Raw genomic sequence first — 144,179 nt, 5'->3', positions numbered from 1 at the left:
CATTATTTACCGAACTCTTCATGACTGGCTTTATTCCTGTGTTAATCTTTTGTTACAACTCAGCACTGAATAAGGACAGATGGCAGTTTAAACAGATAGATTGTGGGAAACTGGGTAGTAGACAGATTCCTTCACAATGATGGCTGTTTCCTAATATAAATGAAAGAGTCTGGTGGTAGCAAGTATATTATGACAAGAGCAGAAGGCCCCATACTACAGGTCCCTTTGGCAAAATTCAAAAAAGTCGCAATAGGATGCTTACCTGAGAGTGGAGGCAGATGGTTGGTATTACCGTGATTGGGCAGCTGGTTGGTATTAATTTGGCAGCTGGTTGTGGCTTTCTTCTCCCCTTTCTCCGTCTCTGTTGGCAGTTTCCACAGCTGGGTCAATTAACACACCTGAAAAAATAGTACACATTAGTCCTTTCCTTCCAAACCTTGATTAACAAAAGTATCTGGTTAGCAGCAAGAACAATATAACCTGGGAACAGTAAAGTTTAATTACATGGCAGTAAGAATTTGCGAAGTCTGTAGTAATAATAATAATAAATAATAATAATAGTAATAACAACAATTATAATAATAATAATCGTTTCATTTTTAAAGGCTTCAACATGCTTGCATGAGTCGGTCTTGGTCACCTAATGGCGGCTCTCCATGCTGCACGATCTATTGCAGCATCCCTGTTCAGTCCCTTAACCCTGAGGTCACACTTAATGACCTCGTCCCATGTCTTTCTCGGTCTACCCCTCATAACCCCACCCCCAATATTAACATTTCTCACCATCCTCACCCACTTATCATCCCCCATCCTCTCCACATACCCAAACCATTTCAATTTACCTCTGCTCATCACAACACCAATACATTCCAGTCCCACCCTACCTCTCAACTCTTCCATCGTAAACCCAGCCTCCTCAGACCTTGCACACAGGGACGCACTACACATCCAACTAATCATTGTCATTTCTGTACGTCTAAGCCTACAAATATCCTCCTCCATTACTGCTCAGGTCTCACTACCATACAGCATGACACTCCTAACACATGCTGCATACAAAGACCTCTTAGCACGTAGGGAGAGTCCTCTCAATGTCATGCGAGGCAAGAGCTCCCTGAACTTCTTCCAACCACTTCTCACCCTAGCCACAGAACTAGCTCCAGCCCTACCTCCAGCACACAACATGTTTCCCAAATAACAAAACTCTTCCACACACTCAAGAGATTCACCAACAAGATCAATCCTTTCACGCCTCACAATCTCCATCTGCTCTCCCCGACACGCCGTACACATAAAATCAGCAGTATCTCACTGTATACCTCTGACAGCACTACATCTCTTGCACCCCCATTTATCACAAACACCGCACAAGATGGAATTACTTCCCACGCCCTCGTGTCAAACTGCACATGGCCACTCTCCCTCGTCTTTGACAGTACCGCCACCAACCCTAGATATCATCACTTTTGTTTTATCTGCAGTTACCCTTAAGCCCTTGTGCCCCATACCATCCCTCCACTTCCTGAATCTTTCCTCCGCTTCCCTTTCATTCTCTGCAATCAACACCAAATCATCGGCATGCAACATCTTCCACAGGAATAAAGTTGAAAGTTGGAATACAAATGTGGGCGATTGTGTGTGTGTATGCGCCAATGCAAGATCATGCTAGAAAAGTGAGAGAAGAGTTCTGGACAAATGTAGAAGTGTGCATGGAAAAGTTTGGAAGAAATGAGAGAGTGTTTTTGATCGGTGATATGAATGGTAAATTTGGGAATGTGATGGTGGATGGAATAGTTGGTGAGTGGGGTGTGCCTGCTGAGATAGATGAGAATGGGAGTGCGTTAGTGGACATTTGTGCTGGGAGGGGGTTGGTGATAGCCAATACCCTCTTCAGGCATAAAATGATCCACAGGTATACATGGTGAGTGATGAGAAGGGTGGGTGGTGAACTGAATGAAAGGAAGGCAATGACTGATTATGTGTGTGTGGATGAAAGGATGCGAAGATGTGTAACGGATGCAAGAGCTTATAAAGGTTGGGGGAGTGGACTTTCTGATCACTACTTCGTGGTGGCCAGAATTAGGATTGAAGTAATATGGAGGAATAGAAGAAGGGAAAGCTGAGAGGAAGGAGTAGCTGCAAGGAGAGTGGAAAGGTTACAAGAGGATGAGAAAAAGGCAGAGTATAAGAGAAAAGTGGAGGAACAATTGGGCAAATATGAATTGGAGCAGATGGGAGACGTGGAAGGTGTGTGTAGGATATTTACAGAATAAATATGTGCAGCATGTGATGTGGTATGTGGAAGGAAGAGAAGATGAAGGGGGGTGAAAAGGAACAGCGTGGAGGACTGAAGAGGTGAGACAGGCTGTGGCACAAAAGAAGAATGCATACAATGAATGGATGAGAAATAGGGGCGTGGAAGAAGTTGAGAGGCGGAAGAGTTATATGTAGAAAGAATGAGAGAGGTGAAAAGATTAGTAAGAGTAAGAAGAGAGTGGATGAGGAATTTGGAAGGAATTTGAGTGTAAAGTGGAGGGACTGTAAGAAAATGTTCTGGAAAGAGGTGAAAAGAGTAAGACAGGGTGGAAGTGAAGTTAGCAAGGGAGTGAAAGATAAAAATGGTAGATTACTAGTGGAGAAGGGAGAAAAAGTGAGCAGATGGAGAGAACACTTTAAGGAATTGTTGAACATAGAGGATGGAAGTAATGCGAGTATAAGTGGCTGGGGAATGGCTGGGAGGAGGAGGGAGGTGAGAAGACAGGAAGAAATCAGTAGGATAGAAGTTGTGGAAGCAATGAAGAAAGTTCAATTGGGGAAAGCCCCAGGAATTGATGAAGTGTGTGGTGAAATGCTGAAGCATGGGGGAGAGATAGTAGTAGAATGGATGTGGAAGATGTGCAGATTGGCCTGGGAGGAAGGTAGAGTCCCGGAGGATTGGAAGTCGGGTATAATTATTCCCTTGTACAAAGGAAAAGGGGAAAAAAAAGTGTGTGGTAATCATAGGGGCATTTGTCTTCTTAGTATAATAGGAAAAGTGTATGGTAGGATACTTATTGACAGAGTTAGAGAAAGAACAGAGAAATTAGTTGGGGAAGAACAGGGAGGCTTTAGGAAGGGAAGAGGTTGTGTAGATCAGATATTCATCCTTAGATCTTTAGTGGAAAAGTTTCTAGAGAAGGGAAAGAAGTAGTATACGGCTTTCATGGATTTGGAGAAAGCATATGACAGGGAGGATAGACAAGGATTGTGGAAAGTGTTAAGAATATATGGAGTAGATGGGAAGTTGTTGAATGCTGTGAAGAGTATGTACAATGGTGCGAAGGCTGCAGTGCGTGTGGATGGTGAACTAAGTGAATTTTTCTCTTTGAAAGTTGGGTTGAAACAGGGATGTGTCATGTCTCCATGGTTGTTCAATCTGTACATGGATGGGGAAATAAAAGAGGTACAAGGTAGGGTAGTGGATGTTGGAGTGGCCCTGGTGAGAGAGGATAGTGTTTGGAAACTCCCTGTACTGTTGTTTGCAGATGATACTGTGTTGTTGAGTGAAGACGAAGGGGAGCTGCAAGGCTTGGTGGATGAGATTGGGAGAGTGTGTAAGAAACGGAATCTAAAGGTGAATGTAGGGAAGAGTAAAGTGATGGTCTTTGAGAGAGGTAAAGTCAGTGAATGTACAGCGAGGTTGGATGGTGAGGAATTGGAAAATGTGAGTACGTTTAAGTACTTGGGTAGTGTGAGGAGTAAGGATGGAGGTTTGGAGGGTGAAGTGCTTGAAAGGGTACAGCAGGAAAGAAAGGTTGCTGGTTCTTTGAAAGCAGTGATAAGAAACAGGGAAGTGAGCATGGAAGTGAAAAAGTTACTACATGACAGTATTGTGATACCAACTCTAATGTATGGAAGTGAAGCTTGGACGTTGCTGGAAGGACACAAGTCAAGAGTGACAGCAGTGGAAATGAGTTATTTAAGAGGAGCCTGTGGAGTCACATGGAGAGACAGGCTGACGAATGAGGATTTAAAGAAGCGTTGTGGTGTGGATGTGGATGTGATAGGAAGCGTTATGAGGAATACACTGAGGTGGTTTGGCCATGTGGAGAGGATGGAGGGTGAAAGACTGACGAAGAGAGTGTATGTGAGTGAGGTGGAGGGGGGAAGAGGGAGGGGGAGGCCGAGGATGAGATGGAGGGATGGGGTGGAGAGGTATATGAGAGAGGGGGGTGTGAGTTGGGAGCAGGGCAGTGAAATGGCAGGGGACAGGGCGACTTGGAGGCGATTTGTTTGTGGCCACCCCAAACGGGATTGAGGCGTATGGCAATAGATAGATAGATAGTAATGCCTTCTAAATGGAGCTGAGAATTTTTAAAAGACTGACAGAAAATAAATGGATGTAAAGCCCATTTTACTCGTTACTCTTCTGTTAAACCTTCCCATTTACCTGCCTCCTTTTATAGTTCTGGATATTTTACATCCTGTGCCAAAGGAAACTATATTTATCTAAGCAGACGCCTTAATCCTGTAAGGGGTGGGCACTGACAAATCACCTACATGTCGCCCTGCCCCTGCCATTTCACTACCCTCAGCCCCAAAGAAAACTACACATGGATAATGATACCAATGACTGATAATTGCTACAGAACTGCAAAGCAATACTAACCTTCGTTCCACTATGGCTTAACTTGATGTGTAGTACCAACTGCAGATATGTGGTTTAGTCCAGTCATGGATGGCGGCTAACTTGGTGAAGAGGTAGAAATGGCCAGAGTTGAGTCACCAGCAATGGCAATCCTTCTACTCCTGAAAACCATCCACACCACATTACTCACTAACTCAAGGATACTGTACTTGTCTATCTACCTATATATCTATTGCCAGACACCGTAATCCCGTAATAGGTGGTCGTTTGGCTGCAAGTTAGTTATTTTATATGGAGGGAAACTAACCCACCGCCAATAGCCACTTGCTGACACATAGGGAACATGTATGGGTTGGTTATATAGTTACCACCCAATGTTGTAAATGGTTTCCTGGCATCTAGGAAATTTTTTGGCTTGTCAATCAATGTAAAGCCACCTGAAAAAGAAAACATGATTAACAAAAAGTGACAGAAAAGATGGCAGAAATAGGAAGAGATGAGGACAGACACAGAAAAATGAGAGAAAATGACGCAGTCAAGCTCACCTGGCAACACACGTTTATATACAGTACAGTGATCCCTTGGGTAACATGCATAACTGGTACAAGGTTTGGTGTGTGATAAAGAACTTGCACAATAACAAAAGCACACTACCTATGGGATTTACCCTATAGTACTGGGCATCCCAAGTGCAATCCCAAACTTTCCCTTTGACAATAACACAGACCAACTAAATACATACATTATGATATGCTGTGTATCAGAAATACACACAGGCACGGTTAGATTAATAGAAAGTGAAGACACAATAAGGAACACACACCATAGAAAGACCTGAGATGGGCTTGAGATAAGGGGTTCTCATACTAAGGGGTGGAGAAGTATCATTACTGGCAGTAGAATGGATTTGGAAGATGTGCAGACTGGCCTGGGAGGAAGGCAGAGTCCCGGAGGATTGGAAGTCAGGTATAATCATTTCCCTGTACAAAGGAAAAGGGGAAAAAGTGTATGGTAGGAGACCTACTGACAGAGTTAGGGAAATAACAGAGGAATTAGTTGAAGAACAGGGAGGTTTTAGGAAGGGATGAGGTTGTGCAGATCAGATATTCATTCTTAGGTCTTTAGTGAAGAAGTTTCTAGAGAAAAGACAGAAGTTGTATGTGGCTTCACGGATTTGGAGAGAGCATGCGACAGGGTGGATAGACAAGGAATGTGGAAAGTATTAGGAATACAGGGAATAAATGGGAAGTTGCTGAAAGCCATGAAGAGTATGTATAAGGGTGCTAAGGCTGCAGTGTATGTGGATAGGGAACTGAGTGACTTGTTCCCTTTGAAGGTTGGATTGAAACAGGGACATGTCATGTCTCCATGGTTGTTCAATCTGTATATGGATGGGGTTATAAAAGAAATACAAGGTAGGACAGCAGATGTTGAAGCAGCCCTAATGACAGAGGGCAGTGTGTGGAAACTCCCTGTACTGTTGTTTGCAGATGATATTGTGTTGTTAAGTGAAGATGAAAGGGAGCTGCTAGGCTTGTTGGATGAGTTTGGGGGAGTGTGTAAGAAACGGAATCTAAAGGTGAATGTAGGAAAGAGTAAAGTTATGGTCTTTGAGAGAAGTGAAGTCAGTGAATGCAGAGTGAGATTGGATGAGGAGGAAATGGAAAATGTGCGTGCATTTAAGTACCTAGGTAGTGTGATGAGTAAAGATGGAAGTTTGGAGGATGAAGTGCTTGAAAGGGTACAACAAAGAAGAAAGGTTGCAGGTTCTTTGAGGGCAGTGATAAAAAACAGGGAAGTGAGCATGGAGGTGAAAAAGTTACTGCATGACAGTACTGTGATAACAACTAACATATGGAAGGGAAGCTTGGACCTTGTTGGAAGGACACAGGTCAAGAGAGAGGGCAATGGAAATGAGTTATTTGAGAGGAGCATGTGGAGTCACATGGAGAGACAGACTGACAAATGAGGATGTGAAGGAGCGTTGTGGTGTAGATGGGATAGGAAGCGTTACGAGAAGCAATCTGAGGTGTTTTGGTCATGTGGAGAAGATGGAGAGTGACACTGACAAGGAGTGTGTGTGTGAGTGAGGTGGAGGGAGGGCAAGGCCAAGGATGAGAGGGTGGGAAGGAGTGGAGAGGTACATGAGAACGGGGTGTGTAAGCTGGGAGCATGGCATTGGACAGGGCAACATAGAGGCAATTTGTTTGTGGCCATCCCTTATGGGATTAAGGTGTCTGGCAATAGATAGATAGACAGAGCAGCAGTAGCTGGTAAATTATTTTTTTCAGTTTTACAATCCTTTATTATAGCACATATTCTCACATTCATGCATCTTTGGAGTTTATATGATATCATACAAATACTGTGTGTTCTTCATTACTGTCTGATAGTTAATGCAATTATTATATGCATTCTGTAACCAGGATTTGCAACACAATTCCTGTCACTATTATTTGTCACTATTATATTTGATTTCTGTATTTTCAACGATGTTTTTATTAGGTTTCCAGGTGTCAAAAACACAATAATTGTGTTATGATTTTATGGAACTTTATAATTAACATCTGCACTTCTGGCAAACTCTGAATATCATTTAAACTCCTGTCTGTCAAAAAATAAAAATAAATAAAATAAAATACAAAAATAATAATAATCACAATAATACTTTCAGTATGAAATATTAAATTTTGCACTTCTTTACAGTTTCCAAGCATTTTCAGTGTTAGATATTGAAACTTCATTGACAGGTCAACTTGGGAAATATCAAGAAATAGGACCTCCTTTCCCACCCTAGGGCAAAGTGAGGAGTGGCAACGTCCAGACAGCCCAAATTTGCCCAATCCAATGGGTTATACTTCCATACGTTCATCATTCAAGCCCCCAGAATCCTGGCTCTATCGGATATGCTAAAAACATTCACCATGTTCTGTAGCTTCACACAAACGTATCCAATAGAGTTAATCCAGACGATACCACGCTAAAAAGGGGTGCCAAATCCCTGATCATGCACTTCTCCTCACAACATCCATCCAGCCAGCTCGATCTCTTGTCAGTTCCCTAGCCTCACAGACTTCCAAACCTCTCTTCCTCACACTCATCCACCATATCTCTCCACCTTCTCCTTGGCCTACCTCACCTCCTCCCTCCTTCAAATTCCCTCAGCTATACCTTTTTCACCACTCTATTGTTATCCATTCTCTCCACTCAGTATACTCTCTTTGATTCTGGTGTCCACCAACTTCCTCACTGCACATCTTTCACAAATCACATTATTTCGTATCTATCCACCTTCGGTGCTCCACATACATTTCTTAGCAGTCTCATCTTAGTTGCTCTCACTCTTGACTTTTCATTTTCATGCCACATTGGAGTCTCATGTTAAAGTTGGCACTAACACTCCTTCATGTAAGCCTCATGCAGTTGCAACTCTCAATCCTCTGTTTTTTATCAAGGCCTTCATTGCACCAGCTACTTTTCCTTGTCACTCTACTTTCAACTTCTTTTGCACATTTTCCTCTCTTTTCTATCACTGTACCCAAGTAACTGAACTCTTTCACCAATTCCAGTCTCTCTCGATTCACTGCAACATAGCACTGGGAGTAACTTTCTCTCTCAATAACCATCACTTTTCTCTTTTCTACATTTACTCGCAAGGTGGAATGATCACAGTCCATGATTCCTGTTGTTTCCTACCGTCAACAACATAACTTTTTGACCACATTACAAACAAGATGGCCACAAATGTGTTGTCTCCAGCATTATTATTAAGCTTGCTACCACTACACCATAATATCAGTAAGAGTTCTGTCTACTTTCCCATACACTGTCACTGAGAGTACCTTGTTCCTAGGGTTCTCAACAAGCACCCCAAGTTTGTAAATTTAAAGCTTTCCTTATATAATGCCCTTCATCTTTCCAGTGGTTAACACAGCTGCTTTATGTACCTAGTGCCTGTTGCCATTAAAGACGACAACGCAGTGACCTGGCTCATGTATTCCTCTACAAGAGTGGACACAACAGTCGCAGACTCTTGTGTCTCTGCAAACAACGGAAAAGTTCCCATCTGGAGGGAAGAACTACTGCTTAGATCGAAAATATCTGATTCTCCAATATCTGCCATGCTGCTTTGCGTCATCAGCTGACCGGGGTGTTTGTTTACATTCGTCAGTACAGCTCGAGTACTGTTTTTGCGGGGCCACACTGGCTTAAGCCAAAGAGCGAAGCCAGGCTTGAGTCTCAGGCCTCACAAAAACGTGCCTTAAGTTTCAACAGCAAGAAACCAATGCAGCAAAGGGTCAGATTCATTTATTAACCTCTTCAATCTGGTGATGTATTTGTTTTATTCCTGCTGCTAGTAGATTACTTTTTTTTTTCATCTTAGTAGTTATAAGGAGGAGTTAAGGAAGGCTATACAATGTATGACTGACCAGACAAAGTCTCTCCATGTCTCAATAAAATAGTCTACACACACACACACACACACACACACATACAGACACACACACACACAAAACACCGTGCCACACCCACAGCTGGCATGTTGTGAATATACTTAATGCTGTTCCTTATCTGAGCTATTAAAAAAAGGTAATCAATATCATCCAGGAATATCAATATCAAGGGGAAAAAGAAGTGTGTGGTAATCATAGGGGTATTTGTCTTCTTAGTATAATAGGAAAAATGTATGGTAGGATACTTATTGACAGAGTTAGAGAAAGAACAGAGAAAGTAGTTGGAGAAGAATAGGGAGGTTTTAGGAAGGGAAGAGGTTGTGTAGATCAGATATTCATTCTTAGATCTTTAGTGGAAAAGTTTCTAAAGAAGGGAAAGAAGTTGTATGCGGCTTTCACGGACTTGGAGAAAGCATATGACAGGGTGGATAGACAAGGATTGTGGAAAGTATTAAGAATATAAGGAATAAATGGGAAGTTGTTGAATGCTGTGAAGAGTATGTTAGATTGTGCTAAGGCTGCAGTGCGTGTGGATGGTGAACTAAGTGAATTTTTCTCTTTGAAGGTTGAGTTGAAACAGGGATGTGTCATGTCTCCATGGTTGTTCAATCTGTACATGGATGGGGTAATAAAAGAGGTACAAAGTAGGGTAGTGGATGTTGGAGTGGCCCTGGTGAGAGAGGTTAGTGTTTGGAAACTCCCTGTACTGTTGTTTGCAGATGATACTGTGCTGTAGAGTGAAGACGAAGGGGAGCTGCAAGGCTTGGTGGATGAGTTTGGGAGAGTGTGTAAGAAACAGAATCTAAAGGTGAATGTAGAGAAGAGTAAAGTGATGGTCTTCGAGAGAGGTGAAGTCAGTCAATGTACAGCGAGACTGGATGGTGAGGAATTGGAAAATATGAGTACATTTAAGTACTTGGGTAGTGTGAGGAGTAAGGATGGAGGTTTGGAGGGTGAAGTGCTTGAAAGGGTACAGCAGGGAAGAAAGGTTGCTGGTTCTTTGAAAGCAGTGATAAGAAAAAGGGAAGTGAGCATGGAAGTGAAAAAGTTACTACATGACAGTATTGTGATACCAACTCTAACGTATGGAAGTGAAGCTTGGACATTGTTGGAAGGACACAAGTCATGAGTGAGAGCAGTGGAAATGAGTTATTTAAGAGGAGCCTGTGGAGTCACATGGAGAGACAGGCTGACGAATGAGGATGTGAAGGAGTTGTGGTGTGGATGTGGATGTGATAGGAAGTGTTATGAGGAACACACTGAGGTGGTTTGGCCATGTGGAGAGGATGGAGGGTGAAAGACTGACAAAGAGAGTGTATATGAGTGAAGTGGAGGGGGGAAGAGGGAGGGGGAGGCCGAGGATGAGATGGAGAGGTATATGAGAGAGGGCGGTGTGAGTTGGGAGCAGGGCAGCGAAATGGCGGGGGACAGGGCGATGTGGAGGTGATTTGTTTGTGGCCACCCCAAACGGGATTGAGGCGTCTGGCAACAGACAGATAGATAGAATATCATCCAGAACTTTTCCCATCTAAGGATACAGTGAGGAATACAGTCTATAGGGTGGGGGGGGGGACTAAAAAGTGAGAACTAATCAAAATCTGCCAAATTAAATAGGCCACATACTTTCACCCTTCATTCAGGCCTCGAAATCCCTGCTCCATCTCACATAAAATAAATAATAAAAATAAATAAAAATCTAAAGGTTAAAAAAAAAAAAAAAAAAAAATGCAAAATACAATTCAGAATAAGAACTCTGAGTGGGTAGTGCTGTTCTCATTTGAGCTAAAAAATAAAAATAAAAAATAAACCTGAAAAATAGAAACCAAGAGCAATGACTCAGTACAGTAACTAGGTTAACAAGTATGCCCTGTACACTTAGAAATATTCCCTTACATCCTCCTTAAGATAGGATAAATATGCTACAATGATTCTGCAAAGACATGAACACTAACCAGTCATATGGTTGCCATGGTAATGAGTTGACACCCAAGCCAATCATTGTCCACCATTCTTCTTTTGCTGCCTCTCTACCAATTAGATCTATATCACCACACTCAGCCAGCCAATCACCTGTAAATAAGTATTAACAATGAGAATCATCATCATCACCACCACCATAACCACCTAGCCATCCTATCAGCTGTGGGTAAATGTGAAGTGAGACACAAATGGGTCAAATGGTTAAAGTGATTTGAATATCTTCAATTTAGCTGTACATTACTCATGCAGCTACCAGACAATTTTTTCAGCTCTGAGCAATGACAATGACTGATTAACCCTCTCAATATGGTGATTATTTTACTCCTGTTGCTATGGTTATTTATTAACTGTACTCTTATTTTTCAGCTTGAGTACCCTTATTAAGCAGGGATTAATGAACAATATATACTACCCCTCCAGTTAGAGTCTTTATAAAAAAAATATCTTGATAATTTAAATGTCGCCAAACTGAAGAGCAGAAATTAATTATGGGAGCGTATCAGACAAGGTCATTACTATCAAAGAGCAAAAACAAATACAAAGACCTAAACTTCATAAGCACACCATAACATTTACATCTTGTATTAATTTTTTTTTTCCCCCTGCCACCAGGGAATTTTTACTTAGCCTAAGGGTGGACCTAGTTGTAATGGGGTTACGGCTACATCTAACACATCCAGTTAGCACACACACACACACACACACACACACACACACACACACACACACACACACACACACACACACAAAAATGAATAAAGCTTTCTGGAAACAGCAAGAACTAAAAAATATGTCGTCAGAGTGAAGGGAATGGCAATTACTGATAGCTGTTTACATTTCTAATTACAGTACAGAACTATATATATTTATACATCTATCTATCTATCTATCTATTGCCAGACACCACAATCCCGTAAAGGGTGGCCATTTGACACTGAGTTAGCTGTTTTACAGGGAGGGGCACCAACCCTCCACCAACCGACTTGTTGACACGTAGGGAGCACGTCCGGTTTGGTTATATAGTTACCACCCAGCGTTGTAAATGGTTTCTTGGCTTACAAGAAACCATTTGGCTTGTCACTCAATGTAAAGCCACCTGTAAAGGAAAGAAAAGGAATAAGAAGTGACAGGAAAGATAGGAGAAATAGGAAGAGAGGAGGGCAGGCACAGAAAAAGAATGATAAAAGCCAAGGAAGTAGGCAGCACTACATTAAGTGAGTGGATGATGGTCGCCACCACCTACCACTATATATATACATACAGGTCTCCCTCGTTTTATGCTGTATCGTTTTACGATATTTCGCATTTACGATCCTTCTTCTTTAGTATCAAGTGTTCATATTACGACTGAGCTCCCTCGCATTTACGATTGGGCATGTGGAAATCCCGCGCTCATAGGCAGATCAGCTGAGAGTTGCGTGGCATACCCGCCCCACTCACATAGTTTCCCTCACTTTTGCCAGTCTCACCGACGTGCTTGTTCAGCATACAACCTCTGTGCGTCTGTGTGCATCAGTGCCCAGGATATTACTATTTCTCCTGTTCTTCATATTTTGCACCCCTAGTGCCACCACCGTGATGTCTTATAAACGCCCTGCAACATCTGGTGCTGGTGATATGAAGCCAAAGAAAGCAAGAACGTCCTTAACCCTGGAGTCTAAGCTTAATACTGTGAAGCGGCACGAAGCAGGTGAGGGGGAAAACTCCATCGCTCATTCCATGAGTCTTACACAGTCGACTGTATCGACTGTTATAAAGCATGCTGTCAACATTAAGAAAGCTGGGGAGACAAGCACGACTATACAATACATAAAACAAATCATTATTGTTGCATATTAGATCACTTGTATGGGTCTTGGGTTCCTTATACATGAGTCCAGGAACGCATCCCTGTTTTTCCCATTAAACCTTAATTTCGCTTTATGATATTTTGGTTTACGATTGCCTTTCTAGGAACGCATACCATTCGTAAAATGAAGGAGACCTGTACATACATATATATATACTGTATATATATATATATATATATATATATATATATATATATACATACTTTCATGTATATATAGTATATATATATATATATATATATATATATATATATATTCATACATACTTATATGTATGTATATATGTATATATATATATATATATATATATATATATATATATATATATATATACACAGTAAGACCTCACTATAAGGGACTAATTGGGGCCCAAACCATTCCGAAAAATGCGAAATTCCGATAAAAGCGACATCCGAACTTCCCCCTGCTAACCCAGACATTTTCTGATATATCAGACATTAGTCCGGATAGCATGAACGGTTTTTAAACTGTTTTGACTACCTTTGCAGTACTGTACTGTGTTATAACTTCACTACATTAATCAAATGGGATAACATATATAATAATACCGTACTGCACACTGATAAACATGTCTTTTATTTACCTTATTGTGGTGAACATTGCTGACGTGGTCAGGCAGTCCAGACTGCTTCTGGCTTTATCAGACTTTTTCCGATATATAGGAATTTAGTCCCACCTTTCCTGTCACTTCTTATTGCTTTTCTTTCCTTTACAGGTGGTTTTACATTGAGTAACAACCCAAATGGTTTCCTGTAAACCAAGAAACCATTTACAACGCTGGGTGGTAACCATATAACCAAAACATACTGTATGTGCTCCCTACGTGGGTTGGTGGAGGGTTAGTGCCACTCCCCGTAAAACAAATAACTCAAGGTCATCTGGCAATAGAGAGATAGATAGATAGCTCCTCCAGTCCGATAAAAGCGAATTCCAGTCTATTGAAGTCCGTTATATCGAGGTTTTACTGAATACATATACTGTATAGTAATCCCCGTAATATCCGGACGCCCACTTTCCAGACATCCCCCCTTACCGGATATTTTGGTCCCGGGATCCAATACACCCCCCCCCCCCCCAAAAAAAAAAAAAAACACCTGTAATTTGAACTCGGTGCACGCAGCGCAAACCAGCTGTGTTTTGGTGCGTAGTTTTGCCGCCGTCCACTAGAGCGCCCCTGCATCCTCCCCACTTACCGACCGTCTCTTGTTGTGAGTGCACACTCGTGATCATGGCCGCCCATGTGCTCGCTTTTGTGGTGGTGCCTTACCTGCTGCAGGCTCTGCTGCTGCTCTCGTGCCTCTTGCTAGTGTGTGTGATGCTGGCCCCACTACCTGAGAAGAGGAAGAGAGTGGTTTTGACTCTGGAGAAGAAATGGAAGATACTGGACAAGGTGGATGCGGGATGGTCAACCTCACGCATCCTTCATGAATTCAGCCTGGCCCGATCTACTCTGTTTGATATCAAGAGATCCCGCAACAAACTCATGCAGTACACGGCTGACTTCTCGTCGAAAAGCAAACGCAACATGGAGAGGAAGATGATGTTTACACCCTGGTATGCAGAAGTCGACCGCTCCACGTTGATTTGGTATAGCAATGTGCTGTTGGTGTGCTGGTGCGTGGCACAGAGCTGAAGGCTGCTGCTGAGAAGTTTGCAAGGCTTCACGACGCCCTAGACCTCAAGGCATCCGAGGGTTGGCTCTTCACATTCAAGTTATGACGTGACCTTACCAACCGTAAGGCCCATGGCGTAGCTTTGGACGCCAACGAGGATGGAGTAGAGGAGTTTCAGTACAAGGTGAAGCGCCTGATCGACAGGAAGGGCCTCACTCTCGGTCAAGTCTACAACGCTGATGAAACTGGTTTATTCTATCGCTCTTTGCCAACGAACACTCTAGCCGAGGAGATGGAGAAGTGTGTACCTGGCCGCATGCTCTCCAAGCAACGGATATCTGCTTTGTGTTGTGCCAATGCTAACAGCATGCACCGACTTAAGCCTGTTATTGTTGGCCGTGCAAAGCAGCCTTGGTGTCTTCGTGGGGTGATGGATGTCCTTCCTGTCGTTTGGTACCATTTTTGAAGGCATGATTCACTGCCCAGATCTTCAAAGACTGGTTCCACCGCCATTTCATCAAGGAAGTCATCCATTACCAGACGGAGAAACTAGGAATCCCACGCGACCAGGTAAAGGCCCTCCTTCTCCTCGACAATGCACCTGCTCACATGTGAGACAAGGACTTGGTGGCTGAGAATGGGCGCATTAGGTGTATGTTTCTGCCACCTAATACTACTGCTATCATCCAACCAATGGGCCAAGGAGTGATCGTGGCAACGAAAAGGCTGTACCGACGGAAGTTCCTGGACGAGGTGATGGTTGTTCTCAAGACGAGGACGAGTGCAGGGAGGGATGGGACACGCAAGGCCAGCGGACTTTGGAAAACCTTCGCCGCTACAACATCAAGTCTGCCATTTACAACTGGCCCAGTGCATGGAAGGAAGTCCCTGTCAAGACTCTAGAAAATGGTTGGTCTCGTCTGCTCCTCGGGACGGATGTGGAGCACGATTTCCTAGGTTTTGACGTGGATGACTTCCATGCATGTCTACATGCGCATGGGGACAATGTTGATGTGGACGAAGTTCTTGAGTGGTTGGATGACGACGAGGGCGATCCTGGGTATCAGACCATGTCTGATATCTACTGTAGATTGCACCTTCAGTTGCAGGTGTCAGTGCCTAGCATAGCACAATCCGTGTACATCACAATTAGGGATATTAGGTAAATACATAAAGATTTGGAACGACTTAGACGAAGAGGTGGTGCATGAGAAAAAAATTCATGTGTGTAAAGGTAGACTTGATAAATGTGGATCTGGAGACAGGACAACACAAGCATTGCTCAATTCCTGTATACTACAAATAGGTAAATACAAATACGTAAATACAAGCACATTTACATTTATACATCATTTCGTTTTTGAAGGCTCCAACATGCTTGCACACGTCGGCCTTGGTCACCTAATGGCAGCTCTCCATGCTGCTCGATCTCTAGCAGCTTCTCTATTTAGTCCCAAAACCCTGAGGTCAAACTCATTGACTTCATCCCAGGTCTTTTTCGGTCTACCTCTTACTACCCTACCCCCACCCATCAATAACACTTCTCACTTCCTGCACCCAATTATCACCCCCCATCCTTTCCACATGCCCAAACCATCTCAATCTAACTTTCCTCATCACAACACCATTACTCTCCAGTCCCATCCTATTTCTCAACACTTCCATCGTAAACCTAGTCCCCACAGGCCTTGCACTCAAAGGATGGACTGCACATCCACCTAATCACTACTATTTCTGTACATTTGAGCATGCAAATATCCTCTTCCTTTACTGCCCAGGTCTCACTACCATCCACCATTACACTCCTAACACATGCCACATACAAAGATCTCTTAGCAAGGAGGAAGAGCCCTCTCAACGTCAGGAGAGGCAACAGCTCCCTCAACTTCTTCCAACCACTCCTCACTCTAATGACACAGCTAGCTCCTGCCCTACCTCCAGTACATAACATGTCTCCCAAAAAACAAAACTCTTCCACACTCGAGACTCACCAGCAAGTCCAATCCTTTCATGCCTGGCAGTATCCACATGCTCTCCCTGACACACCACGAGCATGAAATCAGCATTATCTCGCAGCCTGCCTCCAATACCACTACATCTCTTATGCACCCACTTATCACAAATACTACACAAGATGTAATTACTTCCCACGTCCTTGTGGCAAATCGCAGATGGCCGATCTCGCTTTTCTTGGACAGTACTGTCCCCAGCCCTAAATACCATCACTTGTGTTTAATCTGCATTTACTTTTAAGCCCTTGTGCCCCATACCATCTCTCTACTTCCTAATTCTTTCCTCTGCCTCCTTTTCATTCTCTGCAATTATCACCAAATCATCAGCATACAACATCTCCCATGGGAGTCCATTTCTGAAGTCATATGAGAGGCCTTCAAGTACCATGATAAACAACAAGGGGCTCACGACTGACCCCTGATGCAAACCAACAATCATGGAAAACGCATCACTCAAATTTCCATTCAACATTACCATGTACATGGCCATAACAACCCTAACCAGCCGCTCCTCAATCCCAAGCTTTCTCACCACCCACTTCACCACCTCTCTACGGACTCCGTCAAAGGCGATCTCCAAATCAACAAAAACAAAGTAAAGTTCCCTTTTCTTTCCTATATATTTTTCCTGAAGCTGTCGAACAATGAATATGGCATCAATGGTCCCTTTGCCTGGCATAAACTCAAACTGCACCTCATCAATATTTACTCTTTCTCTAATCATACCTTCTAGAACTCTCTGTTACCTTCATCATCTGGTCTAAAAGCATTATGCCTCTAATAAATATATATATATATATATATATATCCATCATCCAGTCCTGTGTTGCCCCATGAGGAGCGTAAGAGCCTGAGGCTAGGCAAGTTGATCCTGACATTTAAGATGAGTGACCAGCCTCACTCATCCCTGAGTGGCATTATGTGAGCAATAAACCCCAACCATCCCTTGGATATAAACCTGCACCAGCTCAATCCGACTGGAGCACCTTAATTACCCACTAAACCACCAGGTGCCATAATTTGGTTATATGGTTACCACCCAGCATAGTAAATGGTTTCCTGGTGTACAGGAAACCATTTGGCTTGTCAATCAGTGCAGAGTCACCCACAGGCAGAAGGAAGAGGAAAGAATGAAGGAAAAATAGACTGAAGAGGAAGTATAAAGTCACCCATAGGCAGAAGGAAGAGGAAAGAATGAAGGAAAGACAGAAGAGGAAGAATGGAAAGAGACAGAGTTAAACTTTCCATCTGTGAAAACAGAATATTTTCTCACTAGTTACACAACATGTGTTCATTTGAATTCTAATCCCACCAACAAGCTTTGAGTGAAAATTGTAATCCATTTTGCCTCACAAATGAAATCTCACTCACCGTGGGTCAGTTTGGCTAACAGCTCACAAAACTGGCTCGCATGTTAGCCATTTTTGGTCCAGTGTGACTTTGCCTTGAGGCTGCCTGAACATTGCTACTCACCCTGCCCAATGGTGGGAAAGGAGGTCTGGATGATGATGATGATGATAATGATGATTTCCTTTTTGGAACATACTACGATAAAGCACAACTATTCAGCTTTAAAACAACACCAAAACCAACATTCTATCACAAAGTGTATTTACACAGAATGATCAAAGAAAAATATTGCGGTGTGAGAGCAGCTGACTGTAGCACATACATAATCTGCCTGGCCCAGATACCTGATAGGGTTAACACCCCACCTGCAGTCTAACAACATAAACTTCATATATTTCAAAGAATCTCAACTGAACCCTTTTAACTCAAATACAAATAATAATTACGTCAGTAAAATTTTTTTTATATAGGACACACATTCCAATTAAGTAAGGAAGTGATCTTTGGCAAATTACTTAGCATTAAAATATTGAAAATATGACTATAAAAACCTTTAACCCGCGGCGTCCCGTCGACGTTCTTTAATGTCCACACGTTTTGTCACTGCCAATCCCATCAACGTACATAAACGCGAATCAATTGCAAGGTCCCTAATTTGCACAATTTTCAATTTTCGCGAGTAATTTTTGGTAAGTATACACGTGACACCTTCCTCTACAAGATGCCAGGCAGGAACAATGCCTTACCCAGCATGACCTCCCCCCCCCTGCACGCCATTGTCTTAGCAATTCACCTGTTATCAGTGACCTGGCCAGTAAAGCCATGTTATGCCACGGTACGTAATTCAGGGCCAGAGTGATTCCCCAATCAATGACAATGTGGAGGACAAACTTCTCATAGCATTAGAGGAAGAAATAGTCAGAAATCATGATCAGGTAATGTCGCAAAAAAAGGTCAGGTATGGTGATGAGTTACAGAGTGAAACAATGCTTATAATGCCTATATTACTGCTTGAAAACCAATACACTCTCGTACTACATATAAATTCGTATCAAGTAAATAAATAAATACTGTTTATGAGTGGTGTGAAATAGTTATCCTCCCATAGAACTCGTTTTCTTTGGTGCCAGCCTGTTAGAAAACCCAGTAAGGTAAGGAGGTACTCCTACCTGTATTGAGTATTTTAAACCTCAGGTGAGCAATTTCTCTATGATTTTTCGATGTTTCTCACCAAAAGCGGAGGTTTGAGCCAAAAAAAATTTTTTCCAAAAATGGTCGGGATTGGGGGAAGCCAGTGGTGGAAAAGTGGTCGGAATGGGGCGGGTTAAGTTACAGTATACTAAAATCTGAAATAAGTCAAATATTCTGGTTGACTGACCAACTCGGCTGGGTTAATCTTCGGCGAGTGATCGCCTGTACAACAAACTATCAGCTGATCACGTTCCATCCTCCCGCTCGCTCACCAACAGCAACTAAGGGCGACATAAATGATTAATAATGTCTACCTGTATATAGAAAGCATATAAGCAACTGCATGACTCAATATTTACTACTCATTATATGTAATAACATTACAAACATTTTTGTCATCGTAACACCAGCCACACTACATTTACAAGCTGACGCTATCATCGAAATATTTAGCCTGTAATTCTTCGAACTTGTCTAGCTTCACCACATTTATTTTGAGTAACTTTGTGAAGCTATTTGCACGTTTAACTAAATAATAACCACCATATAATTCTTATTTACTTAGCCATGGTTAAATATGAGGAAAAGTGGGAAGAATGTGAAGAAGTAGAGAATCAGCTGAGCTGTGTTTACGTTTGCGATCCAACAGCGGGAGGTTGGAGGGGGACAACACTGCTACCAACCATTGGTGAGTCGAAGTCAGATTGAAGAGTCCCGGACTCCCGGTTGGAATTTGATGACGTCACAATGTTGGATTTTGTCCTCGCCTGGACAATAAAATAGCGCCGAAGTCAACATTATGACGTAAAAAGTCAACCGAAGTCAACTTCGGTTGACTTTTAATTCTCGCGAAATCACGGCTTTAGCTTCACTATCCAGCATCACCTTCATCCCAACCCACCTCCCTTCTTTCCCTATCTATTAGTTCTTCCTTGTACCTCTACACAACCCTCATATCATCATGATTCTTTACATATAAACAAAACATCTAGCACACACTTACCATCGCGAATATTTGTGATTTCTTTGCCCCTCCTTTGGACCACCCCGAATTCTGATGGAAACAACATAATGGCATCTTAGATGCGGGGCCTATAAGTTCTAATTTGCTTTATCTCTCCAAGTTGCAGCACAATAATTATTTGGTCAAACCGTACGAATATTATATCAAAACATAATTATATTTGCGTCACAGGGTTTAATTAATAACGAAACTGTCCAAACAGTCTTACTGACACGCTACAAAACGAACCGGATTTAAGTTACACACAAACGTTTCCCCAAATCCCTCACCCGATATATGGCTTAACCCACACCAACCACTGGACTGGACTGGACTAGACTGAAAATTCTCTGAAATCACAATCATATGACAACATTCTAGACACATCTGCACAGTTGAATTAAAACTACGTTTTACAAACTGTTAGCCGACATATTAGAGAAAACTACTCTGCAAGAGTAATGCGCAAGTAACGTCATCACCCTCGCCTTAAAATTAATACTGGGACTGAATACCAACCTTGTTCCAGCGATATTTTTGTTTCAGTTTAACTCGACATCAATACTTGCACGGTCGGATCAAGTGTCCCGAGAAAAGCCTATGCACATCGCACCTCTGTCATCCCCACTGAGTTCTAACACCCTCCCCCCAAGGCAAAATAAAACATGTAGTAAATGAGAAACTGTTGAATGCCGTAAGGAGTATGTATGAGGGCGCCAGTGCTGCAGTGCGGGTGGATGGTGAACTGGGTAAATTTTTCTGTGTGAATGCTGGACTGAAACAAGAATGTGTCATGTCTCCATGGTTATTCCATTTGTATATGGATGGAATTATAACAGAGATACAAGGTAAATCAGTGGATGTTGGAGCGACCCTAATGAGAGAGGGTAATGTTTGGAAATTTCCTGTTCTATTGTTTGCACATGATACTGTATTGTTAAGTAAAGACAAAAGAGGAAGTGTGTGTGTGTGTGTGTGTGTTCTTACCTAATTGTATCTATACAGGAATGAGTCAAGCTCGTACTGTCCCGTGTCTTAAACCATATTTATCGTACATATCCTTAAAATTGTGAATTGCTTTGGCACACACTATTTCATTCGGTAGTACATTCCACTGATCAATTGCTCTATTTGGGAAACTAAATTTCCTTACGTCTTTATCACCTCTCTTTTTATGCAGTTTTTTGCAGTGTCCTCTTGCTGATGCTTCCCCATACGTTAAGTAATCATTTATGTCTATTTTCTCCTTCCCTGATATGCATTTATATAGCATAATCATGTCACCTCTTTTCCTTCTCTCCTGTAGTGTTGGTAGATTCAGTTTATTTAGTCTTTCTTCGTAACTTAGGTCCCTTAAGCTTGGTATCCATCTTGTAGTGGCCCTTTGAACTTTTTCAATCTTATCTCTGTGCTTTTTGAGATGAGGACTCCAGACAACTGATGCATATTCCAGGGTTGGTCTGATGAATGATGTTATTATCCTTCTTAGCATGTCTTCATTTATGTATGTGAATGCTATTCTCATATTTGCAAGCAGTGTATACATGTTCCGTACCTTCTCGCTGATGTGGTCAGCCGGAGATAGTCTGTTATTGACAATCACACCTAGGTCCTTCTCTCTTTCTGATGTGTGTAGGGTTTTATTTCCTAACATATAATCCCAATCAGGTCTTTTTCCACTTTTACCAAACTTGATTACATGACACTTGTCCACATTGAATTCCATTTGCCATGTATTACTCCATTCATGAAGTTTATTTAATTCTTCTTGTAGCTCTTTACAAAAGTCTGTGTTAGTAATTCTCCTTTGTATTTTTGCATCATCTGCAAACATATTCAGATAGCTCTCATTTCCAGTGTTACTGTTTATATCATTTATATACACTAAAAACATGATTGGTGCCAGCACTGAACCCTGTGGTACTCCACTAGTCACTTCTTTCCATGATGAGTAGTTTCCTCTTAGTACTGTCCTCATTTCTCTTTTTATGAGAAAGTCTTGCATCCAACAAAACAGTTTGCCTCGAATTCCTCCTTGATGGTACAGTTTCCATAAAAGTCTTTGGTGTGGTACTGTGTCAAAAGCTTTCTTGAAATCTAAATAGATACTGTCCACCCATCCTTCCCTTTCCTGTATTGTGTTTGTTACTCTGTCATAGTAGCTCAACAGATTAGTAACACATGATTTTCCTTTTCTGAAACCAAACTGTCTTTCTGTTATCATACTGTGTTCTTCTAGATGATTTACCCAAGCTTTTCTTATAAGTTTTTCTAATACCTTGCTTACAACACTGGTCAGTGATACTGGTCGGTAGTTGAGTGGATTTTGTCTATTTCCTTTCTTGAATAAGGGGACAATATTTGCTTTTTCCCAAATATCAGGTAGTTTACCTTGACTCAAGGATTTCTTGAAAATTAAAAATAATGGTTTACTTAACTCCTTTGCACATTCTCGTAATACCCAACATGAAATTTCATCAGGACCACTTGCTTTTCCTCTGTCTAATCTACTTAACTCCTCCTGTATTACTTTTTCTGCTATTTGTATATCTGGTAGTATGTGTGGACATGCGTGTTCCACATAGTCCCTCTCAAAATTTTTTTCTTCTGTAAAAACTAATTGGAAATTCTTATTTAGTGCTTCACAAATATCTTTCTCTTGTGTATAAGTGATTCCCTCGTCCGTAATGGATTGTATTATATCTTTTACTTTAGTTTTGCTTCTGATATAGCTGTAAAACAGCTTTGGTTGATCACTAATTTTATTTATTATATCCTCCTCAAACTGTTTTTGGGCTTCCCCTCCTTATTCTTGTATAGTCGTTTCTTGCCTGTTTGTAATTATTATACGCCCTTTCACTATTGTGTCTTCTGTATCTATTCCACAACAAATCTCTTCTTTCTTTTGATTTTTTACATTCTGTGTGTGTGTGTGTGTGTGTGTGTGTGTGTGTGTGTGTGTGTGTGTGTGTGTGTGCCAAGTTTGGCACCATATTAGTGATGTCAACACCTGTAGCACTGATAAAGGTCCTCAGTACCGGATATACCTTTTTGAATTGCATTTATATTGGTTCTCAAGGTCATAAACAGGTTCACCTAGTGCAGAGGATTTACATCAACACTATAGGCGTTGACATCACTGATGGTGCCAAACTTGGTGAAATAGAGTACAGTTGTCACGAGAAGCTTTGGGAGTGTCACACTGCCCTTCTGTTACCAATGGGTCAATAATGATTAGGCTGGGTTGAACTGAGTGGTTTAAGTAACTGAGTTAATAATACTGAGCAGAGTATGCATCTTCGGATGAAACTAAATTTCCTAAGAAAGAAAAAAAAAAAAAGTTACTTGAGCTGAGCTTATTCCTGTTCACTTCAGTCGACTTTAATCAGCACACACACACACACACACGCACACGCACCAGTATCACTAACCAGTATTGTAAGATATTAAAAAAGCTGAAAAGTTTGGGTAAACCATCTAGAAGAACACAATATGATAACAGAAAGGCAGTTTGGTTTTAGAAAGGGAAAATCATGTGTAACTAATCTGTTACGCTACAATAACAGAGTTGCAGAAACATTACAAAAAACAGAACGATGGGTGGACAGTATCTAACTAGATTTCAAGAAAGTATTTGACAGAGTACCGCACCAAAGACTTTTATGGAAACTGTACCATCAAGGAGGAATCCATGGCAACCTATACTGTTGGATACAAGATTTTCTCAGAAAAAGGGAAATAAGAACAGTACTAAGGGGAAATTACTCATCATGGAGGGAAGTGACCAGCGGAGTTCCACAGGGCTCAATGCTGGCACCAATTATGTTTTTAGTGTATACAAATGACATAGTAACACTGGAAATGAAAGCTAAATTTGTTTGCTGATGATGCAAAAATACAAAGGAGAATTAATAACACAGCCTCTTGTAGAGAGCTACAAGAATAATTAAATAAAATAAACCATGAATGAAACGATAAATGGGAAATGGACTTCAATGTGGACAAGCGTCATGTAATTAAGTCTTTTAAAAGTGGAAAAAGACCAGATTGGGATTATAAGTTAGGAGGTAAAACCCTACACATATCAGAAACAGAGAAGGACCTAGGAGTGATTATCAATAACAGACTATCTCCGGCTGACCACATCGGTGGGAAGGTACGTACGTAGGCTAACATGTATACACTGCTTGCTGATGTCAGAATAGCATTCACATACATAAATGAAGACATGTTGAGAAAGATAATAACATCATTCATCTGACCAACCTTGGAGTATGCATCAGTAATCTCAGGCCCGTAATTTTCAACAGAGTTTTTTTGGGGGGCTAGGCCAAATGCATATACCTCCGTACTACATACTTAAAATCAAATCGAAGCGCTTAAGTCTGCAGACCATCCGATATTATTCAGTTTGATTCTACCTGAAAGCTGATTTTTAATGAGGCATGTATGTTTATGGAGGTAGGTGTTTAGATTAGAGGCTTCACTTTCTGCCAGTCTGAACTTTCAGCTCAAACTGTGACTAAGTTTAATAATTTGGCCATTTTACATTTTTGTTGCACTACGCTGCACTCTTATCACAATTGTTCCTACAAACCTGCGGTAGGATTCACGTTGAAATATACCACCCTGTCTATTTTTTTGGGAATGGTAAAATAATGAAAAAATAACAACTATTATGATTTAGTTTATGATCAGTTTGAATCAAATTTAGAAATATTCGATCAAACACGAGCAGAATTTTTTGAATTTTCAACAAAGCTACCCCAAGTATTTCTTCCTTTTCATTTTAAGTTCAGCTTCATAAGCCTTCAATCTTGGCTGAAATTTTGAGAAATTAATATAAAGAAAACATTGGGGGGCTATAGCCCCCCTAGCCCTCCATAAATTACGGCCCTGTACTGTCTGGAATCCTCATCTCATGAAACATATATAAGACTGAAAAAGTTCAAAGGGCCACTACAAGATGGGTACCAAGCTCAAGGGCTCTAAGCTACGAAGAAAGAATTCAAAAATTAAGTCTGCCAACATTACAGGACAGAAGGAAAAGAGGAGACATGATTATGCTATATAAATGTGTCCCAGGGAAAGACATAATTGAGTATATAACCTATGGGGAAGCATCAGAAAGAGGACACTGCAAAAAATTACATAAAAAAAAAGGCGATAAAGGATTAAGGAAATTCAGTTTCCCAAATAGGGCAACTGATCAGTGGAATGCACTACCGAATGAAACAGTGTGCCAAAACTATTCACAAATTTAAGGATATGTATGATAAAAGTGAATTAATACACGGGACAGTAAGAGCTTGATTCATTCATGTTAAGATACAGAACAGACACACACACACACACACACACACACACACACTGCTAATCTTTTGGCAACTTGTGTATTTTGTTCTGACTAATGCCACCAGAATATGTCCGCCACAGATAAAATTCCAGACGTTATTTTTAATTGTTTATTTTTTTTAACCTCCAAATTCTGCTTTCAGGTTAGAATCTCACACCACGACAATTGATGCGTTAAAGTCGCCGTTAACCACTGCAACAAAATAACAATTTCTTTTCAAATAATTTCGACCACCAGATGTTTGGTTGGTGCTATATGCTTAGCAAAGATCCTCTGCTGTGAAGAGGTAATTTTTTGTCCCAGCACCTTGAACTGGATGGCTCTTGGTTTGTATTTTATTTATTTACTCATTTATTTTTGGGGTGGAGTTATTCGGGCCGGTTCCTAGCCTTTGGTTCATTAAAAAAAAATAAGCTTACATACTGATGCATTTATAACCGCTAAATTTCTCGCTATGTTCTTTGTCCGTCTCATACACAAATACAGTAAATAAATGTGTGTGTGTGTGTGTGTGTGTGTGTGTGTGTGTGTGTGTGTGTGTTTTATGCAAGGAGTTGGAGGTCAAAATCTGCACTTAAAAGGAAAATGTGGACTGGCTAATTACGGTGGACTGGCAGAGCCGGTCTGGCTTACACAGAACGATATATTTGGTGGACTGATGAAGTGTAGTAAAATTAGAAGGGAAGTATTATGGTGTATGGTAAGTGGTGTAGATGTGCAATGTTGAATGAGAGGTGGAATGGGATACTTTAGAGTGGGGGGTGGAGTGCGGTACTGTTGAGTGGGAGGTGCAGTAGGGTACTGTTGAGTGGGAAGCAATATGATTTGAAAGACAGTGAGAGGTGGATTAGTGTGGTGCTATGGAATGGTAGGTAGATTGGTGGAGCGAAGGATGTACAGTAGGTCTACCTGTTGGCGCGGAATGCTTTGAATGTTAAAGTTACTGCTCAACGTTAGAACGCGTATCCAGGGACCTCTGATTGTAATTTCCACAAAGCCACATCCACTTATCCACATACAGCCTACACTCACCACCTCCAGTCACCATCTTCCATAAAGACTGAGGAAACTTAAACTCTCATCTCTAATATCGTTCCCCCCCTTCCTTCTTCCTTCCGCTGTCCTTGTAATTAATATATATATATATATATATATATATATATATATATATATATATATATATATATCATCCACCCACTTAGTGTGGTGAAGTTCTGTTTTTAGGGTATCTGCACTGAGTGGCATGCCAAATGATTTCCTGTAAACCAGGAAAGCATTTACAACGCTGGGTGGTAACCCACTTAGTGTAGTGATGCTCTGTTTTAGGGTATCTCTACATTGAATGGCAAGCCAAATGATTTCCTGTAAACCAGGAAAGCACTTACACCGCTAGGTGGTAACCTTATAACCAACCAACACGTTCCCTACGTAACACAAGGGGGTTGGCGGAGGGTTAGTGCCTCTCCCCGGAAAACAACTACTTAAAAATACGAACAAGAAGCCTCGGACCAGGACTGACCAAAAGGCGACGACTAAGGACAGAACAAAGGACACGATACGGATGGCGACTTAGAATGTAAGGGGTGCAAATGATGAGGTGAAAGAAAAAGAGATTGTCCAGCTGCTTGAGGGTGCAAAAGTGGATGTATGTGGGTTAAAGGAAACTAAATGGCGAGGTGAGAGAATGGGAGTATAGATGGGGTATATGCGCTGGAGTAGGTGAGAATGAGAGGGCAAAAGAAGTGTGTATTGTTGTAACAGATGGGAGGAGAATACAAGAGCGTATGGATCAGTTGCCCCGAAGATTGTGTGGGTAAGACTGGAAGTTGGACTACAAATGTGGGCGATTGTGTGTGTCTATGCGCCAACGCAAGATCATGCAAGCAGAGTGAGAGAAGAGTTCTGGACGAATGTGGAAGCGTGCATGGACAAGTTTGATAGGAATGAGAGAGTGTTTTTGATTGGAGATATGAATGGAAAAGTAGGGAATGGGAAGGTGGGTGTAGTAGTTGATGAGTGGGGTGTGCCTGCAGAGATGGATGAGAATGGCAGTGCTTTAGTGGACATTTGTGCCGGGAGGGGGTTGGTGATAGCTAATACCCTCTTCAGGCACAAAATGATCCACAGGTATACATGGCGAGTGATGAGAAAGGTGGGTGGTGAACTCAATGAAGCAAGGCAATGATTGATTATGTGTGTGTGAATGAAAGGATGAGGTGTGTAATGGATGCAAGCGTAATATAGAGGTTGGAGGTGTGGACTTTTGGACCACCACTTGGTGATGGGCAGAACTAAAGGCCAAATATAATGGAGAAATAGAAGAAGGGAAGGACAGGAGGAAGTAGTACATAAAAGGAGAGTGGAAAAGTTACAAGAGGATGGAAAAAAGGCAGAATATAAGAGGTAAGTGAAGGAGAGATTGGGTAAATGTACATTGGAGCGGATGGGGGACGTGGAAGGTGTGTGCAAGATATTCACAGAAAAAATCTGTGCAGGATGTGAGACGGTGTGTGGGGTGAAGAGAAGACGAAAGGGGGTGCAAGGAACAGCATGGTGGACTGAAGAGGTGAGAGAGGCTGTGGCACAAAAGAAAAAAGCATACAGTGAGTGGATGAGAAACAGAGGCGTGGAGGAAATTGAGAGACGGAAGAGAGAGTTATATGTAGAGAGGAAGAGGGAGGTGAAAAGATTAGTAAGAGACAGTAAAAAGAGTGGACGAGGATTTTGGAAGTAACTTGAGTGTAAAGTGGAGGGGATGTAAGAAAATGTTCTAGAAAGAGGTAAAGAAAGTTAGACAGGGTGACAAAGAAGTTAGTTGGGAAGTGAAAGATAAAAATGGTATATTACCAGCGGAGGAGGGGGGAAAAATGAGCAGATGGAGAGAACACTTTAAGGAATTGTTGAACATAGAGAATGAAAGTAATACAAGTATAAGTGGCTGGGGAATGGCTGGGAGAAGGATGGATGTGAGAAGAGGGGAAGAAATCAGTAGGATGGAAGTTGTGGAAGCAATGAAGAAACTCATGATGGGGAAAGCCCCAGGAATTGAAGGAGCGTGTGGTGAAATGCTGATGCATGGGGGAGAGGTAGCAGTAGAATGGATGTGGTAGATGTGCAGATTGGCCTGGGAGGAAGGTAGAGTCCCGGAGGATTGGAAGTCATGTATAATTATTCCTCTGTACAAAGGAAAAGGGGAAAGGGGATTTAATCCCCGAGTTAGGCAACTATGGCCATATAGCCCCCGCTAGGTTACAGGAGCGCGCTACCACTCCCGGCACGACAGTCCCGGGCGAAGCTCAAACTCACAATTCCCCGATCATGATTCTGATGCTCAACCACTGAGCCACCATGCCCCGGAAAAGGGGAAAAAGAAGTGTGTGGTAATCATAGGGGTATCTGTCTTCTTAGTTTAATGGGAAAAGTATATGGTAGGATACTGATTGACAGAGTTAGGAAAATAAACGAGGAATTAGTTGGCGAAGAACAGGAAAGTTTTAGAAAGGGAAGAGGTTGTGTAAATCAGATATTCATTCTTAGATCTTTAGTGGAAATGTTTCTAGAGAAGAGAAAGAAGTTGTATGCAACCTTCATGGACTTGGAGAAAGCATATGACAGGGTGGATAGACAAGGATTGTAGAAAGTATTAAGAATATATGGAGTAGATGGGAAGTTGCTGAAGGCCGTGAAGATTATGTATGAAGGTGCTAAGGCTGCAGTGCGTGTGGATAGTGAACTGAGTGAAGTTTTCTATTTGAAGGTTGGATTGAAACAAGGATGTGTCATGTCTCCATGGTTGTTCAGTCTGTATATGGACGGGGTTATAAAAGAGATACAAGGTAGGGTAGTGGATGTTGGAGTGGCCCTAATGAGGGCAGTGTGTGGAAACTACCTGTAGGCTACTGTTGTTTGCAGATGATACTGTGTTGTTAAGTGAAGACGTAGGGGAGCTGCAAGGATTGGTGGATGAGTTTGGGAGAGTGTAAGAAACGGAATCTAAAGGTGAATGTGGGGAAGAGTAAAGTTATGGTCTTCGAGAGAAGTGAAATCACTAAATGTACTATGAGGCTGGATGAGGAGGAAGTGAAAAATGTGGGTGCATTTAAGTACTTGGGTAGTGTGATGGGTAAGGATGGAAGTTTAGAGGGTGAAGTGCTTAAAAGGGTGCAACAGGGAAGCAAGGTTGCTGGTTCCTTGAAAGCACTGATAAGAAACAGGGAAGTGAGTATGGAAGTGAGAGGCTACTACATGACAGTACTGTGATACCAACTCTAACGTATGGAAGTGAAGCTTGGACCTTGTTGGAGGGACAGAAGTCAAGAGTTAGAACGGTGGAAATGAGTTATTTGAGAGGAGCATGTGGAGTCACATGGAGACTGACAAATGAGGAAGTGAAGGTGCGTTGCGGTGTGGATGTGATAGGACGCGTTAGGAGAAACACACTGAGGTGGTTTGGACATGTGGAGAGGATGGAGAGCGAGAGACTGTCGAGGAGAATGTATGTGAGTGAAGTGGAGGGGGGGGAGAGAGAGGAGGAGGCCAAGGATGAGATGGAAGGATGGAGAGGTATATGAGAGAGGGGGGTGTGAGCTGGGAGCAGGGGAATGAAATGGCGGGGGACAGGGCGACATGGACGTGATTTGTTTGTGGCCACCCTTTACGGGATTAAGGCGTTATGTTGACTTTCTGTAAGTCAGTAATATATAATTATTGGTAATGGTGTTTTTCTTGAGTCCACTTCATTGAGGCACACACGCGTAGTGGTTTATAAATTACTCGCTGTGCAACTTGTAAATTATTTCCAATGTTCATGATTTTGAATGGACTTTGATAGTTATCCATGAAAATTAATGATTATGGTATTTATTTAATATTACGTACATTTGTAGGCACCACCTTCTTTTGTTGTATAAGTACTCTGTACAAAATTACAAGAATTATCATATCAAATCAATGACGGAGTCGTCCAGGGTGTGAACTGCAGTGACGGGGAATAATGTCTAGGAGCCATTGCTGTGACAGGGAACCTTCCACGGGTCTTTCTATATTATACGGGTAACGATTATATACTGACTTCCCTTCTTAGCCACCGTTATATGCACTGTAATGTACTACCCGCAGTCAGTCTCACTCATCGCTGTTTAAATAAATTCTAATGTTATATTCCTATTTTGGTGGTATAACTTTATCATTACCATTCACATCAATCCACAGCTCGGAGACAACTTAGCTGCTCAGAGCTACGTAATAAGTCAATGAATTGAACTGAAAAGTTTATTGTTGTAAAAGTCAATGTAAGGTGAATTTTAGGTTGTCGGAGCCAATGCAAATAATAATTGAAACAGTAATCAGATCATGAACGTGAAATTAGCATTAACACTAATATTCCGAGTAAAATAATATGTATGGCAAGACCCACCACCTTTTGTTGCAAAAGCTGCCTACTGTGTATCCCTTTTACAATAAATTATATGAATAGCCGAAACCATTATCACCATTCTCTCAGAACTGTCAACGAAGTCTTGTCAATGTTTACAGTTGCCATTTTTTACAAACGTTTGTATTTTCAAGGAAGTAGATATCGATGAATGTTTCACACTGTGTATTAATGAAACATTATATTACAGAAGTCTGTCGATATATATAAATATATATATAAATACCTTCGTACGGGTCAGTAGGAGGAGGAAGCTCGAAGAGTGCAGACGTGTCTGTCTTCTTCAAGTAACTTGTTGCTCTTTTTGCTTAATTTAGTATTTAATCTGTACTTAATAGTGCCGTGTGCCATGGCTTAATCTGACAGTGGCTTCTTTATAACGCCACTGATTAATAACATGGAAGTTTTGTGGTGAAATCTGCTGAGCTCTGGAAAAGTTAGGTAGGCTACTAATAAGCTAATGTTTGATGAGAAGGTCTGGTAACTTATTTGGAAGGAAAGATTGTTAAGTAGGGTAACTGTGTGATACGTGTGTAAAGGTTGCACTGTTTCACATTACCTATGTGGTGCAGCCCGTGTATAATGTAGGTAGACTACCAGTAATATGAATGTTGCATTTATAAGGGCTTTACCGGTACCGTTACTTAGTTTTGACACTACTGTGGATGGGCTTTAGATATTAATCACTGACATAGTGTCATGGGCAACTGCGGTAAAATCAGCCAGTGTGGTACTGTATTAATGTCCCCTTTACTTCCCCTAGAGAGAATTCATTGTTTCCTCTTTGCTTTGGTAACGATGGATTTAACCTATCCAAGGAAGCTCAATTTTATCATTATTTTAAATATAAAGTATAATACCAGTAATACCTTTCCTTATGTTGGGTGAAAGGCTACAGAGGTTAGGTCCTAAGAATGTTAAGGTTTAGTTTGAAAGAGAGTGATGAGGTAATTACTGATAGGTAAGTTTGTTTTAGTTTGGGTGTCCTTTTCCTTTTTTAATTATTATTCTCCTTTCAATTCAGACTCTTGTTGGGTTGCACTTCAAGGGTTCAGCCCAGTAAAAACAGTCATTTTTTACAGATGATTACTTTTATCTGAGAAAAGACTTTTCCGTAAAAATAACAAGATACACAGGAAGATCTCTGTTTTCGTGTTTTTTGAGCAGGACTAAAATGAATAATTTCCAGTTTAGAGAACAGTACAGCAAGCGCTCACATTGTCCCCGGAAGGTCCCGCTTTATGAGATTTTCGCGTTATAGAGCCAAGTGTTTACATGGTGAAGGGTTTCATGGTTCCCAAGCCAGCCCCAAGTTCATCGTTTGAGGCAGTTTCAGGGATTTTTCCTTAGACATTTACCTACCTACTAATGACTTCATTACATACAAACACTGGAGGATTCCTCACCTTGAACTGAAGAGTTATGGGCTTCCTGGGGGGAGGGGAAGTGGGGTTCCGAGGCAAGGCAGGACTCCTACTGGTCCTCAGGTGGCTAAAAAAACAAAAAAAAAAAGAGCAAAGATAATGCACAGCACATGTGAAGCCAAAGTGTGGGAAAAGGGTAAGTTCAAGTGGGACAGGAATGCTTAGAGAACTGTGACAACATTCCCTGCAGACACGTGACAGCCATATGTCACAGGCAGATGCAACCTGCTCTATGACTGTCACTTCCCGCATTGTATCCATTCCCACTGCGTTATGACAATTTTTTTTGCGTAATGACTGTTTAAGCCATAATTTGTGGCCTCAGGCCATGTAATCCATCATCACAGCGTAGTACAGTTTTCGAAAAAATGAGCAGATTTTTTTTCACCCGCATTATATGTCATTGTTGCACTTTGACCATTTCCTGGCCTCAAAAATTGCCTTTCATGTTACGTGAGGTTTGCGCACTCCATCGCGCATTAAATGAGAGCTGGCTGTATATCATATACAGTATTTGACAAATAAGGAAAATCTGATATACAATGTCCTAAATAGCAATATCCTGGTATGACAGTTTTCAGTATTTAACACCGTCTCCCAGCCACATCCCTACGTGTCAAGTGGGGTTGGTGGAGGATTAGTGCCCCTCCCTGTAAAACAGTTAACTCTAAGCCCTTGGCCACCCCATTTGGGATACATGGCGTCTGGCAATGAATGAATGAATGAACACCGTCTCCCAAAATATAATTAGTGTCTCAGTAAAATGACTGCCCTGATTTGTGGAAAACTAAGCTTGGTATAGAGCTCCTTGGGTACTGTCTATTTTAGAGCCGTTCATCGCAAATGTCAGTTGTTAGTCACAGTTGGTTAGTTTACCTGTCACTCCCGGAGTCCAGGCACTGTCCTGTCTCCCATTTGTTCATGTCAGTCTTGTGTGTCATTGTCACGGTGACAGCCTCTGGTACTCTTGTTATTCTCTAAAGTGACGAGTACTGTACATACTGACTGTATCAGCTTGTAGGAATTCCTCAACTAGTCACTAATATATCGGCTTATTGGAAACCCACAGCTGATCACCAATTTATATATCAGCATAGACGTGACTGCACTGTTCCAAGCAAGATTATCAAGATATAATGTTCCGCCAGGTCAAAGTCACTTCCGGCTGACACTCCACCAAATGTCTTCTCACACACTGGAGATGGTGGGAATCGGTGTAGATCCTGTTGAAGGAATGGTAGAGGTAATGTGTGCAGGTGACAGAAAACTGAGCAGATTTATCTCTCTTTATTGGCCACAGAAAGATACAACTGCGACACAGAGAGAGCTCAGTATAAATACGTCCCTCTCATTTGAACGATAAGTGCGTTCTGCTCTAGCTGGCCGGCTTCCCCGCTGGGAGTGGCCCTGAGGTCAGCATAAATATAGAGGTACCAAACCCCACGGACAACTGGGATTTATACATGAATTGAAGCATCACAACTTTACCAAGCACATTATACACCTCAATAAAGTAGTACTTATTACATTAAAGTATACCAATGGGGTAAATATTTCCCCAAGACATTAAACATACATACAGTTCATATTTCTCTATCGCCTTCCCTTTACCCTCATTGTTTATGACAGAAAATGCTGGGCTTTGTAAGTCTGATCGCTCATCTGTTCCCATGCCACACTTATAGTAAGATGGTGTTTGATTATCGTCACACTTTATTACACACTCGTTAATTATGTTTAAACACTGTATGTAATATGTGAAAAAAAGTGTGAGACTACAACTCATCATGGAAACAATGTCCGGCACCAGAACATGACTGATTGTCTCTGATGGACATTTGGATAGGTTGTCATTATGATGAATGTAGCTACTGGTACCGTAAAATGACGATACTGTAGGTCACTGTCCATGTTGGCCCCAGCTTGGTATTTTTGCCATAACTATGCTATACATCATGGACGCATTGCAAATGTAATGAAACTCCATGGTTTGGGAGCTCTCGTGAAGATTAAAAAAAAAGGGGGGGGATAACATACAGGTGACGCTAAATACTATATCCAAGTTAGGGAAGCTGGCTTAAGGCTTTTTGTGTATCTTGGCTATTTGCCATAATTATGCTATTACCATCACTGTCTAAGTATAAATAGAAATAAAAGAAAGACCTGAAGTGTGCCAGATCCTTATAAAATTAGTATTTTATGAATAACACAGGTATTGTACAATATACAGTATAAGATAACCACATACTTAGGTCTGCTTTACTAGTTTAGGGTGATTAGTGTGGGGTATAATATCAGTAATTTATAATTACTGATATTATACCCCGCACTAATCACCTTAAACTAGCAAAGCAGACCTAAGTTTGTGGTCATCTCATACTGTATACTGTTACAGTACCTGTATTATTAAAAGGTATGAGTATATTAAGTTGTTTCTGAGTTCCAAGGTGAAAAAATTAATTATGGTTGGTGGGTGTAGAGGGAGTCAGGGAGTGACTGATGATGGACATTGTTCAGCAGCCTCAGAGAGGACAACCTATTATGCACCAGCATGTGCTCCAATGTTGCTTCATGATTTCCTGTTGTACAATTTCTCTGTCAGTACTGTTGTACTTTAGGTGGCTGTAGACTTTCGTTAGACTGGATTTGAACTTGAGTAAGGGTAGGTAAAATTACATAAGAGTAACCCTGACTGACCCCTGGACATATCATCAGTGAGCCCATGTCATAACCATCTCCATTTCAGATTTCAATTTATGGTTGCCCTTTCACAATCACACAGTGAGTCCTTCCAACACAGTAGCGTTATGGACAAATACTGTTGTCTTAAAGCCTCTTCTATTTGTGAGGATCCATCTCAGATCACAGATCCACGGTCAGATGATGTTCTGTTTGGGCTGTTGAATTCAGATTCTTGGATCTGTCAGCCATGACTCAGCAGTATCCGTGATCTGCTGTGAACCCACCTCTCAAGTAGGGTTGAGCTGGATCATAAACAATCATTCTCCCAGCTTCCCCCAAAATTATTTTTATTTTATTGACCACTATGGCCTCCTTTTATTTATACACTGGTGTCAGGTGAAGGAGATGTACAGCAAGTACTGTACTCAAATACATCTTAGTGGTAATTGGATAACAGTACTGTATGCAGACCATGAAACATGATCGGGTGATTGGCAATATGCCTGTGTGAGATTGCCACTAGTAAAGGGTAAATTTTTGGAACTGCATCCAATTAGTAGACTGTGAAATTAATATTCTCATTAGCTACTGTGTAGCAGCTGTAGCTCAGTGAGTTGGAGCGGTCTGACCGAAGAGTCGGAGGTTCAAGTCCACCCAAGGGTCATTGGTAGACATCAGGGAGGGCATCCAGTCCAAAAGTGCTATACGCTCCAAAACCAAAGTCCTCTACCCAGGGGCAACGCTTTAGCCCGTATAGAAAAAAGGGGACACGGTCTTAAAAAAATAAAAAAAATAAATAAATAAATAAAGTTCTAAACACTTTCCCTTCTATTCGCATGTTGCAATAATGTATACTGTATTGGTACAGTAAGTAAGGCAGGAGGGGTGGGGAGTTTCTCCAGCTCCTATCTCCACCTTTTATTTCATCTATGTTAAAATTAACTAACCCAACCTAATTAACTGTGAAGTATTCATCATTCAAAGTAATACTGATCAAAGTTATGTACAGCTATTTCTCCTCTGATGGAAAGTACTGATTGAGCGAATTTGTGAATGAACAGAAGTGCATTTTCAAGTATGAAGAGATTCTGACAATAAACATAGAAATTACAATTTTTAAAGGAGATAATGGAACCTTCCAACACTGCATCATGGTGGCATCACAATTTTAAAGTGCTGAAACCAGCAGCTTAAGATTAGGTTAGGTTAGGATTAATTTGGTTAGGTAAGGTTAAGATTAGCTAGATAAGGATATGTTTGGCTAAATTAGGTTAGGTTGTGAAAATTTATTTAACTTAAGGTAAAGTACTCTAGGTATGAATAGGTTAGAATAAATGAGCTTATGATCATTTGGGTTGAGTTTGGATAAATCTACATTTATAAGGGAAGATTTGTGCCCACATGGCATTCTAAGGCGGCATTTGTCTGTCTCCAGCCCAAGGGAAACTTGAAAAAGCACTCAGGAAAAAACATGAAAGACTTTGGGGGGAAAAAATGAAGAAAAGGGAAAAATACGATGGTACCATGTCTTCTTGAAGATTATCCCTTTGGTCTATCATGCAATGTATATGGTACCTCGTCTGCCATAAAACTGATCTTGGCTTCAGTTATAGTCATATAATTTAACTAATCATATCATTATCCATGGCAAGTAGGGCCATGCAAAGCTGTGAAAAAACATCACAGGTAAGATCAGTCTCACAACCACCTATTGTTACGATCCTAAACGGATCATCCTGTTCTTTTATCACGAGCTGGAGGAGCAAAATCTGGATTCAAATCCGAACCAGATCATGATCTGCTCTGTGACCTGTGAGTGGAAACAGAAGAGGCCTTTAAGCATGTACAGAGAAACCAAGAAATGTACCAGACAGTGCCAGTTTAAGAAACAGCTATAAAAAGAACTTTCATGACTCTGATAATCCCAAGTGATTCATTTCCAAATGTGTTATGTTAGCCATGGGTATGACTTCTTTATAACAGGTTGGATTGTCAGGAAGTGCCTCTGCAGTCGGTATTTTACACTGAGAACCATGGCTGGATATACGGATTCAACAACTTGGGAGGTGAGTAGAAATTATCTACACATCTATCTATCACCAGATGCTTTAATCCTGTAAGGGGTGGCCACCAACAAATCGCCTCCATGTCCTCCTGTCCCCTGCCATTTCACTTCCTCACTTCCAGCTCACACACCGCTCTCTCACACAGAAATTGTGCATACAATTATTTGTTAGTTTATGTACGAGCAGTATGGTAATATTAATAAGCTTAAATGCCAGACTGATATTATGCCACAGGTTACCACTATTTAAGAAACCTAAGGTTGTAAAATATAATAAACATCTTTGAATTATAGTTAGGATTGGACTGCATTAATTTTTATGTCTATCCCACTCCATGGTTCTGAATGCTCTAGATCTCCTGGTTTCCTCCAGTTAGCAGCAGTTGAAACTGAATGAATTATAGTAAGCTGTCAAATGGCACAGCCTGTTTCACAATGTGACAGGCTGCTCAACCATCAGCAGTTCTGTAACCTGAGATGTCAGTCTGCAACTGCTTGGCTAGAACTGGATTATTCAGAAACTTACCCCCACTGTAATGAACAGATAAAATTGTATAAAGCAGATGTGGTACATAGTTGTACAGTACTATATAAACAGTACTAATTTATGTATACAGTACCTAGATTAATGGACTCAGACTGATAAACCAATTTTTAGATTGGATCTTGTTGCACTGATTAACGGGGTGTGTGTTCACACTCACCAGTAACTATTTTTTAATGGTTATACAACTAGTATTGTATAACCGGTATGGTACTGATCATATCAGTTGAGAACTTACTAAAAGTATAACACACTTGTTAGGTGCCTATAATTTTTCCCAATCTTCTTAGCTGAAATCAGATGGCATCATAAAATTTGTGCCATTTCCTTTTCAGGCATGGTTGGAATCACTAGAGGTACTGTGGAACAACACTTCTTTGCCATTTGTTTTGTCTGTGCTGGGATCTGTGGCTGTCATTTTAGCCACATGGATTATGTTGAAGGATAATACACCTCACCATGACCAAAGCACACCATGTCAGCAACAGCATGAAAAAGAGGTACTAAAAGAGTGTGAGGATGAAGATGTGATGAAGGCCCAAGACACAGGAAATGGATCCAAAGAACTATTGGTAAAGGAATGACCATTATTTGTGTGTGTGTGTGTGTGTGTGTGTTGCATACATGCATGGTGTGTGCCAGAGATGGAATCACCACTGTGTTGTACACTGATCATAGTTATAAACACAGGTGAAATGCCCAAACTTAATAAAAACCTGAAATTAGTAATGGTCCATGCTTCAGTGTTCACCACATTTCCCTGAATCAGTACTCGGACCTCTTACATCTGTCATGTCAGGTTATGCTAATCATTAGGAAGTCAATGGAAGTCAATACATAATTTTTGGTAGTCTCTGAGGATAAGTGAACCTAATTTTTATCTATCTATCTATCTATCTATAGCCCGACGCCCTAATCCCGCAAAGGGTGGCCGCAGACAAAACTCCTCCAAGTCACTCTGTCACCCACCATTTGACTCCCCTCCCCCCAACTCACCCCCCCCTCCCTCATATACCTCTCAACTCCATCCCTCCACCTCATCCTCGGTCTACCCCTCCCTCTCCCTCCCTCCACCTCGCCTACATACACCCTCTTAGTCAGTCTTTCATTCTCCATTCTCTCCACATGTCCAAACCACCTCAGTGTATTTCTCCTAATCTTTTCAACCACATCCACATCTACCCCACAACGTTCCTTCACTTCTTCATTCGTCAACCTGTCCCTCCACGTCACTCCACATGCTCCTCTCAAGTAACTCATTTCCACTACTCTCACTCTTGACTTGTTCCCCTCTTGCAAGGTCCACGCCTCGCTTCCATACGTCAGGGTAGGGATCACAATACCATCATGCAGTGCCTTCTTAACTTCCATACTCACCTCCCTATTTCTCATCACTGCTTTCAGTGTACCAACAACCTTTCTTCCCTGCTGTACCCTTTCACGTACTTCATCCCCCAAAGTTCCATCCTTACTCATCACACTACCCAAGTACTTGAATGCACTCACATTCTCCATATCCTCACCATCCAACCTCACTGCACACTCTGTGACTTCATTCCTCTCAAACACCATAACTTTACTTTTGTTTACATTAACTTTCAGCTTCCTCCTCCTACACACTGTCCCAAATTCATTCACCAAACCTTGCAACTCCCATTCATCTTCACTCAACAATACTGTATCATCAGCAAACAGCAACACCGGAAGCTTCCAAATCTCACCCTCATTCATTAAGGCCACCCCCACATCCACTGCCCTACCTTGCACCTCCTTTACAACCCCATCCATATATATATTAAACAGCCATGGAGACATCACACACCCCTGTTTCAGTCCCACATTGAGATCAAAGAACTCACTCAGCTCACCATCCACTCGCACCGTAACCCTAGCTCCCTCGTACATACTCTTCACAGCACTCAACAATTTCCCCTCCACCCCATATATTCTTAATACCTTCCACATACCTTGCCTATCTATTCTGTCATAAGCTTTCTCCAAGTCCATGAAGGCAGCATACACTTTCCTTCCCTTCTCTAGATACTTCTCCACTAAACATCTTAGAACAAATATCTGATCTACACACCCTTTTCCCTTCCTAAATCCCCCTTGTTCTTCTCCAACTAGCTCCTCTGTCATATGCCTAACCCTATCAATGAGTATTCTACCATATATTTTACCAGTCACACTAAGAAGGCAAATACCCCTATGGTTACCACATACTTCTCTCTCCCCTTTTCCTTTGTACAGAGGAACAATTATACCTGATTTCCAGTCCTCTGGAACCCTTCCCTCTTCCCAAGCCAATCTACACAACTTCCATATCCACTCCACAACAATCTCACCCCCATACCTAAGCATTTCACCACACACTCCATCAATTCCTGGGGCCTTTCCCAGCTTAATCTTCTTCATCGCTTCCACTACTTCCGACCTACTGATCTCTTCCTCCCTCCTCTCATCTCTTCTTCTCCCAGCCATTCCCCAACCACTTATACTCACACTGCTCTCACTCTCTACATTCAACAAATCCTCAAAGTGCTCCTTCCATCTCCTCAATTTCTCTCTCTTCTCCACCAACAATCTATTATTCCTATCTTTCACTCCCCTACTATTTCCCCTTTCACACTGCCTTACTTTCTTTACCTCCTTCCAAAACAATTTCTTACTCTCCCTCCATTTCACACTCAGATTCCTCCCAAACTCTTCATCCACTTTCTTCTTACTCTCCTTCACCAGTCTCTTAACCTCCCTTCTCCTGCTCACATATACCTCTCTCTTCTCTCTCTCATCTTCTCCCCTACCTCTACTCGCCAACCATTCACCATATGCCTTCTTCTTTTGTTCCACAGCTCGTTTCACCTCATCATTCCACCATGCTGTCCCTTGCACACCCTTGCATCTCCTCCTCACTCCACAAACCGCCTCACACGCTGCGCTTATCTCTTCCGTGAATATCTTACATACGTCTTCCACCCCTTCCATCTGCTCTAGCTCATACCTTCCCAATCTTTCTTCCACTATGCTCTTATACTCTGTCCTTTTCTCACTATCTTGCAATTTCTCCACTCTTCTCACAGGAGCTGCTTCCTCCTGTCTTCTACTAAGATATTAAAAGAATAATGAATTACTTTTTATTCCTTGCTCCTTTGTCAGTTCCATTTCCTTACTAGATGAACAAAAACTTAGAATATTAATGTACTTTAAGGAAAATGTGATAAAGTCCTGCACTGGTATGCCATGTATAATTCTGAATTGCCTGGTATTTAGTCAATACCAGCAGAGGTTTATCAGTGCTGCTATGACTCAAGAATGTATATGTAAATGAAACTTTTCTTTTACCTTGTTCAGTATATGCTTGTAAAAAAGGATTCATGGAGACAGAGGACAGCAGTATGTGAATCTCTTAAGAAGCATATCTGTACTCTGAGATATACAAACATTTCTATGTGTATTTAAAGGGCAGCAATAGTGGTCTAGTGGTTCAAAAGTATGCCTTTCACTGTAATGGACCAGGAATAAAATCTTAGTTAGGACACATATTTAAATGGAAGTGGTAGCACTGTTCATTCATACTCCAAGTTTGCCAGCATGTTTTGTGATGCAGATTCACACTCACAAGTGCTGGCTCTCCAGTGGCTGGGAAGATATCACCATCCACAGTCACCTCTCCCCTTGTATATTTCACCACCCAGTCGCCTCACCCCTTGCATATTTCACTGCCCAGTCACCTCTCCCCTTGTATATTTCACTGCCTAGTCACCTCTCCCCTTGCATATTTCACTGCCCAGTCACCTCTCCCCTTGTATATTTCACTGCCTAGTCACCTCTCCCCTTGCATATTTCACTGCCCAGTTACCTCTCCCCTTGCACATTTCACTGCCCAGTCACCTCTCCCCTTGCGTATTTCACTGCCCAGTCACCTCTCCCCTTGCATATTTTACTACTCAAACAACTCTCCCCTGCACATTTCACCACCTACCCACCTCTCCTTGCACATTTGACTATGCAGTCACCTCTCCCCTTGCACATTTCATCATCCACAGTCACAGTTCCCCCTGTCCATTTCACCATCCAGTCATTACTACCCTGCACATTTCACCATCAGTCATCACTCTTGCTCATTTCACCATCCACAGTCACCTCTCCCTCCTGTACATTTCACCATCCAATCACCTCACCCTACATGTATTACCTTCCACAGTCATCACTCCCCCTGCACATTTCATCGTCCAGTCAACTCTCCCCTTGTACATTTTGTCATCCACATTTGCCTTTCCATCTATACATTTCACTATTCACATTCACCTCTCCCTCCATGCACTGTTCACTATCGACATTCACCTTTCCTTCTTTACATTTCATTATCCACATTCACCTCTCCCTTCATGCATTCAACTCTCCCTCCATGCATTTCATTATCCACATTCACCTCTCTCTCCATGCAGTTCACTATCCACATTCACATCTCCAGCAGTACATTTCATCATCCACAGTCAACTCTACCACTGCACTTTTCACTATCAATATTCCTCTCTCCCTCAATACTCTAAATTATTCATCAATATCAGTGTATCAGGCACGGAATGGCAGAAGGCAGGAACCACCTTCTTTACAGATCAATAGCCCCACAAAAATCCTTGAATCTGTAGCCCACATGTTGATTGCCCTCTGAAGCATTTTGAAGCTGCTGCAACAAATATACTTAGCTTTGAACTGGATCAGGGGGAACACTGGCATGAGTATGTATGACTTCTATAAGCTATTTTGAAATGTATGATATAAAGCCAGGTGTGTGTGTGTGTGTGTGTGTGTGTGTGTGTGTGTGTGTGTGTGTGTGTGTGTGTGTGTGTGTGTGTGTGTGTGTGTGTGTGTGTGTGTGTGTGTGTGTTGGTTGTGTGTGTGTGTGTGTGTGTGTGTGTGTTGGTTGTGTGTGTGTGTGTGTGTGTGTGTGTGTGTGTGTGTGTTGGTTGTGTGTGTGTGTGTGTGTGTGTGTGTTGGTTGTGTGTGTGTGTGTGTGTGTGTGTGTGTGTGTGTGTGTGTGTGAGAGAGAGAGAGAGAGACTTAGCTACAGGTATTGGAGGTATTGATTGTCTGTCTTTAGCTCCAGGAAATTAAATATAATGATTTTCTGATTAGTGTAGCTGTGGCCTTGTGTAACATGCTATCAACCATTCTGCCTTGTATGTTAAGGTACAGTTTTCTTAGTACTAGCCTATTCTACCATCAGAGATCCCAGAAAGAATAATGGAAGAACTGTGAGGTTAGCTAACATCATCACCTTCAACACCCTACTGCCCTACTCTGATATGCTGACAAGTAACCTGTTCCATCCAGTCCCAGCAGGTATATGGTACCAATTTCACCTCTTCATTTTGGTACCTGTTTGTCCCTTCCTCTCACTTCATCTCTGGTCCACTATAACCGATATATCAAATATGAATTATATAATTGTTTCTGCGTATGTACCTGTTATGTTGCCCTTTGAAGCTATGTTTTGTATAAGTAATTTTTGGTCATACAGGATGTGAAGCAGGTTGTGGGTCCAGGAAGGAGACGAGAACTTGAATCCTTTGAATCAAATATGACTGAGCAGCAGCGTGCAGCAGAGAGAGAGTAAGTACGACATACCTCACTATCTTTGCAACAGTCTGAAAGTGACCTAAGGCAACTTAAACTGAGATGAATGAATCTCAAAAAACTTGAAGGAATGTACATTGTACATAAAGTGGCAGATTATATACGGTACTTAGAGTTGTGGATTATAACCTAACTGTGTCAAATGAGTCGGATGGCTTTGAACTGACCTGTTTATTTAATTGCATTTTATGTAACAAAATAGACCAAAGTGGTCTTGGTCCAGTAACAAAATAGACCAGAGTGGTCTTGGGCCAGGCTGATGTATACTGTATGACAGGAATGGATCTAAGGTGATCTGAAAATTATGTGAACTGATATGAACTGACTTGAAAGTACCCTGATGACCTTAACCACCCTTATGGGCTAAAAATTACTGTACCTGACTGAGAAGTGATTTTGTGGACCTTTACTAAATGTAGTCGTAATTAAAATTTTTATAGACTTAGCCTAAGTGGACTTCAGGTATCCTTATGAGACATCAATGAGTGGCCTGAATTAACCTAAATATACCTGCAGTGAAGACAAACAGGAGCTGCAAGGCTTGGTGAATGAGTTTGGGAGAGTGCGTAAGAAACGGAATCTAAAGATGAATGTAAGGAAGAGTAACGTTATGTTCTTCGAGAAAAATGAAGCCACTGAATGTACAATGAGGCTGGATGAGGAGGAAATGAAAAATGTGAGTGCATTTAAGTACTTGGGTAGTGTGATAAGTAAGGATGGAAGTTTAGAGGAAGAAGTGCTTGAAAGGGTACAACAAGGAAGAAAGGTTGCTGGTTCTTTGAAAGCAGTGATAAGAAACAGGGAAGTGAGCATGGAAGCAAAAAAGTCATTGCATGACAGTATAATGATACCAACATTTTAACATATGGAAGTGGACCTTGCTGGAGGGACACAAGTCAAGAGTGAGAGCAGTGGTAATGAGTTATAAGAGAGGAGCATGTGGAGTCACATGGAGAGACAGACTGACAAATGAGGGAGAGAGGGAGTATTGTGGTGTGGATGTGGATGTGATAGGATGTGTTAGGAGACATACACTGAGGTGGTTTGGCCATATGGAGAGGATGGAGAACGAGAGACTGATGAGGAGAGTGTATGTGAATGAAGTGGAGGAGGGGAGTGGGAGGCCAAGGATGAGATGAAGGGATGGAGTGGAGAGGTATATGAAAGAGGGGTGTGTGAGCTGGAAGCAGGACAGTGAAACTGGGGGGGAGAGGGTGACATGGAGGCGATTTGTTTATGGCCACCTCTTACGGGATTAAGGCATCTGGCAATAGATAGAGATAAATGGAAGTAGATTTGATGACAGATATAATCACTGACATCCTTATCATCATCTTGACCTCTTCTACCAATTCAAACCTGAGATAAGGCAGGGTCCAGAAAAATCCATGCATCATCCAGTCCTATGTTGCCCCATGAGGAGTGTAGGAGCCTAGGGCTAGACAAGTTGGTCCTAACATTTAAGATGAGAGTCACCAGCCTGACTGATCCCCGAGTGGCATTACGTGGGCAATAAACCCCAACCACCTCTTGGATATAAACCTACACAGGCTCAATCCGATTGGAGCACCTTAATTATCTACTAAGCCACCAGGTGCCATAACTTGGTTAAAACCCAGTGTAGTGGTTAAAACCCAGTGTAGTAAATGGTTTCCTGGTGTACAGAAAACCATTTGGCTTGTCACTTCGTGTAGAGTCACCCATAGGCAGAAGGAAGAGGAAAAAATGAAGGAAAGAGAGATAAAAGAGAAAGTGTAAAGTCACCCATTAAAAAAAAAAAAAAAAAAAAAAAAAAAAATCGGCAATATGCCCAAAGAAAAGTGCCACACACTCAACACTCACTCACTCACCATTCAAGCCTGCAGAATCCTGACTCCTTATGGGAATAACCTTCCACACATAGGTACTTCAAGTCCCTTGTCATTCACTCCTCTATATAAAATTCATGCAACTAGCTTGATCCCTTGTCAGCTGCCTCATCAACCTCCATACCTTGTTTTCTCACACACTCATTTACCATGTCTGTCCACCTTCTTGGTCTTCCACACCACCTCCCACCTTCAGACTCACTCTCATATACCATTATCACCACCTCATTTACAATTGTTCTCTACATGTTACCAGCTGTTAAAAATAGGGGGTTCAAATGACTAAAAAGTACTGAATGGAACTCATCATCATCCAGACTTTCTTTCCCACCCTAGGGAAGGATGATGAGTAGCAACGTCCAGGCAGCCTGAATTTGCCCAATCCAATGGGCTTCGCTTCCATTCACTCACCATTCAAGCCCCCCAGAATCCTGGCTTTATCTTATATGCCAAAAACATTCACCACAGTCTGTAGCTTCACATAAACGTATCCGATAGAGTCAGTCCGAATGCTGTCTCGTTAAAAAGGGGTGCCAAAGCCCTGATCATGCACTTCTCCTCACAATATTTGTCCAGCCAGCTCGATCTCTTGTCAGTCCCCTAGCCTCACCGACTTCCAAACTTCTCTTCCTCACACACTCATCCATCATATCCCTCCACCTTCTCCTTGGCCTACCTCGCCTCCTCCCTCCTTCAGATTCGCTCAGATATACTAATGGAACTAAACTGAACTATACTTAATGGAACTATATGGGTCAAATAGTTTTAGTTTAAACTAACCTAAACATCCCTGAGTGGATCTGAATTTATTTAACTGAACTTGAAATAACCTGAATGAACCTGAATTTACCCAGTGAACAGAACTGTGTGTGTACGGTGTGATGAACTTGAAGCGTTTTGAAGAAACTTGAAATTTGCTTGATATAATTTGAATTGACCTAACCAGACCTGAAGTTTTTAAATCACCCTAATTGACTGAAGTGGATCTGAATAGATGGAAGAGGAATTAAACTGGTTTGTATGACTGAGAAATGGCTTGTCTTGGCGAGAATGCTTGTTAGTCTGAAATGGCCTGAATCAGCCACCTGTCTGATGTATTAGGTTATGCAGGAAAATTTTGGGGCATTTCAGTTGTTTGGACCGTTACAGCAGTTGATGGTTGTGCTGGCACAACTCAGATATGTGATCAGTGAACGTACGTATTATTATTATTAGGGTATTATTAGTTTATATATTTATTTATTACTGTATTTTTTTCATTCTCATTTTAAATGTCAGGACCTTGCCTAGCCCCGGGCTCCTATGCCCCTCATAGGGCAACACAGGATTGGATTATGGATGGATGGATATATATATTTATTTTTCTTCAGAGCTCAGTCACAGCAGTTGGCAGCCATTTTCAAGATGATGCAAGAGCAGGAAGAAAAGTTTGGTGAGACAACGATAGATGACATAAAGGACCAGATGAAGCTCTACTGTGGTTAACTGAAGCAGACGGTCTTTTCCCACCTTCCCTTTTGCAGTCTTTATTTGTATCCTCCTGTCACATCCTTCTCCCCCCCCTTCCCCCAACACTTAATTTCTTTATTTTGAGAATTTACTGTATCATAAGGCATATACTTCACATTTCCTTTTTACATTAATCCTGTTACCACTGATGCAATGATAAAGAGTGTGAGCACAAATAATGCACTGCAAGACAATACTATTAGTACTATAGGGTATCGTTACTTTTCTTTATATACTGAATACAGTACAATAAAATACTATTAGTACTACATCTTTACTTTGTCTTATATACTGAGTGCAGTACAGTCTCGGAATAAGGAAGTAACCGGTGCCAATAAACAGCATTGCTAGAATCTAGAAACCTGTACTCACAAGTATAATTGTTGAATGATTTTTAATCCCTTCACCCTATGGAGTCTCTCCCAAGCTGAATACTGTCGGGCAGAAACTAACCCCTTTCCTAGGTTGGAAATAGTGATTTGAATGATGATGATGATAATTACCCAGAATAAAATACAAAGTACATCCTGTGCTGAAGGGGTTAGTTGTGATTACTTATGCAAATAATATGGTCCTTTACACCAAGAACTGTATCCTCATTGGATAAAGAGGCCCCCTATCTCCCCCTAACAGTTTATTTTCCAAACTGCCCATCATTATACTTTTTTGTTGTTTTTTTATATATATTTAATGTCAACATAGATTGAATAACTCACAAAAATATATTAATGGCGCAGATACAGAAACAAACTGGTAAGGAAGAGATGTTGGTAAGCTTCCTAACCACATGAGAACATTGCCCCAAGTGGTCTCTCCTAAGCTGAATAAAACTGTCTAATGGTGCCTGAATAAAACATGAAATGTGTCCTTAGGGTGCAGGGGATAAGGAGACCTTCATATTTATAACGATGTACTGGAAATGCATCCATTTCACTCAGATTTTACACCTAACTTCTGTCTGATCATGCATTTGTTAACATGGTTACCTCCTTTCTACAGAGGTTAGGGGGGGGGAAAAAAGAGAAAGAGGAGGAGAAATTGGTAAGCAAACAGCTGTATAAGTGAGGTGATCTAAAGTTTTCATTCTGATGAAATCCCTCGGTTCCAGACTTTCTGAACTGGATGACTTAGAAAACAACGTCCATTTATACCTTCATCACCAAGTTTCCCTAAACTGAGTAAAATCATCTGGCAGCAGTAAGAATAAACTTAGTAGTACTGCATGAATCACGCGGAGTGGATTAATAAATAAATAAATGCAAAACTAAGTATTGTACCTGTCCAAGGAAAATACTAAGAAAGGTAAATGACTGTACTGTATTTAGTATATGAAGAGAGATTACAAAACTAATAGTGTGAGTGCCATAAATTCTACACATGTCTAGCACAATTAATTACAGTAGACCCTTGATTTAACGTATCTCAATAGACCTGATATACGATTTAATGGACACTGAGAAGGTCACTACGTCCACTGGCTATAATGAACAATATCTGTTACATGAGCCGTATTAGGTCGCAGTACTGTACTTGCATTTCCTACCCTTTTTATTCCAGTCTAGCCTGAAATTGTCCTCTCCCCATTGTGACTGCTGAGTTGTCATAAGACTAAGGTAACACAGTAGTGTACTAGTCATGAAGAAGTGTAATGACAAGAATGTGAAATAAACTAAAGGGCAAAACTGTGGGCCACGTTCATGTAAAATCGTATAGTTTTCGTTTTTAGTACAAGAATATGCTATTGTACTCATTTATATTTTCAAACATGAAATCCCACCTCATTTGGGAGACTATTGGATATACAGTAACGGATTATTGGCTTTATCGGATTAGGCTCCACCCCCTCTCCCCTCAATTACTCCATTATGGAGAGGGTCTGCTGTGTTGAAGTTAACTGATATTCACTAGTTTTCCCCAGCATGTAATTCTAGATATATATACAGTAAGTGTATCATATACAAAAGGTGACATGAGATGTTATTATATATTTAAGTGTACAGGGCACTAGTCATTATATCATCCTTAAAGGAAGCCATACCATTCTTGGAAAACTAAGCCACACATAGCAGCATTATACTCGCCATAAACTGTATTAAAACAGCTGGGTACGATGGATTTCTGATGAAGAACTGTTGCTTTTATCATTATGGTATTGTTGGTATATTTGGTTGCATGGTGCATTTCAAAATATTTTTTTAATAACATACAGAGTTTGTCTACATAATACAATAACATACAGAGTTTGTCTACATAATACGGTACTTATGATTCATAGCATTGTAAGTGTTAATAATGGCTGACCAAAAGGGTAATTTTCATGTGTCATTTGTTTTGTCAGTGTAAGAACCTTGGTGTTTGGATACATTGTTTGGCCAGTGTACATTTAGTATGATATTGTTTTTGAATAATATCTTGTACTGAAAATGTAGTGAGACATTAGTCACTGCATGCTGTTAATTAAGTGCTGGTTATTTACACGAATTAGCTGATGCTAATTGCTTTTAGTTTAAAAGTCATGTTACTGAATGAGGAATCTCTCTGTTTTATAATGTTTTTAAGGTAATATGGTTTCCATATTCCTGCTAACTAGTCTCTTTATGTATTAATTTTCTTCAAGTGTATTTAACTGTATGACATTGTTGACTGTATTGAAAACAGTTCCACAATACCACTAAGGGGCCAGTTTATATGGTTTAGGATTTTGTGTGAAACTACTTAATGCTGTAGTGCTAGTTTAGTGTATAATTTTAGGAATGGATAGTTAGATAGAACTAGATTCTATATGTATTTGACATGAAGAAGCATTGTAAATATTTTTTAGAGTTTATACTGAACAAATTAACTAATCCACTTCCAGGTAACCCTCTCCACATACAATATTCCACACACTCAGACCAGCAGATCTGGTAAAACATTTTACATGCTCTTCAGGTTATCCAAAATCCCTACTGAAGCTACCTCATCTTATGTGACTCCTAACTTATATGTCAAATCAATGTGCAGTAACAAGAAAGAGTAAAGCTCTTCTGGCATTTACAAGAACTAGCATCTTGGAATTAATTACAATGAACCAATTACATGCAATTTAAATGAAAGAAGTATGCCTGATACTGAGTTGGGAGGCTGCCAGAGATTGAGCAGCAAGGAAAGCCTCCATTAGGTGACCAAGGCTAATGCATGCAAGCATTTTGGAGTCTTTATATATGATGTGATGTGATATACTATTGTATCATGATATACAGAAAATGCAAAAAAGATTTACATGTAACCACTAATTAATGTATAAATTCAGATGTTGTTGTTGTTGCCCTTGGCTAACACAGACTTGAACCTGGTGATCTGCAGAATTTTGGTTACTGCATCTGGGCAAACTCATATATCTTTTGTAGAGGTTGTGTTGGAAGCACAGGTGTTGGTGTGTAAAAAATAAAGTTTTTGTATGCCAAAAATGTAGTTTCTCTGTTGGAAGAATGTGAGGGTAGAAGACATAAGGATGTAAACTATGTACTGATTTACCCCATATTCAGAACAACCTGCAGGGGCAATGGCTTGCCTGTAATTGATGGGTCTGCTCAGCCAGACAGACTGGGGTTGATCAACAACAACCCCCTTGTTCAAAGTACGTGGATAACCAAGTAATTAAGTATAGATGAATAGATATTTGGACAAATGGACTTCAAAATTACATACAGCAACCAACAAATGAATGAAAAGTTAAAGTGCTCAAACTGGATGTTCCCCATAAGGGTTTAAATCCAAGAGATGGCTATTACTTGAGCAAACAGCTGGTCCTCTCAAAATATATGTCTTGACTGATTAGCTTAGACTCATGCTCCTATGCTCCTGATGGGGTAATGGACAATGGATGGATGGATGGACAGACAATCAGACATGGGGTAATCAGATATCTGAATAATCTTGCAAAATGACCAGGTACTGGTGTGGACAAATGGACTAAGATTTTCAATACCAAGGATAATTTAACATTCAGACGATCAGAGCCTCGTTCAGACTTAATATTCAGCTATGTGTGTGTGACATGAGTTGTATCCAATACTGTAAGTTCTCTTTTTTCTTCTTCTTTTCCCCTGTTAACAGTAAAATACAGAAAAATTGCCTGTTAAAGCTCCTTGGCTAAGTATCATACTAACTTACTAATTTTCCTTAATATATCAACGATTAATTTCTGGAACATATCCCTGGCATGTGGCATGAACGATCCATACCAGGAATTGAGAGCATTGTTAAATACAGTATAAAATGAATAATTTACCTGTGGTTCTGGTATGGTGGTGGAGTATCCGTAGGCCCTGTTGAATCTTGCAAGTTATGAGGTCCTTGAGGGGGTAGGTTATAGCTGGTCATGGGCTCCACACACAGGATGCTTCACATTCTGCAAAGGACATCACATGAAGTTTTGCCCTTTGATTTGTTTTTATCTAGCTATAACCTCCCTCCCCCTACTACGCCTAATTGGTTACGCAAATGCGCATGATAGCAAATATGCGTGATAGCTGAAAAGAAGAATCAATGGGACTACTGTAATTCTAACTGGTTATTGGGTGGCCAATCTACGTACATTTTTTGCCTATTATACCTCTCTTTGCATATTTTTTCTTACCAAACACTGCTCCAGCATGAAAATACATAACATCCACAACATTATAAATAATAAACAGACAACATAAAACGCCATCACAGTTACCTTTATGAGGATGAATGGAGGCTTGGGTGGTTTAAAGGGTTCTGAATCTTGCAGGTGGGTTCATGACCACCATACGCCCCACCAACGGTTGGGGGTTTCTTTGGGGTTTGTCAGCCATTGTTCTCACAAAAAAAGTTTATGATACATGGCACGCTACTTTCACCACTACCCATGCAGGGATGTGTACTTGACTGAATTGACAGGAAAGTGGGCCAATCACAGAGCAAGGATGGTCAATGATATAGCCCTAATCAGCCACGGTGTGCTGCACAGCCTGGGCGATTCAAATCCACCGACACACCCAGGTTTTGTGTGTGTGGTAATGCATTCAGGTGCGTGACGGTATGAGGATGGCAGCTTCGGGGGTGTGCGTGATAGCAGTAAATGGCAACAGCAGAACGTGTGATAGCAGAGGGGTTGGTGTACCTGCTATACAGTATTTACACCCGTCAATCATTCTACCTGTAATCATAGTGCATTAATCAAAATTATGCATCACTAATACTGTATTACAGAAATGCATGAAACAAATAAAGAACCTTTATCATTACCATTATCATCATCCTGACCAATTTTTCACTAACGATGGGTAAGGAAGAATTCAGAGCAAGGAAAGATATATGGAAATGGAGAAGTATCAGTAGCATACCCAGTGAAATGAGCCACACTATCAATAACATCATCATTCAGGCTCCAAGTATCTTGGCTCCACCTCACTAGTCTCTCCAGCTGCACACACACACACAATGAAAGCAATATCACATGAGATGTGATGACAAATATGATGTGTACTCATAGGAAAATCAAATGAAGAGGACCACAAAGCTTTAGTCTGTATTTCAAGACATCAGGATGAACAAGAGTACAGGGGAAAGTAGGCAATATGTATACTGTACATTAAGGCCAACATCCTCAAGAGCTGTTTGGTAACTCTCTTCAGGACATTGGTCATAATGTATATATACTGCCTATATGCCTCTGTACTAGTTAATATTTACAACAAGTAGGGAAGACATGGGAAATGTAGTAGACACTGCCAACTTCCTGATTCTAATAATAACCATGAGGGGGCAGGCTGCTTCAGTGGTAGAGTGCCTGGCTTGAGACCAAAGAGTCGAGTTCATGCCATGCCCGAGTAGCTCCACTGCTGGGAGAAGTAGCACTCTCCCGTCAACTAGAGGAGCTATATGATCTATCAAGATCTAGCTTGGGGAATTAATTTCCCCATATTAAAAATTTCAAAACAATAATTATGAAATACAGGAACAGTATTTTACAGAGTGCTTTTTAGAATACTTAGATTTAATGGATGTGGACAACTTCCTTAGCAACCGTGACAGAATTAGAACACTAAGTCCACCAATGAAGATCCGGCAACTGGAGCCAGGATCCAGCATATCTCCAACTTACAGGATTCTGCAAAATCTAGAATGAAAGAAATACTGATATTCATGGTTCCAGAGTAATGGAGACCTACACAATCCTCAAAGCCTTCCCTGTCAGTGCCAGTAACTGCATGGAAGTTACCCCAAGACCAACAGTGTATCCCTTAAGGGGCACTGTTCCACAACTGAGTATATTAGCATAATCCACATTTTCTCCTCAAGACCACTTACCTTGACAGAGTACATTGCAATACGAGAGATGAGAGAGGTAGCCCAGGATGTGCTTCAACCTCACCTGCATTTTAAAATCAACTGGAGCAACCCCTGTTCAAAGAAGAGGCTGAGCCAACAGCAACACCCTTAAGATAAACACCATTATCATACCAGACCAGCAATGTGTAAGCATTGCTGCTGATCTCACCATGGCCAAGGAAACCTCACCTAACAGAGGATAGTTATGTCAACCCCAAGTTTTATAACTCTCATAACAACAAATGTAATGTCATTTTCAAAGAGGTTTAGAATGTTCCAAGCCCTTACCTCAAGTACCCCCTGAAAGTTAAAGTCCCAGGCAAAACTTCAGTCTCAAGTGTACTCACTAGTGTGATGCCCAAGCAGGATGGGGATAGGCCCACCCCTCCTACATGTAGTGGCTGGGGTCCAATAAACTTAACCAACAATCTTCACAACTGATACCAGGCTGACAGGGCCTCTGACTAGGATGGGATGAGGGTCCTATCCTGCCAGCACTTGAAAAGGAACCCTAGCCCCAAACCTGGGAAGGGAAATAATGAACTAGCACCATGCCATAATATGGCTCTAGAACTCTGTAGTAGAGGGAAATAAAGACCCGAAGAAACACAGAAATGTCAAAGACAGGTAGGATAGAAGAGAAGCAGACAGCAAGGAGAGAAAGACTCGAGACAAAAAAGGCTCCATTTAGTCCCCTCTTGTTACAAGCAGGGATACTGGGGAAGTATTGTTTCCCCCCCTCCCCAAAGGAGAAACCCAAACCTGGATAAGGGTCAGCCAGACAAGCTGCTCCAAATCCCTTTTCTTCTTTCCTTTTAATGCTTGCAGAGGTATGGCTTCCCTGGGCACCAGGCATTGTTATCCAGGCAGACTGCCAACCATTGACACCTTGAGGGACACCAAACTTTAAAAACTTCCAATCATCATAACTTGTCTGTGGTCACTGCTTTGTGTAGGGTTGGTAAAAGATGGGTTGGGAAGCTAAAATGCACACTAAGAATTCATGCAAATTTATCCACCAGTGATGCAGCTTTAACAAGAATGCACATAGGGATTGTGTTCTTCTTAAAAACATGCAATGTGGATCTGCATCCCTCAAGGGAGGACCGTCTACCTTAGCAGATGGCACAGGCTTAAAAAACTTATCCACCCTGGGTGTTTAATCACCCTCCTCACAGTAAAAAAAAATTCATTGGGGATTGCCTGTTTTATCCCCAATGATCCAATCATGAAACAGGTAGTACTGGATTACATGGTACCAGTAGCAGACCAATGTCTGACCTGACTCCACAGTAAATACAGGAAAATTACCTGGTAAAGTTCCATTGCTACCTATGAAACCACTTTGCTAGTTCCCCATTTACCTGTATCGGTTGTATGGAAAATGTTGTGATATTGGGTGAGGAAGGTGAGAAGTGTTAATATTGGGGGTGGGGTTATGAGGGGTAGACCGAGAAAGACATGGGATGAGGTCATTAAGTGTGACCTTAGGGTTAAGGGACTGAACAGGGAGGCTGCAATGGATCGTGCAGCATGGAGAGCCGCCATTAGGTGACCCAGGCCGAGACATGCTAGCATGTTGGAGCCTTTAAAAAAGAAACGAAACGATATTTTGGACTTGTAACAATGACTGACAGAGGATTTTATTATGCTTATTGGAGACCACTGGTAATGAAATAATCTCCACTGGGTGAGACCTCTAATGATGAGGTTAGAAAAATTCAGCTGTGAATCTGAAAACAGTACTACTTTTGACGTATTTTTGTTTTATATTACCTAGTCAATCAATACCTGTACCCTTTTTTAGAAAATAATTAAAATAATAGTGATGCAAAGCTTAAAAACTCTCATTAAAAAAAATTTAAAATGCTCAAATTGTATTTCAAAACTGCTGCTATGTGTAATGTTGTAATAAAGAAGCATATTGGATAAATGCTTGCCATGGGGTGGAAACAGCTGCAGTAGTTAGTCCTCACCCAATGCCTATGATGTATGGATGGAAAATGTTACTTTGTGTGAAGCAACTTGAAGTTAGACATGATTAACATTCATGAATAGGGGGTTGCAAGTACTGAAAAAAAATATATATATATATATATATATCTATTGCCAGACACCTCAATCCTGTTTGGGGTGGTCACAAACAAATCACCTCCACGTCGCCCTGTCCCCCGCCATTTCACTGCCCTGCTCCCAACTCACACCCCCCTCTCTCATATACCTCTCCACCCCATCACTCCATCTCATCCTCGGCCTCCCCCTCCCTCTTCCCCCCTCCACCTCACTCACATACACTCTCTTCGTCAGTTTCTCACCCTCCATCCTCTCCACATGGCCAAACCACTTCAGTAATTTCCTCATAATGCTTCCTATCACATCCACATCCACACCACAACTCTCCTTTATATCCTCATTCGTCAGCCTGTCTCTCCATGTGACTCCACAGGCTCCTGTTAAATAAACCAATGAATTCTAAGTAACTTTGGGTGAGGAAAAAGGGTTAGTTCATCATTAACTTAATAAGGAACAAATTTGAATAACTGTATCTGTTGATGAGAGTAAAGTGTTGTAGGGTGGAGAGGATGGAAATTCAATGACTTTTTTTATTTCTGTTCAAGAAAATCTCTTATGTATCTTATATGGCCTTTCCAGGTCTAAAACTAAAATAATGCTCACATTGCTTGGTTCCAAGAAATTCAGACTTTGCACTTCAACAATTTTATATCCCTGTTCATACAAAAAAAAAAAAAAAAGGGGGGAGGGGGGGAATCATCTACTCATATCAATTTTGTACTTATAAAATAGGTAAGTAGCACCCAGAAACAGAAAACTATATTTAGGATGTCCCGATTTCATCACTATCAACAACAGCAGCAGCATCTAGACCCTTGAGTATATAAAATCCAGAAATATACAAGGAGCCCACCGAGTGTAATACACTTGCCATAGTCAGTTTAAGGTTGAACACTTGACCCAGCTCTGTGCTCTTGACCTTTGGCCGACTGCTCCTTAAATTGAATTACTGTACTCTATCCTTACTTGACTCCTCAAACCATCCATCATGCTTGGTCCAAATTGGATAAAAAGTCTTTTAACTTAATATTACTCTGTGATCTTTACCATCTGTTCTGAAAACTGAATATTTAAGTTTATCCTTTGCTAACTCTACCTCCTTCCACCAAGTTTGATCAAAAGAATCAAAAGGACAACCTTTGACCTTTACCTCTGATCAAGTGTTCTCAAAACTGAATCACTTCATTTTTTCCTGTCCTTCAACCCAACCACCAAGTTTGGTCAAAACTTGACCAGAACTGTATGAGTTCACCTTGTCTTTGACATAAGACCTATTTCAGCCAAAAATTAATTAGCTGTTCCTCTGGTACAGTCAATATGTTAAATATGAAGCAATTCCATTTATTAGATTTCCCATCATCTTGTCAGTGAACAGAAAGACAAACAAATGAACCAAGCCAAACAAATTTTGCACATGGGTGTAATAAGAGGAAAGTACATTACAGCAATACACACTGAAAAGGGAGAACAATCAACATCCAAGCTTACAAGCATACATCCTGTACACCAAGTGCTTCAATTAAAACAATTATGGGGTAGGGACTATTATATAAAACAGAAAGTGTAAACATGCAGTGTAATTCTTGTTTTAAGCATCTACATACATCTTTAATGCATCCACTTTCATCAGATTTTTTGCTTCCTTAACCTCCACTCCTTCCTTTTTCACACATTCACTTAACAAATCAAGCCACATGTTTGGTTCCTCCACACCTCCTATCCAGTATGAAAAACCATCACCATCTTAATGGAGAGCTGGCAGTAGGTGCATTCACCAATCCTATTGCTCACCCAAAGGTGGAGACTTAAGAGGGTGCAGTATTATGTCCTTTCCACTGTTCTCACATGTTCCCACCCTGTCAATGTTTCCTTGGTGACATACTCGTATATGACTCACTTGCAAACAAAACAAAATTCCGCTTGCACTTCTCATCCTTCACTGAAAAAAACTTATGGTACCTACACCCACACATGAAGCACAGAGTCATGGCATGTCACTAGTGAAAGAGTGATGTTCCTGTCGTACGGATTGTTTACACTTCAGGAGCTACATATAATTTGAACATATATAACATCTGCTTGGCAGTATCATGTGTGCAGATTGGTTGCTTGCCATATCCAGTATCTCTGTGACCAGCTAAGCACATTCTCCTCTACTTTAAAGATTCCTTTGTTCATTAATCATAACATTAAAGTGATCCAACACATCTTTATAAGGAATCCCAAACTGGGGTTGGTAATGATTACTTACGAGCTGTTGTGGCTGAGTAACTCTGATCTATCTGGCTTAGCAGAACCATCAACTGCAGGTAAGCAACTGCCCCTGCATGATCATTCTGTGCAGCGAACTTGTTTCCTTTCTGGAAGGGTGAATCCCCAAAGCTAGAACTAATGGACTATAGCTTTGCAGGGTTCCTTTCAGTAAACAGCACCCCCACAGCAAGGCATGGGGATATGTGTGGAGGTCTGGTTCCTGGATGGACATCACATATGTCTCTCTCCACTAAGTTAACAGAGACACCTTACCAAGCTCCATATCATTATTTGGTTGCCATGAAGCATTATAAATGGTTTCCTGGGTTACAGGAAACCATCAGGCTTGTAACTTGGTGCAGAGTTGCCTGAAGTGGAAAGGAGAATAATAAAAGGCAACAAGAAAGATGGGAGAAATAAGACACAGGAGGGCAGACACAAAAGAAGAATGATAATGGTGAAAGAAATAGGCAGCACTACATCAAGTGAGTGGTTGATGGTTGCCGCCTACCACAATTACTTATGGGTTGGAAGCTAACAAGTACCAAATCTAGTGACTTCCTGTGCTTCCAACAGCTTCCACATCTGAGATTTGTAACAGGACTTGCATTTGAGTCTAAGTTTGAACTGTTTTTTTACCTGTGGCTGAGGTTCCTGGATGACATATTATGGTTGCCTTCAAAATTCGCTGCTCCATCTCACTGGCAAAAACCCTTTACATGTTTCAGTCATATACTGTATGACACTCTTGTAACTTCTAAGCTAAAACCATTGTCACACACACACACACACAAAAAGGGGGGGAGAGGGGTTGCAATCCTTCTACTATACAGTACAGCTCCAATATCTATCTTTCAATAACTTTTGCTTCCTTTGTTTCTGTACCTCATCTTGTTAAACATTCACTTACCAAATCTAAGCATCCTCTCATCAACTTCTATTGTTCATAGACTTTCTTACTTTACATCTCTTACAAATTATATTTATTATCCTATAAACTCTGCATTCCACACACATTCTCAATAACCAAATCTCTGCTGCTTTACGTCTTGGCTTCTCATTTTCCTAAAACACCAGTCTCACACCAGTATGTTACTGTGGGTATTAACATTCTATCATGCATTCCTCTCGCAACTCAAACTGAACCCTATATGTCCTAAGTGGGCCTTCAAGAAGGGTGGCTGATGGTATAAAGGTCTTGATATGAAACAGAGGTCTGAGTGTGGCAGCTGCAAGAAAACAGCATGGAGATTTAGTACCCACATTAACATATGGCCTTGTGACATTGGTGTGGCATGAAAACAAGAGCCTAGAATCAGAGAAAAGAGATTACGTGGAGTGCTGAGAGTGGACAGGATAAGATATAATGCAAATCATGAAAGATGTAGTGCAAGCAAATCTATGGGACAACAGAGTTGAAGAAATGCTTATATGGTATGGTCATAGGGAGCAAATGAGTATAAACAGGGTATATGAGTGAGTCTGAAGGTGGTAGGAGACATGCGAGGCCAAGAAGGTGGACAGATATGGGAAACCAGTGTGAATATAGAGGTTGATTACATTTGGGAATTGGCAAGGTATTAAGTTAGCTGGCAAAATTTTATAGAAGACTGCAAGACAGGGGTTTGGCATCCGTTTTAACTTGACAGTCACTGGACTGAATCAGTCTAATAATTATCAAACTATGTTTGGAAGGTGTGTCAATGTGGTAGAGACAGGATTGTGGGGGCCTGAATGGTGACTGAACAAATGTGTGGGTCACATCATTGGGCATGCTGTTGATCAGATCTCCCATAACCATTCCCCACCCCCTCCATTTCCTTGCTTTCTGGACCCTATCTTGCCTCACCTGTGGGGGAAAAAAAATAATAATAAAATAAATAAAATAACGACCAAATCAAACCGTCTTGACATTCCACATTTACTCCTACCTATTATTAGTTACCTCTCTCACCATCCTAATTATAGCTACCTACACATACACATACTCTTCTACCACACTAGTTATATCTACTTACAAACTCACCCAGATATCCTTCTCACTACTCTAGATGAATCCACTTGCAACCTCACTCCTAAATACCCTTACCAACACTCGAGTTACATCTGCCTACAAACTTATCCACAGTACCATTCCCACCAGTCAACATCCTAGTTACATCCACCTACATATAACTCTCCCACCATCCTATACTTTCTCTCTAACTTGGCCTGGATTTTCATTCTCTTGCTGATTATTTCACACAGCTCAGTGGCAAAAGACAATGCTGTGCCACTACATTATTCCCACAGCACTTTTTCATGATTAATATCATATTCTACTGCCTATCTATTATTACAAAGTCACACTGAAGATGGAGAGATAGCAATTTTAGGCCAAATTAGAGCAAACTGAATAAGTTATATCCACCTAAAAATTCACTCACAGATAGCCTTATTATTACCTGTTATAATAATTCTCTCTAGGCAATCACACACTCTATGCATACGTCTTTGCAACACACCATGCAACTTCAATGTCTTCGATTCACTTTAAGTCATTCCATGGTTGCTAGTCTGTGGTGAAGAAATGAAAGTAGTGCATAGGCAGTTTTGGTTACAAACTAAAATGCTCTTCTCTGATGGAATCTGGAAACTTGTGGACAGCTGCAAAAAAGTGCATGGAACTGCAGGGAGACTATGCAAAAAATAAATAAATAAATAAATAACATAAACAGTGTATACATTCCACTTTGTATATATTAAGGAGGGTGATTGGACATTGCTACTCCTCACCCTGTCCTAGGGTGGGACAGGAGGTCTGGATGATGATGGTGAAGGAGGATGGTGTCTTTATTTCTTTACTTACCCTCATATATTCCTTAATAATCCCATTCTAACTGCCCAATTATATACAAAAAATATCATACAATGTAAAATATTGACATAAAAAATTAGGTAGCCTATACAAAACCTCGATGAGGAAACATTCTGTGGTATCACTGTTATTTATTATCAAAACAAAAAGATATATTACTGTACTTTGTAATAAAAGATTACTAACTCTATAATACAAGTGATAAAATTTGTTACAGCAGGAACGATAAGACACTGCATTGCAATTAAACCTTACACAGTAACATTTCACTATACAGTACAGTACTGGCTTTTATTTCACACCTTGCACTTATTGTACTTTTTCCTATCAAACTCAAACTGATATAACTAGCTAATGCTTAAATGTAATACAGTATAGTATTACTGGATTTAAATGGCTACTAAACTTACCTAACTTTCTCATGGTTGGTACAACTTTAGTATTTTGTTCCAGAAAACACAAAATAATATTACTCAGCAGAGAGTGAGTTATAGAAGATGAGTGTTAAAAATAAATTTCTGCATTACTGCATCCTGTATCATATCAGTATGCACAACATATTTTAGTCTTTCAATTCAAAGATTGCACTGGAGTTTTTCCAAATATACTGGTGTGTGCTCTGATCTATCCACAAAAAATGACAACTCACATATATCAGACAATCACTCTTCACTGACCTATTATCCCTATATACTTGCAATACACTGAAGTTTTATTGTAATCGGGTGAAAATTAATACAATATCACAATCCTAATTAAAAAACAAAAAATATTAACAGTGTGACCACTGAACTGGATTACACAATCATTCACTCTTCATCCAAGTCACACAGTCATTTATTCTTTGTCTAAGCCTTCAAAATCATTAATCTACCTCATGCACAACATTCAGCCCCCCCCCCCAAACCACCTACCCTGTCTCTCTCTCTCTCTCTCACACACACACACACACACACACACACACACACACACATTCCTCTCTATGCACAACATTCAGCCACACACATTTTATATATAGATAGATAGATAGACAGATAGATATAGATATATAGATAGATAGAGATAGATAGAGATGTTTTCTTCCCCTCTATCATTTACAAATGTTTCACAAACACCTGTAAGGTAATCCTTCAACCAACTACCTGTATTGTATCTCGTTAAAAATGACTCCTACCCTTATCCAGTGCATTTACATACATACTTCATCCATCCAACCAACAAACAACGAAGGACGAGCAACCAAGCGGGTGGAAGGAGTCACTTGTCTGAAGCAAATCAATGCACCAGCTTCTGGATGAAAAAGTCAACTGCCTCAACAAGTCTGTAAAGTTGCCGGGGACCTGAACCCACCCCTGCCATCACTTCCTCTATCATCTGCTTTCTGCAATGGAATAAAAATAATTTCTCATGTACTATGAAAACATTATCATCTTGCCCTGCATCAAAAGCTTATGAACAGTAAGGAAATGGATCTTTAATATCTTCTGGGGATTTAATCAGAAGACAAAGAATGATGTAAAAGAATACTTTGAAAATGTATGTTAACAAAGATGAAACCTTTGTTAATAGGGGGACACTTAGGTGGTAGGTGGGGACACTCACCATCCACTCACTTGATGCAGTGCTGCTTTAGGTATATGCCCTTTCCTCTCTTCCTTCCTTCCTCTTCTGTCTTTCTTTCCATCATTCTTTCCTCTTCCTTCTGTCTACAGGTGACTTTACACTCCTTCTTCTGCCTTTCTTTCCTTCATTCTTTCCTCTACCTTCTGCTTACGGTTGACTCTACCCTAAGTGACAAGCCAAATGGTTTCCTGTACACCAGGAAACCATTTACTATGCTGGGTGGTAACCATATAACCAAATTATGGTACATGGTGGTTTATTGAGTAATTAAGGTGCTCTAATAGGATTCAGACAGTGCAGGTTTATATCCAAACGGTGGTTGGGGTTTATTGCACACGTAATGCCACTCTGGGATGAGTGCGGCTGGTCACTCTCATCTGAAATGTCAGGACCAACTTGCCTAGCCCCAAGCTCCTATGCTCCTCATAAAGCAACACAGGACTGGATGATGGATGAATGGATGGATGAAACCAAGCCAAAGCTATGATCACCATTCACGATAAATTACACGTGAAAAAGGTATAACTGTCTGGACTCAGATATACTGAACAATCCCTTTCTGTATGGTAATACATTTATGCAGCAAAATTACATAAGCAATAGTAACAATCTACTGCAGTCTTTCCCTTTCTTTCTAATGATTAGGAGACTTTTTGTGTACTCTTATCATACATGATAATGATATGCCCATCTTCTATACTCTTCTATCTATCTATCTATCTATTGCCAGACGCCTCAGTCCCGTCTGGGGTGGCCACAAACAAATCGCCTCCAAGTCGCCCTGTCCCCCGCCATTTCACTGCCCTGCTCCCAACTCACACCCCCCTCTCTCATATACCTCTCCACCCCATCCCTCCATCTCATCCTCGGCCTCCCCCTCCCTCTTTCCCCCTCCACCTCACTCACATACACTCTCTTCGTCAGTCTTTCACCCTCCATCCTCTCCACATGGCCAAACCACCTCAGTGTGTTCCTCATAACGCTTCCTATCACATCCACATCAACACCACAACGCTCCTTTATATCCTCATTCGTCAGCCTGTCTCTCCATGTGACTCCACAGGCTCCTCTTAAATAACTCATTTCCACTGCTCTCACTCTTGACTTGTGTCCTTCCAACAACGTCCAAGCTTCACTTCCGTACGTTAGAGTTGGTATCACAATACTGTCATGTAGTAACTTTTTCACTTCCATGCTCACTTCCCTGTTTCTTATCACTGCTTTCAAAGAACCAGCAACCTTTCTTCCCTGCTGTACCCTTTCAAGCACTTCACCCTCCAAACCTCCATCCTTACTCATCACACTACCCAAGTACTTAAACGTACTCACATTTTCCAATTCCTCACCATCCAACCTCGCTGTACATTCACTGACTTCACCTCTCTCAAAGACCATCACTTTACTCTTCCCTACATTCACCTTTAGATTCCATTTCTTACACACTCTCCCAAACTCATCCACCAAGCCTTGCAGCTCCCCTTCGTCTTCACTCAACAACACAGTATCATCTGCAAACAACAGCACAGGGAGTTTCCAAACACTATTCTCTCTCACCAGGGCCACTCCAACATCCACTACCCTACCTTGTACCTCTTTTATTACCCCATCCATACTCTTAAAATCTTTATAAGACTGGTTATAACAACAATAATAAATTATAAATCCATTAACCCCTGCAATGTTGTTGTTGTTGTCACTCAACTCTGGTCCATCTGATCAAACAGACCTGTTGATTTTAAGTAAGCAACTGCCCCTACTGGGCTGTCCTCCAGGCTCCCTACATGGCTGATGTTGTGTTTGCAGTTTGCATATAGGCTACTATGCAGTCTATGTATGTTATGTGGTGTGGACCTACTCTACAAGCTGGGCACATGTCATCTGTGGTACCACTCAACTCAAATCTAAGCTGGTAACTGAATGATGTCCTAATCCAAACCTAGCTAGATTAATTTGATCATATCTATTTAAGGACACCTCTAATGGGTGGATGTCAAGAGGGGGGGGCTTGTAATACAGTATAGGTCTGACTGAGGTGTTGCACTGCCATGCATGTGAAGTGAGCATGTAAGTTTGATGTACGGTAAACCCTTGATATAGTGAACTGGCTGGAGGGAATGGGTGACAACCTAGTCAATACAATGAGTCTTTGCTTTAACGGACATGTTTATACCAAATTTCAAGTATAACGGACCCCTTGACCCTATTGGACAAATTTTGTTATCTGGCCAGTCACCAGACATGTGGAGGACTATCACAAGGTAAACAAAAACCATTGCTTGTTGCATTTCCTCTTCATTATTATCTATTGAAATGAGAGTCAACATTAGTTCTGCACTGTTTACTGATCCATTATATCAAGGAACACAGGCCAAACCCATGAAATGCTGATATATTGACATCTTATAACTAGTCCTACAAGGGGTACCTACCAACCATTTTTGTTATATATTGCCCTAGGTCCAGTATAGCAGGTCCCTATCAGATGTCTTACACAACAACCTACTAGATATACTGTCCATCTTTTCCCCCAATTAGTCAGTTATAAGGACGTCTCATAATTTGATACAGACAATATTCACTGGGGTGGAGGGGGGCATGGACTATGATGACCTCTGGCTTGGTTTAAACTAAATCTAGTTTGGTAGATACCAAATGGAATTACACATATTCATAGTTGAATATCCATTTTGTGTGGTTTATAATATGAACTTTGATGCTGCATAGATAAATACCATCTTAAATACTTTCAGTCAGTAACAAATAACAACGAAGAAAAAAAATTACTTTGTTCATTCTGGCAGCTGTGATACCTTGATAAATCAACCTTATGTTCAATATCTTCACAGCTTGTTTGGACGGCTCCCGGGGTTAATAATGATGACGTTCAGGTTAACAAGGTTTGATAGTGCTGACTTCATTTTTTATTTTCTTCTTTATAGCTCTCAACTATTTGACCCACCTCCAGAGAAACTTTCCAAACTCAAAAATGTTGGCTATAGCCTTAATTTACTTCCTCAATATGTCTCCCAAAAACAAAAAAAATAATCTGGAGGAGGCAAAAATACACATTAAAATAAATAAATAAACAAATCATATTTCCAGACAGAAGAGGCTAAAGTTAACAGTAATAAGTAATACTGACCTCAGATTACCGACTGAAATAACACATGAGGGTGTGAGGGTGTACGGGAAGTGAGGCTCTGGGTGGGGTGGATCCAACTTCACCTCAATATCCACATTCACATGGGCTTTTATACTGCTCAGTGTCACCTGCACACTGCAACATCAACAAACAGGCTAAGGGATAATGCAAGAATAAAGAAAGGGTTACAGCTATATTCCTAATATAAACACTACAGTATTTTTTTTCATCATCCACATCTGTAGTAGGTGGGAGCGCTCACCATCCACTCACTCGATGTGGTGCTGCTCTCAGGTGTCTGCCCTTTCCTCTCTTCCATCCCTCTTTCCTTCCATTCTCTTCTGTCTTTCCTTCTTTCATTCTTTCCTCGTCCTTCTGCCTATGGGTGATTTTACATTCCCTCTTCCATGTTTCTTTCCTTCATTCTTTCCTCTTCCTTCTGCCTGTGGGTGACTCTACACTGAGTGACAAGCCAAATGGTTTCCTGTACATCAGGAAACCATTTACTACACTGGGTGGTAACCATTTTACCAAATTTTGGCACCTGGTGATTTAGTGGGTAATTATTGCGCTCCAGTCAGACTGAGCTGGCGAAGGTTTATATCCAAGGGATGGTTGGGGTTTATTGCTCTTGTAATACCACTCAGGGATGAGTGAAGCTGGTCACTCTCATCTTAACTGTCTGGAACGACTGCCTAGCCCCGGGCTCCTACGCTCCTCATGGGACAACACAGGATTGGATGATGGATGGATTATCCACATCTCATATCCCACTCCAAGGTGGGGTGGGGTAAGGGCCAGAGAGCCAGAAAGAAACTTGATAGACTGAGATACTAACCAAAGTTTGTCCAACTGAATAAGCCACACTCACTTACCATTCACACCTCAGGAATCCTGGCTCCATTTGACAGGTCAAAAATATTCCACACTTAGATTCAACATTCATCTATCTGTTTGAAAGAGTAAATGTGATGACTGTCAAGTTAAAAAAAAAAAGGGGTGCCAAACACTGGTAAAACACTCTTCCATACAAAATTCATCTGGCCAGCTTGATCGCTTGACAGTTCCTTAACGTCATTGGCTCCCGCCCCACTCTGTATTTCATAATACCATAGCCTGCTCAGAATAGGGTACAGAAAATGAGGTTGCATTTTCTTGCTCCACAATACTCTACTCTGAAAAAATCATCATCCTAACTCTACTTTTCACAATAAAAAAAGATAAATTAGACATAAAGGAGAACACGAGACAAACAGAGTAATACCTGTTATGTGTGAAGGCAGTGATGTAATCAGCCGCTAGGATCTGTAGCTCTAACATGAGGGCAACATTATCCTGGTAGGCTGCCCACACCCGAGCTAAGGCAGGCTCAGCCTCACACACTGGTACTCCACCAAGACCAGTAATGGCAGCCCCTAGTCGGCAACCCAGTACTGACAACACCAGCTTCCCACATTTTGTCGTCACGTCTGTAACAACATTTTCGTTAAGATTCCCGCTGAACATTAGGTAAATATTCTTTTCATTTATTACATGCATACAACAATCTGCTTAGCTTGGAACAATGCAGCTCTTTCCTGCCCTCTTTGAAACTGGATGACTGGCTCAGTAACTGCTCATTACCTTCAGCATAAGAAAGGTAAGGTAAGTCAAGGTAAGATAAAAACTATGGTGACAAAGTTTCCTCACACCATAAAGTTTACATGCTGAAGTTTTTATCATCATCATCACCGCTACCCTGATGGGATGAAGTTGGATCCAGAAACAACAAAAAAGAAAGTACGATAGTGCACAAAGTTATTAAAACATCACTGATTTCATTACAGAAGTTTCAAACACAAGTGGCCCCCTTTCTCTACATGAAATGTCTCCTTTCAATCCCAACAGCCTTCTTTGACTCAAAAGATCTATTCCTACCTAGGGAGAGACCTCTATGAGCTACAATTCATCAACAAGACCTCCTACCACCCTGTATGCCGTTTTCCAAAAAGAAACTCTTTTTGCATCTTAAAAGAGGCTTCCTAAGGTAGTCTTTAACCTCAAAGGCCTCCTCTCATCAAGGTGATCACCCCCTCATCAAGGAGAGGGATCACATCTGTAATCAAAAAAACTTTCTTCTGGTCTACAACAATGGCCTCTTAAAACAGTCTTTCACCATGGATGCCTCCTATCTGGAAGGATCCTTCTACCATTGATGAGACCCCTCTCAGCCAGTATGAAGCCACTGTCCAACTGGTGCAAAGCTTCAAAGGCAACCTTACCTACATTAACATTCTGAGAGCAGCCTCCCACCTGGCACATGGTTCTTGTGAGGCTCTACCATGCCACATGTGGGTGCCTTGTGTATGGTCTCATACAAGAACCTTCCCTTAGGGTGCCCTCCCTATGCTCAATACAAAGCTTCTAATGTGTCATTCCATAATAAGGAATCTTGGTTCCATGCCACTTTTTGAGATATAGCTCTTCTTCTCATCCTAAACTTGTGATCTCATGATCTCAAGGGTATGCTTTTCAGACAATCCTCCTTGTCAGTTGAAAAATTAATATATCGAGATTCCAAAGTAAACACCATCTATGCATCACAAGCTTCTTGAAAAGAATCATGATTGCTTCCTAAGTTTTAAAAAATCTGGCAGCTTACCAAGGCTTGCATGGGAACAGGGATGAGACCAAGAAGAATCAATCATTTTGAAATATGTATAACATATCTCTGATTCATGACAAGTTGAAGGAAGTCTGGTACTGTACTGGGTCAGTCTGCCACTGCATGAAGCTGTGTTAGCATCCACATTTATATTCAGGCATGACACAAGACTGACAGGTTAAAAATGGGAGCAGTGGACACAGAACCTTTAACCTCATCAAACTGATGGCATTATATTGTTGCTAACTTCAAACATAATTTTCAGCTCAAGACTTTTCATACTGGAAGGTTTTTTATATATATATATATATATATATATATACACTCAATCCTTGTAAATCGCGGCAATTTGGGTCTGGACCACTGCCGTGATTTATGAATAATAACCCTTATGTGAAAAATTAATTTGGGTCTGGACTTTGGCCAACCCACCCCGACACTACCCTACCTACACCTATCTAGGCACCATCAAACACAAACATACATATTTAGGAATATTCCGTGCATGTATTAAACAGAAATAAGTCATGTTAAGGGATCTCACCTTAATCCTATGATGAAATTGCTTAAGTGAATGGAGTGGGGTGGTGTTCGGAAGAACTTAGAACCTCTCAGCACTTGTTCTTCCGAAACTCTTTCGCCAGCTTCGAAAACTTCTCCCCTCTCAACACGACGAATGAGCTCCAAATGTTAACTGTACAACAACTGCGGCAGCTTCTTGACACCATACTGCTTAGAGTACTTCATTGGGAGGTCGGGAGGGGCCATGGCAGGTAGGAGGCGGGGGAAAGTTGCACGAAAAAGGCAGGTAATTCTCGTACTCCACGGTGACGGTATGTAGTGTGAGGACTGGTGGGACAAGAACAACAACAACATGGCGGCATTAGTATGCACATATGGCACCAGGGACGCGCGGTGATTGGTTGTTGGGTTGCAATTTTCAGTTTTAATACCGCGGTTTACGGTTCTCCTCGGAAAAGGCCCACTTGGGTGCCTAGATCCGCGATTTTCGTGACTTGTGATTTAAGGTTGCCGGCAGTCTGACGGCCACCTAGCCGTGATTTACGAATCTGTGATTTATGAACACGCGATTTACGAGGATTGAGTATATATATATATATATATATATATATATACAGTATATATACATATATACAGTATATACATACATACTCATTCATCATTCATCATCCAATCCTACATTGCCCCATGAGAAGCGTAACAGCCCGGGGCTAGACAAGTTGGTCCTGACATTTAAGATGAGAGTGACCAGCCTCACTCATCCCTGAGTGGCATTACATGAGCAATAAACCCCAACCACTCCTTGAATATAAACCTTCACCGGCTCAATCCAATTGGAGCACCATAATTACCCACTAAACCACCAGGCGCCAAAATTTGGTTATATGGTTACCACCCAGCATAGTAAATGGTTTCCTGGAGTATAGGAAACCATTTGGCTTGTCACTCAGTGTAGAGTCACCCACAGGCAGCAGGAAGAGGAAAGAATCAAGGAAAGACAGACAAAAGAAGGAGTGTGAAGTCACCCGTACACAGAAGGACGAGGAAAGAATGAATGAAAGAAAGACAAAAGAGGATGGATGGAAAGAAGGATGGAGGAGAGGAAAGGGAAGACACCCAAGAACAGCACTACACTGAGTGAGTGGATGGTGAGCACCCCCACCTACCACAATTATATCTATATCTATCTTATCTATCTATCTATCTATCTATCTATCTATCTATATATATATATATATATATATATATATCCATCCATCCATCATCCAATCCTACATTGCCCCATAAGGAGCAAAGGAGCCCAGGGATAGGCAAATTGGTCCTGACATTTAAGATGAGAGTGACCAACCTCACTCATCCCTGAGTGGCATAACGTGAGCAATAAACCCCAACCACCCATTGGATATAAATCTACACAGGCTCAATCCAGCTGGAGCACCTTAATTACCCACTAAACCACCAGGCGCCATAATCTGGTAATATGGTTACCACCCAGCACAGTAAATGGTTTCCTGGTGTACAGGAAACCATTTGGCTTGTCACTCAGTGTAGTTACCCATAGGCAGAGGGAAGAGGAAAGAATGAAGGAAAGAAAGACAGAAGAGGGAGTGTAAGGCTACCCATAGGTAGAAGGAAGAGGAAAGAATGAAAGAGAGACAGAAGAGGAGGGAAGGAAGAGAGGAACCGGCAAACACCCAAAGCAGCATTACACTGAGTGAGTGGATGGTGAGTACCCCTACCTACCACCATAGATAGATAGTTAGATAGATATACAGATGGATAGATCCTAGAAACTATTTACTACGTTAGGTGGTAACCTTGTAACCGACGTTTCTGGCCGGGTTAAGTGTCCCCTAGATACCCTTATCAAAAATCACTAAATTATGGCAAACACTTTGGAAAGCCTCGGAGGGCCCAATACCTGCCCAGAGCTCCAACCAAATGGGCAGATTTGCAAGGCCAAGTGGAACGTGAGAGGTGTGAACGAGGACAGTAAGAGGGTGGAAGCGGTGAATGTGTTCAAGAGTGCAAGATTTGCCGTGACGGCATCGCATGAAACTAAGATGAAAGGGTGAGACGTGCAGGAGTGGGAGGGTGTAAAACGTGTAAGGTCAGGCATGAATGGGTAAGAAAGATGCAAGGAAGAAGTTACTCTGTTGATGAATGAAGTGTGGCAGAGTGGAACGAGAGATCACAAATGTGTCAGCTCCAGATGTATGTATGTCAAGTTCAAGTTTGAGAAGACGAAAGTGGCAGTGACTGCTGCGTATGCACTATGTGATGACCAGAGTGAGACAGAGAAAGACAGGTTTTGGCATGACCTGGATGAAGTAGTTGGAGAAATGCCCAGGAGTTATAAAGTGTTTGTAATCGGCAATATGAACGAAAGAGTAGGCACTGGTCCTGTGAATGATATAATGGGTATGTAATAATGGAGTACCAGGAATGAATGATAATGGGAAGCAACTGAAGGACAGCTAGAGTGGATACAGCACAGGTGTTCAGTTGAAAGAAGGTTGTACTCTTGTGATTCATATTATAAACACAATGATGTACACAAATATATGTGGTATAGAGGGAATGGAGATAATGCTGAATGGAGCCTGATTGTTTATGAGCTCCTAGAGAAATCGATGCTGGGCAGTGTTGCCAATACAAGGGCAGTGAGAGGAAGATGTGGAGGTTTGTCAGATCATATGACTGTGGTGTGCAAAGCCAAGGGAATGGAGTGAGGTTGATCAAGAGAGAGAGAAGCTGCCAGGTAGAAAGACTGAAGAAATGGCAAATGAATACAGGACCAAAGCAGCACAGGAGCTAGAATAAGTGAATTGGAATGAAATGGATATGGACAGCTTGAGAAAAGCATTTAGGGACTGCCTAGTTAGTAGTGTTAAAGCAGTGTGTGGTATGGCAAGAGTAACAACAAAGAAGAAAGGTACGAAATGGTGAGTTGAAGAGATTAAGAAAGCAGTGGAGGAAATGAGGAAGAAGCAGCTAGAGTGGATACAGCACAGGTGTTCAGTTGAAATAAGAAATGAATATCACTTGGGTAGTGTGATGAGTAAGGATGGAGGTTTGGAGGGTGAAGTGCTTGAAAGGGTACAGCAGGGAAGAAAGGTTGCTGGTTCTTTGAAAGCAGTGATAAGAAACAGGGAAGTGAGCATGGAAGTGAAAAAGTTACTACATGACAGTATTGTGATACCAACTCTAACATATGGAAGTGAAGCTTGGACGTTGTTGGAAGGACACAAGTCAAGAGTGAGAGCAGTGGAAATGAGTTATTTAAGAGGAGCCTGTGGAGTCACATGGAGAGACAGGCTGACAAATGAGGATATAAAGAAGCGTTGTGGTGTGGATGTGGATGTGATAGGAAGCATTATGAGGAACACACTAAGGTGGTTTGGCCATGTGGAGAGGATGGAGGGTGAAAGACTGATGAAGAGAGCGTATGTGAGTGAGGTGGAGGGGGGAAGAGGGAGGGGGAGGCCGAGGATGAGATGGAGGGATGGGGTGGTGAGGTATATGAGAGAGGGGAGTGTGAGTTGGGAGCACGGCAGTGAAATGGCAGGGGACAGGGCGACTTGGAGGCGATTTGTTTGTGGCCACCCCAAATGGGATTGAGGCATCTGGCAAGAGGGAGAGAGAAGACGCACGTAAAGAGACTACAATAGTGAAGAGGAAAAAGAACGAGGTAAATGATAATCTTGGAAGAAAAACGTATGCAAATTACTCTGAAAATAGGAAGTTATTCTGGAAAGAGGTGTGGAAATGTAGAAGTGACAGCGGAAAGAAATGTGAAAGTGTGAAGGATGTAAGTGCTAGATTATTAATCCATGGGGATGAAGTAAGGACCAGGTAAAGAATAGTTTAAAATTCTGAGTGGGAATAGACAGGGCAAAGCATCTGTTAACATGACTGGTTTTGGGGGTGTACAGAAAAGGAATGCAGTGCCAGGAAACGTGACACTCGCTGAGATGAAGAACACTGTGAAGTGGCTGAAAAATGGGAAAGCAGCTAGGGTTCATGAGGTGTATGAAGAGATGATTAAGTGTAGTGGAGAGAGTGGAATGAAGTGCTTGCTGGAGATATGGGTGCACTGTCTAACAAGCTAGTTAGTTTTTCTACTTTTGTTCTTTGTTTTTGTTATTTCTGGATCCAACCTCACCTCCTCATCTACCTAAGAATTAGAGTTGCCCCGGCCATCATTCTCACCTTCTGTAAATACTGTATACTAAAACTGAAAGTTATACTATTTCAACATGCTGTTCATACTCGTCCCGCTTTTGCACTTCCTCTTTCTTTGTTTTCTGAAATCTACATCCCCCTCCCCCCCCCCAGAAAAAAAAAGGGGGGGCAACGATGATCTAAATGCAAGAGGACATGCATGAAATTATCAGTATTAAGTGAAAAGAATGATGGAATGACTAACTCTGAGGACTTAGGCTGGCAGTTGCAGTGGTGATGATGGCATGCTGATCACAACTGGTTGTGGACAATTTCAGCACTAGTGGGGAATTGCCAAGCTGCAACTGCAACTCCTCCTTTCCCGCCTTCATCACACTCCACCATCCACCACTGTCCATCAACAAATGGAAGGTCATTATCAAATGCACGTAATTTATGCACTAAACCATTATACAGTAAGACCTCACTATAACGGACTAAATGGGGCCCAAACCATTCCGAAAAATGCGAAATTCCAATAAAAGCGACATCCGGACTTCCTCCTGCTAATCCGGACTTCTTCTGATATATCAGACATTAGTCCGGATTGCACGAACAGTTTTTAAACTGTTTTGACTACCACTGCGGTACTGTACTGTGTTATAACTTCACAACATTAATCAAATGGTATAATATATGTAATAATACTGTACTGTACACTGATAAATATTCACCTTATTGTGGTGAACATAGCTGAAGTGGTCAGGCAGTCTGGAATGTCTCTGGCTTTATCGGACTTTTTCTGATATATATATGAATTTAGTCCAGTAGCTCCTCGAATTCCAGTCTACTGAAGTCCGTTATATCGAGGTTTTACTGTAGCTGGTAATTACATGTATCATCAGCCAGACAGAATGGGGTTAATTAACAACAACATGTATACAAGAAAGCTGCATGTAGCACTTCTGTAATGCATCCTCAACTGAAAATATTAATACAAAATGTGAAATGTGAAAATTAAATCTTACCCACTGACGGTGAAAGTGTCGCCTGAGGAAAGTGAACAATACCCCTCACACTGTTGCTCAACTACTGTTGGTTGGTTGTCTGTTGCACTTTTTGAGCACAGTGTTGTTCCATCATCCCCTTCATCTTTTGACTTGTTGTTGGATGATGGCTTGCCTTCAAATAAACTTGGTACTTCTGATTCCTCTTCCATATCATTATGTTGTGGGAGCTCTTCATTAGCATTCTCTTCCACTGAACACTTGCTCATGCTTAAGACAGTTACTGTAGACTGCTTCTGTAGTGTGGCAATGAGACCATGTTGCAATACTCCAACAGGTGTGTGTGTGTTGGTCTCCTCTGTTAATGTGAGATTAACAGAGCTGATGTCTGGCACAGTTGGGATCTCTACATTAGTGTCTGGTACAGGAAGAGCTGCATCACTGGTGTCTGATACAGTAATAACTGCGGAACTCGTGCATGGTGCAGCGAGAACTGCACAGCTGGTGTCTGCTTGAGTGTGTGCCACATGACTGGTATCTGAGAGACAGAGAGAAACCTTACTGGAACTGAGGTTGGAGTTCAAGTGACTTTGGCTTATCTGGTGATCATCCTCAAGGATATGAGCGGTAGAATGGGAGCTATTTGCAAAACTCACTCGCTCCATGAAGGAAGAAATTAAGGGCATTACCTCGCTTATGCCCTCAGCCACCAGTGATTTACGACGTTTCACTTCAAAGTTGCTTGGGGTATGTGGAAGAGGAACTGGAGACTCCAGTACACATGCTTCACCTGCTGAATCATTCATGCTCTCTACTAAAGACAGATTTATTTCATCTAGTAGTTCCTCACCAGCAATGCTCTTTGAATGACTGTTGCTGTACTCTGCATGAAGATCCTCCTGAGGTGAGGAGTGCTCTTGGTTGTTCTGTGGCAAACTGTGTACAGAATTCACATGGTTCCCATCTTGAACAAACCGCTTAGGTGAGGGCTGATCATCCGCAGCTGGTGATGGGGACCTCTTCCTGCAGTTACTTGCTTGAGGTGAACCAGCATCCTGAGAGGAGCCAAGGGCAGACATCAGCTCATTTACCTTCCTGGGTGATGACTGATAAGAGTCTGTAGACTGGGACCTCTCCTTGATGCACAGGGACTCATCTCCATACTCTTTTGGTTCATTCAACTCATTTGCATTTTTAGTAACTTTCTGTTGGTGATGGTGTTTTTCATTGCAGTCTACTTCTTTAAATGTATCACACTTTTGAGAATCAAGGAAAGATTGAAATAATGGAAGGGTTACAGGCAGACTTCTCCTTTGGGCCGCATGCATTACTACTGGAGAGACTGCCTCATCTGAGGCATGTGATCCCAAGGTCATGCGACAGGTCACATTCTGAATCATCTTACCCACCCGGCTTTCTGCAGCGTTAAGATCCACATTCTTACAAAGGTCACCACTTGTTGGCCTTGACATCTGACTTGCTGCAGCAGTCAGCTCCAAGTTGTCAGGTACCTTCTCAACCAGGTAACCTTGAGGCAGCCGTGACATGTGACATCCTGCAGTGGTCAGCTCCTTATTATCAACAATTCTTTGAGTCTGCTCTCCTTGTGTCAGCCTTGCCACCTGACTTGCTGCAGTGGTCAGCTCCATATTATCATTTATTCTTTGAGTCAGTTCTCCTTGTGTCAGCCTTGCCACCTGACTTGCTGCAGTGGTCAGCTCCATATTATCATTTATTCTTTGAGTCAGTTCTCCTTGTGTCAGCCTTGCCACCTGACCTCCTGCAGTGGTCAGCTCCATTTTATCATTTATTCTTTGAGTCAGTTCTCCTTGTGTCAGCCTTGCCACCTGACCTGCTGCAGTGGTCAGCTCCATATTATCACCAACTCTCTGAGTCACATCACTCTGGGTAAATCTTGGCACCTGACTTCCAGTATTGGTCAGCTCCATTTTTGTCAGGTTATCTTGAGTTAGATTTACCACCTGACTTGCTGCTGTGGTCAGTTCCATATTATCAATACCAGTTTCCTTCAGTGTCAAGCTATCTTGTTGCATCCTTGGCATTTGACTTCCTACAGTGGTCAGACCCATATCATGAGCAACCATCTGAGTCAGGTCTCCTTGTGTCAACCTGGTCACCAGATTTGCTCCAGTGGTCAGCTCCACATTGTCAGCAAACTTCTGAGTCAGTTCTCTTTGTGACAGCCTGGCTACCTGGCCTCCTGCAGTGGTCAGCTCCATATTATCAACAATTCTCTGAGTCTGGTCTTCCTGTGTCAGCCTCGCCACCTGACTTGCTGCACAGGTAAACTCCATATTACCACCAGGTATTTGAGTTGTGTCTGTTTGGGCCAGTCTTGCCACCTGACCAGCTGCATTGGTCAGCTCCATGTTATCACCAAGTCTTTGAGTCAATTCTCCTTGTCTCAGTCTTGCCACTTGAGTCACTGCAGTGGTCAGTTCCATGTTATCACCAAGTCTTTGAGTCAGTTCTCCTTGTGTTGTCAGCCTCTCCACCTGACTTGTTGCACTGGTCAGCTCCTTATCATCATTAATTCTTTGAGTCAGCTCACCTTGTGTCAGCCTGGCCATCTGACTTGCTGAAGTTGTCAGATCTATATTATCAACAACTCTCTGATTCAGCTCTTCTTGTGTCAGTCTGGCCACCTGACTTGCTGGAGTTGTCAGATCCATATTATCATTAATTCTTTGAGTCAGCTCACCTTGTGTCAGTCTGGCCACCTGACTTGCTGGAGTTGTCAGATCCATATTATCATTAATTCTTTGAGTCAGCTCACCTTGTGTCAGCCCGGCCACCTGACTTGCTGGAGTTGTCAGATCCATATTATCATTAATTCTTTGAGTCAGCTCGCCTTGTGTCAGCCTGGCCACCTGACTTGCTGGAGTTGTCAGATCCATATTATCATTAATTCTTTGAGTCAGCTCACCTTGTGTCAACCTGGCCACCTGACTTGCTGCAGTTGTCAGTTCCATATTATCAACAATTCTCTGAGTCAGCTCGCCTTGTGTCAGCCTGGCCACCTGACTTGCTGCAGCTGTCAGCTCCATATTATCAACAATTCTCTGAGTCAGCTCGCCTTGTGTCAGCCTGGCCACCTGACTTGCTGGAGTTGTCAGATCCATATTATCATTAATTCTTTGAGTCAGCTCACCTTGTGTCAGCCTGGCCACCTGACTTGCTGCAGTTGTCAGTTCCATATTATCAACAATTCTCTGAGTCAGCTCGCCTTGTGTCAGCCTGGCCACCTGACTTGCTGCAGCTGTCAGCTCCATATTATCAACAATTCTCTGAGTCAGCTCGCCTTGTGTCTGCCTGGCCATCTCATTTCCTGAAGTGGTTAGCTCCATATTCTGAGTCCGGTCACCTTGGGTCTCATCTGAGGATACAACAAAGCAACTGTTATGATGAGTATTATGGCTAAGTGAATAGTTTGCTTAATAATACAGTAATATATTGATACAGTCATCGAAGGTGCAGTTATTACCACCACTACCCAAAAACTAAATGTGAAGGGTAGTGTGGTTCAGGGAAAAAGATGACTGATCCTATAAAGGCTTGATACTAAACAAAAATTTAAGTGTGGAGAAAGCAAAAGAAGTGCACATGGGTATTTGGCCTACATTAACATATGAATATGAAACACTGATATGGCATGAGTGCGAAAAATTAACAGTTAAGGTAATGGCACTGGGACTAAAGCAGAACGTATGTGGAGTGAACTGAGCAGTTGTTGTTGTGCTACTCCAGTCAGTCTGATCAAACACACCTATTAACCGCAGGCAAGCAACAGCCCTATAGGGGTGTCCTGTGCGGTGAAGTGTGCAAGGCTGTCCTGTGCAGTGAACCAATGTTCCCATGTGGTTGATAGTGCCTTCCCATAGCAACACGCGCAAAGTAATGTGGAGGTTTGGTTCCTGGGAGGATGCCACATTTGGATCTCTCCACCCAGTTAACAGGGGCACCATAGTAAGCTCCATTTCACTCCATTACCTGACTATATGGTTACTGCCAGGAACTGCAAATGGTCTACTGGGTAACAGGAAACCATTTCGCTTATCACTCAGTGTAGAGCCATCTGAAGTGGAAAGAACGATAATAAAAAGTAACAGGAAGGGTAGGAGAAACAGCAAGAGAAGAGGACAGAAATAGGAAAATAATAATAGGCATGAAGGAAGTAGTCATCACTAAATCAGGTGAGTGGATGATGGGTGTCCCCACCAACCACCAAGTGTACTGTGTCCAGGATAAAAAACCTAATGATTTACAAAAGAAGAGATGTAAGCAACTCTGATGACATTAGAGTGAGAGAGAGAGAACATGAGATGGTCACATGGAGAGAATGGATGGCATTACAGCATTCTGATCAAGGTGTGCTGACATACACCTTGATCAGAACACTACATTACAAGCCCCCTCCTAACTTCCACCTACCAGAGATGTCCTTAATCAGGCATGATCGATTTCATCTAGCTATGCTTACATCAGGATATCACTCAGCCATCCTCAGCTACCTGCTTAAACCTGGGTTGGGTGAAACCTGAGATGACCCATGCCCTGCTTGTACAACAGGCCCACATATCATAAAACACACACGAGTCATGGTGCACTGCACACCATATGCAACACTGACAAAAAGATGCAGATACAACATCAATGGTGTATGGGCAACCCCATACAGACATATGCTTACCTCTGGTTGACATGTCTGCTTGATCATGCAGACAGGGGTTGAGCAACAACAGGAACAAAAGTGTGCATCAGCCAACTGATAACTAGAGAATTCACCTATCCATCAACCAAGTCTTTATTACCCCACCAGGAGTGCAGGGGTCCAGGGCTAAGTTACTCAGTCCAGACATTTACAGCAAATCAATCAGCCACTTGCACCTGAGCAGCATTTTGAAAGCAACAAACCTTAATCACCAACTGGACATAAACAATAATGGGTCACATCTCATTGATGTGCTTAACTCACAGGACCACCAGGTGTCTTTTTTTTCGTTATATGGTTACCACCCAAAACATTAAATGGCTTCCTTGATAACAGGAAACCATATGGCTTAATACTCAAAGCAAATCCACTTGAAAGCATCAATACATTGTGTAAGTGAATGGTGGGCTAGTCCACTTACCACTAAATAATTCATCACCATCATCATTATGATAGTAGCTAACTAAATTTGCTCACGCAGTCAACAGCTGGAAAAAATATATATCATCACATCATCATCCAGACCTCCTTTCCCACCCTAGGGCAGGGTGAGGGGTAGCAATGTCCAGGCTGTCTGGAAAAAAAAATAAAAATAAAAAAATAAAATAAAATAAAGAATTCACTCATAGTGAATAATAATAATAATAATAATAATAATAATATTATTATTATTATTATTATTAATTACATTACTACCTAGGTGTGGAGTTACTGCAGATGTTAGGTTCAAAAACTGATTGAGGAAGCTGGAGGGGCCATTTCCATTATCATATGAGGAATTTGGAGAATCCTGCTCTTCAACAGGTGCAGGATTAGACTGAGGCAGTGTCTGGGAGGAGCTGCCTGAAGTACTGTTCATGAAGTTCTGAAGGAATTTAGAGCTATTCTTGTCACTCACTTCCTTACTCTTTTCACCTCCAGCTGCCTGAAAGAGTAAATACAGACAGACAGTATAACATTAGTTAAATAACATGATGTCTGAAAACAGTTATCCTGACACAATAAGAAAAAGGACTCAACTGTAGTTACATATAAGCAACAGAGGTACTTTTACTCTTGGAGGTGATTACACAGGATTCACACTTGGCGATAAGCCAATATTATTTTCCAAGGGCAGAACGAATATGGAGAAGCAATCCCAATTATTTATATAATGAGGGAAAAAGGTACTCTCTCTCTCCCCTACACTCACATCATCACCTCACTATCCCAGCTTCCCATATCGGGTGGACAGAATTCAGATACAAGAAGAGCGAAATGCTGAAGTATAAGAAGCTAGTGACCAGATTCTCCAATAAAATATGCAACACATTCCTTTACTCCCTATCCACAACTTCAAAGTTATTAAATCTACCACACAGTAAAACATACAGCTGCTTCATAAATACCAATTGCAGTAGAAAGTCATCCATAAAAAAAAAAAAAAAAAAAAAAAAAAAAAAGCAAGACATTTTACCTTTCTATTTCACTAACGCTTTGCCCCCTCCTAAAAATTCTGGCACATGAGATGACAAAGACAAAAGAGTCTCTATGTTGCTGTTCTCAAACATCTCATTTGCTTTCTCAACCATCCTCTTCCGCTAAGTCAAATCTATACATTGTTTAACTTTTTTGTCCTACAGTATGTTACTGGGAGATTTTCCTCTTACAACATATATTACCACACTTTCCAGCACTCTCCTTATCACACAGTTTTGTAGCATTCTGTTTACATGGTAATACCATACGACCTCGGTGTGTCTCATCATTCAGTGAACTGGATGAAGCTTGTGACTGTACCTTTGTACAAAAGTAAAGTTGATTGCAGTTGGTACAAAAATATCATCATAAGTCTGCTGAGTGTTAAAATCCAGTATAACAATTACAGAGTCTGCAAACAAGAGAACAGAATGTCTGGGGAGTGATAGAGTAGTTTTAGGAGTGGTAAGGGATGTGTAGGATCAAACATTTACAGTAAAACAAACTAATCACAACACATAAGAATGTTAAATATCTGTGACATTTATGGATATGGGAAAAAAGAAAATGATAAGGTAAGTAATGAAGGAATGTGATAAGTGCTATGTGTGCATGATGTGGACAGAAAAAGAAAAAATGGTGAATGCTATGAATAGGTTTTACAATGGTTGTACTTTAACCTACCAGACATCTTATTTGGTTATATGGTTACTACCCAACTGAGTACAGTATATGATTTTTTGGGTAAAAAACAAAACAAAAAAATCTGCAGTCACCTGAAGGTAGCTCTACTGTACATCAAGTGAGTGGATGATGGGCACCACACTTATCTATCTACAACCAGATACCTTCATACCAGAGGAAGTGGTCAAAACTGAAACACCTCCATACCACTGTCCTTTGCCATCAGGCTGTCCTCTCTCTCCAACTCACACCACCTTCATTTATATAACTTTCCACTTCATCCCTCCATCTCATCCTTAATCTACTCCTCCCCCTCACCCCTTCCATCTCACTCACATGCACTCTCATTAACCTGCCCCATCCCGACCACTTTTCCACCACTGACTTCCCCCAATCCCGACCATTTTTGGAATAATTTTTTTTTGGCTCAAACCTCCGCTTTTGGTGGGAAACATCGAAAATTCATTGAGAAATCACTCACCTGAGGTTTAAAATACTCGATCCAGGTAGCAGTACCTCCTTACCTGAATGGGTTTTCTAACAGGCTGGCACCAAAGAAAACAAGTTCTACTGTATGGGAGGGTAACTATTTCACACCACTCATAAACGGTATTTATTTATTTACTTGGTATGAATTTATATGTAGTACGAGAGTATATTGGTTTTCAAACAGTAATATAGGCATTATAAGCATTGTTTCACTCAGTAACTCATCATCATACCTGACCTTTTTTTGCCACATTACCTGATCATCATTTCTGACAATTTCTTCCTCTAATGCTATGTAAAGTTTGTCCTCCACATTGTCATTGATTGGGGAATCACTCTGGCCCTGAATTTCGTACCGTGGCATGACATGGCTTTACTGGCCAGGTCACTGAAAACAGGTGAATTGCTAAGACAATGGCTTGCAGGTGGGGGGGGGGAGGAGGTCATGCTGGGTAAGGCATTGTCCCTGCCTGGCATCTTGTAGAGGAAGGTGTCACGTGTATACGTACCAAAAATCACTCGCGAAAATTGAAAATTATGCTAATTAGGGACCTTGCAATTGATTCACGTTTATGTATGTCGACGGGATTGGCAGTGACAAAACATGTGGACGTTAATTCACGTCAACGGGACGCCGCGGGTTAAGAAACTCTCATTCTCCTCTCTTTCCACATGGCCAAACCATCCCATGGTGCTTCTAATGCTTTTCAGTACATCTCTGTCAACACCACAATGGTCCTTCACTTCCTTAATGGTCTGTCTCGCTCTCTCACCACATTATTCCACATGCTCCTTTCACATAAAACCACATTCCTCTCACCTGTGATGTGTCTTTTCAGTGGACCTTATAGGTTGCATGCTTATACCTGAAACTGCAAAGTGGAGTGCAAACCCTGAATTTTTTAAGTCATTTACTGAGCACCTGTGGTTCTTGTGCATTGTCATCCTGCATCCCATAATACAGAATGAAGTCAGCAACCAAATAGGAAAACCAACCATATTCCATCCTTGTGATGTACTATAGAAATTATCACAAAAAAGTGATAATGTGCATTACACTTGGAGATGTAAGGTCTAAGCATACAGCCAGTTTCACTTCCACCTGCCACACAGAAAATTCTTCATATAATTAAAATGATTCTGGTGCAAAGGAAGTGGAAAGTACAGTACAGTGCAGGAAACTGGCTAGTGCTCTGACAGTCTTCATACAAAACAAAGGTCCGAGTGTGTTGCTTGTAAGAGAGATGCATGGTGTGAGACTCTGATGTGGCATAAGAACATAAAGTCAAGAGTTACAGGCAGTGGAAATGGGGTTACCAGAACAAATGTGTGTCGGGTGGAGAGAGTGGACTGGATAAGGAATAATATGAATTAGGAAATACATGGGGTAAGGGAGTCTGTTGGCAATAGGGCTGAAGAGTGCTATGATGGCAGGGCCACATGGAGAGAATGGACGTAGACAGTGGTGAAAAGCGTATATGTGAGCAGGTTTGAAAGAGGGAGGAAGCACGCAGTCTAAGATGGAAAGATAAGGTAACTAAGATTGTAAACAAGTGAGGTATGGAGGCTCATGAAGCTACAGAACATAGGGAATTAGGTTGGCTGGATGAACTACGTAGGGAGAAGAACATAACAGGGGTTTGACACACTCTTTTTAACTTGATGACAGTAACTGTGATGCAAAAAAAAAAAAAAAAAAAAAGGTATGACTGTTAGGTAGCCAGGATTTCAGTGGTTGCAATGGTAAGTGAATGAGTCCCATGTCACTGGCCATGCTGTTTATAAGTGTTCCCTCTACCTTATTCTCTCCTTCCTTGCCATGAGGGCCCTTCTTCACCTCATCTGTAGGTGGGATGATGATGATGATGATGATGATGATGAAGATGCAAATCTAACTCCAAGCAGAGTAAGTGTGATTGATATCTCAGAAAGGTTACCCCGAGGTGGAAGTGATGGTGACAGAGGGACCTAGGGTATGTCTCTCCCACCAGGCAGCAACAAAATGGGATTATAATTTAAACATCTCTGATGCAGTTACCACGTGTATCGCTTTGGATGATCCTCTGGCAATCTCACTGGTATATTCTAATATCTTAACTACAGTATAGTATTATACAAAACATGCGCCAATAAATATATATCTCTCTCTCTCAATCTCTCTGTTGGCCCTCTCATACATGAAGGCTAGGTAAAAAAAAAAAATCCCCTGTCCTTATTTATAATTATATTGTTATGAAACTGCTACATGTTATAAATGAATACATGATCTTCCTAATGAATGGAAAAAAAGATAGACAGATAGATAGATACATTAATAAAGAGAGAGAGAGAGAGAGAGAAAGAGAGAGAGAGAGAGAGAGAGAGAGAGAGAGAGAATAAATTTACATATTATACTGTTCACTCATATACTCAACGCTGATTTCCCCCAGATATATTAACATTTTGTCAATGCTTGCTGAGAGAAAGTTGTAGAGCATTCGACAAGCACTGACTATATGTTTCTACTGTATATCTAAAAAATCAGCGTTTAGTAAACAAGTGAACTAAAAAATGCTTTATTTCTTCTTGCACTGGGAAGATCATTTATTCATTTATAACATGCAGCAAGTTCATAACAATACAGTAGCAAATAAGGGCAGGGGAATGAAATGTCTGGAAACATTTTACAATGTTGAGCCAGCCGCTACTAAAGCGGCTGGGTGTGGTCAAAGACCATACGATATTTCTGTTCTGTAAGCCTTAAAAATCTTTCTAATAGAGCTAGAAGTGTCATTTTTTTAACAGAAATCATCGCAAATAAATTCTCTACAACTTTCAACAAACATTAACAAAATATTTATGTATGTGAGAAATCAGTGTTGAATAAATGAGTGAATGATACAATATGGTAATTTATTTTCTCTTTTCCTTTTTTCTTTTCATTCATTGGAAAGATCATTTATTCATTTATAAAAAGTAGCAATTTCATAACAATATAGTTATAAGGGCAGGGGAGAAAGTTGAAAGGAAACATTTTCCGATGCCATACACATAGCGGAGTGAGGGGTGTGTGGCACATAAGATCTGGGCCAGCCTGTGGGGGTCGTGCAGCACTCGGAAGCGGTTCTTACGTCGAAAAAGTTTGAGAGGGTTAAGTATTCCACCCCCCCATCCGTTGTTAATACCTAATAATTCACATATACATTTATGGTAAACAATGCTCAAAGTATTTAAGAGGTCAACAGCACAGAATCTTCCAAATATACTCAATCTTCTTGAAGACTCAGACAAAAGGAACTATCCAGGTTCAGAAACTTTAATTTTTATACAACAACCCCTCTGCTTACACAGTCCCAGCTTGCAAGAATTCTGCTTACTTGGCGCCCATAAGCGGTGCTGAAATTTCGTAAGGTTCTTTAAACTACCCACAGGGTGATGTCTAGGTTGGCATCTTGACTTCTGTCAAAAAATCTGAGGGGTCTGAGGCCAGCAACAGGGACCCCTATAAAGGAGCTAGGATCACAGGATTTCTTATTCAGTAAGTTGGAGTCATTCATGACAAACACAAGCAAAGACCGATCTGTGATACCCCTAGATGCAATACCCTGAAATAGTGATGGGGATAGAAATACCACCCTACCCCTCCTATCATAGGCCAACCCCCTGTTTTGCGATGGGTTCTTTTTTCTTTTTTAACCAATTTCGATGATATTTTAGACTTATATTTTGTGTTTAGGTTGACTAATAAACTGTTTTTAGACTTAGATTAATGTGTTTTAGTTATAGGTGGGGTGAACACTGTAATTAGGGTATGGATTCTTGTCCATCAAACGAGGTACAAAACCGAGTGAACAAATAGGCGACTCAACAAAGAATATTTTGTGTTTGACCATTGAACTTTTTTTTTTTTTTTTTTTTTTTTTTTTTTTAATGTGACCGACTCTGGGCATAGGCTTCACAGCCTGCTTTCAAGGCCCAGTACTCCTCCTACGTACCGTACACCTCTACATGTCACCACTTCGGCGCTAACACCCACCGTCCATACTGAATACATGATAGGGCTGTCTCATACAGGACTGGTGTACTGATATTAGCGGGGGTATTTTTACGACATGTCGGCGGGTCTTCTGGTTAATGGGTAAAGTCTGGTTTTACTGAATTCAAATCCTTAAACTGTTCCCTACCCCCAGCGGGATTTGAACCCGGGTCCGTTAGGACTGTAGGCCAACTCTCTACCAACTGAGCTACCGCCTCCCCAAAATCTATCACGGAATACATAACAATAATTTTAAATACTAATAATTATGAAAGCCTTAAAGAGTAACTATTTCATGCACTGACGAAAACTGTGACATCGATAAATCATGTGTTCACATTCTGACAGTTCAAGAGAAAATGCTTTGAAAGTACAAAGGAATTTCTAAATAAATGTTGGAAAATAAGGGAAGAAAATAAAGGAGCTCAGTAACCAGAGCAGTAACTAAAATGACATAAAGAGGGGCCATTGAAAAGGCTATCCCGATCACATCATTGATCACATTCCCCGTCAAAACATCAATGATTCTCGTTACAACAATTTGCACCTTGGAAGATTTTGTGTCATTCATACATTATTATTATGCATAACAGATGTTTATTTAATTGTCCTAGGACCGTCTGATGGAGGGATGTATACAATGCTGCTTCATCTTCTCTACTGAGCTTAAATACGAGTCGGAGATCGCATTCTCCAGTGACCTTGACTGGGTACAAGCGAGACAGGCACTGGTTTCAGACTTAGGTTAGATTCTCTTACAGCTGTTAGGCCATTTAGACTGGCTTTAAACTTTTGTTTTTGGACATATTTGGGTGGGTTTAGGACTTTGTTTAGGGGGGAAACCCAAGGCTCAAAAATGCATCCCTCATTTTCGTTTTTAAAGGCTCCAACATGCTTGCATGCATCCCTATACATGTTAAATCTTCCCCCAAGATATGATACCCCGCATACCTATGGGTTTTTACTTAACCAACTGCATTGTTAAACTGGCATTTGCCTGTACAGTAGTATATGCCCTTTGGAAGAATATCTGTGGTCTAGTTTGGGTAGCACTGAACATTTATATGGCATGTTGGGGTCAGGGAGGAAACCTGGTTACCATAACACAATATAAGTTAAAAGTATCCCCTTTATCCAAAGTCTGAACGGCCAGTCCAGCAGGGTAACCCCTTAGCCACATAAGATGAAGGGCTACTGTATCTCACTTTCACACTCACTCACTTACCAACTGTGATACTTGATTTGCAGCAGTGGTCAGCTCCATATTATCAACAATTCTCTGAGTCTGGTCGTCCTGTGTCAGCGTCGCCACCTGACTTGCTGCACAGGTTAACTCCATATTACCACCAGGTATTTGAGTTGTGTCTGTTTGGGCCAGTCTTGCTACCTGACCAGCTGCATTGGTCAGCTCCATGTTATCACCAAGTCTTTGAGTCAGTTCTCCTTGTCTCAGTCTTGCCACTTGAATCGCTGCAGTGGTCAGTTCCATATTATCACCAATTCGTCGAGTCAGCTCTCTTTGTGTCAGCCTTGCCACCTGACTTGATGCATTGGTCAGCTCCATATTCTGACTCAGGTCACTTTGGGTCTCATCTGAGGATAAAACACTGCAACTGATATATAAACAATTTCATACTATACTAAATGTACCTGTGTTTGCAGATGAAAAACAGTTATGGACAACTTTATTTACATTAGTATTAATGGAAAGCTATGGAGCTTTGCAAACTCATGTTGGCATTTCTCTAGTTTCAATTAGCTGCAGATGCAGGACTGGACCAGCATACACAAATCAGTTTTGCCAGAATCTGTCTACAGGAACATAACCTTATCGAGATATAAGTCCCAGATTTTCCACTAAGTTTTATTGTCTAACTTCCCTCAATGGACTTCCATGAACCTCATCAAGATTCACAACTTCCACATTTGCATATGTAGCATTTTCAGAATACATCCACTCACTTGATGTAGTGTTGTCTACTTCTTCCTTCACCTTTATCATTCTTTTTTTGTCTGCCCCCTTCTCTTCCAACAGGTGGGTCCCATTATATGGGCAACCACTACACGAGAAACCAATGACATGAGTGGGCAATTTTGACCCAAATTTGGTGATGTGAGCATGAAGTTAGATGCTGAGAGAAAATGATTTGGGTCAAGTGGAAAATCTGGGAAGCTTGCCATTTCCCATCATAGACTCAACAGGGCTGTGACATAGGAGTGTGTCAGAAGAGCAACCTTCCCTCTCCTTCCACTCCCCACCTCACTCACCCACTCTCTGCTACACTAGCTGCCATGGATGTCACCCTAACATGTGCCCATTACAGAGTTTTTACTGTTCTCCAGTGTTGTGCTACGAGTTCAAAAAGCTTATATAATGCCTCTCAAGTGCACTCTTATCACTGCAAGTGCGGTGTCCACCAAGCATGTTTGTTTGCCTCCGTTGCCTGCCTATTACCAATACTTTAACCACAAAACTGGAAGCTAAATCATCACAAGGGTGGTGAGCGCATGTCCTGCTTGTGCCATGCCTTTAACCTCTCATCCTCCACCATATTAACCATATATACTTAAATCGTGCGCAAGGTGAGGGAAATGATAGCAGGCACTGGACCCACTGCACAGATGCAGGCAACTCACTCCTGTGATGATGTGATGGTGAAAACAAAGCAGCTATTAACAATGTAGCTGGAGAACCAGAAAGCAACACATATTGCACTGTCAAGGAGTCTCGTGCAAGAAAAGGCATGTTGCTTGTGGTACAAATGCAAGGCTGAACATGATGCATGTGTTGCTGTGAATGATGGTTAGTGGTGTACATGTGAGCCAGAGTGGTGAGGATCCAAGGTCACATCGTGAGTGTGCGAGCCCATGTAGTGCACCATCAAATGTCCAAGTTATCCTAGTCAGTGAGACTTGTGGCAAATGACTGCTGGTTTGCCCACCTTAAGAAGTGTGCAAAACTTGCACAACATTTAAATGCTCAGAGAGGCAGTGAGTGTGGACACTAAGGCAGCAGACCAGTTTCCAGAAGTTTGCTAAAATCGTAAGTGTGGGTGAGTATTCCAAACAGATGTTCAATATGGATGAGACTGGCCTAATTTGGAAGAAAATGCCATCCTGAACAATCATCTCCATGGAAGAAAAGTCTGTGCCAGGATTCAAGGCCAGCAGGGATCATTCTATTTCTCGGCAGTAAAGCAGAGGACGATGTTAAGCTGAAGCTGTTGCTCGTCTACCATTCAGAGACACCACCTACGCTCAATGGGACCATTAAGCAGATGTTACTGAAAGTGTGGTGTTCAAATGCAAAGGCCTGGGTGATGCAGTCTTTCATGCACAACATAACAGACTACTTTCTGACCCACATCAAAATATACACACAAGCAAATAACCTTGCAAATAAGCACCTTCTGTTCCTTGACAATGCCATAAGACATCCAAAGACAAATGAGGCCATGTGTTCTCTTCCTGCCACTGAACACCATCTCTCTCCTGAAGCTGATGGACCACGGTGTTATTGCAACATTCAAGATGCACTACATGAGGAAGTGTATGCACAACTCGGTGGTGGCGATGAAGGGCAAGAGGCAGACAGTCAAGGAGCTTTGGAAGGGCTACACCATGAACCATGCCCTTGAAAACATCAAGCTGTCAAGAAAGGAAGTGTGGGCAGAGGTAACATGAAAATTCTGGAGTTTCCCAAATAAGGAAATCCCTTCCATTCACCAGCAAATAGCTGCCCAAGCATCAGAAGCTGGCTTTCACGTGGTGGACGATGTTGATTTTATAGACCTCCTCGAATCACACAACCAGGAGCTCATGAAGAAGGATATATATCCTGCTCATATAACAGAAGCTGCGTGTTGTTCTCCCATCCTTCCTGTCATTTTTTGTTTCTCTTCTTTTCACTTCAGGTGGCTCTACACTGAAAGACAAGTCTAATGATTTCCTGTAACCTAGAAAACCATTTACAATGCTGGGTGAAAACCATATACTCATACAATGAGGCGATGTGGTGTCCACTAAGGTGCCCCAGTTAACTGGGTGGAGAGAAATGCTGCATGCATCTGAGAACCAAACCTCCAAACTCTTCTCCACACCTCACTGTGGCAAAGCTGTCTATCACAAGGGAACACAGGTTCACTCCATGAGAAGGCCCTGAAGGGTCAGTTGCTAGGTTGTGGTTAATGGATCTGCTCGGCCAAACAGACTGGGGTTGAAGAAAATTTTTTTCAACTCTAGTGTTCACAGGTCTCCTATTTAGTTAAATGGGTAGAGAAACACAAATGCTGCTTGCATCTGAAAACCAAACCTCCACACTCTTCTCCACATCTCTCTGTGGCAAAGCTGTCTTCCACAAGGGAACATAGGTTCATTCCATGGGACGGCCCTGCAGGGGCACTTGCTTTGCTGTGGTTAATGGATCTGCTCAGCCAGAGTGAGGTTGATCAACAAAATTGTTTTCAATGGCAGTGTTCACAGGTTTCCAATTCCTTATTCATCTTTCTTAAATGACATTGTTCCTTATCCTGTCCATTCTCCACACACATACATCAACAGCCCCAATTCCAGTGCTATTAATCTTCCCTTTCAATTTTCATGCCACACTAAAATTCATGTGGGCATTTTGCTATATTACACCTTTGCTTTCTAAGGCAGCTTAAATGTAACTGATTTTTCCTCTTACGCCAAAGAAACAACAGGAGTAGCCAATGCTTAAATGTATACGGAACAAATATACTGCTTTCTGCACTATTCACTCTATTATTGAGCATATCCTATTAGCAAGCATACTTTATTTTTACAGTGTCTTGTGACACAATTGTTTCAAATGGTTTCTAAACATCTTAGACTGAACATACAATATATCCAAAGGAATTCTCATCTGTAAAAATTTGCTCATGTCAGACTTTACATTAAACAGAATAAGTCATCCTCAAATTAATTTGATACAGGATAGTGAGGATTTACAGTGTACAGTAGAGTAAACCCTCGATATAACAAACCCCAGTATTGCAAATTTCGGATATAGCGAACGGCCAAATCGTGACCGAACATCCCCTGGATTTTGCAAACACAGGTCGCTAAATGTGGGGGAAGCTCGTGAATCAGCCCACAGTGACAACAGCATCCCTTCCTAACACAGTATGTGTACTTCAACACCATCTCTTCTTGGCACAGTAAGTGTACTGTAACAGTATATACTACTTTATAATGTATTCTTATTATAGGTATTATATTTATATGTACAACTTCATACAGTATTGTATTTACATGTTCAACTTCATAAATCATTGAATTCTCCATGTAAAACTTCATAGATTAAGTTTAGGTTGTGGTTGTGCACGCAGGACCAAACGACTCCCCGCATATACTGGCCTAGGTTCAGTAATCCCTTGGATAATACCGACCCTCAGATATGGCAAATTATTGAATATAGCAACCCACCCCTCCCCTCAATTAGTCTGTTATATTGAGGGTTTAATGTATGTCAACCATCAGATAAACAATGAGAAAATTAGTAACTTCAACCATGCAGTGAATGGCTCTCTAAAAATAAACTGCAGGCCACATTACTACCTGGGTGTGGAGTTGCTGCTGATGTAAGGTTTAGGAACTGATTGAGGAAGTTGGAGGGGCCATTTGTGTAATCATAAGAGGAATCTGGAGAATCCTGCTCATCAACAGGTGCTGGGGTAAGTGGAGGCAATGCTTGTGAGGAACTGCCTGAGGTCATGTTCATGAAGTTCTTGTCATCATTTTCCTGGTTCTTTTTTACTTCAGCAGCCTAAAAATGGAAATACAATATTATAATATGTCATAAATTTGTACAAAAATTTTGAGCATACAGTACTGTGATACACTGGTACCTTACTCACCATCTACTCATTTGGATACTTCAAATTGATACATGGCATTAAGGGGTGCTGTACTGGATGTTGCCCATTAGGTTCCTGGACAAAAAATTGTTGGGCTTTATTGCGCACATAACACTTCACGCTCACCATCCACTCACTCGATGTAGTGCTGCTCTCGGGTGACTGCCCTTTCCTCTCTTCCTTCCTTCCTCTTCTGTTACTTCTCCTTCATTCTTTCCTCTTCCTTATGCCTATGGGTGACTCTACACTCCTTCTGTCTTTTTTTCCCTTCATTCTTTCCTCTTTCTTCTGCCTAAGGGTGACTCTACAGTGAGTGACAAGCCAAATGGTTTCCTGTACACCTGGAAACCATTTACTATGCTGGGTGGTAACCACATAACCAGATTATGGTGCCTGGTGGTTTAGTGCATAATTCTGACACTCCAATTGGACTGAACCCGTGAAGGTTTATATCCAAGGAGTGGTTGGGGCTTACTGCTCACATAATGCCACTTAGGGATGAATGAGGCTGGTCACACTCATCTTAAATGTCAGGACCAACTTGCCTTGCCCCAGCCTCCTAAGGCAACACAGGATTAGATACTGAACACCTGAGTCAGCAACTGGTAACTCTGACCTTGTATGTTCGAACTAAGCAGCCTAGCCCCAAGCCCCATGTTCCTCAGGAGGCAATAATGCACTGGATGATTTACATAATATGTAAATCATCCAATACATTACCATGTATAATAGTACAGGTCTCCCTCGTTTTACGCTGTATCGTTTTACGATATTTCGCATTTATGATCCTTCTTCTTTAGTACCAAGTGTTCATTTTACGATTGAGCTCCCTCGCATTTACTATTGGGCATGTGGAAATCCCGCGCTCACAGGCAGATCAGCTGAGAGATGAGTGGCATACCCGCCCCACCCACACAGTTTCCCACACTTTTGCCAGTCTCACCCGCGTGCTTGTTCAGCATACAACTTCTGTGCATCTGTGTGCATCAGTGCCCATGACATTACTATTTCTCCTGTTCTTCATATTTTGCACCCCTAGTGCCACCACCGTGATGTCTTGTAAACGCCCTGCAACATCTGGTGCTGGTGATATGAAGCCAAAGAAAGCAAGAACGTCCTTAACCCTGGTGTCTAAGCTTAATATTGTGAAGCAACAAGAAGCAGGTGAGGGGGCAAACTCCATCGCTTGTTCCATGAGTCTTGCACAGTCGACTGTATTGACTGTTATAAAGGATGCTGTCAACATTAAGAAAGCTGGGGAGACAAGCACGACTCTACAATACATAAAACATCATCATTATTACTGCATATTAGATCACTTGTATGGGTCTTGGGTTCCTTATACACGAGTCCAGGAACGCATCCCTATTTTTCCCATTAAACCTTAATTTCGCTTTACGATATTTCGGTTTACGATTGCCTTTCTAGGAACGCATACCAATCGTAAAACGAGGGAGACCTGTATGGCAAACTTTAACTTCTGCTTTCATCACAGTACTCCTGAAGCAATATGAGGGAAGAACCAAGTGTGGCCCAATTTAAGCATCATCATCATCACCATCAACATAATCATTATTATCCTGATATCTCCTCACCTCTGGACAGGATGATGTCAGGACTATAGAGTCAGAAAAAAAGTATTTTACTCACCATTCAAGTAAGAGAATTACTTTTGCTCCAATAGATCACAACACAGGATTCACACTTAGCAATAATCAACCAGTATTGATAAGCCTTCCAAGAGCAGAAGGGATACAAAGCTGCCATTAAAACTGCATACAAAGTTAAGGGAAAAGATACTTTCTTATGTGCTAACATAATCATCAAACTAACCCAGTTTCCTACATCATATATCTGGTGGATAAAAGACAGAAACTAAAAGGAAAAACTCACAACCATGAAAAAGCTAATGAACAAAATTATATTTGTTCCCATTCAAGCCTTCAAAGTTATTACTCTCTCTACAAAGAATAAACCATTCATAATGAGATGCTTCATACATTATGCACCAATGGAGCAGAACCATCTTCAATGACTGTTAAGTAACAAAAGGGATGCAATCCACTCTACCCTCTATTCTGCTGATGCCCTGCTCCTTCCCAAGAACTCTTCCACAGGAGAGCTATGGAGATGCAGTGCTGGTATGTCTAGTCTGATGAGGTGTTGAATGGCATCAAAATATTCAATCCCACACAGCCTACTGTTATACTCATCTTGGATTTTGTGGCTGACTTGCTGAATGTTCTAGCTATCTATCTACAGCCCAACACCTTAATCCCATAAAGGGTGGCCAAAAACAAACCGCCTCCATGCCATCCTGTCCTCTAACCACCTGGCTGGCCCCCCCCCCCTCTAATTCACATCTCCCTTTCTCATACAGTGTATCCCTCCAAGCCTGGCATATCCTCCCCTCACCTCATTCACATACTCTCTCCTATTAGCCACTCATTTTCCATCCTCCTCACATGGTCAAACTATCTCAGATTATTTTTCATAGCACTTCAATAACATCCATGTGTCTCTTCATATAATTTCACATGACCCTCTCAAATAACTCATTTCCTGATCTCACTTTTGACTTGGGTCCTTTCACCAGGGTCCAAGTTTTGCTTCTGTACTCTACTGTATTTAAACTATATTGTTATGCAGAACACAGAATTCACTCAGGAACTGTAACTACTGATTAAAACTGAATAAATAAGTGAGGCTGGTCACTCTCGTCTTAAATGTCAAGACCAACTTGCCTAGCCCTGGGCTCCTATGCTCCTCATGGGGCAGTGTAGGACTGGATAATGGATGGATGGAAATAAAAATCAGGCATCTTTTCTCAGGTACAGTATATGACATCATAACTCCAGGAACAAACTGGCAAGTGGTTGAATAACTGGAGACACTGTAAGGTTGGATGATATTTACCTCATCTTTAAAAATGAGTCCCATATACTAACACCTGCTAATTTGCCTTTGTTTGAGATTATCACTCAATTAATGAATCCATATGACTTGCATCTGGAGAAAAAAAAAAAAAAGGGGGGGATAATGAGGCTACCTTGAAGGTTGGAATGCCATTCATTCCAACAGCCAAGCAAATGAAGCAACAGGAACTTGGGCAGGCTCCAGTTGCAAGTTTCAAGTAAAAAAAGTGTACTAAAGTTGCAGTGAGAATTTCTTCAAACCTAAATTCAACTTTATTAAACTTATAATGTACATCTGACCAACACAACAATAATGTCTGAAACAGATAAGATTTTGGCTTACTAAAAACTTGCATCTAGAATATGACTAACCTGCATGGGTGTGACTGATGAGGCAGCATTATTAGCAGGACCAACCGCATTCCCACCATCAATGCTGGTAATAAAGAAATTTCATAACTGCCTGACTAATGAAAATTATATTGGCATCACACAGTAAAAGCCCAAAGAAAAACACATGTATAAAATAATTTTGGCACCCTTGTGAACATGGCAGCGTCTGGACTGACTCAATTGGATACATTTGTGTGAAGCTACGGAATGTGGTGAATGTTTCTGGCATATAAGATAGAGCCAGGATTCCAGGGGCTTGAATGATGAGTGAATGGAAGCGTGGCCCATTGGACTGGGCAAGTTTGAGCCGTCTGGACATTGCTACTCCTCACCCTACCCTTGGGTGGGAAAGGAGGTCAGAATGATGATGATGGATAAAATAATTCACTCAAACAAGGTACTATACAGTGTTGTGAGGCTTAGTGCACAAAATGGAGTAGGGTGGAGTCTCCTTGAACACCAATACTGATAGAAAAATATCTGTGTAAAATCTAAAAGATTCTGAATATAAAAAACAACACCTGTCGAAGAATTTTATGGTATATCCCCCCCTCTTTAGAATTACAATTGAGGTTAATGCAATATTTGCAACACACTGAAAAACACAAAAGCAAACATAGGTGCAGTCTGCACAGACAATCTCTCAGAGGTGATGGTCCATACAGACCAAGAGACACCACCAAAATACAGTAATATCAAGTGATGGCATCCACCTGGTGAAACACTGGTCACCTAAGTGAGGTGGCCACCATCATGTCTTGAAAAATGTGTGTTGAAATTAAGACAATGGCCACCTCATTCCAGTTGCCAGTGGAAGCCTTCACTTGATCCCATATGTGCCAAGCTTACAGAAATCTCCAGTGAAAATCTGAGGATAACTGGTAAATAAACAATTATTTTATCCCACTTTCACTAGTAATTTTTTCAAAATTTTGGCAAACTTTAAAAAATATCAGCCTATTGGGTTGGCAGGTGGTCTGAATCTTTAACCTGAGATATTCTTTCTAAGTGCCAAACTCAACAGGATTTCCAGTTGAAATTTGGGCAACATTGGCCCATACATAAATATTTTATCCCACTTTTAAAGGTGGTTTTTAACAATTTTACACCCCCTACAGTAAAAGACTTCTCATGCAGCATCTGGTCTTTGGCATTTCTGGTCTTTTGGTGGCTTTCATAAAGTCCCATTAGGAAAGTTCTCTGCTCTTCCGGCACATATGCTGAGCCAATCTGCATCCATGCACCCACAGTTGCCAGTTTGGTGCTATTGGTGCTAGATCTAGCACTTTTCATAATAATTTAGCACCAATAAATATTAGATTTTCTTCTATATGCAGAGCATTTTGAAGTTCAATTTACCACAAAAATTTTAACAGTTCACCTATAGTTTAACGCATTTTAAAGTTGAGCTTGGCACTTCTGAAGATTTCTGCTCGCCAACAATGAATGCGCCATCAGCCATCATGACTTGTGAGTGTCTGGCTTTGTGGGCGGGACCTTTCAAAGGTTTGGAAACTTTGTAATGGTATTTTATGGTATACAAATGTAATTACACCTAGGTTAAGATACATTCATGTGTATTGTATCATTGAATACATTAAATATAAATTGTTTGTTAAATATTTAGTGCTTAGGGTTGACCAATAATACTTGCTACACACTGTGATTGCACTGATGTGACTGGCCATGATTGCTAGAAATTTTCTGGCAGCTTTTCCTGGTCATCTGGCAATTTCTGCTCTTTCAGCACCTGTTTGGGCCTGAAGATACTAAATGAGAGGACTTTTACGGTATACTGAATTTTTATATGCTCATTATAGCAAGGCAGAATTTTTACTTGATTATATGGTACAGTACTATTTTAGGTGAACCAATAAAGTGGGAATTTTTTTAATGTATAAAAGGAAACTGACCAAAAAAATACTTGGTCACCTCCATTTGCTTCGCTCGTTCAGGTGACCAATTAAACAAGCACAAAGACACATACATCAATGAAAATGTTTCCTGCATTTGTAAAGCTCAAAACTTTCAGGGGGGGGGGGTTCCTAAATCATAATTTGGAACATTAAGAATCATATCATCATCGTCATCATCATCTAATCTTGTGTTGCCCCATGTGGTGTGTAATAGCCCAGGGCCAGGCAAGTTGGTCCTGATGTTTAAGATGAGAGTGACTAGACTCATTCATCCCCGATTGACATTACGTGAGCAATAAACCCCAACCACCCCTTGGATATAAACCTACACAGGCTCAATCCTGCTGGAGCATCTTAATTACCCACTAAACCACCAGGTGCCATAGTTTGGTTGTATGGTTACCACCCAGCACAGTAATGGCTTCCTGTGTACTGTACAGGAAACCAATTGGCTTGTCACTCAGTGTAGATTCATCCGCAGACAGAAGAGGAAAGAAAGAAGGAAAGAAAGAAGAGGAAGAAAAGAAAAAAGGAAAGAAAGAAGAGGAAGAAAAGAAAAAAGGAAGGAAGAGAGGAAAGGACAGTCACCCAAGAGCAGCACTACATCAAGTGAGTGGATGGTAAGCGCCCACACCTACCAGGTAGAACATTAATAACAAGGTACTGTGGCAGGTAGGGGCGCTCACCATCGACTCACTCAACACAGTGCTGCTATTGGGTACCTGCTCGTTCCTCTCCTCCATCCTTCTTTCCTTCCATCCTCTTCTGTCTTTCTTTCCTTCATTCTTTCCTTGTCCTTCTGCCTATGGGTGACTTTACACTCCCTCTTCTGTCTTTCTTTCCTTCATTCTTTCACCTTCCTTCTGCCTGTGGGTGACTCTACAATGAGTGGCAAGCCAATATGGTTTCCAGTACACCAGGAAACCATTTACAGTACTAAGCCTGGTGGTAACCATATAACCAAATTCTGGCGCCTAATGGTTAGTGGGTAATTTCGGCATTCCAATCAGACTGAGTGAGGCTGGTCACTCTCATCTTAAATGTCAGGATCAACTTGCCTAGCCCCAGGCTCCTATGCTCCTCATGGGACAATGTAGGATTGGATGATGCATGATGAATACAGTACTGAACTGTGAGAGAGAAAAGGGAAATTAAATTATGGTAGCAAGCCTCTTAGTTGCTCATCTGGTAGGTGTCTGAAAAACTCCTTTCACTTTACTGCATATAATTACTCCAAAATGTGCTATAGATAGGAATACAGAGGTGTCCTTTCTACCTTGCTTACAGTACTGCCAAAAAAAAAAAATGTACACACACACTCTACCAATATATATACACTCACCCTTCTGATCTGCCCATGTCAGTTGTAAGGTTGCTTGAGAGAGAAGACGTAGAGTCGGCCAGGGCAGGCGTCTCATATGAACTGTTCCACTCAGTGTTTCCACCCAGTGTTTGAATAAATTCCCTGGAACATCCAAAGTTTTATTTATATGCTATTCTTTCCTCATTCACCTTCAAAGATGATCAGGCAGGACGGTAAAATTAAACATGCATAATAGCTAACCTTCACAAGCATCACCATAACCTAACTCCATCTCCCCCTAATAACTGGTGTGGAGGATCTAGGTACAGTATACAATTAGGAAGCATTAAATCATAACTATATTCTTCATTATATTCTGGTCTTGGAAGTACAGTACTCTTCTGCACTTCACAGCCAAATGTTCCATATAATCATCCAAACACTTACTTTACTTAGCTATACATGTTATCTCTAAGATAATGGCTAGTTCTGTATTGCCTCTCAGAAGTTTGGAGACCAGATGATAGGCTACTGTAATTTGGAACATTTAAAGGTAGGTTAGTCAATGTTCCAGGAGGTATTATATGAATGAAAACTTTCAGGTTCCCCCTGCAAATCACCAAACATGTACAGTACTCGTCAGAAGTATTCAGCGTTGTCCGCCGGGCGCGCAATACTTATGGCCCAAAAAGAATCACCCATTTTTGGGGGTAAGAATTGAGCCACAAGTTTGAGCTCCGAGCATGACGTCACGGTAGCCTGAGGCCTTCCGACACGCTGGTTGGTTCCCGCCTCAGTCGCCCACGGGCTGCCTGAGAGAGAGGAACTCCGCTGAGTGTCCCTCTCAAATTGCGCCATTTTTTACCGAGTGTCCCGCAGTGTTTTGGCCTTTAAAACTTTGTTATGGCACCTACCCGTGAACTATCGAGTGAAATCATATCCCAGATCATTGCTCTAAAGGAGGCAGGCCACCAGACAAAGGAAATTAGTGAATTGGTTGGTGTGGCACGATCGACAGTGCGTCGTTGGTGTGCACGGTTTCGGGAGGAAAACAGTGGTGAAGTTCCCACAAAGAAACCGAGGTCTGGTAGGCCTAGGAAAACTTCCCCAAGGTCTGTTAATGTTTTAAAACGTGCAGTGGAGTTTAATCCTCGTGTGAGTGCAAGGAAAATTAAGGAGAGCAACCCAGAAGTGTTTGGTGAGGTGTCAGTGAGAACAGTGTCTCGTAGGGTGCATGAGCTTGGTTACACAAGTCACAGGCCTGTGAAAAAGCCTCTTCTCTCTAGCAGCCAGAGAATTCGTAGGCTTGCCTTTGCTAATAAATATCTAAACTGGGGTGAGGAGCAATGGTTGTCAGTGTTGTGGTCTGATGAGGCAACGTTTAGTGTTACCTGTAACAGAGGAGCACGCAAAGGTAGTGACCCAATTGACCCACGGTATGTAGAAAGCACAATTAAACATCCTGATTCACTCATGGTATGGGGTTGTTTCTCAGGGAAGGGTTTGGGGAAGCTTGTTGTACTTCCCAAGAACCTCAGAGTGAATCAGGATGTTTACCTGGAGCTTCTGTGTGATCATTTACCAGACTCCTTCGAGCTAACAGGTGCACGAGTGTTTCAACAGGACGGTGCACCTGCCCACAAGGCCAAATCGGTCACCAATTGGCCTCGTGACTGTGAGGTATCATTCATGACAGACTGGCCAGGAAATAGCCCAGACCTCAACCCGATTGAAAACCTCTGGTACCTCGTAAAGAAGAGTCTCCAAGGGAAGGACGTGAGCTCTCTGCCTAAGCTGGAAGCCGCCATTCGTGACTCCTGGGACAAAATACTGCTCCAGCACCTCAGGAGCCTCGCCCTTTCACTTCCAAGACGTCTCAGGTCCGTGAAGAAACGTAAAGGCTACCCTACGAAGCACTAAAGGTAAATAAAATGCATTATTTATATGTTTTCTCAATGTTGAAAGGTTTGTTTCTCAGGAGGGACACAGGGCGCTCCATACTTCTGACGAGCACTGTAGGTGTCAACTAATATCAAATCCTTTTTACTTAAACAGTACAGGACTTCAAATAAACCCATATGAGTGTTGCAATGTGAACATTTGCAATTTAAAGCCTTAAAACTACCAGCATTCCATCTATCCATCAAGCAATTCTTTACTGCTCCACTGAGGGCACAGGGACCCTGGCATGACAAGAGGAACTTAGTCCAGACAGTAACGGCAAATCACCACTTGTTCACTCCTAAGTGGCATTATGTAAGCAATGAACACTAATCACTCCAGTTGGTATGTCATTACCCACTTGATTTCTTGCTATTAAATACAGTAAAGTACATACCCTGTACCAAACTTTTCACTCACTGCTCCTTCCTTGAAGGAAAGCCTTGTAAAAAACATGTTATTCTACTATACAGGATGAAAAGCAAGAATACACAGTACATTTCTTATCACTGGAGTCAGATATCCTGTATTATTAAAGGTATTACAAGGAAGGCATTGTCATGCAAACATCTGAAATGCTGTCTAATAGCTGTGTGATGTTCATTAAGACTGGGTCTGGTGGTAATGATGAACAGCTTCATTGGCAGAGCACTCAAAGATATCAGTGTATTTCAATGGCTAACACCAAAGGAGGGACAAGAGATTTTACTACCTGATTCAAGTACAGTACTGTAATGCCAAAAGTTCAATTGCTGTAAACTCAGCATAAAATGCTTTAAATCTGCAGCAGTGTGTGGTAGCACATTCGCTGCTTCACTTCACGCTAAACTCACTTAATGGTATTGGTGTCTGCAAAGGACACTCTCTTCAGGGAGCGACGGCGTGCCATTGTATTGCCTTCCAGCGTCTCAAGGGGGTTCCTCCCTGGGGAATCCCTCAGGATCTGATGGGTGAGAGAAACTCTTACTTCACTAATAAAACACTGAAACAGTGATGCCTTAACTGCAGTAAGATAACAACCTACCAAACAGTAGTACAACCTACTTTAATATACAGTATTTTGCAAACCGTCATGATGTTGCTATTCCTAAGAATTTCCTGCTGTCTAAATCATCATATAATTCAAGGGTTTCATAAAGCCACTAGTACATCTACGGGCAAAAACAGTATATGGAATTACAAACTGCACTGTGCTCATAAGCTGTTACAATTCACTGAAAAAAAAAAAAGGCCCTTCCTACCTTCACTGTCTGTAAGCTTATCTGAACACATCCACCAAAAACACCACTTTCATGACTTAGCTGATTCCCTAATCATCTCTTCCCCTCAATTTAACTTTGGGCTGTCACTCTGTCAAATAAGTTGTCCATGTTACATGTTATACAGTACATGACCTACCCATGATTATTTATCCTTTTTAACTGTATATTCACTGTTCAACAGCTTCAAGAAAAATATATAGGAAAGAAAAGGGATCTGTAGTTTGTTTACATTGATTTGAAGATGGCCTTTGACAGAGTCCCTAGAGAGATGGTGGAGTGGGCAATGAGAATGCTTGAAATCGAGAAGTGGATGGTTAGGGTGGTTATGGCCATGTACGTGTGTGCTCACACCCAGCTGTAGGTGAGTGGAGAGTTGAGTGATGAGTTTTCCATGAATGTTGATGTGCACCAGGGGTCAGTTTCAAGCCTCTTGTTGTTTATCATGGTACTTGAAGCCCTTCCACGTGTCTTCAGAAATGGACTCCCATGGGAGATGTATGCTGATGATTTGGTGTTGATTGCAGAGAATGAACGGGAGGCTGAGGAAAGATTTCAGAAGTGGAGAGATGATATGTGGCACAAGGGCTTAGGAGTAAATGCAGATAAAATAAAACTGATGGTATCTAGGGATGGTGGTGGCACTGTCAAAGGGGGAGAGTAGCCACGTGCGATTTGCCACAAGGGCGTGGGAAGTAATTCCATCTTGCACAGCGTCTGTGACAAGTGGGTGCACAAGAGATGTAGTGGTATTAGAGGTAGCCTGCAAGATAATGCTGATTTCATGTGTGCGGTGTGTCGGGGAGAACAGGTGGAGATTGTCACGCGTGAAAAGACTGAACTTGCTGGTGAGTTCAATGTGTGTGTGGAAGAGTTTTGTTATCTGGGAGACATGTTATGTGCTGGAGGTGGGGCTGGAGCTAACTTTATGGCTTGAGTGAGGAGTGGTTGGAAAAAGTTCAGGGAGCTGCTGCCTCTCCTGACACTGAGAGGGCTCTCCCTCCATGCTAAGGGATCTTTGTAAGCACAATGTGTTAGGAGTGTAATGCTCTATAGTAGTGAGACTTTGGCAGTAAAGGAACAGGATATTCGCAGGCTCAAATGTACAGAAATGACAATGATTAGGTGGATGTGTGAGGACTGGGGGGGTTTGGTTTACGATGAAAGAGTTGAGGGGTAGAAAGAAACTGGAGTGTACTGGTGTTGTGATGAAGAGAAGTAGATTGAGATTCTTTGGGCAGGTGGAGAGGATGGGGAATGATAACTGGCTGCAGAAAGTGAGAAGTGTTAAGGTTTGGGGTAGCGTTGTCAGAGCTGGACCGAAAAAGACCTGGGACGAGGTTATTGAGTGTGACCTCAGGGATGAGGGACTGAATAGGGAGGCTGCCAGAGACTGAGCGGCATGGAGAGCCGCCATTAGGAAACCAAGGCTGATGCATGAAAGCATGTCGGAGCCTTCAAAAATGAATGAAAACAAATGAACAAATTGTATACATTCTACTTTCATACATTCCTAAGTCCATGAAGAACAGTACTCAGGAACTATCTCTCCCCCAAATTTCCAATGTTTTGTTTCTCTCCCCTCCCTATATATAAAAAGGAAAGACTGAGGTAACCTTCTCCAGCCCCAATGCTTTGAAATAACTAGTCATCCTTAACCAAAACCGACTGAAAATTTTGTCCTGCATCCATATCCTACAGTATGATGTGGTGAGCAGTGCTCAGAGAAGTGAAGTGGAAGTTTACAAGGTTCAGAGCCACTGAATGGCTTGAGTCCAAAAGCAGATCATATCCAACAGTAGAGTATAAGACGGAACTTACCGAGGACCGACGCCTACTCCTGCGTGCTGCAAGCCGCTCCGAAATTCTGAGGGTAAAGGGTTGCAGTCAGTAACCAGTACAGTACGGTACTACACAGCGGTTATACTGTCAAGCCTTAACATTCACACAAATTTTTGTCTGAAACTGAAGGCTGTATGCTTAATCTTTATGTTGCAAATGAAACTCAAGCCCCCAATTCTTGATGCTCATTTAGGGAACTACCTATCTATCTGTAGCCAGACGCCATAATCCCATAAGAGGTGGTCGTTTGTCTTACGAGTTAGTTGTTTTATGAGAGGGACTAACCCTCACTAACCCACTGACTGGCACATACGACACACAAAAGGGTTGGTTATACAGTTACCACCCAGCTCTGTAAATGGTTTCCTGGCTTACAGGAAACCATCAGGCTTGTCACTCAATGTAAAGCCACCTGAAGAGGAGAAAGGTGACAGGAAAGATGGGGGAAATAAAGAGAGGAAGACAAGACACAAAAAAAGAATGAAAAAGGTGAAGGAAGAAGCAAGCAGCAGTACATCAAGCGAGTGGATGTTGGTCACCACCACATACCACCTATTTAGTGAATGTCTATGGTTGGTATGGTTATTCTACATCCCACAACACAGGGTGCATTCAGCTACCATACAGGCAGGCCAAAAATATTCCAACTTCATCATACGCCTCCAAAATTATTGTCAAAAATTGTAGGTTTGCATTCCACTCTGCAGTTTGAGGTATAAGTATGCAGCCCTAACATGTGAATTTGGAATTTACAAATGCTATGCTATTAAAGTACCGTACATGTGTCGTATGGTATAAGCTAGGGGATTTTAGTTGTTGATTTCTCAGCAAGTGTCCACCACCACAATAGTTGATACGCCTTAAACTGGTGGAGATTTTCATTCTTTTGTAGCTTATATCCCATGGCTCAGTGGCAGAAGACAATACTGTACTATTGCTCTACATCCTTTCCACACCATATCTTCATTAGTAGCACTACGTTCTAGAGTTACGGTAATCTCTTGTTATAGCTACCATAAGCATTCAAGATATTGCGATGTCATTTTAAAGCCTAATTAATGTGAAATATGCATACTTCCATTAAAATCTTCCTTGCTTGAATTCAGCTGCTCATCACTTGTATGGGTCAGGTTGCCACCAATCACACACTGGCATTGTCCACTAGCAGGAGTCATGGATGGGTAATAGTTTCTAGATGGCAATTTAACTCAACCAATTATTTTTCTCTTCATTTCTGTTTTTTCTGATGTGTTTTCGTATACTTCAAATGTTTCTGATGGCCATTTCTATTGGAAATGCCCTGTTTTGCCACTTTCTCCTCCCTACCCCCTACCATTACCTCTGAAAAAAAAAAGGGGGGGGGAGGGCATTAAAAAAAAACTGAGCATCAAAAATTAATTAAAGTACATGAAAAACAATTCGAAAAAATAGATAGGTATCCAACTGGGTACAGTTATACATCCCCAGATCCCTTCCAATGACACTAACCATCCAGACTGCCACAAAATCTAACATACAGAGCCACTCAAACTTTCCATGTGCTTACCATTTATGGTAGGACCTTATGTTATTTCAGGAAGAACATTCATTCATTCATTCACTGCCAGACGCCATGTATCCCAAACGGGGTGGCCAGAAGAACACAACACCCTAAAAAGACACGTTCCCAAAAGAAATGCCATACCAGTACCACTGAGAAGACCCTCTAATCTAATGAGAAAATTTTATGGAACACACTGGAAATACCATGGCTGTATAAAAAAAAAAAAAAAAAAAATACCCTGCCCCAGATTTCAGAACAATTACTGGTACTGATCAGCAGGATGCCATGGTTGGGTCTAGTTTATTATTATTTACAATCTCACCTACAGTTCCATAGAAAACCTCTACCATACACCATGAGATGGGGGAAGGTCTATCACCAAAACTACTGATTTCAGTTAAAATAATTCAAAATACTGTACATAACACTTCAGGGAAAAAAAAAAGCTATGACAATTTCAAAATATCTTAGGTTATAACAAAAGTGTACGTGTCAGATATGATTAAATTATTTATAGTTTACCACAAGGGTGTAAAGTTTTCCTAAATTCCCATGGTGACCATCATCCACTCACTTGATGTAGTGCTGCCTACTTCTTCCTTATCCTTTATCATTCTTTTTCTGTGCCTGCCCTCCTCTCTTCCTATATCTCCCATCTTTCCTGTCACTTCTTATTGCTCTTCTTTCCTTTACAGATGGCTTTACATTGAGTGACAAGCCAAATGGTTTCCTGTAAACCAAGAAACCATTTACAACACTGGGTGGTAACCATATAACCAACCCATACGTGCTCCCTACATGTCACCGGGTCGGTCAGGATCACTTGATGGTCGTGATCGTCAGCTTTTACCCTCCCGGAAGGGAGCTGAGAGCTCATATAGTCCGATCTAAGGGCAAGGCTGTGACCTTCACACACCCACACACCCGTCCCCTTGCTCAAGGGGGACAGTAACCACCCACTTCGTCAGTGAAACTTTTCGCAACCCGAGCGAGGCGCGAACTCCCGTCTACCAGATGGCAAGCGAGAACGTTACCACTGCACCAGCGAGCAAGTGGGTTGGTGGAGGGTTAGTGCCCCTCCCCATAAAACCAATAACTCAAAGTCAAATGGCCACCCCTTATGGGATAAGGGCGTCTGGCAAAAGATAGATAGATAGATCGAAATGGGTCTTTCACAGGTTGATTAGGATAGGTTTGGGTGAAGTTTTGCTCTGATAGGATTTGAGGACTTCCAAAGTTAGGTGCAGTGGTAATCCTAGGTAGCTTAATCATACGGGGGTCTGTCCCTCAGTGTGGTTGTTAGGTTTGGTTGGCGGGATCATCAATAAACATGCTGTCACAGGCATGCAGGCTGCTTTCTTAAATATTCTAAAATAGGCAAAATTTGTTTGTTCTATAATAGTTTTGTAGTCTAATATCAACAAGGAAGTATCTGCACTGCATATTGTACTAAAGCTAGTTTCCTTATGAATGTAAGAATCTTGGAAGATGGGTGTAATCTGTGCCCATGTGGTAGTTTCACCTACTTTACCATTAAATGTGTGGACAATGATGGGGGCATGACCAACATCAGGCTCCATAATAGTAAAAGAATCAATAATTCACAAAATTTATGAGCCTGTAAGGTTTTATTTTATAGGTATCAACAGTAAACTTCATAGCACTGATCTACCTAAGAAATAAACTAAGAGTTGTGGCATCTCGAATAGGGAAAACATTTTACACTGTATTTTCATTCTACAGTATATACAGTACGTAAAGTTAATCATCTCAGAAAACTACGTAACTTTTACCTCAAATATGAAACTACTGTACAGTACAGTCAGATATGGTGGCCTTGGAATGACAAGAGGGTAGAATATGCAAGTACCCCCTCCTGTAAAATGAACCAGTCTGTCTATTTTGATTCCGCAATAAAATAAGCAAATGATAACACTTAGGAAACACAGTAACAAAAATCCGTCACTTACTCATTTTCTTTTCCGTCATTCATGTTATGCTGCCCAAGACATACACTATCACTTTATCTGTTGGAGAATGGCTATGACTCGCTACTGTAGCTTCTGGCGCCGGGAAAACAACCACTTTCCAATAATTACTGTGAAAATACTGCGTCCACTCTAAATATGAACCAGTCACTGAACAACAACTTTTTGAAGCACCACGGCTGATGACGTCACGCCGCATCTTGTCATGGCAACGGCATCCGCATCTCGCTAAACATTACCTGCATCCTCTGTTACAATAAAACTCAGGGTCATGTAGTACTTTGAAAATCGTAAATTGGTCGATATGAGTCGGTGCATTTCTTACAATCACTGGAGGTTAACGTACGTTTAAATCAAAATGCCATCCCTTATCCAACTTTTAGGCGGCAAATTTAAAATCCGGAGTGTGAAAGCTTACAGCCTCCTGTAGGTTTGGATGACGAAGAACCTCAAGTATATAGAAAACATTGTACTTTGGATGAACTAATACTGACCTAAATGAAAAAGTAATATCATTCAAATTAATAGGATAAGAGCATTACAAATTAAGGGCAGTAGGTCTACCATCGAGGTACCTATATCATCATCATTCAAATCTCCTTTCCCAATCCAAAATGGAGTAAGGTAGCGTCCAGAGAGCCAGAAGGTCTGAGCAGAATAAGATACTAATAAAAGTTTACACAATGGGGGACCTCCCTGAGTTATCCCCAACTCGATCCTACGCCACCTGTTCACGCTAAGACCGTCTCCCCATTGTTCTCAGACTCTCATTTATCTGCTCACTTAAACTACGCGTAAAACTGCAATATCTATCTTAAATATTCAGATAAACATGAGACTGGCAGCAAAATATGAATCTATACTATTTTCACTTTAGCTTGGCCTAAAACTGCCTTCTCTGCGTCTTGAATACTGAGTTGTGAAGATCAATAGTAGAATTTGCTTGTCACGAAAAACTATGGAAAGGATGAAGAGCCGTAGCATTCTCTTTTTGTTTTTTGTCACAGAAGTACGCGAAATAAGACGTTAGAGGACGAAAGTCTGGGCCAGGTTAAGGTAAAAACGATACAGTGGAAAATGGGGTCCTAAAGGATAAAAACCTCTGCCATGTAAAGGTGAATAAACTATAGTCAAATCGACCCAAAGTATATAGATCGACTCTACAGCCTGACTACTCTTGGCTATACTGAGCTATGAAAGGGGCGAGGATTCTTTGTCAGGATACAATAAATGCATTATAACGAAGCTGTTTAAAATGTTCACAGCCACCGGGTTTATTAATAATTTTCTCACCTCTTACCCTTTCTCTTTTTTCTCCTTTCATCTCCATTTCTTCTCCCTCTCCCAGCCTATCCCGTTTTTCTCTCTCACCTTCACTCTTTCCTCTCTCAACTCTCTCATTTTTCTTCCTCTCTTTCCCCACCGTTCCCCTTCCCTCACTCCTCTCCGATTTTCCTACACTCTCATTTTTTCTTCCTCACTTATTAACCCCATAACCTTCTGTTTTCTCACATCTTACACACCATGCCCACTAATCAATCCCCCCACCCCCACTCCCATCCCAACCAGGCTCATCGCGATCCAGTCAGTCCTCCTTACGTTATTCCCCTTTCACGCTTTTCATCCTTTCACCGTCAGTCTCTCTCTCTTTTCTTACCATCTCCTTTCTCTTTCCCAGCTTCTCACTTTTCTTCCCCTTTCTCGTTTCTTATCTTCACTCGTTTCTCTCTTCCCCATTTCTACTTTTCTCCCTCTTCCCCGCACCCCCCTCTTCTCTCCCTCCTACCCCAGCCTCTTCTCTTTTCCTCTCCCTGCCCTTGCCCCTCTTACTATTTTCCCCCCGTCCCTCACCCTTCCTCCCCTCATCTTACTTCCCCTCTCCCTCTCCCATTCCTCCCCTTCACTTAAGCAGGAGCGGATTTGGGGAGGGGGGCATGGGGGACGTACGCCCCCCTATTTTCAACAGATCAGATAACTTATTATAAAAGAGCAAAGTTATTTACCAAAATGTATGCAATATAATGCTGTACTTGCACTAGCCAACATCACTTTTCTCCTATAATTAAAACAAGTAAACGAGCATTTTTAGTTTTAAGAGGTAATTGTCAGGAATCACGCACCCCCTCCCCGCCCCCATTTTACGGTGCTGGATCAGGTCCTACTTTAAAGCAGATCGAGTTCATTTAGGCTGGCTTTGGACATCACCCAAATCTGGGATGGGTGAAAGCACAGATGATACGTGCCTCACTTGTAGAATAGGCCCACACAACCCACTCGAATTTATGGAGCACTACAGTACACATGCCACAACAATCCGAGAGAGTCTGCTCCTTACCTGCGGTCGACAGGTTTGCTGGACCAGGAATGATCAGGGTTGAGCAACAACAAAAACAACTAAAATACCCGGGAAAACGACGACAACGAGGAGACATACCTCAGTCCCCGTTCCAACTGCAACCACAGAAGCCACCACCGGATAGCCACAGTACGAGTGTCAGAACCAGAAGGACACAAAAAGCCCATGCCTGCTCTAAGCGGCACAACCAAGCTTGCTACATGCGGCTTGGCAATGCAGAAGGATCCCCTCGTGTCTGCTAGAGGCAGCACACCCGAGCTTGCTAGAGGCGGTTTGGCAACGCAGGAGTTCCTGTACCCTCCCGTGTCTGCTAGAGGCGGCACACCTGAGCTTGCTAGAGGCGGCACACCTGAGCTTGCTAGAGGCAGCTTGGCAATGCAGAAGGGGTTCTTGTACCCTCCCGTGTCTGCTGGAGGTGACACAACCAAGCTTGCTAGTGGTGGCTTGGCAATGCAGAAAGAGTTCCTCGTCCTCAACCCGTGGACTCACAGAGGCTAGTCCGGGGACCTGAGGGCCATGACGCTCCCCTGAACCAGGCCGACTACGCCACCTTGTTATGGCCTCTGGAGCGGATCCCCTCCCCTCACATTCTCAGATATCGCCCTCTTACCCCTGGAAAAGGAATCCCAAGACTAACAGTCTTGCTGCCCCGGCTATCCCGGGTCCCTTCTAACTTCCCTGCCAGACCTACTCGGGGCACACACCACACCTCTAACCCCAGACTAAGAAAGTGCCAGGCATCAGGTCTCCTCTTTTCAGACCCAGAGTCATAGCTTATCTCCCTCTTTGTCCTACCTTAATTTATTCACACACATCATGACACCCCTTACAGACGTAGCGTCGAATCCTGGTCCCTTCCGTTTCCATAGTGTACCTCTGTGGCCATCACCCGTATTCTGCTGGGAACGTCTCCCTACAGACCCACCTCCCAAGCCCCATTTCCCCTGTTTGGCCATTTCTTGTAGATAACTCTTTCCCTGTTGTATCAAGGTTGTGTACAGGATCAACCGTAACAATAAAATTATAGTAGAGCCATCTCGAGTTTACGTGGCTACCTTGTACTCTCAAGGTGTGTTAAATCTTGCATTGTGTGTTCCTCCCTGTTTCGAAGAACCTCACCAGGATCGTCCTATCATAACACTGGTGGCAGAGGTGGTTCTAAATATGGAGGGAAGGCAAAGCGGAACTTCAACAGCCTAAGTGCGCAGTCACACAGACACCACAATGACAGGCCAAAGGTCCCACATCCCCATTCCGCAAGTACGACCCCAAACTATACGACATCCCAGCGTATATAGAAATGGTCAAACCGGTGTTGGATTTGGTCTACGAGGAGGATGCACAGAAAACTGCGGTACTACTGCCTCACTTAGGCATGTCGGTAGCCCTGGTAGCAGGGAAAATTAATGCTGCCTTAACATAGGCACAATTCAGTAAAATAGTAATCAACTCAACCCACCCATCCCTCGGGGCGGTTGTTGCGCTGTCACAACTGAATCATGTAAAATTCGAAGGGGACCTTGACGCTGCCTTGGCGTTCTTGCGGAAGTTCGCAATGTCCGTGTATGCCTAGCTAAATGAGGAGCAGTGAAATTAGTACATTTTTGTTTATCTTATGCGCATCCTACGCAGTGCCGACCAGGAGCACACCACTATTCACGATACACGACGGTTCGACCAAGATACTGTTACGATCCGGCAACTGTTGGAGGTGCACGCAAGGAAGCAGAAGGAGATTGGGGCTTTGAGCCGCGTCCCTATTCAACCAAGTCAGAAGACAGAGGAGTGACAAAATGCGAACCGCCCCTTCTATCCCTGACTCTCCCCGCCCCCGCAAGAAAGGCAGACGCAGCAAGACAGCCTGATTCTGATCGACCCTTGGGAATTCAAAGCCTGTAATGCTTCCTGTGCCCTGCATGATATCATCATCATCCGGACCTCCTTCCCCCCCCCCCTTAGGGCAGGGTAAGGAGTAGCAATGTCCAGACAGCCCAAATTTGCCCAGTCCAATGGACCACGCTTCCATTCACTCATCATTCAAGCCCCTGGAATCTTGGCTCTATCGGATACACCAAAACATTCACCACGTTCTGTACCTTCACATAATCGTATCCGATAGAGTCAGTCCAGACGCTGCCATGTTAAAAAGGGGTGCCAAAATCCCTGATCATGCACTTCTCCTCACGACATTCATCCAGCCAGCTCGATCTCTTGTCAGTTCCCTAGTCTCACCGACTTCCAAACCTCTCTTCCTCACATATTCATCCACCATATCTACCTTCTTGGCCTACCTCGCCTCCTTCCTCCTTCGAATTCGCTCAGATATACCTTTTTCACCACTTTATTGTTATCCATTCTCTCCATATGACCATATCATCTCAGTACACTCTTTTCAACTCTGGTGTCCACCGACTTCCTTACTCCGCGTCTTTCACGAATCACATTATTTCGTATCCTATCCACCCTCTGTACTCCACATACATTCCCCAGCAGTCCCATCTCCACCGCTCTTACTCTGACTTTTCATTTTCATGCCATTCCATAGTCTCACATCCATATGTTAAAGTTGGCACAAACACTCCTTCATGTAAGCCTCGTGCATCTGCAACACTCAAGCCTCTGTTTCCTATCAAGGCCTTCAATGCACACGCTACTTTTCTTCCTTGCATCAGTGTACTATCAAATTCTTTTGCACATTTTCCTCTCTTTTCTATCACTGTACTCAGGTATTTGAACTCTCTCACCAATTCCAGTCTCTCTCCATTCACTGTTACATCGTACTGGGAGTCACCTCTCTCAACAACCATCACTTTACTCTTTTCTACATTTACTCTCAAGGCACGACGCTTACAGACATCAGCAAAACTCTGCACTAACCTACCAAGTTCTAGCCCGGTACTTGCAAGCAGTACTGCATCATCAGCATACAACAAATTTGAGATATTCCATCCAACACCGTTCATTGCCAACGCCATCCCTCTCTCCATTACTCGTGTTTTTACTTCTTTCATCACCCCATGCATATATATATTGAACAACCATGGGAACATCACACAACCTTGTCGCACGCCCACACCAATCGTGAACCATTCACTTAGATGCCCATTAACCCTTACACATGCTTCACTAACATCATAAAAACTCTTGACGGCACCTAGCAGCTTACCCTCTACACCATACATGCGCAAAACTTTCCACAACCCTTCTCTGTCCACTTTGTCATATGCTTTTTCCAGATCCAAAAATGCCATAAACACCTTATGGTCCTTCTCACAAGCCTTCTTTGCTATCTGTATCACTGCATATACTTGGTCCACACATCCTCTGCCACTCCTAAAGCCACCCTGTTCATGACTCACTAGGACTTCTGATATCTCTCTTACTTTCTCTATAATAATTCTTCCATATACCTTCCCTACCACACTCAATAAACTTATGTCACGATAATTCTTGCACTTACTTCGCTCACCTCTATTTTTGTACAGGGGTACAATCAGAGCCTTCTTCCACTCTGCAAGAACAGTTTCACTCATCAATGACTTCTTACATACCTCCAACAACCACTTCCTTTCACTCTCTCCACTACACTTAAGCATCTCTGCATACACCTCATTATATGTGGGAACAAATTAAGGCTTGTGACATAGCCGGTGTAACCAACGGGGCCCACCATCACAACCCCGCCCCACCCAACGTCGGGTAGCCAATAATGACACCTGGACGGAGAGCACCATGCTAGGACCCAAAGACGAGGTGGATCCAGCTGCCACCTTTGATGAGAGGGAAGTGCAGCTAGAAAAGACGGAATCCTCAGAAGCTGGGCTGAATTTTTAGCCCCCCCCCCCATCAGGTCTGCCTCTGGTGGGGGCAACCAGCACCAAGCTCAAAACGCCAGTCTATACACATCACAACACCCCTTACTCGTAGCATCGAATCCCAGACACCCAGCATCTTCCTTTTCCAGAATGTACTCCCATGGCGATCACCCATATTCCGCTGGGGACGTCTCCCTCCAGACCCACCTCTCAAGCCCCATTTCTCCTGTCTGGCCATTTCTTCTAGATAACTCTTCCCCCATTGTATCAAGACTGTGCTGTAACAATGAAATTATTGTAGAGCCATCTCGAGTTTATGTGTCTACTCTTAACCCCTTAATGCCTAATCGCATCAACTGATGCGATGAGAATTTTGTCACATAGCCTAATCGCATCAATTAAGCGGGGCCTGTGAAAAATTGCAAAGCTCTTGCCCTGCCCCGATTATGAAGTACCTGGCTTCAGGCCAATGAGCTCTCACCCCTGACGTGGAGTGAGGAGGGGGATCGGACCTACCTGGGCGGGGGGGGCATCCCCCTCTGGGCGGCGTCGGTACCGCCCTCTACCCCACTCCCTCCTTGTCCCCTATCACCCTCCCACCCCTCTACGCACCTGCATCTCTCCTTCCAATACCACCTGTGTCCCTTCCCACCCACTCTTGCCTCTCCTCCCACCCTGCTAGCCTTGTGTCCCCTCCGAACCCCATCCCATCCCTCCCTCCTTGTCCCTCACTACCCTCCCACCCCCTACAGACCCCTGAGAGGTATCAAGCCACCAAGACGTTACAGAACACACTGAAGGGCTTTCTTTTCATGCGAAAAGTTGGTTATTTTTCCAACCCCCATACTATAGGCCTACGGTACTCCCCACAGCCTACTTTATCTCCCCACAGCCTAGTAATCTCCCCACACCTACAGACACCTGTTTTCATGGTTTGTTATGCTACGTACTTGGGGCTCAACTCCTTGCTCCCTGACTACAAGGGTCCAGTTTGGGTTCTTTCCAAGACCAGGTCTAGAGCATGCAACCAAAGGAACAGGGCTCAAAAGCACAGGCTAACCAAACTTACACGTATATTACCATAAAAACACACAGTAGCTGGGCACAACACAATGTAGTAGATTATACACACAATGGGAGATACAGAGATAGGAGCTGTGACTAATGACAACAGGGTAACTGTAGGTGTCGCCCAGGTGTGGGAGGGGTCCCGTCAGCTGTGCACTCTCTGGAGGGGCGCAGGACCACTGTTGTGTGCCGGATTGTCAGATGAGGGCACGGGGTGGCGTAGAGGGAGGCCTTTCCCTGGGGGGGCCTCAGGGATAGTGTTGGCCCTCGAGGCTCGGGCCAAACAGGGCAAGTAGGCACGCTGCCTTGTGCCTACTCCTGGTAGAGGACGGCTTGCTGGCTGGTCGGGGGAGGTCTCGGTCGGGAGTCCTGGGGGCGTCCCTTGGTGACTAGGGGCTGCAGCCTCGCCTTTGTTGAAAGGCCATCAGGGGCTGTCTGCAGTGTCTCCTACTCCAGGAGTCTAACAGGAACTGGTGACGTCGGGGTGCTTGCTGTGAGCGTATCCCCAGACTCACTATGGGGCCGCTCCAGACCTTCTCCGACAGCAACTCCACTAGGGAGCCAGCTCCGCCCCTTTGGGTGTGGGGAGAGTGGGAGCAGCATCTTGCTTGGCCTCTGGAGAAGTGAGGCGAGCAAGGGGCATTGCCCTCGGCAGGTGCCGCAGGGGTAGCAGACGAGGGAAGCATGGTGTGCGTTCCCTCCCCGGTGGGCACAGTGGGCACCACCGTGGTTTCACTAAACCCTGGGACTGCAGGTGAGAGGAGCACGGAGGGCATCCTCTCCCCGGCAAGCACAGTGGACATCGCCGCAGTCCTGCTCCCGGTAGGGGCTGCAGATGAGGGAAGCACGGTGGGTGTTCCGTCCCCGACAAGCACAGTGGGCGTTGCCGCAGTCCTGCTCCCGGTAGGGGCTGCAGATGAGGGAAGCATGGTGGGTGTTCCCTCCCTGACAAAAACAGTGGCCATCGTCGTGGTCCTGCTTGGGACTGTAGGTGAAAGGAACACGGTGGGCGTCCTTTCTCTGATGAGCACGGTGGGCGTTGTCGTGGTCCTACAAGGGACAGTAGGTGAAAGAAGCATGGTGGGCGTTCTTTCCCCGGAGAGCACGGTGGGCATCGTCACGGTCCTACATGGGACTGTTGCTATACAAGGTCCACCCCAATCCTGGTGAGCATTGGTCCCGGCAGAGGGTAATGCAGCAGAGTGACGTACCTCCCGTGGAGTCCGTTGAGGGGAAGAGGGGCGCATGGCGGTTGGGGACTTATGCCCGTCTTGCTCGGGCTCTTGTCGCGCCTTTCTGTGGTCTCCTCCCTCTCTATGGTCTCTCCTTGGTATTTCATGGTTGGTAACACTTTGAAATGACCTGTTTCAGTAAGAAAAATAGGTAGTCATCAAAATTTTCACGGTTAAGATTGTTTTCGAGGGGTAACTATTATAAACTTTTTTGAACTTTGACGCGCGATTGTGCGGTAACCATTAGGCCTACGGGGCTGCGGATTGCGTTGTCAGGTGTGTAAATTCTTCCTCTTTAGCCAGAACACAATCAATTTGCCCTTGGTGAAAGTCGCCAAAGCACCCCCGAATTGTGGCTCGGGGGGTATCCTGCCTGAAATAACTGCGGTTTTAAGGGGTTAAGGTGTGTTGAATTTTGCTCTGTGTATTCCTCCCTGTTTAAAACTGCACCAGACCGGTCCTAGCATAACAACAACCTCCATACCACTCCCTTCTTCTTCGACACTCTTCTTTCCCTACCCTTCTCCTCTTCTTACGTTCCTTTCCATTTTCCCCCTTTTCGCCAAATTTCCATCCACTACAGTATTCCTTTCCCCGGAGCATGCACTTCCCCATCCATATCAGTCGACCCCCCCAAAAAAAATATTCGCTAATATTTACTTATCAGCATACACATAAAAACATTCATTTATATATAAAGTACTTCCTCAAAGCCAGCATGGTACAAAGCATACAAGAAAAATAAATTACTGGCAACTCCGTCAACAACAACAAACATGACGCTTCTGTCGTACTGTACACGAAGGATGTGGACGATGTTTCGGTGCCTTCCTTTTAATCAAGTTTGACAGTTTGAGATTACGATTTCGGGAATTCCAAATAATTGTTGGGAATATCAGTAGGGTTTCATGTGACTCGTAAGTTGACAAGCCTTCTCTTAGGCAGTGACCACGCCAACCACCTGAAATCCAACTCACATGTGACTTTACAAGGCAGGGGTAACTTTAGCCTCCTGTAGCAGACACACTAGCAAGACGTGAGCGTGGACACGTTAACTTCAAGAAAAGTGCATGTCCTCTGAACAAAGCAACGCCAGCTATCATAACTATGAACCAAGACAAAGTATTTCGTGAACTTAGATTCCATGGGTAGTTAAAAGCTTAATTTCTGAGTAAGCAATGTTCCCAAGTTGCTTTGCCGTGAAACAATCAAGTCACCAATAATGCCTTTTCACAAGAGGAAGCACGCCTTGTATGAATTAATACGTAGAGAATATGGAGTTAAATGCTACTGGTGGTAAGCCCTTTGTGATTATGTCGTTTTGGTGATGATTCTGGCTGTTCTGCCCAGTGTTTCATGCTTTATTATGAAAATCGTCTTACGACAAATTTGCATTATATATATATATATATATATATATATATATATATATATATATAAAGAGAGAGAGGTATTATTATAATTTCAGCCAAAAGTATAATTATGAGATTTTTACATTCTCCCTATGTGTCAAATGGGGTTGGTAGAGGAGTAGAGCCCCTCCCTGTAAAACAATTAACTCTAAGCCCTTGGCCACCCCGCTTGGGATACATGGCGTCTGACAATGAATGAATGAATGATCCATTTTTTGGAATTTTAGACATTTCTACGGTAAGACACTTCCATGACATTTTTGTCACAAATTATTTGTACTGTACTCTTGAAGGTTAGGTTAGGTTGGGTTAATCTTCAAGAGTAAAATAAAAATTTGTGGTAGGTGGAGGCGCTCACCATCCACTCACTCAATGTAGTGCCGCTTTGGGTGGCTGCCATTTCCTCACTTCCTTCCTTCCTCTTCTGTCTTCTCTCTTTCATTCTGCCTTTGGGTGACTTTACACTCTCTCCTCTGTCTTTCCCTCATTCTTTCCTCTTCCTTCTCCCTGTGGGTGACTCTACACTGAGTGATAAGCCAAATGGTTTCCCGTACACCAGGAAACAATTTACTACACTGGGTGGTAACCATATAACCAAATTATGGCACCTGGTGGGCAATTAAGGCACTCCAATCAGACTGAGCCAGTGTAGGTTTATATCCAAGGAATGGTTGGGGTTTATTGCTCATGTAATGCTACTCAGGGAGAGTGAGGCTGGTCACTCTCATCTTAAATGTCAGGACCAGCTTGCCTGGCCCTGGGCTCCTGTGCTTCTCATGGGGCAGCATAGGATTAGATGATGGATGGATGGTTATTTAAAAAAAAAAAAGTACTATAATTGCAAAAAAAATGCCATTCAAGAAAAGTGTCAGAATTGTCTAAAAAAGAAAAAAAAACAAAAAAACTTGCAATTCTGTTTTTGGCTGAAACTATAATTTTACCACATATACTGCAAGGCTTGGTGGATGAGTTTGGGAGAGTGTGTAAGAAACGGAACCTAAAGGTGAATGTAGGGAAGAGTAAAGTGATGGTCTTTGAGAGAGGTGAAGTCAGTGAATGTACAGCGAGGTTGGATGGTGAGGAATTGGAAAATGTGAGTACGTTCAAGTACTTGGGTAGTGTGATAAGTAAGGATGGAGGTTTGGAGGGTGAAGTGCTTGAAAGGGTACAGCAGGGAAGAAAGGTTGCTGGTTCTTTGAAAGCAGTGATAAGAAACAGGGAAGTGAGCATGGAAGTGAAAAAGTTACTACATGACAGTATTGTGATACCAACTCTAACGTACGGAAGTGAAGCTTGGACGTTGTTGGAAGGACACAAGTCAAGAGTGAGAGCAGTGGAAATGAGTTATTTAAGAGGAGCCTGTGGAGTCACATGGAGAGATAGGCTGACGAATGAGAATATAAAGGAACGTTGTGGTGTTGATGTGGATGTGATAGGGAGCGTTATGAGGAACACACTGAGGTGGTTTGGCCATGTGGAGAGGATGGAGGGTGAAAGACTGACGAAGAGAGTGTATGTGAGTGAGGTGGAGGGGGGAAGAGGGAGGGGGAGGCCGAGGATGAGATGGAGGGATGGGGTGGAAAGGTATATGAGAGAGAGGGGTGTGAGCTGGGAGCAGGGCAGTGAAATGGCGGGGGACAGGGCGACTTGGAGGCGATTTGTTTGTGGCCACCCCAAACGGGATTGAGGCGTCTGGCAATAGATAGATAGATAGACATATATACACATTTATATATATATATATATATATATATATATATATACATTTATATATATATATATATGTATAAACACACACACACACACACACACCAGTAGCAGCTGGTGGCAGCAATCATCCACTCACATGATGCAGTGCTGCTTACTTTTTCCTTCGTGTATATCACACTTCCGTGTCTGTCTCCTTTCATCCTCTTTCTCTCATCTTTCCTGTCACTTTTTAGTGCTCTTCTTTTCTTTTCAGGTGGCTCTCCATTAAGCAACAAGCCAAATGGCTTTCTGTAAGCCAGGGAACCATTTACATGCGGGTGGTAACCTTATAACCAACCCATATGGGCTCCCTACATATCAACAAGTGGGTTGGCGGAGGGTTAGTGCCCCTCCCCACAAAACAACTAACTCAAAGTCAAAAGGCTACCCCTAATGGGATTATGGCATCTGGCTATATATATATATATACAGTATATATACTGTACATCGGTTGTTCAATCTGTACATGGATGGGGTAATAAAAGAGGTACAAGGTAGGGTAGTGGATGTTGGAGTGGCCCTGGTGAGAGAGGATAGTGTTTGGAAACTCCCTGTACTGCTGTTTGCAGATGATACTGTGTTGTTGAGTGAAGACGAAGGGGAGCTGCAAGGCTTGGTGGAGGAGTTTGAGAGAGTGTGTAAGAAACGGAACCTAAAGGTGAATGTAGGGAAGAGTAAAGTGATGGTCTTTGAGAGAGGTGAAGTTAGTGAATGTACAGCGAGGTTGGATGGTGAGGAATTGGAAAATGTGAGTACGTTTAAGTATTTGGGTAGTGTGATGAGTAAGGATGGAGGTTTGGAGGGTGAAGTGCTTGAAAGGGTACAGCAGGGAAGAAAGGTTGCTGGTTCTTTGAAAGCAGTGATAAGAAACAGGGAAGTGAGCATGGAAGTGAAAAAGTTACTACATGACAGTATTGTGATACCAACTCTAACGTACGGAAGTGAAGCTTGGACATTGTTGGAAGGACACAAGTCAAGAGTGAGAGCAGTGGAAATGAGTTATTTAAGAGGAGCCTGTGGAGTCACGTGGAGAGACAGGCTGACGAATGAGGATATAAAGGAGCGTTGTGGTGTGGATGTGGATGTGATAGGAAGCGTTATGAGGAACACACTGAGGTGGTTTGGCCATGTGGAGAGGATGAAGGGTGACAGACTGACGAAGAGAGTGTATGTGAGTGAGGTGGAGGGGGGAAGAGGGAGGGGGAGGCCGAGGATGAGATGGAGGGATGGGGTGGAGAGGTATATGAGAGAGGGGGGGGTGAGTTGGGAGCAGGGCAGTGAAATGGCGGGGGACAGGGCGACTTGGAGGCGATTTGTTTGTGGCCACCCCAAACGGGATTGAGGCATCTGGCAATAGATAGATAGATAGACATCGGTACTGTACAGTACAGGTATATACTGTACTGTATATACATACCCAAAGAAATACAGTATGGTATGTTTGCAGCAACATTCAGCACTGGACTACGAAGAACTGTGTTTTGCAGGAATATTAAATACTTGACTGAAAACTGATTGATTCATCACTGATATTGACCACATCTGAACAGTTACCCAACCTAACCCGACATTAACAAATTGTGCCTTATCCTACTCAGTCTAATATGACACAGCCCAAACTTACTAAACCAGACCTAGCATAATATAATTGTGCTCATCTGAGTCAAACCTAATACTGTTACATTAACTGTGGAGTTCGGGGAAGTCCATGCAATTCTGTGGATGAAATGATGGATAATGTCTGGTTTTCAGGTTTCTCTGCAGTTAGGCCTATGTGGTTTCTGGCAACTTGGTCAAGCAGGACAAAGCTGTAGAGGTAGAAATGAAATGGGCATTATTCTTATCTTAAAGGCAGGCAGAAGGTGAGAGATTGTCGCATAGTGCGACATATGTAGACAGAAGAATTACAGCCTTCACAGAGGCAAATAAAGGTGAGGTGAGGGCAAACACCATGAGGCACATAGCTGTGGTGCTTAACACCATAACTTATACCTCTGAGCCTGTGGCTGGTTTTTCTGGGATACAAGTCTACTGCATCAGCCATGAGGTGAAGGCAAACACTATGAGGCACTTAACTGTGATGATTATCTCCATTTACCTCCTCTAGGTGTTACCCTAGGCACCAGTACATATTTTACATACCAACCCACGAAGGGTGGATAGACTCCTGAGTTGAGTGGCGCCAGCTATCCGCACCAGGATTTGAACCTTCGTGCTAATGGGCTGGCAGCTTTGCAGTCAGTGACACCGACCGCTCAGAGAAACATAAAGTACTGGTACTAACTTTCAGTACTGAAAGAGTGTAAAAACTAAGGCTATTAGCAAAATCAGCATTACAGTTCGTAGATAACCAAATAAAAAAAGGGAGCACAAATGCAACTTCATTGCTGATATATCTTGAATCTGCTACGGGTAAATGGTTACAGGCCCATCCTGCCATCAAGCACTGTTCCCCTCCCCCCATATAGGCATTGATGGCATCTACCTTTATGGTTTATTTTCTGCTTGAGAGGGTTGTTCTCCCTTTCTGTACTACCACACAGTTTCTTGTTCTTCACTTCTCATATGCCATCTACAGAAATTATCAACCTGTTCTAGTCACATAACCTGGCACTGTAAGAGGGAAACTGCTTCTACTCATAAAGTGGACATAAGTTATTCTATCTGTCTGTCTACTGCCAGATGCCTCAGTCCTGTAAGGGGTGGCTGCAAACAAATTGCCTCCATGTTGCACTGTCCCCCGCCAGTTCGCTACCCTCCCCCCAGCTCACACCCAACTCTCTCATATACCTCTTCACTCCATCCCTTAAGTTATTCAGTGGCATTAAACAGGAATTTTTCTTTTCCTAAAAGCTATGTACACTAAATGTTCCAGCTGCTGCCTAGATCCTGCCAGCACTCAAGATAATCCCCCACACTGTCAAATACTGTACAGTACTGTCACGTTGGGCACTACGCTTCCTGTTACTGTACCTTGAAAACCTTATTCTCATTTTGTACAAAGCAACCTCTTTGAAGGAGAGAGAGAGAAAACAAAGGTTTTTAGTGTAGCAAATGGTAGTGTGTATGTATGGTGTGGAAGAAATCTACTGAATAGCTACTGTGAGAGCTCTCATGATGTTAGTGAAACTTGTGCAATGCCTGGTGATCTGGTGGCAGAACTCTGGGTAACAGTGGTGTACAATCTAAGATAATGAGGCCTACAGTGGATGCTCGATGTAACGAACAGCAATTAGTGGAAGCCCGAGATAATGGAATAATTTTTCTGGTATTTTTTCCCCTATGTAAGGGAAAATTTCCATTAAAAAGAGTATAATTCTGTTAAGGAAATTCCATATACAATAATGCATTTGTGGAGGTATTAATTATGGGTTCAAACTGTTGTGTGTAGCATTGAGAGTTAGCATAGTTTGCTAGATCTGGGTTGCTTTCAAGGATTTAACAAAGTGCATTACCTCGAAATACCAGAAAATTTTCCGTTACACTGAGCCTTTGTTACAGAACTCAGTTTATTGGAAAATTCGAGATAACAGAATGGGGGTTGGCTGAATTAGTTCATTAAATCAAGCGTGTACTGTATCTTCCCAAAGTTTGATGAATATATAGGGGAAAAATTTAACCATTTGAGACACGCACGAGTAGAGATAGCGTTTTCATTGTATTTCTCCAGGTGTAAATTTTTCTTTGGACAGAACTGAGAAGATAGTTGTGTCTCAACTGAGTGTACTGAGATGGTATGGTCATGTGGAGAGAATGGATAACAACAGAGTGATGAAAAAGGCATATCCGTGCGAATTTGAAGGAGGGAGGAGGCGAGGTAGGCCAAGGGGAAGGTGGAGAGATATGATGGATGAGTGTGTGTGGAAGAGAGGTTTGGAAGTCGTTGAGGCTAGGGAACTGACAAGAGATCGAGCTGGCTGGATGAATATTGTGAGGAGAAGTGCATGTTCTGGGATTTCGCACCCATTTTTAACATGACAGTGTTCTGATTGACTATATTGGATACGTTTATGTGAAGCTACAGAATGTGGTGAATGTTTTTGGCGTATCTGATACAGCCAGGATTCCGGGGGCTTGAATGATGAGTAAATGGAGACATGGCCCATTGGACTGGGCAAAGTTGGGCTGTCTGGAGACTGCTACTCCTCACCCTGCCCTAGGGTGAGAAAGGAGGTCTGGATGATGATGAGGATGATGACGATGATGATGAAGATGATAAATTGTATTGTTGTGTGTTCCAGGACAAGCCTTCAAGCATTACGTCACATGGCTTTTGGACCTCGGCGGCGGTGGGTTAAGAATTTCCAGTCCAAGGAGACTTCGTTACTAGAGATGAGTGGAGATCTCATGTGGGTCACTCATTCTAGTGACCTGCCCAATGGTACTGTACTCAGCATTCTGTCTTCCATCCACATAGCATTCTGTTTGCAAGTTGTAATGTAGTTTCTTTATGACCATCAGTGCTGTACTTATTTATGTTACACTGTACTATCAAATAGTGAAAGATGATTATTTTTTTCTTTGTTTCATACATGGTAATGAACAATGCAAAATCGGGGAATGATTTACAAGTACAGTAAACTCTCAATTATCCGAAATAATTCAATCAAGCCCTATGCTGGATACTGCATTGTACCACCCATCAGCTCAATACTGGGCATTGAGTCGGATATTGCATTATTATCTGTCTCATCTTTCTATCCTTAAAACTTTCCCCTGAGTGAAAGATGGAAATTAAGCATAAAATATAATAATACTAAAATACAGTAATACAGCAGCAGTTGGCTACTGTTCAGAAGCTGGCTGATACACCTCGATGCCAGATATTGCATAGAACTGTCTGTTACATCCCATTTCGGTGCTGGATATTGCATTAATAGAGATGAACCAGCAGTGCTGGATATTGCATTGGGACGGATATTGCAATGATGGATAATTGAGAGTTTACTGAAATAAAACTGAGTACTGGGGGTAGTGTATTTTCTCATTTTCTCACTGCTAACTAAGAGTAGTCTTGTTATTATTTATTTATTTATTTATTTATTTATTTTGCCAGCTGTATATGAAATCAGCATACAGTAAACTTTCATATATCCCTGATATGATTACCCCTACCAAGTTTTGTCATGGTCGATCATCTGTCCTTGGGAGAAAGCAAACTGTAACTTGATTTTACTAAACTGTATTTTTTTTTTATATATTGATGATGATATCACTGCTTGAGAGCAGTCCTCATCAGTAACTTGTGTCTTTGTATCAGATAGCTGTGATATATATATATATATATATATATATATATATATATATATATATATTTTTTTTTACAGAAAGAATGTGCAGTATTACAGGGTACAGTTTTGTATTACAGTATGTTTTAGCATTCCTTCATGCCTCTTTTACATTATCTAATCATATAGTCCTGTGTTGCCCCATGAGGAGTGTAGGAGCCCTGGGCTAGGCAAGTTGGTCCTGACATTTAAGATGAGAGTGACCAGCCTCACTCATCCCTGAGTGGCATTACGTGAGCAATAAACCCCAACCATCCCTTGGATAAACACTGACACAGGCTCAATCTGATTGGAGTGCCTTAATTGTCCACTTAACCACCAGGTGCCATGGTATGGTTGTATGATTACACCCATCATAGTAAATGGTTTCCTGGTGTAGATGAAGCCATCTGGCTTGCCACTCAGTGTAGAGTTACCCACAGACATAGGGAAGAAGAAATAAAAAAGGAAAGAAGAGCATAAGAGGAAGGAAGGAAGAGAGGAATGGGCAGCCACCTGAGAGCAGCACTACATCAAGTGAGTGGATGGTGAGCTCCCCCACATACCACAAATTCTGGTAAAAACAAATACTAAAAGTATGCACTGTAGTATGCTGCACATTCTGTTGAAATATAGACCCCATTATGGTCATCTGTGTACTGTGAGTGTTAGAAATAAAACATTACCATATTGTTGTTTTTGATATTGTATTATTATTATTATTATTATTATCATCATCATCATCATCATCATCAGAGAACTTTGTATAATTTACGTGAGATGTCAGTGAATGGGTTAGATATAGCCCCCATTAACCCCTTCACTAAACCACATCTTCAAGAGCTAAACATAATTGGTGGGGCATGTCAGAGGAAAATGGTAAGGGACAGAGGTTGAAGGGCATATGTTAGGAATGAAGATTATGCAAAGGTATTCATATTTCAGACACAAAGACTTAAACATATACTGTACAGTATATGCGTAGTGTAGAGAAACTGGAGATAATGTTGAAACAATCTTTAATGGATACACTGAATATGTTTGTAAAGAGAAGGATGCTTCGGAGTAACATAAGTGGTGAAAAGATGGTGTGGAGGTTTGCCTGACCATATGGTTGTGGAGTAGGTAAGGTAGTTTATTAATAAAAGGGTGTGGGAGAGCATGTTTCAATGATATGGTCATAAAGAAAGATTGGATATAAAATGGAGTGGTGAAAACGATATGTGTGACAGAGGTGGTGCGAGGGAAGACATACGGAAGGCTAAGAAAAAGATTTATAGAAATAATGTATGAGTATATCTAAGCGAATCTGAAGGAGGAAGGAAGCGAGGTAGGCCAAGGAGAAGGTGGAAAGGTATGGCGGACGAGTGTGTGAGAAAGAGAGGTATGGAAGTCAGTGAGGCTAGGGGACTGACAAGAGATCGAGCTGGCTGGACGGGTGCTGTGAGAAGTACATGATCAGGGTTTTGGCACCCTTTTTTAACGAAACAGCGTCTGGATTAACTCTATTGTATACATTTATGTGAAGCTACAGAATGTGGTGAATGTTTTTGGCGTATCAGATAGAGCCAGGATTCTGGGGGCTTGAATGATGAGTGAATGGAAGCGTGGCCCATTGGATTGGGCAAACTTAGGCTGTCTGGATGTTGCTACTCCTCACCCTGCCCTAGGGTGGGAAAGGAGGTCCGGATGATGATGATACTGTATATGAGTGTGTAGGAAAGTGACTTATGGAAGCTGAGATACCTAAGACCTTGACAAGGGATCAAAGTTGATCAATGAAATATGTATGGAGATGCATATAACAAGGGTTGCATCCCCTATTAAACCTATGGAATAGCTGCTCTACAGGTATATATATGTGAAACATATGTAAAGGGAAAAATGCTGTATGTGTGGATGGCTTTTACTTATGTGGCTGAGCCAAGATAATGAAAGCTTGGATGATGTGTGACTGAGTTTTTTGAGTAATGTTTACTCCTTGATAATTTGCCCATTCTATTTTCAGTTGTGTCTACCTTTGTTTCTGCAATTATCTTTCCACATCTTATCTTTAAGGTGGTAGTTAGTACTGGGATGATGATGATGGTGACAAAGCAGTATTATTATAGTAGAGTTACTGCATTATTATTATCAGTTTCCTCTTATGGTGAAAGTGTGCTCCCACAGCTTCTCATAATGCCATGATGAGGATCCTGGGTGATGGGAGGACTATGACAGTGTACAAAATGGATCTACTGCCCCGAGCAAAGGAGGTGGAGATATACGAGATTCCTCACCCTGTATACAACTCTGCACTGCCACAGAAAGGTATATTCCCATGTCTCACCAGCTTGACTTTCCTTGCATGTTTATCAAGGAGCAGTCATGTTTTATGGTGATACAAAAATAATTTAAAAATTCAGAGTACAGTATGTGCTTGTATAGTATAATCAGTATCCTGAATCACTGAAGGTTATAATGGTATGTATGATCTCATTATTTTGGGGGTTGAAAACCTTTAAGATACTGAGTATACTAAGCAGTGATCAAAATTGTATTTACACCATAAAATATAATTCTTGCCACCCTAACTTTACACATCCACAAAGAGTAAAGAAATTAGCAACTGCTTAAATGATTAATCAGATATCTTTCGTATCAGTCAGCTTGCCTTTTCGTAACTTAAATCAGGTGACCAAAAAAAAAAAAAGCACAGGTAATCTTTATGAAAGGACCAGATTTGGCTTACTTGTAATGTCCTGTGCGATTATGATGATTTCAGAATACCAGCCAGTAATGTTCCTGCTCCGTAAGAACTGTATCCTCACCCGCCACCATCTGGAGACAGGCCAGGAGTATAATCAGATCTTCCTTGGCTCCCCTGTCTCCAGCCTTTCCATCAACTTTGTCTCTGACATCTTGGTGGGCAAGTCTTCCCGTCTCCACAGCCCGGGTTTGCCCTGGCCAGCTGGGGAGGCATTCTTTTTCAGGTTCCATGTATTCCGCCTGCACCCCTTCAGGCCACTGGCTTGCTTTGACATACACTCAGATATATTTCCTGGTAAGAAGATACTTTGTAAGAATGCATGATTGTATAGGCCTATTTGTTAAAGTTGTGAAAAAAAAAAAAAAAAAAAATGTAAATAGTGCTATACATGTAAATAAGAAGTAGGGCATTACTTTGCTGTCAGTTTTATTTGCCAGTCAGACAAATTGTGCAGTATGGCAAATGACTTACCATGGAGTGTATGGTGCACTGATAGGTAAGCAACCCCGACATCACCATCCAGTACATCCAGTCATATCTGATGTGCCAACCCTCACTCCCTACTCCTACTGTTACCATCGTCCTGTTTTTTAAAAGAAAGAATTCTGTGTCAACCTATTCCATTAGTATGGAATTTTGTCAAAAATTACATCTTTTGTGAGAAGTATTTAAGTGAGACTAAGCCAGTATCAGTAACTAAGAAGCATGGATAATTTTCCCAAGCAAGTTAAGCTGTGGGATCTCAAAATAAGGTTGCCTTAGCTTACATATGTTAGTTGTTATAAGCACAGTATAATACTTCATAGCCAGTCACCAAACTTGTCAGAACTCTAACCTATGCCAGCCGGCTTCAACACTTTAACTAACAGTACCAATGATGATCAATAATACTGCAAGCATAAACAAGTAAAATTATAGTGAAATGCAGGATGCAGACATAGACTAACCATCCTGCAGTGAACAATGAGCAGGGCTTAGGCATTGACTTCATGCTTAAGAGGAGTCAGGAACGTCCTCTGAAGCTCTGAAGATAGTTTATACAAATTTGTGTACAGCTAATTGTGGATACTTTTCTTGAGGAGCACTCTGAACTCTTGCAATACAGCACCTGCTTTTGAAGTGCTAACTGTTCAGGAAATTTGCAAGACATTTTCAGGACAGATGGATGTTGGCATATGGAACATAACCCTCAGATCCCTGGTTAGGTGTTACGGAAACAACAAGACAACAAAAGCACATCTAATGAACACATTTTGTTTAAACATCAATGCAGTGAACAAATTAGTGTAGCACTTGGCAGGTTTACTTCAGTAATGTCATGGGAGATATGAACCATCAGCAGAAATGCTGGTCATAAGTGTTGCCAGGGTCACTATCCCAGTTTTTTTCAAAGTATCAGAAAATATATGACATAAATGCTGTGACAGTTCAGTCACTTCTGCATTACAAATTGTACCCAACAGGTGACATTGACCGCAGTCGATATGGAAAGATGCGCAATGCTGAGATCCACGATGGTCTGCTGCTGGTCATGACTGACCGCAGCTTCACTCTTATATACAGTGCTGAAGCCATCATTGAGGTACTGTGCTATGGTCTTGTCATTATCCTTATTCTGCCGTGTTTCACTCTTGTTACAGTGGCCATCAATGAACCATTCTCTTGCTCTGTTATCCTTCATTTTGACTAGTTATGTATCATCTGTGATGAATATATTTATCACTGTCTCTGATGCCGTGCTTCCTCATAACTCTTCATTGTTTCCAGACTCTCAGTCTCTTCTGTCTGCACCAACCCTAACTTACATCCCTCAGAAATTTCATTCATCTCCAATTGTTAAACCTTAATTTCTACTTGCAGTTCTGGTTTCTTCTTTCTTTCATAATTTCATTTATTTCTAATGTTATGGTCAGACTCAAATATGAAGTCGGTTTGGGTGGGGCCCGCGCGGGGATTTCCCTCTCTACAGCTCTGCCAAACCTCCTCTCTCTCTCTCTCTCTCTCTCTCTCTCTCTCTCTCTCTCTCTCTCTCTCTCTCTCTCTCTCTCTCTCTCTCTCTCTCTCTCTCAGTTGATTGAGAAAGTTTTTATATATTTATAAGTTTTGTTTTCTTCTATATTGTTTCGACCTTTTTTCCACACCACCACTGAGGTAAAAGTCTTGACGCGTTTTTTTTTATAGAGGTTTCCCCAGTAGGCATAAGTCCTCTCTGATCTTTAATCAGACAATTCATCCTCTGAGCTTTCTGATATGTTCATTAAGAATGAATCCACGAAATGGTCGACTGCTACTTCTTGCTGTGAATCTTCTTCTTGCTGTTGTTCAGCACGCTGCACTGCTTTCATCCAGTTATTCGGTGTTACATGATTCAAAGCTTCTTTGGCAAGACGTTTAAGATCAACCATTTTGAAGGTGTTTGCCTTGGCTATATAGGTCATCACCTGAGCCCAAATGAGCTCAATAGGGTTGTACTGACAATGGTACGGTGGTAATCTTATGACCCGATGCCCTGCTTCTTCAGCAATTGTGTCAAATACATACTTTGTGCCAGTATCGAACTTCTTTGCAAGTTCATACAGCTCGTGTTTTAAGAGATCGTCGCTGGGCCGTACTCCCTTCTTTATAAGCCAGTCCCTTATATCCGATTTTCTCCAGGACGAGGTTGGTTTTTTTTTCAAGTTGGACTGAATGATAGGAAGCGTTATCCATAACAATTACAGAGTTTGGTGAAATGTTTGGTATTAGTTGATTCCTGAACCAGTCTTCAAAAAGTGTTGAATTCATCTGATTATGGTAGTCCCCATCGTTTTTTGCTTGAAATATCAACTCAGCATTGTTAACAAAGCCATTTCTCGTTCCAGCATGCACAATAATTAAACGACGTCCTTTTCCAGTCGGTTGCTGTATTCCAGTGGCTTGTGGGGATGCAGTGTCAGTCCAGCATTTTCCAACTGTATAATTTTGATTTACCCAAGTTTCGTCAAGATATACAATGTTCTGGGAAGACACTTTGACCTGCCGAATTTCTCTCAAAAATCTGGTCCGAGCTGCTGCTACATCGCTCCTTTCCATAAGGAACTTTCGGCCATCAACTTTTGCATATTTGAAGCCCATCTGCAAGAGAATCCTGCGAAGAGACTCGTTGCTTCCGTTGAAAGATATGTTTTCCTTGAGTTCTTTGTAAATCTTGTGCAATGTAGGAATTTCATGCCTTTCACAGAATCCCAGGACAGTTCTTCTGACCACTCGCTTGTCGAAATCGTCGAGATTCGTTAGTTTCACTGCGCTTCTTTTTTGGTGACGAGAATACAGGCTGTTCTGGTGACATTTGTGTCACACAAGCTTTATTAAATTTTGAGCAGATTCTTTGGACTGTTTTTTCGCTAACGTTGGTAGCTTTGGCAGTGCGAGCAACTGCTCCTGAAGGTGGAATTATAAAGTCTCCAATAGCCTTTTCTTCTAAAAAATACTTGTTCACATTGTAAATAAGTTCTTTCTCCCGACTGTGGAGCACACAAGAGCGAGTCGGAGTAGCTGCCATCGTGGGTGGGGATCAGGCAGGAAATGACCGGTCACCTGTGGTCTGAGGTGGGTGTCCTTGACCTCTGGCAACGTCGGAAAGCGACGTTGTCACGTGGTGTGGAATTTATACAAATCATTGTTATTATCCTAAAAAGCGACACATTCATAGCACTATATAACCTTATTTAATATATTTAGTAAGTACAGAATATTTAATATACAATTTCAAATAGTAAATAGCTGATGTATGACAGAGAGAGAGATAGGTACTGGGGTTGATGCGGCAGAGCTGTAGAGAGGGAAATCCCCTCTCGGGCCCCACCCAAACAGACTTCATATTTGAGTCTGACCATAATCCTTGCTAATACTGCAAAGTTATCTGAACCTTTCATTGCCCCTTTAACTACTTTTTGCATCAGAGAATATTGAATGATAATGTTATTTAAATTTGAACTAATAAAAATGGAGTGACTGAATGTGCATTGTTTTCAAAAAGGAATACTAGGTTAATGTCTAACCTGTAAAGGACATATGAAATTATATTATTTGCCATGTATAGCTGCAGACAAGAATATTGGTACACTTTGTGGTTAAAGAGTTATGAAACCTATAGAGTATTCATAATAGTTTGTTGGGCTTTGAAGATTGCAATACTGTATGGTAGCTACTGGGTTTTGAAAGTTACTTCACTATCCAGTTATGTAGCAAAATGAAATGCATCTGTATTTATGTTTGCAGCAGTACCCATGACCTGGCAAGGTGAGGTTGTTTATGTATTCAGTTATAAAAGAATACTGGTAATTTACTTATTTACAGTTCTTTAACCCAGGCCAGGCGTAATAAGAATGAGCCAGAGGAAGCATGGTTGGGTGGGGGAGTGGGTGTGAGTGGGAGGGGCGGACTGGTGGAAGAGGCACCGCCCATGTTGTTTGTTACCTACACACATGCTGACATCCTCGGCCTGGGTGGTTGCCCCTGGGCCTATGTTGCTGCACTTTCTGATGAGCTGCTTGAGGTCAGTAGTTACAAAAATTCAGCCTGTAGCAAATCCTTGTTTTATTTATGTTTTTTTCCTCAGTCTTGTTGCACTTCTGATGTAGTGCTTAAGATTAGTACAGTATCAAAATATTAGTGGTTAAAATGCCCCAAGAGGTGACTGGAGTTTTTTTTTTTTTTTTTTTTTTTTTTTTTTTTTATAAATCATGTAATGTCACCAGAGGGAGTAGGTTGTTCATCTACCCTTAAACTTACTGGATTATGGCAGCTCAGCCTTATGCCCTTACACCTCACAGAGGGTAGAATGGGATTAGCTGTTAATATTTTACCTTGCCCACCTTTTCTGTATTGCTGCACTTTTTCTATTTTTGTGTTCTTGAGGTCAATACAGTTAGATATAGGAGAGGATCAGCCAAAATGATTGCTGGGAGGAACTGTCGGTACAAGATATTTTGGCGAGGAAGGACAGATGGATACGGCAGTGTGGGTGTGCTGGTTAGGGAGAAATGGTTGTAATATGTCATGGATGTAACGAAAGCGAGTGACATGATAACAGCAGTGAAAATTTTTTTGGTAGGGTCACACTTTCATTCATATTGGTGTATGCTGTGCAGGCTGGCTTGCATGGTGCAGAAAAAGATAGATTCTGGGACGACATAATACATGTGGTAAATGGTATGGAGGATGATGAGATTCTAGTTTTGGGTGGGGACTTAAATGGTCATAAAAGTGAAGCAGCTCAAGGATATGAAAGGGTACATGGGGGATGTGCATATGGTACGAGAAATGAGGAAGGGGAAAGGATACTTGAGTTTTGGGAGGCAATGAACATAATAGTGCACAACACGCACCTTAGGAAAAGAGAGTAGATTGTTACATATGAGTCTGGAGAAACAGTAGCCAGATAGACTATTTCCTGGTCAGGAGGGCTGATAGAGATTGGTGAGGGATGTTAAAGTTATAGGGTGTGAGGAGAGTGTGCAGCAACACAAGTTATTACTGTATCTCTCCTAGGACGGAGTCCAGCGAGGTATTGTTTTTGGTCGAGTTAGTTTTTCTTTTTTTCATTGTGTGTTAGCAACATTATGGAAAAACAGGTAAGTGAAATTACATGAAACATTCAGGATGTGTGGGCACTGGTCTCAGAAGAAAGTGATTACGTTTTGGAGGCAATCGAGTGACCCTGAAAGGTCAAAATCAAGGTCACCGATTTCCAGAGGGCTATAACTTGAAACAAGTTGAAGATAGAGATACTGTATTTACCATACTACTGTATTACCACCATACAGGACCTCCCATACGGGCTTTCATTTGGCACCAAGACCTTTGACCTTGAAAGGTCAAACTCAAGGTCACAGATATTCAGGGGGCTACAACACGAAACTGGTTGCAGATAGATATTTACTATTGTCAACATATAGGAAGTCATATATGGGCTTGTAATTGGTACCGTGACCTCTAACCTTAAGTGACTGTGAAAGGTCAAACTCAAGGTCATGGATATTCAGGGGACTATAGCTCAAAACTGGCTGAAGATAGAGATCTATTCTGTTATCAAGATATAGGAAATCTCATATGGGCTTTCATTTGGCACCATGGCATTTGACCTTGACTGGTCGGGTGAGGTTTATTGTGCCTGGCACCACGTGTTGATATGTAACATGGTGCTTAAGGATTAGGTGATGAAAAAGAGGACCTTTGCACCTAGGAGGATAATCTGGAAGTTGAAAAACCAAGCAGTAAGGGATGCCTTTTTTAGTGAGATGGGTAAAGTGGTGGCCTAACAAGGAGCTTCTGACAGAAGTGTTAATGAACATGACAGAGCTCTCAAGAGCAATCTGTGAGTTACTGATTCAGTGTGTGGCTGGACAAGGGGTCCCCCCCAAGACATAAAGTAATTTGGTGGTGGGATGAGGGTGTAGAAGTTGCAGTTAAGGAGAAAAGATGGCTTTTCCGGGAAAGGAAAAGGGGTGGTAACAATGAGGAATACTGTACTTGGCTGCCAAGTACATTGCTATAAAAGAGGTATACAGAACAAAGTGATGAGCAGGTAAGCCTCAGCCTCTGAATGAGAAAGTGATGTCAGAAGCCTTTTTAAGTCTGATGATGTAGTTTTATTCTTGCTGCCAAACGATTTTGCTATTTAGAATACTCATACTGAAGGGGGTTAATGAAGCTGTATCATCATCCAATTCAGTCACCCCTGAGCTGAACAAAGTCGTCGGAATAAAGGTTAAAATGATATCCATCTTCAGAGTGAAGGAAGTAGTTTAATGAAGCTCATGTAGCAGCACACGCTCTAGGCTAACTTGTAATTGTCTTTTTATTTTTTCCTTATTGTATAAATCAAGGTACATCATATGAATAATGCAAATACTGGACTTCAAAACCTTGGTTAATTGCCATAATGGTCTAGTAAATGAACCGTATGCACATCCACCTTCACCGAGGGCCAGCAAAAAGTGAGCTATGTTTTATCCCACCATGGGGATGGTCGCCTTTGACATATGGAAACATGTCAAGTGGCCGTATTTGGCAAATATTAAATTTCAGAAAACTGAGGCTATGACAAGCTTCAAGAAGGCACTATACTTACTCAAAAAGATGATACGAATGTAGATATGAAAGCCAATTGCACTGAACTCATCAGTAACACAACAAAATGACTGTGTGTAAGGGATTGCCAGATGAAAGCCGAATGTATTCATTCATTGCCAGACGCCATGTATCCCAGACAGGGTGGCCAAGGGCTTAGAGTTAGTTGTTTTACAGGGAGGGGCACTAATCCTCCACCAACCCCACTTGACGTAGGGATGCCAACAGCATCTGGTGTTCCCAGGCGGTCACCCATCCAAGTACTAACCAGATGCAAATGCAAAATAGCCAGTCAAAAATATTCATTCATGGGGGTGTTATTTTTCATCAACGAGTATTTTAGTGACTTTAATGGTCTATAGTGTTGCTAACTCTTGTCAGTTTATCCAGACATATAGAATAGTCACAATAGTTACTTTTTCAGGTCTAGGACTGAGTTAGAGCTCACCAGCTAGGTAGCAGATGACACCTGAAAGTCCCTCATTGGTGAGGAGTTCAAATACCTGGGTACAGTGATAGAAAAGAGAGGAAATTGTGCAAAAGAAGTGGAAAGTAGAGTGACACAAGGAAGGAAAGTAACTGGTGATAAGAAACAGAGGCTTGAATGATGCAGCTGCACGAGGCTTACAAGAAGGAGTGTTAGTGCCAACTTTAACATATGGATGTGAGACTATGGTGTGGCATGAAAATGAAAAGTCAAGAGTAAGAGCAGTGGAGATGGGACTGCTGAGGAATGTATGTGGTGTACAGAGAGTGGATAGGATACAAAATAATGTGATTTGTGAAAGGTGCAGAGTGAGGAAGTCTGTGGATGCCAGAATCAAAGGGAGTGTACTGAGATGGTGTGGTCACGTGGAGAGATTGGATAGCAATAGAGTGGTGAAGAAGGTATATGTGAGTGAATCTGAAGGAAGGAGGAGGTAAGGTAGGCCAGGGAGAAGGTGGAGGGACATGGTGGATGAGTGTGTGAGGAAGAGAGGTATGGAAGTCGGTGAAGCTAGGGAACTGACGAGATCGAGCTGACTAGATGAATGCTGTGAGAAGAAGTGCATGATCAGGGATATGGTATCCCATTTTAACGTGACAACGCCCAGACTGACTGTATCGGATACATTTATGTGAAGCTAAAGAATGTGGTGAAAGTGTTGGCACATCAGATAGAGCCAGAATTGCAGGGGCTTGAATGATGAGTGAATGGAAGCGTGGCCCATTGGACTGGGCAAACTTAGGCTGTCTGGACGTTGCTACTCCTGCCCTGGCTTGGGAAAGGAGGTCTGGATGATGATGATGATGTGTTGTCCCAGATGATTAGTTTTTTTTTTTTTTTTTAATGCAAGAAAGAAGGAACCAAAGGCCAGGAGCCCACAAACCATTCCTCCCAAGAAAAAACAAAATGCAAAAGAGCCAAATTCAAGATCCATTCATTTTGAGATGCCCAGACACACTGCATTTAGAAGACTGGAGATCATAGGAGGTAGGAAATACAGAGGGAGACAGTTCCAGAGTTGACCTGTTGCATAAATGAAGGACTGGGAGTAACGGTTAACTCTTGCATTAGAGAGTTGGACAGAAAAGGGATGAGAGTTTATTGCTAGATGGGTGCTACACATCAGTCATAGAGTTGGAGGGATGCAAGCAGACAGTTCAAAGGAGCAGCAACCATTGGAGCAGCAAGAGAAAAGAGATAAACATGCAACAGTGCAGCGGAGACAGAGGTTGAAGGGAGCCAGTAAGAGAAGGAGAGTTGATGAGACAAAAAGCATTTGACTCCACCCTATTGAGAAGAGCTGTATGTGGGGTGCCTCCCCGCACATGAGAGTTGTACTCTACACAGGGGCGAATAAAACCTGTGTATAAAGTCAACAACTGTGCAGGGGTAAAGAAGGAACGGAGCCAGCTTAGCACACCTAATCTCTTGGAAGCAGATTTTACAAGAGATGCAATATGATCTTTCCAAGATAAGTCCCAAGTGAATGAAACCCCAAGCATATTCAAGGATAATGCAGGATTGAGCTGGATATTATTAAACATCAGTGAGTACTCCTGTGGAAGATTGTGTGGGGTTGATAGGTGTAAAAACTGAGTTTTTGTTTCATTAAAAACAAGAAGATTATTTTTACCCCAGTCAGAGATACGAGCCAAGTCAGACACTAGGTTTGCCATAGCCTCATCCCTTGTTTGTTGAAGTAACTGCTGAGATGGACATTGTGGGAACCAAATGGAAAGGTGAAGGGTGGAGTCATCAGCGTACGAATGGATAGGGTTAGATGTACAGCTCAGAAGGTCATTGATGAATAAAAGGAAGAGAGTCGGTGATACGACAGAGCCCTGAGGAACACCATTGTTGATAGATCTAGAAGAAGAATGATAGCCGTCTACAACAGCAGCTATAGAATGACCAGAAAGGAAGCTATAGATGAAGGCACAGATAGAAGGATAGAAACGTAAGAGGGCAGTTTGGAAATTAAAGTTTTATGCCAGACTCGATCAAAAGCCTTTGAGATGTCAAGTGCAATGGCAAAGCTTTTGCCAAAGACCCAAAAGGAGGATGACCAGGAGTCTGAAAGGTAGGTGAGAAGATCGCCAGTGGAGCGTCCCTGATGGAACCCATACTGATGATCAGAAAGAAGGTTGTGATCAGAAAGATGCTCTAAAATTTTTCTGTTAAGAATTGACTCGAAAACTTTTGAGACACAGGATGTTAAAGTAATTGGGCAGTAGTTAGAAGGTCACTCTTCTTTGGGACTGACTGAATGAGAGCAAACTTCCAGCAAGAAGGAAAGGTATAAGTTGACAAAGGCAAAAGAGTTTACCTGGGCAGTGTGTAAGCACAGAAGCACAGTTCTTGAGAACAACAGGAGGGACTCCATCAGGCCCATATGCCTTATTAGTATTGAGGCCTGTGATGGCAGAAAATACATCAGCTGAAGAATTTTAATGTCAGCCATGAGGAAGTCAGAGGGGGGAAGAGATGGAGGAACAGCACCGGAATCGTCTAAGGTGGAATTGGAGGAGAAAGTCTGAGCAAAGAGATCTGCTTTATCAGTAGAAGAAATAGCTACAGAACCATCAGAACAGACATGAGGAGGGAAGGATGATGAGGTAAAGTTGTTAGAAAGGTTTTTGGCAAGGTGCCAGAAGGAGCGGGAAGAATTCAGGTTGGAGAGTCGAGATCATTTAGTACAGATTAAATTATTTTTTGCAGAGCGAAGAACAGACTTAGCATGATTCCGGGCAGTTGAAGCGTGTAATTGTGAATGTGTACAAGGGGAAAGGTGATGCCCATGAGAGAGGAAATTATGGAGGCATAAAACTTTTGGGCCAAGTAATGAAGGTAATGGAGGTAAGGGAGAGAGTTCTAAAAGGTATGATTGGAGAAAGAGTGAATACTGATGAAATGCAGTTTGGGGGTATGCCAAGGAAAGGGACCACTGATGCCATATTCAATGTTTGACAGCTTTAGGAAAAATATATGGAAAAGAAAAGGGATCTGTAGTTTGTTTTTTGTTGATTTGGAGATAGCCTTTGACAGAACCCCTAGTGAGATGATGAAGTGGGCAATGAGAAAGTTTGGGATCAAGGAGTGGGATGGTTAGAGCGGTTATGGCTATGTATGTGAGTGCTCACACCCAGGTAAGGGTGAATGGAGATTTGAGTGATAAGTTTTCTGTGAATGTTGGTCTGCATCAGGGGTCATTCTTGAGTCCCTTGTTGTTTATCATGGTGCTTGAAGCCCTCTCACATGACTTCAGAAATGGCCTTCCGTGGGAGATGTTGTATGCCAATGATTTGGTGTTGATTGCAGAGAATGAAAGGGAGGCAGAGGAGAGATTTGGGAGTGGAGAGATGGTATGGGGCATAGGAACTTGAGAGTAAATTCAGATAAAACTTAGGTGATGGTATCTAGGGTTGGTGATAGTACTATCAAAGAAGAGAAAGAGTGGCCACGTGCAGTTTGCCACAAAGGTGTGGGAAGTAATTCTATATTGTGCAGTGTTTGTGATAAGGGGATGCATAAGAGATGTAGTGGTATTATAGGTAGGCTGCAAGATAATGCTGATTTCATGTGTGGGTGTGTCAGGGAGAGCACGTGGAGATTTTTCAGACGTGAAAGGACTGAACTTGCTGGTGGGTCTCTCAAGTGTGTGGATGAGTTTTGTTATTGGGATACATGTTATGTGCTGTTGGTGGGTGAGTAAGGAGTGGTTGGAAGAAGTTCAGGGAGCTGTTGCCTCTCCTGACATTGAGGATCTTTGTATGTAGCATGTGTTAGGAGTGTGATGCAGTATGGTAGTGAGACCTAGGCAATAAAGGAAGACAGTACACTCCAGGTGCGTGACCTTGCAACGGACAATGTGCTGGTAGATGGCCGAATAAGTTGGGAGGAATGGGAGGCTCAGCAGATTACACCAGACTATCTGATGTTCCACCCAGATGACTCCTCACGCCTCATCCATGTTCGTCCCCACCAGATCAGGTCAGTCAATTGTACACCTCACCAAACAGTCAACCCCTTCAGTTATTGTTGCTACTGCCAGACAATTTTAGTCACATTAGGATGCACTTTTTGAGCTGGAGGGGTCAAATATAGTTATCATTTACCGTCCAGTCTGGAGAGAGAGAGATGCCTTCACGTGGTGGCATCAGTACAGCAAGTTGGTTCTGCTGTCTGTTCATATGAACGTCCCTCAGCTCGCTTTCTATCTCCTGAAAAGAGGATGATGGACATCAGAAGGGCAGCTTCAGCATGCAGTCCAGTGAGTTCAGATCTAGATGAGCATTGGGCTACAATAATAATAAACAAGTTACCCTTCAGGTACTCAGGTTCTATGCTGAGTTGCAACAAATTATTTGATAGCAGCAATAATATAATGTAAAAGTGTGTTATAGTAGTGAAAGGGTTACAGTCTAGAAAGCTGTGTTAAATTATGTTTAAAGATCATGGACCATGCAAATGTGTGTGTAGGTCTTTTCACCTAATGGTAGCCCTCCATATGTCAGCCTTGAACCATTTCCCTTCTCATACCCCTCTCCCAAAGATTTCAGTGCAGATCCTCATTCCAAGTCATCCTCAGTCAACTTTTGAGCATTCTTTCCTTCAGCTTCATAACTGTGACCCTCCTCACCCAGTCACCCTTCCCCTTCCTCACAACATGTTCAAACCATCTTAACCTACAGGATAACCTCACTTCTCTAATATCTCATATGCCAGATCTCTCTCATAGCACAAATTTCTCAGTTCTGTCATTCAGTGATGCCCTGCTCATCCATCTCAGCATTCTCACTTCAGTGCATTTCAGATTGCACGTATCATTTTTTATATTAAAAATATTTTTGGTACATGAATGAGGGGTTAAAAGTGAAAAAAATAATAATAATAATAATAATAATAATAATCATTATTATTATTATTGTTACTGACTGGCGGTAGGTGGGGGAGCTCACCATCCACTCACTCGATGTAGTACTGCTTTGGGTGTTTGCCAGTTCCTCTCTTGCTTCCATCCTTCCTCTTCTGTCTTTCTTTCCTTCATTCTTTCATCTACCTTCTGCCTACAGGTGACTACACTCCCTCTTCTGTCTTTCTTTCCTTGATACTTTCCTCTTCCCTTTGCCTATGAGTGACTCTACACTGTGTGACAAGCCAAATGTTTCCAGTACACCAGGAAACCATTTACAATGCTGGGTGGTACAGTAACCTTATTACCAAAATGTGGTGCCTGGTGGTTTAGTGGATAATTAAGGTGCACCAGTCGGATTGAGCCTGTGTAGGTTTATATCCAAGGGATGGTTGGGGTTTATTGCTCACGTAATGCCATTTAGGAATGACTGAAGCTGGTCATTCTTATCTTAACCTGCCGTGTGCCAGCTATTTTTAGCCCTATGGGTCGCCTCAGTGCCGGCCATTTTTTGACTTCCCCCCCCCAAATGATAGATTTTGATGTGAAAACAACGAATTTCACCATGAAAGTGCTCACCGAAGCTCAGAAATGGGTTTTATTGAGTCCTGCATACTTGTATACAGGTATAGCCGCTCTCTCATGCTCACCACATAGGTGAGAGAAAGCCATTTTCTATGTAAGGTATACTCAGATATTTATGCTGGGAAGGTATAGCAATGTTCAGTACACTTTTCTGATTACCAGTACTTATTTCTTCATCATCTATCACAATTTGCATGTCTTTCTCACTGTGAATGCATTATATTACACTCACTTGAAGATAGGTACAACCTGACTTCATTATGTACAGTCCTGGCACTTACAAGGTATTTACAACTTGACTTCACTATATAGTCCTTACACTTACAAGAAAACATTTACAGCTTACACTTACGTGAAAATATTTACAAAATGCCTTCACTAAGCACAGTACTGGGTAAGGCACACAGGCAGAGTGAGCGTGAGGGGGGGAGTGAGTGGGTGTATGGCCTTGACAGCCTGGGGGATGGTAGAGGAACAGTTACCATACATGCCTGCCAGCTTTTACCTGCGAATATTGAAAAATGAGGTCACAGTGAATTTTTTTTATTATAAACCGTTTTAAAACAGCACTGGCACTGGCTGCGGAATTATGTCAGACCGTTTTAAAATGGCACTGGCACGCGGCGGGTTAAATGTCAGAACCAACTCACCTAGCCCCGGACTCCTACATTCCTCATGGGGCAACATAGGATTGGATGATGGATAGAAGGATGGATTGTTCTTGATGCAACCTCAGGCTCATCTCATTATTAATCCAGTGGCCTGATGGGAGAGAAAAAAAAAATATATATATATGAACTGAGCAACTAAGTGAAAAATTGGTCTCAATTCCTCAGCACCCTAATAATGAAACAGCTTAAAATGAGGACTACATGTGTAAGAAATACAGTGAATCTATCTCAGTTGCCAAAATCAACCTTTTGAATTCTGTGATGTGATGCATATATTATTTTATTTTTGACAGCTCCAGCTTTTATTCAGCATGGGATAGACTTTTTAAAATTTGGGTGGGGGGTAGATAAAGCATTAATAAACTCATTCATTATGAGAAGCCTTTCCTAGGTTGAATAAAATCACTTGGTAGTAGCTGGAATAAACTAATAAGGATGTCACCCAAGTGCAAGGGGTAAAGGGGTGGATGTTATGAAGACAGTGGTAGATTATCTGCCATGTTAATATCTTCACTACATGGGGTCTTTCATGAACTGAGAAAATAATTAGGTGGTAACAAGAATTTTGTGGTCGGTGGGGACACTCACCATCCACTCACTTAATGTAGTGCTGCTCTGGGTGTCTGCCCTTTCCTTTCTTCCTTCCTCTTCTATCTTTCTTTCCTTCATTCTTTCCTCTTCCTTCTACCCATGGGTGATTTTACACTCCCTCTTGTGTCTTTCCTTCATTCTTTCTTCCCCCTTCTGTCTGTGGGTTACTGTACACTGAGAGACAAGCCAAATGGTTTCCATTAACCAGGAAACCTTTTACTATGCTGGGTTGTAACCATATAACCAGATAATGGCACCTGGTGGTTTAGTGGGTAATTAAGGTGCTACAGTCGGATTGAGCCTGTGTAGGTTTATATCCAAGGGATGGTTGGGGTTTATTGCTCACGTAATGCCACTCAGGGTTGAGTGATGCTGGTCACTCTCATCTTAAGTGTCAGGACCAACTTGCCTAGCCCCAGGCTTCTACACTTCTCCTGGGGCAACATAGGATTGGATAATGAGATTTAAGTAGAATAATAGTGGAGGGAATGACAGAGGTTGTTTTAAATCTCTCAAGTACAAGGCTTTCCCTAAGCTGAATAAAATGGTCTAGAGGTAGCCAGAAAATTTTTTGATGGCATTTGCAAAAATCAGAGTAATAATATCTTATCCTTATGACTGGTGTATAGTTTCATATCTTATTTATCGTACTCCAGATTTCCACTCTCAATTTCAGAGTGCTGGCCATCCGTGAAAGAAATGGGAAAAGGTGCCTGGAGGAACAGTTTATGTTTCCTGAGAAGAACAGAAGAGAAGAGGTAATTTGCCTTCCAAATTTACAGAAAGATTTCTGTTCTTTAACTGAATGATTAGGCATGCTACTCCTTCATTCATAGCACAATAGGCATGTTTTAATATATTTTTCATTGGTACTGGAAGGGTGAGGGAATGATTCATGAAAAATATTTAAAAGAAATTATTAATTTCCATTTACCATGACTGCCAGTGCACAGTTTGCATAGATTTTCCCTGAATTATATCTAATTTTCTTTGAGTGATGAAATTGGGAACAGAAAAAAATCTGAAAAAGTGAACCATGGCCTATAACTTGAATACATGGAGGGTCTGTTGTATGTTATCAGTATTATGGTTATGTTATTAATGCATATACACTTATAAAGTACATACTTCTATTACAGTTTATGTACATGTTCACACAGTTTAGCTCAGCCTTTTGTGTCTTCCCTTCCTTATCATTTAGTTCCAGTTTTTTTTGTGTCATTTATGTCGTTTTTATCTTCTTTAAATTCCAGTATTTGTCTTTTCCCATGTCTTTCAATTACACTCTTTGTTTCTGAGCATTGCTTTTAATTCTTTACTCGAATTGCCAGTTCCAGGTATTCTCAGTGTAAACCATCAGTTGTAGTTGATCGTTTATGTCTTACTGAGTAGAGCACCCCAGTGGAGTGACAGCTGAACCATTGATATAACTACAGTCCCCAAGAGGTGAATGAAAGTTTATCAGTTGTAATACTACCAAAGGAAGTAGGCTGGTCATCAGCCCATAAATGTGCTGGACTAGGGTAGCCTAGCCTTGGGCCCCTAAACATGATTTTATAAATTGGAGTGGGCAAACCTGGGCTGTCTGGGTGTTGCTACTCCTCACTCTGCCATAGGGTGGGAAAGGAGGTCCGGATGATTATGATGATGATGATGATGAATTAATTGGCTTTTATCCTTCCAGGAAGAAAAGGAGGTGCATTATTCGCAACGTGGGCGACGACTGTCATCACGTTACCGTTGGGATGACACACTCAATACTGCTGTCTCCTTTAATGTTGAGGCTGACCTTAGGCTGCTAGTAATACTTGAAGCAAGAAGAGATACGGTGGGTTTGTTAGCATATAAGATTTTTTTCTCCTGTCAAAAGTTATTCCTGTAAGATGACTTGCAAGACACAATTATTTTGCACATCTTACCTTTTTAGCATTCACAAATGATTGTGATTGGCATCTACAGGCAAGAACACAGTACTGTACCTCTACAGTACCAGTTTTAGAATTAAGATGGAGTGACACTTTCCTTTTACAGTCAAAATTTTTAAAATTGCTGATTTTGTGTTGCCATTAAGCAACATTGGGTCTGGTTAGTACTTGGATGGGTGACCGCCTGGGAACACCAGATGCTGTTGGCATCCCTACGTGTCAAGTGGGGTTGGTGGAGGATTAGTGCCCCTCCCTGTAAAACAATTAACTCTAAGCCATTGGCCACCCCGTTTGGGATACATGGCGTCTGGCAATGAATGAATTAAATATCCTCAAAGGTTTCTAGAATCTATGGTCAGTACATGTGAACTTTGTAATTGGAGCCTGCCAAAGTAGCTGTCATAGCAGCTGACTGATTGTCAATTTTTAAACATGTATACAAAATAGAAGAGTTCAGCTGTACTTCATAATCGTGTCCATATAGTATATGTTAGTTTAAAAGCAGTTACTCTACATAGTTTCACTCTGAACCCCATCAGTCCAGTGACATTTTTCATTTTAATCAAGATAACAATCAGATTATTTTACACAACTTTTAGAGCGGTAGTGAAATGGTTAGTTAAAGCCATAGCTGACCCATCCAGTTCAGAAATTCTCCTTAAGTTGAAATAAAAACATTTGCTGACAGCAAAAATAAAATATAAAAATACAGATACAGTACATCATTGGATTGAAGGGGCTGATCTCCTGATATTCATTTCACAGGAACGCAATTGCACCCGGCTGCTGCGGTTGTTGTTCTACGATAGTATCACCCACCAGAAGTTGTGGATGGAGGACGTGGATGTGTGGGTGGAGGGAGACATCGAGACAAATCGCGTAACTGTAAGCGTTGACCGGGACATCGTGAACATTGTCTCGCACAAAGGTACAGCTCACACAGTATTATCCTACCGCTTGAAGGAGGTGTTTGAGGATGAAGAAGAAGCGAAGAATGAGGAAGAGAAAAATAAGAAGCATAAGGAGATGCAGAAAATGGCAAGGAAAAGAATAAGGGAAAATGGGAGGATGACAGACGAGAGCGATGATGAAAGTGAGGGTACCAGTAGAGGGAGAAGACAGAGACAGGGAAACAGGGAAAGGAGGGGGAGCACTGATCAAAGAAGAAGAAACAATAGGAGAGGGAGAAGAGCTAGAAGAAAGAGGAAGAGAACTGACAACACAAGTAATGAAAGTAGCATTGATGATGATTCAGATGAATGGCATCCTTAATATTTTACAAAAATTAGTAAAAGTAAAAAAAAAATAAATAAATAAAAAGGCACATCATCTGTATATGTAAATATAACCAAGTGCAGAAATTATCTGATTTTGTTGTATGGAAATGAAGAATACTTTATATTCTTCATTTTTAAGCCCTTCAGCCCAGAAACATCTTGTAACATAGGTGCTGAGAGGGATGCCTTCATGTGGTGGCACTGGTATGGATGGGCTGTGGAGTTGCCTGGTTATACTGTACAAATATCCCTCAACTCCCTTCCTATCCCCCAGAAAAAGGCTGGTGGATTGCAGGAGGAGGACAGTCTAAGCCTGCAGCCCACTAGGATCACATTTCAGATGAACAAGATTCTACAACAACAATAACTACTACCACTACTACTACTTCTACTATTATTGTTACTACTACTGCTGCTACTACATTTTTAGATAATATCACACTTATTTATTAAGGGGAAGACTTTCATTTGTATGAATCAAGTATACCTTTCATTATTGCCTGCAATACAAGAAGGCTTTCTTAGGTGGAGTAAAATAGTCAGCAGGTAGCAATAATAATAATAAAAAAACACATACTGAAGGGGTTAAAATTGATAAAAAGAAGAGAGATGAAATACCAAAGAATCAGAAATGACAGGAATGTGAAAATGTGGTTGACAGGGAGACTCCTTTGATACTGGAGAGTAATACTTTCATGTGGTGGCACTGATCATATAACAGGACTGTAGAGGAGCCGGGTTAACAAACATCATCACCTCCCTTCCCTATCCCCCAAAGGAGGATGGTGGATTGCAAGAGTAGGACAACTTCAGCCTGCAGTCCACTGAGCTCATGTTTCAGATGAACCTGGGGCTACAATTACTACTACTACTAACTCCTTCACTATGAGGGTTCTTTCATAGGCCAAGTGAAATCCTTGGGCCACAGCCTGAAAAAAATAAAAATGATAACCTTAGGCTGAAGGTGTTAATAGTGTCAATAATTGCAACAATGGGCACTGAATAATGTGATACCGGTAGTTACATTTACAGTATCTTCTTGGGAGTCATTAACCATTTTATTTTCATGATGTATTTTGTAATTTATTATTGTTAACACCAGATGTTATTATTCAGCTTTGGAGAGATTTTTCTTTACTACAGCAGCTAGATATAGCCTTCATTACACTATTCACTATGAGAGATCTGTATGAAACTGAGTAAAATCATCTGGTGAGAATAAACTAGAACTTTTATGGTAAATTATCAGCAGTTCTTTACACTGGTATCCCAAAGTACAAGAAGATTTATGAATGTGTACAGTACTGTATATCCCTGCTACCAGGTCTGTATTGCTCATCTTTTGTATACCACAGACAGTACA

General features: G+C 41.9%; 3 protein-coding genes across 3 annotated transcripts; 2 read left to right on the top strand and 1 right to left on the bottom strand.

The window, feature by feature from the left end:
• The first annotated feature begins 31,146 nt into the window (after positions 1–31,146).
• LOC145403984 (uncharacterized) lies at positions 31,147–46,905 on the top strand. Its single transcript, XM_080275587.1, has 5 exons — positions 31,147–31,178; positions 36,981–37,063; positions 37,942–38,178; positions 43,131–43,222; positions 46,485–46,905. The coding sequence occupies exons 2-5, from the start codon at positions 37,031–37,033 to the stop codon at positions 46,597–46,599; spliced, it is 477 nt and encodes a 158-aa protein (XP_080131713.1). The 5' UTR covers positions 31,147–31,178; positions 36,981–37,030; the 3' UTR covers positions 46,600–46,905.
• Positions 46,906–61,423: 14,518 nt separating this feature from the next.
• On the bottom strand, positions 61,424–108,130 carry LOC145403946 (uncharacterized). The gene is made up of 12 exons (XM_080275548.1): positions 108,042–108,130; positions 102,056–102,101; positions 99,809–99,918; positions 93,795–93,858; positions 90,209–90,416; positions 85,854–86,221; positions 75,233–76,642; positions 73,272–75,172; positions 72,509–72,654; positions 66,178–66,382; positions 64,914–65,048; positions 61,424–61,529 (listed from the first exon to the last, which is right to left on the bottom strand). The coding sequence occupies exons 1-12, from the start codon at positions 108,128–108,130 to the stop codon at positions 61,424–61,426; spliced, it is 4,788 nt and encodes a 1,595-aa protein (XP_080131674.1).
• Positions 108,131–115,298: 7,168 nt separating this feature from the next.
• Positions 115,299–142,843, top strand: LOC145403945 (uncharacterized). Its single transcript, XM_080275547.1, has 10 exons — positions 115,299–115,374; positions 121,481–121,620; positions 124,676–124,816; positions 125,271–125,549; positions 126,719–126,837; positions 129,607–129,792; positions 136,700–136,845; positions 140,291–140,372; positions 141,299–141,442; positions 142,305–142,843. Exons 1-10 carry the CDS (start codon positions 115,301–115,303, stop codon positions 142,809–142,811), a joined length of 1,818 nt encoding a protein of 605 aa, XP_080131673.1. The 5' UTR covers positions 115,299–115,300; the 3' UTR covers positions 142,812–142,843.
• Positions 142,844–144,179: the final 1,336 nt, after the last annotated feature.

The sequence above is a fragment of the Coenobita brevimanus genome, chromosome 62, assembly GCF_032717465.1.
Source record: "Coenobita brevimanus isolate Jiangsu-jjx chromosome 62, ASM3271746v2, whole genome shotgun sequence".
Lineage (NCBI taxonomy): Eukaryota > Metazoa > Arthropoda > Malacostraca > Decapoda > Coenobitidae > Coenobita > Coenobita brevimanus.
The sequence above is the reverse complement of the archived record's forward strand: the minus strand, read 5'-3'. Positions and strand labels throughout refer to the sequence as shown.

Bases quoted from the DNA above. Each gene is read 5' to 3' on its own strand.
- LOC145403984 (XM_080275587.1), top strand. From the start codon at position 37,031: ATGGCTGGATATACGGATTCAACAACTTGGGAG. The intron at 38,179-43,130 runs GTAAAGGAATGA...TTGGTCATACAG, and splicing joins ATGGATCCAAAGAACTATTG to GATGTGAAGCAGGTTGTGGG. The intron at 43,223-46,484 runs GTAAGTACGACA...ATTTTTCTTCAG, and splicing joins CAGCGTGCAGCAGAGAGAGA to AGCTCAGTCACAGCAGTTGG.
- LOC145403946 (XM_080275548.1), bottom strand. From the start codon at position 108,130: ATGGGCTTTTTGTGTCCTTCTGGTTCTGACACTCGTACTGTGGCTATC. The intron at 90,417-93,794 runs GTTAGTCATATT...TTCCATTTTTAG, and splicing joins CATCAGTCACACCCATGCAG to GCTGCTGAAGTAAAAAAGAA. The intron at 75,173-75,232 runs GTGGTAAATCTA...ACTGGAAGTCAG, and splicing joins TGACCACAGCAGCAAGTCAG to GTGCCAAGATTTACCCAGAG.
- LOC145403945 (XM_080275547.1), top strand. From the start codon at position 115,301: ATGCCTTTTCACAAGAGGAAGCACGCCTTGTATGAATTAATACGTAGA. The intron at 126,838-129,606 runs GTACTGTGCTAT...TCTTTAACCCAG, and splicing joins GTGCTGAAGCCATCATTGAG to GCCAGGCGTAATAAGAATGA. The intron at 141,443-142,304 runs GTGGGTTTGTTA...TTCATTTCACAG, and splicing joins TTGAAGCAAGAAGAGATACG to GAACGCAATTGCACCCGGCT.